This window comes from Protomyctophum bolini (genome assembly GCF_963924005.1).
Source record: "Protomyctophum bolini genome assembly, chromosome: 23".
Lineage (NCBI taxonomy): Eukaryota > Metazoa > Chordata > Actinopteri > Myctophiformes > Myctophidae > Protomyctophum > Protomyctophum bolini.
In genome coordinates, this window is record NC_137884.1 from 5600003 (window position 1) to 5744181 (window position 144179).

At 43.5% G+C, this 144179-nt stretch overlaps 3 protein-coding genes across 5 annotated transcripts; all 3 read right to left on the minus strand.

Moving 5' to 3' along the window:
• Nucleotides 1-14021: 14021 nt before the first annotated feature.
• sypl1 (synaptophysin-like 1) lies at nt 14022-27386 on the minus strand. Its single transcript, XM_080757189.1, has 5 exons — nt 27175-27386; nt 19449-19567; nt 18468-18672; nt 17852-18043; nt 14022-17393 (listed from the first exon to the last, which is right to left on the minus strand). Exons 1-5 carry the CDS (start codon nt 27244-27246, stop codon nt 17262-17264), a joined length of 720 nt encoding a protein of 239 aa, XP_080613315.1. The 5' UTR covers nt 27247-27386; the 3' UTR covers nt 14022-17261.
• Nucleotides 27387-29046: 1660 nt separating this feature from the next.
• nampt1 (nicotinamide phosphoribosyltransferase 1) lies at nt 29047-66643 on the minus strand. Of its 2 annotated transcripts, XR_013963534.1 has the most exons (12): nt 66449-66643; nt 53956-54118; nt 50664-50767; nt 49164-49292; nt 43528-43686; nt 41740-41876; nt 39355-39580; nt 37430-37549; nt 36619-36759; nt 35836-35970; nt 30555-34705; nt 29047-30521 (listed from the first exon to the last, which is right to left on the minus strand). XR_013963534.1 is itself a non-coding variant. In XM_080757182.1 (11 exons), the coding sequence occupies exons 1-11, from the start codon at nt 66515-66517 to the stop codon at nt 34592-34594; spliced, it is 1497 nt and encodes a 498-aa protein (XP_080613308.1). In that variant the 5' UTR covers nt 66518-66643; the 3' UTR covers nt 29047-34591. The 2 variants fall into 2 exon arrangements, 1 of the variants encoding a protein (XP_080613308.1); XM_080757182.1 differs by having other exon boundaries at nt 29047-34705.
• An 8700-nt stretch (nt 66644-75343) lies between these two features.
• pthlha (parathyroid hormone-like hormone a) lies at nt 75344-94382 on the minus strand. 2 transcript variants are annotated; one of them, XM_080757192.1, is made up of 4 exons: nt 94201-94382; nt 82238-82360; nt 76234-76782; nt 75344-75764 (listed from the first exon to the last, which is right to left on the minus strand). In XM_080757192.1, exons 2-3 carry the CDS (start codon nt 82342-82344, stop codon nt 76257-76259), a joined length of 633 nt encoding a protein of 210 aa, XP_080613318.1. In that variant the 5' UTR covers nt 82345-82360; nt 94201-94382; the 3' UTR covers nt 75344-75764; nt 76234-76256. The 2 variants fall into 2 exon arrangements, with proteins under 2 accessions (XP_080613318.1, XP_080613317.1); XM_080757191.1 differs by lacking the exon at nt 94201-94382 and adding an exon at nt 82915-83441.
• Between the last annotated feature and the right edge of the window lie 49797 nt (nt 94383-144179).

Below are 144179 nucleotides of genomic sequence, written 5' to 3' on the forward strand. Positions count from 1 at the left end.
ATTAATGTAATGTTTGGTTGCGCTCGGGTGTTGCAGTCTGAAAATAGCGGATCTACAAGCTCACAATGCGGCGCAGAGCAAATATAGCACTGTTAGATCTGCTATTTTTGACAAATACCCCAGACCGGGGATGCAAGTGGGAAAAAAAACAAACGAATAAAAATACTGTGGTCTAACAAATAACACAATGTCTATACAGGCATCACTGATGACACCTATCCCCATATTAAATATTCTAAGCACAGCTCACACTTCCACTCTCTCTCTCTCTCTCTCTCTCTCTCTCTCTCTCTCTGCAGGCATGCTGGCAGTCCGATGTGTTTTGAGCTTGCCGCTAGACCCCAACAGCTTGTACACGCACACACACAAACGCATGCACGCACACACACACACACGCACACGCACACACACACACACACACACACACACACACACACACGCACGTCTCTTTGACGTGAAAGAAACCTACTATTTCTAAGATAAATAACAATATTGAAGGTGTTTTTCATTTCTAATTTTAGTTATAGAGGGCAAGTATAATGTATTAAGTTCATTTAAGTCCATTTAGCCAGGGATCCTTTTCAAATAAAGGCAGAGACGGACAAGGTAAACCGAGTGAGCGGTCAAGTCTGTGACATCCGTGTACTGTAGATTTCGGTGCATGACACCGTTAAATCAGGCATGAGGAGGTTCTGTTGAACACTCACACATCCAGAGAAATAATAAGACAGGCAACAAAACAACAAGACAGACGGACAGTTAGATGAACAACAGACAGACAGACAGACAGACAGAGTAAAGGAATGGCAGACAAACTAACAGAATATGGGTTGGGTATGACTGTACATTGGTCTATAATTATAAGGACATTATAGACTGCGCTTATGATGTGCTGTTCCGCTGAGCTTATAATGCATCATGACCAGCATTATAATACTTCATAGACCTCGTCATAATCGCACAATTATAAACACTTCTAAATGTGATGCACACATGACGGGATGACACAGTGTGTGTGTGTGTGTGTGTGTGTGTGTGCTGTAGGAGATTGTATGAGTGTGCATGTGCGCACGGGCACGCAGGGGGTATTGGAAGTAGAAGCAGGATGCAGTTTCCTAAACCTCTACCAAATATGGCCTACTACTTCACAGTGTGTGTGTGTGTGTGTGTGTGTGTGTGTGTGTGTGTGTGTGTGTGTGTGTGTGTGTGTGTTCAAATAAAGTGTGTGGGTTGTCACGACCTTGCATTGCTCACATGCTTCCAGTCATCTGGAACGCCCAACGTGCGTGTGTGTGTGTGAAGGCTGTTTGAGAAAGACAGAGCGCATCAATCGCAATCAGGGATTAAAGAAGGAAGAATTTAGTACTGTGAAAAATGCACTATTTACACATTATTAAGTGTAATCTCAAGGGTCAGACACAACAACACGGCACGGCACAGTCAAGTACTTATAAGTACCAGTAAGACGCCTGGGGGTGAGAAGCATGCACGCATCCGCCTGGGTGACAGCAGGTGCTTTGGAGTGGGGTGTCAGATCAACATAATAATAATAATAACTAGAACTGCACTCTGCCGAGTGCATACTTGCTTGTTGCACACTAGTAGGCCATAAATGGCCTACTAGTGCGCAAGCAGAGCGCGCAAGTACTTTCGACCGCTGGAAAGTATCACATCTCAGTATCTCTGTGAAGGAACGTTTGAAATGTATAATCATTACGTGTAACTATTTGCTACCTAACTACTTTTTTACAGAAAAATGAATCATTGATATGTGATGAAAAAAAAAGTAGATTTACAAATTACAAATCACATTACAAGAGTATGTAGTTGTAATTTGATTAGCAGTATACTGTGGTTACTTGGTTCCAAAAAGTGAAGCCAAGTTTTTTTCAACCGTAAGTCTGTGCCTGGTTTGCTGGGACCAGTTACAACATTACGTCATCGTTGAGAACTGGGACCAGAGTACATGGTGTGTATATGTATGACTAGCTCTCAGTGATGACGTAAGAGATATGGTCATCTGTGTAGTCTGGTCCCAGCAGACCAGGCACAGATTTACAAATTACAAATCACATTACAACTACATACAGAGTATGTAGTTGTAATTTGATTAGCAGTATACTGTGGTTACTTGGTTCCAAAAAGTGAAGCCAAGTTTTTTTCAACCGTAGGTTTGTGCCTGGTTTGCTGGGACCAGTTACAACATTACGTCATCGTTGTGAACTGGGACCAGAGTACATGGTGTGTATATGACGTAATGTTGTAACTTGTAACTTGTAACTAGTCCCAGCAAACCAGGCACAGACTGTATGTAGTTGTTCTAGTTACAACTACATACAGAGTATGTAGTTGTAATTTGATTAGCAGTATACTGTGGTTACTTGGTTCCAAAAAGTGAAGACAAGTTTTCTTCAACGGTAAATCTGTGCCTGGTTTGCTGGGACTAGTTACAACATTACGTCATCCTTGAGAGAGTACATGGTGTGTATATGACGTAATGTTGTAACTTGTAACTTGTAACATTACGTCATATACACACCATGTACTCTCTCAAGGATGACGTAATGTTGTAACTAGTCCCAGCAAACCAGGCACAGATTTACCGTTGAAGAAAACTTGGCTTCACTTCGAAGAGACCAAGCGAAACGATTACTTGCGCGCTCTGCTTGCGCAAGTAATAATAAAGCTTTATTTGTATAGCACCTTTTAAGAACAAGTCACAAACATATCCGCCTGGGTGACAGTTCATACGTTCATAATATGGAATTAAATATGTACTGGCCATATATGGAGCGTACAGGGTATGATGAGGTCAGATCATCATAATTATGGCCTGTTGAGAACTCTAATAACACTAATAACTTTGGGGCAGGCCCGTATAGAGTTTGAATGGACAGGTATCAGTCAAAAGGGAGACATCGAAGAGGAAGGATGGATGAGGTAAGGATCAACATATGGGAACTTTGACAGAAAAAGACTCGCTCACCGTATAAACAAAGAAGTAAAACTCCTTAGACTTGAGACTTTCTTTTATTTTAAGATGCTGTGCTCATGGTGCTCTGTGCTCATGGTGAGATTAAAAAGCAAAACGTTTTCGGTCCTCAGACCTTCGTCAGTGCTATGGTTTTTTACAGACAAAGAACTTGCTTTTAAACAGCTTCCAAACAATACAGCTCAGGATCAACATATGGAATGTCAGAACAGGTGAGCTCCATATATGGAGATCTAAGGGTTTGAGGTCAGATGTAGAGTTGCTGGCCAATATTGATGACACATTTGTGTGTGTGTGTGTGTGTGTGTGTGTGTGTGTGTGTGTGTGTACCCACGACCACAGTGAGACATTGGCAACAGGCCAGGAACAGAAAAATCCTTGATTGGTCAATGAGTACATTGAAATCTGCTAAGACGATCCCTTGTTGTTAGCTGAAGGGTGTTACTTTTTACAGCTAACACACAGTATCACTCCATCATTGGTGGACCATTACTTTGAAAGATGCTGACATAATCCGGCACACGGGTAGTTTGTACAGACAGAGAGAGAGAGAGAGAGAGAGAGAGTGACTGGTGGGAGGCAAGAGATAAAAGGTATAAACTTTCATCCCCTGTGTCCGAAACGGTTGAGAAATGACACGAGTTACCGTGTGGGGGTCCCACTACTGTACTGTACTGTCACACCAGAAATCATCATATACAGTTAATATGTGTGTGTGTGTGTGTGTGTGTGTGTGTTAGGCTGCGCAACAGTGACACTTGGTTGTGAAAATCTATCTAGGCTATTTTCGTGCTCAGACAGACACACAAAGCTGCGTAAGGAAGTGGTTGCACCACTTAAAAAGGCAGATGGAAGAACAGGGAGAGTCTGGAGAGATACATCATAGACAAGACCAAAGACAAAATATTGTGCATCGAGTGAGAGAAAGAGAGACATTTCAATTCAAAATCTACAAAGTAACTAGTAAATAAAGTTTTCAGTTGTACAAGTTGCCTCTGAGATGTAGAGTAGTAGAAGCAAGATTTGACATACTTACATTTTAGTACCTCAAAATTCCACAGTACTTAAATAAATGTACTTAGTTACAGAGAGAGAGAGAGAGAGAGAGAGAGAGGAAGGGGTGAGCAACAGTGAATGATAGTGAAAGGGAGAGTGCTTCGTGAGAAAGAGACAGTGAGAAAAAAATATACAGTAAGTGCGTCAGTCAATGTCACATCACTGTCTGTCTGACATCATCATCTCTGTGTGCGTGCGTGCGTGCGTGCGTGCGTGCGTGCGTGTGTGTGTGTGTGTGTGTCATCCCCTCAGCAGGTTTGAAGTGGTGTTGGCAATGGATTACTAATTCCAGGAATGCCACCCGTGAGAGAGAGAGAGAGAGAGAGACATAAAGACTATGTATGAGTTAAAAGAATGCACAAGAGGTGCTCCTCCATGGTGTGTGTGTGTGTGTGTGTGTGTGTGTTGCGTGCGTGCGACTGACTGTGTCTGTGGTGACCACAGACGGAAGTCTCGTGGCAGAATGTGTTGTCGTTAGTGAATGCAAGTCAAATCCCCTCTGTATGTTTCAGTGTGTGTGTGTGTGTGTGTGTGTGTGTGTGTGTGTGTGTGTGTGTGTTTGTGAGTGTGTGTGTGTAAAGCCAGCCCTACTAATCAAAAAATGTCTTGGCCTTCTCAACTCTGTCTCGCAGACACTTCCACTTATGGCTGCACACACACTTATTTCATCTCTTCTGAAAGTCAGGGCAATTTCTTTCCGAGACTCTAAGCACACCGGGCTGTCTTTACAGGCGTTGAGCGATGACGATTACACGGCTGCAGTAGCAACGGATCTCCTCACACAACCTCTCCTCAGAGTGAGACGGAGTGTCTATTTTTCGGTATACTTAAAAGTGCACGTCACAAAATATGGGAGGCACATGGGTGTCCATGCATGCAGACATGTCCGATGATGAATGCTCAGTTATTAATTCATTAAGACCCGATGCCGATTCTACAAATGCCTTCTAAATCGGTAGTCGTCAAGACACACTTCCAAGACGTTTAAAAAAAGAATGTTCAAAAATAGCAGATGTACAAGCGTGCAGCACGTCACAAATAGCCAATGCAACAAAAAACAAAAAAAATCTTAAAAAATGACACAGGTGATTTCCTGGTTTCCTGGTAACGACTTGGTCCTTAGTGCCTCTACTCTGGGATAAACATGGGACAGGAATAGCAGGACTACGAGCTCACAGCACGGCGTGTCCCTTGTATACATCCCTGGGGGACTCCAATCAACTAAGTAAATATGGTTTACAGTGCTTGACTGGTTAAATTAGTTATCTTGGCTGGAGGGGAATAGCTCCGACTCACAAATCATGGGCACCCAGGTGCGCGTGGCCGCACACACACGCACGCACACGCACACACACACACACACACACACACACACACACACACCTGTATTACAGTATTACCAGTACCATTGCTAAGATGATAGATCATGTAATGTAATAGACCCATCCAGAGAAGTTGGATAAATTATGAATGTACCGTGCAGTGGTGGAAAGTCACTAAGTGCATGCCATGTACTCATCTTCTGTAGTTACTTTTATTTTACTGGAGTATTTCCAAGTTTTTGTACTTCTACTCCACTGCATCTCAGAGGAGAATATTGTACTTTTACTCCACTACAATTAATTGAAAACTTAATTACTAGTTACTTTGTAGATTTATATTATTATTACAAAACACACTAACCAATTCAGCGCTCTATAAATCTTGAAAATAGCAGATCTACAAGCTCACAATGGGTCACATTGTCGATCAGCTATTTTCAAAAGATATTTGATGCATTTTGAATTTATGAAATGGGACATTCTGCATAATGAGTAGTTTTACCTTGACGGCAATACTTTTGTACTTGAAGTTGAAACTGTATTTCTATGTTGCATTATTGATAGTTTGTAAAAAATGTGAGTTGTTTTTCCCCCCACTGCTGACTGTGCATGATACTGTGTCAATGGTAGTTTCAGTCCCACCAAATGATTTACTTAAACTTCTTTGAGTATCGTGTTATGTTATTCTGCAGACATGATTCAACTTTAAAATTAAACCATCCATCCATCTTCAACTGCTTATCCGTAATCGAGTCGCGGGGGGGAAAGCTTCATCCTGGGGATCCCGAGGCGTTCCAAGGCCAGTGATGTAATCCATCCCTCCAACTGCGCCTTGGTCTGCCCCGGGGTCTCCTCCCAGTGGGACGTTCATCGAGGAACTCTCTAGGGCTCTAGGCCTAGGGAGACGATCGAGAGGCATCCTAACCAGATGCCCGAACCAACCATTTCTGCGCATCAAATCGGCGGGCAATTACACGATATTATGGTTTAAACTTGAAGCCGTGCTGGTCAGTTAGTATTGAGCTTCAAGTCAGAACAGCTCCGCTGCAGCTAATTGAGTTGACCCAGTTTCACGTCTTTTGCTATAGTGATGTAATCAATTAATCATTTGGGACCACCTGTGTAGCTTATTTAACATTTTAAATGGCTTGCATGTAGGCTACTCTTTACAGAAAAGAATAACAGCACTCACGTAGTAAGCAAAGCTTTATTTTGTTTCCCCCCAGCAGTAAACAACAGTAAGGACGTTTCGGCCCGAGAGCCTTCTTCAGCGTAAATTTACGCTGATTTACGCTGAAGAAGGCTCTCGGGCCGAAATGTCCTTACTGTTGTTTACTGCTGGGGGGGAAACAAAATAAAGCTTTAATCCTTCCAGGATACTACAGGAGTGCTGGTATTCTTTTCTATAGACTGTATCTTCCAGAACCGTGCACCCGTGACATTATGACGTGGAAATACTCAGTGCTTGCGTTTGCCTTCTTCTTCATGTAGGCTACTCTTGACATTCGTCTTGAAGTTGTCACCATTAGCTCTTTCTCTATACGTGCGGCCGTGCGCTATAGAGCAAGACAGGATGCTTTTAAATATTTCTCTGCGTCTCTCCCATCGAGCTATAATATATTGGGTCTCTTTCCCCACACACACACTGACAGAAAAAAGGTGGGGATGCGAGTTGAAAGAAACCTGTCGCTCTCGCATGAAGTCGCATGCATTAATGATGCAGGTTTTTCATAACTTTGCGTGGTGGCGCATGCTTAAAATGAACAGATCTACAAGCTTACATCCTGTACCATACCGTACATACTGTACCATTCCGTGTCGATAACTTGTGAACCTTGTACATGGATGTGGGTCTGGTGGTCTACTATTAAAATGAGCTAACAGCTGTCATATCGGTAACAAGACAACTCACCCTATTTGCACCTCCAAGTGAGTTGTCCGGACATCTCACCCCGAATGTCCGGACAACTCACCAGACATCTCACCCCCCGGTGAGATGTCTTCACTTTCGGGGGTGAGCTGTCTTCACTTTCGGGCACTTTCGGGGTGAGTTGTCTTCACTTTCGGGGCGAGTTGTCTGACTGAATATGTACCCTTTGAGCTCTTTTATATACTTTCACAAGAATATAAACAAAAAGTTTTTTAGAAAAACATCAGTTTGTACAAAAAATATAGAAAAAAAGGTAAACAAAAAAAAAGTTGTCATAAAGTAGTCTAAAAACATCTGTTTGCACTGTTTCAGTGATAGAAGAAAAGAGTTGTCATAGCTGCAGTGTGCTGTCGCATTCTGGTCACTGGGACATTCAATTCAGAAGCCATCATTAGCATCTCCACACTGGGCCATTCACTTCAGAAGCAATCGTTAGCATGTCCATGATGGTCAGATATATAACTAGCAGTAGCCATCATCATCATCGTTGTTGGGGGGGGGGGGGGGGGTCAATAAGTCAGTAAGTAGGCCTATTAGAACTGTGTTCGTTGGGAGTGCAGTCTTAATTAGCAACTCTGGACAGCTGTGAGACTCTGCCTTTGAAGCACAAACATTATCCCCAAACGATCACCCCCCCCCGCAATGCTGCATAGAGAGAGTGAGAGAGACGCTCTGCTCCTTACTTACAACAGTGTTTCACCGAATTTTACTGTTAAATAAATAAATAATAATAATTACTGTAGGAACCGATAATTAGACCCGAAATTGAATTACTGTAATGGGTGCCACGGAAAGTACAGACAACTCAGCTGTTCGTCCTTTCCATTTACCAACTCGCCCAACTTGCCCCAGCGGAAAGTACAGACAACTCACCCCGCCATGTCAGAAAGTGAAGACAACTCTATTTTGGCTATCTTCCTATATTTGGTCCTCTATGAAGTCCGAATGCGTTCACACCAGTAACGAACCGCACCGTGGTTCGTTTGGAAGCGAACCGAGTTCGGCATTTTTTGGCGGACCATGGTTTGTTTCTTTGATCTGCACCAGAGTTCAGATGCACGTTCACACCAGCCGAACGAAAGGGGTAAGTTTGTTTTAAACGAACCAAACAGTCCCGGTGTGAAAGCACCCTCATTCAGTCTCATTCGCGTGAATGAACTTCTCACCCGCAATCACACTATCAGTTCTCTTGTTAATATCGTGAAGAGTCAAGACCTATTTTACTAAATAAGCGAGCACCAAAGTTACTTTAAACAACATTATATTAAAGTGTAAACGAAATAAGGAGCAAGTGTAATCAAATATTGTTCTTATAAATCATTGCATCTCAATTTATTGGCATGACTTCAAATGAGGAAAGTGCATTAATAATCAATAGTGTAGTGTAGTACTATAACCTGTTTAAGTGCAGTGGGAATTATCAACAAATACATGACACTTGATCTTACCTTGTTTCCCGAGTTTAGGGGCTTGGTTTTGGCTTAAAGTCTGTCTGTCACTGTTTTCCAAGGACGGGTCTGCATTAAAATCAGCAAAACAAAAGAAAAACAACATCAGAATGAACGAAAGAAAAGGAAAACAACACAATAACACCTAAACTTCCAGGCACTGTGCAGCAGGAACTGAAGGGCCATCATGCCTTTAGTTTAGCCAGTGGTGTGAAAGTAACTACCAGGTAAGTACATTTAGTCAAGTACTGTACTTTTTGTTTTACTTTACTGGAGTGTTTACAATTATTAGAAAACTTAGTTTTTTGTCGATTTTGATCATTATTACAAAACATACATTACCCACCGCCAATCTACACCACAACATGCATTATGTGATTGTAGATCTGCTGTTTTCATTTTTTTTTTATATACATTTTGAAAACTTGTGAAATGGGATCCTCTGCATAACGAGTATTTTCTATAGCCTATACTTTAGGTACACCTTGATACTAATACTTTTACTCAAGTAAAAGTTTAATCCCAGACTTACTTGTTCTACATTGCTGATATAGGCCTACTTTTACTTAACAAAAACGTTTGAGCACTTAGCACGTTAGCTTCTGAACATAGACCTGTCAAAACAGCGAAACTTATGATCACTTATGTTCTTGTGACTATTACATTGTTATGATCACCAACTGTTACACAATCATGTTATCGAATATGATGACTAATATTACATGATCACCAATCACTATAGCTACAATGTCATGATCGTGACATAATTATGTTGTGTTCACTAATACAATGTCATGAAGATTTATGTTATGGTGACTCAAAGTCTGCAACTAAAAAGTGATTTGCATGTTGTGGCAGGCAGCGCGCAGTGGCTCAGTCCGCTTTACGAGGTTACGACGCTTGCAAGATCAGCTCTATATTGTTGTTAGTTTTCGGCGAGCGACACCGTAGTACGCCGAGGTCTAAATGGAGGCTTTCTGGTGACAGTTTGACAGATCGTGCATGGTGGTGGTGGAGAGAGAGACACTCACCAACTCACTCAATCACAGTTGGGACAACACGCCACGGCACTTTCTCTCTCTCTACGCAAACACAAACAAACAACAACAACAACAACACAACGCAGCTGTCAACGGGCGGGACTTACTGTCGGCGAGACGCTGCTTAGCGGCGCTGACGAAAGAAGACCAGGGTTTGCACAGGAACGTATGCGGACTTGGCATTTGGCGATCCAGTGTCGCCATTGCTGCTGGTCCTTCTTGTTGCTTTGCTGAGGGTTGCTTTTTTTCCCTTTTTTTTTTGCTCCCCCCCTCCTCTCTATCTCGCCTTAGCACGCAGCGACTCTGTCTAAACAGATTTAAAGATCCCATAGACCGGAGGGACCGCCGCGCTGCGATAGGCTGGTTAGTTTTTCGGTAAAATAACGACATTAAAGTTTCACCAAAACCAAACAATTTGTTTCTTTTTGTAGCCTATTTTACTTGAACCACTACCAGTTATTACAGGTGATTGTAACTGTTTAAAAAAGAATAGCATAAACTACACGCTTTAAATCCCCGCTGTGTAAAGCTTAGATGTTTTTTGTGACTACTGTCTAAAAAGTGTCAGAAAAGATAAATAAAACACCGGTTGGTTCTGGTTGTTGGTAAAACTAAAGGAACACTATACTCCTCTAAATAAGTAGTCTACATAATAGGCTATTAAACATATCAAACACGTATAAAATGTAGACAAGTGTAGTACTGTACTGTACTGTACTGTGTTGTTGGCATCTGTATAATAAAAGCAAAGCAATCAATCAATCAATCAATCAATGACTGGTTGTTTACTACTCGCATCAGCCATTGCCTGACAACCAGCTAGCCAATCACAGCGCGATCACCCATCCGGCAAATGGGATCTGAGCTCTGCCAAAAACGAAAGAAGCGAAAGAGCGAAACGAGCACGTCGAGCAGCAGCAACAGACACGTGACGTCACGCTCGTCCGGCTTCGGTTCATCTCGGCAGTTGTCGGCGTGGTGTGGACGGATTCCTGCACGCGGCAGGCACTCCCCCCCCAGTACCATGCAAAAAGTTCAAAAGTTCAGCCCAGTTCAGTTCAACTTCAAACCAAGCATGCCGGGGCAGATTATCATTATTATTATATTATTATAAATGCATAAATCAATAGAAATCAAATCACACACTCGTGCTTATTTGTTTTCTTTTTTTTTCTTGCCTTGAAAAAAACAACATGATGGAAACTATTAATAAAAGCTAATTCCACCCACCACCTTACTTGATGTGACAATAAAGATGATTCTGTTTCTGATTCATTAATATGTGATTCAGGGGGCTAATAGCATATGATTCATCAGGATTTGAATATTCAAGTGAGCTCTTGTCTTGTGTTTCCATATCAGTCCATCTTATGTAAAGGCCTTATATGATATGATATGTTATGATATGACTGAGAGTGACAGTCTAAAAAAATCACATCATATAAGGCCTTTACTATTAAATAAACAAAAACGCTCAGTTGTGAGGGTCTTCTATGTATAGGCCGCCTAGTATACGATACAGCACTGCCCTCTTGTGGCTGGAAATTGAGATAACAACCGATAACAAGCTCTCATTACACCTCGGTAAAACGGAATCCATCCTCTTTGGGTCCAACCATTCCCTGAGTAGGACAAATGTAGATGATTTTAAGGTCTGTGTAGATGACATAGTCATATCTAGCAAAGTAGAGGTCACATACCTAGGATGTATCCTTGACAATAAACTGACAGGAGATAGCATGGCATGAAGGGCGATCAAAAGAATAAATCAAAGGACAAGATTCTTGGGCAGAATCTCCACCTTTATTAACCAAAGGGCCATTAGGACCTTAGCTGGAGCCCTCATACTGCCCATTTTTTACTATGCTTGTACGTCCTGTTTCCCTAACACCTCAATGGCACAGAAAACCAAGCTTCAAACTTCTCAAAACTTTTCTTCACCTAGGGCCCATGACCCACCTATATGCGGAGCATTTTGACAGCATAGGCTGGCTCAGGGTGGAAGATAGAGTCAAGCAATTAAAGATGGGCCTGACTTTCAAAATTGTAAATGCAACTTTACCCTCCATGCCCTCAGTACCCACTTACTTGTCTAATTACTTTAAAAAAGTGAGCAACACCCACAGCCATAAAACTAGAGGGAGCGTGAACAACGATCTGGTGCCACCCATTTATAAAACAAATATGGTCAAATTCACCTTCCAAAGCACTGCGGTACCAGGTGTGGAATGCCCTCCCCCCCATCGCTCAAAACAAACAAATCACTGGCTTCCTTCAAGACAGGCCTAAAAATTCACCTGTCAGCAAGTCAAAGGGAGAGGAGGTGATCGCATCAGCCGCTTTGTGCGAATAATAATCCCCTTCCGATTAACCTTCGGCCCCAACCTGTGAATACTGTATATTTCATGTTTAGAGGAAATGTATATGTTGCCTTAAATTATTATTGTTATATCACTTACTGTTACTGTGTTAACTTATTATTCATGTCATGTGTGAGTGGATAGGACCCGAATGGAAACAAGGCCGCAAGGTCTTTCTTCGGTGAAATCCTTTTTTGGACAAAAAAATGCCTGACTGTACATTGTGCTGTTTGCATTTATGTTTCCTAATAAAGTATTCAATCAATCAATGCTCACTCAAACGTCCCAGGCCCAGCCAGCCAGCCCCCAGTAGCCTACCTTCTCTAGAACAGGGGTGGGCGTGGCCGTGGGCAACACTCGTTTTGGGCATAAACATAAAGATCTATAATATTAATAGCCATTAGTCACGGGTGAGATCAACATTCACCAGGCATTATTATTATATAGAAGAATAAGTCACTTGTTTAATATGGATAAAGGTACGTTAAGTTAAGTAAAAATGTGTTAGGCACAATCACACCTGTCAAACTTTTAAAATGCTGGTGATTAGTGAGTTTCATGTAGGCCTATGGTACACTGACGGTATATGGTTGAGATTTCAGTACCTTTTTCTTTACTTCACTGTCAGCTAGAAAAGTTTAAATAAAATGATTTGTCCAAAAGTGTCTTTCCAAGTTCCTTTTCTTCACGTCACCATCACTGTGCAATTGCTGATGAGACAAATACATGCCCATGATATGTCCTGGTGACACCACATAAACCTATGAGATTTCAGTTATGTTTCTTAACTCGAAAAGACAGTTTGTTAGAAAGTGACTTTCCTATCCATTGCTGCATGCATAGTTGTTTCTGATGAGACAAATACACCTCGCTTTCGACATGACGGGGGAAATACATTGTTTATCTTTTGTCTCATGGCATCTGTTCCCAAACTCATTCTAGTCTCAAAGCTATGGTTGCAATGTAGTATCTACATTAGCCTAGTACTACACACCTGGACCATTGCTGGTCAATCTTGTGTTCATTCAAAGGTCATGGGGTCACTCAAATGTTTCGGATTCATCTTCCAGGGAGCATGAAAATTCCCTGCAACTTTCATGGCAATCTGCTCATTCTAGACTCGAAAGCTCATTGGAGCTCAAATCCCTTGCAGGCCATGGGTGGCCTACCTGGGCCTGTTATAGCGACACCACGAGGCCAATTTGAAACATTTGGAGTGGCCTACATTCCTTGGCCTACATGCCAATCGGACCAGTGGTGGCCGAGATTAGCTGGCCATACAGACAGACAGACTAGTTAGACTGACTGACTGACTGGCTGGCTGGCTGGCTGACTGACTGACTGACTGACTGAAAGACATAGACAGATGGATGGACGGACAGACTGGCAGGTCTCAAAAACACAGGTGCGGTGGGACTGGGAATCAGGGTTAGCTCAAGTCCAGGAGTCCCTGCTTCCTTGTCTATAAATAACACATGCACACATACGCACGCACGCACGCACGCACGCACGCACGCACATCCTTAATGTTGCGTTTGTTCCCCAGAAGACAATCAGCAGTTTGTAGATCACACATCACAGGATGACTCAGCAAACAGGATACAGAGAATACTCTGTCCGTCTGTCTGTCCTGGCCAAGACATCATATATCTACCTCCAGTGTCTGTCTAGGGCTGTTTTCCCTGGACACCAGATATGGACAACTTTACTGCAAGAGCCATGATAGTTTTACAGTGAATACAGTTACATTTCTTTAATCCTCAAAGGTGAAAGACTGTAGCAGACTGTATGCATGCACATACTTTCACCCCCCCCTCCCCATTTTAAGAATATAATATATATAAATATAAAATCTATCTATAATATCTTATTTTGTGCTTTTTATTGTAAAAAAAGAAAAGAAAAGAAAATAATTTCCACATTACAGAATGTGTGTCCTTGTGTGTAAGCAGCCCATCTGTTAAACATGCAGGAATCATTGACTCATCTGAAGATGATTACATGTGGGTTTGGAGGCATAACCAGTACACCATACACATTCATTTATCTGTTTTAACTTTGGCATTGGACTCAGACTTCACGTGCCAAGCATAGCAGATCTACAAGCTCAACAATGTAGCTACCGGTATTTTAGTTACACTATTTTAGTTACACGTCGTACAGGGAAGCTGTCTTCCACAGAGACAGTAAAGTTGAGGACAGAGTAGCAGTTTTGATTTCGTCGACTAATACTATGACGAAAAATGTTCGTCGACTACCTTTTTTCACTGACAAGAACTACATAAAAACTAAATAAAAACTAAGCCATGATGACTAAAACTATGACTAAATATACTGACAATTTCGTCAACAAATAACTTGGAATGTTATTTTCCGCAAGCGACATAGAGAGACACAGGGGAAATGGTACTAAAACTATTGAATTCTGGACCAGCAGAGGTTTGTGTGGGTCTAGAGCAAAAAACCTTATTCACCACATCATTTCTGGACACCTGACATTTTTACTGTACCAAAGGCCACATATTTTACTGTACAATACAGTACATAACAGCAACATTTCCACCATGCACCTCTCTGAACCTCGCTAACCTGAATGAAGCAGAAATGCAAACAAAATAATCTTTTCACTCAAACAATCAATACTTGGTCAATACTTACACACAATAATCCTCATTAACACTTAAAAATATACACAAATCATAAAACAAAAGCCAGCTCAGTGATTGATTTGTTGATGGTTCAGGAACACATGAGCAATTAAAACAATAACAATAAAATGACGGAAAAATTTGTTTAACTTCACATCACGACGATGAAAAACGTTTTTGCATTACTCACAAACTGACGGAAACTGAAATGAAAACATTGAAAGAATAACGAAATTGAAAATACTACATGAAACAATACACTATAACACATTTTAAAGCAAAACCGGACGCAAATAAAGAAGGACACAACTCTCACTGGTACCTTTGGCAGAGGCAGAGACTTTGGAATATATATTCAGGACCTGACACATGCCAAACATAGGGCACGCTTAAGCGTAATTTATACCCTTGTATGATGGTGTCGCAAAGCTGATCAGATAAGCTCACAAGGCATTGCATTGCGGCGCTTGTAGCAAGCACGGACTGGCACAGAAAATAGCTGATCTAAAACTTCCCGTTACAGTTGTGAGCTCAATCTCAATGTAATAATAATCGGCTATTATGGCGGAATGTGTGCCTATTATAACATGCCTAGCCCAGAATAGGGATGTCAGGGTTCAAGTGGTTAAAGCAAACATTTCCATTTTAGCTCATTAGGCCACGTTCTCATCAAAACCTTGTTACAATGAGCAGGCAGGGGTTGAGTGCCTTGCTCAAAGACACTTCAAGGGACTGAGTCACCCTGAACACAAGGGCCTGCATGCTGCCACATGTCTCCTGTCTGGGTTTATGTAAATACTAAATACCGTAATGGACACTGTCTACGTAAGATAAGGCATTTTGAATATTCCGCGAGTTATGATGATTTGAATTGTGGAAAGAACTCGTGCTTCAATAGACATAATGAGACACAGCTTGTCCTGACCAATATGGCATCCGTGAACAGCAGCAGCCAATGCAGTATCTATGTGTATGACTATAGTACCATAATATGGGGACCTATTAATCAATAATCATTATACTGTAGATCGATATGATAGCTACCTACAGTATATAATTGTTGCTGCACAGTTTGAGGCTCCATGAGCAGTGCCCTGCTGGAAGAATTAATCGCTGGATTGGAAGATCGGGGGAATGCAATTGTAGAATACTAGCAGCTGTCTGGAGTCCGTAAGACTAGAGCTGCTTGGACGCATTGGTTCTGAGGCCTCGTATCAAACACCATCAAACTAAATGTTTGGTTGTTGTTGTTTTTTTATGGCCGCCACAATGCTTTTCCAATGGGAGTCACATGGTTTGAGCAAATATTTGTGTTTGATGGTGTTCTGCCCCTCCCGCCCCATCAAACAAAAATGTTTGGTCAAACCATGTGACTCCCATTGGGGGAAAAAAGACCAAACATTTGTTTGATGGTGTTTGATACGTGTGTATGCGGCCTGACAACTAAGACATTGCCATTACCTCTTTTCCTGTTGGTCTGCTCAGTAAAGTGCACAAAACATGCAAAGACTTTGCATCAGAAGGCACGTGGTCAATCTTTAATACACTAACAGCATTGCATTGTCGCGACTCGCTAGTTAAGGCACAGTATACAAAATAAGGCACATTTAAGGGCCCGTGTCCACGGGAAGGCACTCCGGAGCCTCTTTACCATACAAATGCTCAAAGATGCTGTCTGTGGACATGGCCCCTAATAGACGTTGTAGAAGTTCCACTATTTACAGCAAGCCCTGGATGCGACAATGCACTACCACACTGGTGGCTATAGCTCTAGATCAGAAAGACACATTCTACTTACAATATGGTCATTGGAGTCTAGCGACTTCTTTAGTCCACCTCCTGTTTTCTCTGTACTCCAAATACCTTAGCTGAAAATAGAATGACTTTAGTGTTTAAGGCTACAGATGAATGCAGTTGGAGTCAGAGGTCAGAGACAGACTTCTGCAATGTTCATCTTGTCGGTACTGATAAGGCCTCTATTCAACAAGACCCAGGTTTGTACCACATGATGGCTGCTTCTTCAATCAGATCATCTCTCTGTCTTCATAGGCCCCTTTGTGTGTGTGTGTGTGTGTGTGTGTGTGTGTGTGTGTGTGTGTGTGTGTGTGTGTGTGTGTGTGTGTGTGTGTGTGTGCGTGCGTGTGTGTGTGTGTGTGTGTGTGTGTGTGTGTGCACATGTGCAAGCGGTTGTGCTTTCTGTGTCTGCTTCTGTGCACTTGCGCATGTGTGTTTGTGGTCACACACTGCACTGTGCGTGGATTCAAGCTCAAATGTCTGTGTTTTGTAGTACCTACGTTCTGTATATTATGTGTGTGTAGCACTGAATGTGAATGAAGGTGTGTAAGAATGTACGCATTGTGTGTGTGTGTGTGTGTGTGTGTGTGTGTGTGTGTGTGTGTGTGTGTGTGTGTGTGTGTGTGTGTGTGCGCGTGTGTGTGTGTGCGTGCGTGCGTGCATGTGGCATGTTAGATGGGGGCAGGGACCTGTGGTCTTCCAGACCCTGGCTGGCCAGAGTATTTCTGAGAGTGCCAGCGGGTCTCCTTGTACACAAACCACGCGTTGCCCGCCCACACAAACATGTTGAGGAATCCAAACACCTGGCAAACAGAGAGAGGGAGAGAGAGAGAGAGAGAGAGAGAGAGAGAGAGAGAGAGAGAGAGAAGAATAAAACAAACTTGAAGATCTTGTTTACTTGCGTATTTAACCTTTAGCATTGGTGGAAAGTAACATTTACTCAGGTAAATATAAGTAATATTTACTCAAGTACTGTAGGCAGTACAGCTACTTAATGTAAGTAAAATGCTGAGGTACTTTCACTTTACTGGAGATACACACCAACCACTTCAGTTCAGCCCTACAAATTTCGGCCAATGTGTCGCGGTGCGCCGCATTGTGAGCCCGTAGATCGGCTATTATCAACTTTCGAACTTGTGAAATGGGACATTCCGCACAGTGTTTACCTTTACTGCTTACATAATGTAACGATATCTGTGTATTACGTGGCGCGGCGCACCGTAATCGCGTTTTGTTTTGGTTCCGTGTTTTTTCCGCTCACCACGGAGATGTTGAGGGTGCGCATGTAGGCGAACTCCGTGACCTGGCAGACGACGTCGCTCTCCTTGCACAGGGCCAGCGTGTCGTGGATGCCCTCCTCGCCGGTGGCGTCCTTGACGTTCTGCAGTCCTTTGGCCCAGGCGGACGAACACACCAGCCACAGCAAGGCCAAGGCAGCCGTCACCCCAAAGTCCTGCATGGATGACAGAGGGAGGCAGTCAGAGAACCGTAGAACAGCTTTTTTACCTTTAAAACTCTATCTCTGCCGCTCTATCTTGGCCGTGGCCTCTATCTCTACTGCTAGCTGTTAGCATCCGTCTTTTAGCACTTTAAAAGACAGAGTACTGTCACCTCATAAACACATGAGAAACTGGAAAAAACTAAAATCACGTAAAGCACAACTACCTGTCCTATACTTAGTACAGTACTAAAGTAAATGTACTTTACTGTATGCATGTTACTTTCCACCATTGAGGGAAACCATGCAAATACTCGCAGTCCTTGTACAAATGTAAATACTTACAAACATGGGCCCAAAGTCGCAGTCCTTGTACAAATGTAAATACTTACAAACATGGGCCCAAAGTCGCAGTCCTTGTACAAATGTAAATACTTACAAACATGGGCCCAAAGTCGGAGTCCTTGTAGACGTGCATGTATCCCAGATACACCAGCAGAGCCACCATCGTGTACAGGAAGCAGATGATGGCCACACCCACAAAGAACTCGGCCGAGGAGGCGGCGTCTCCCACCATGTGCGTCGTGGCGACAGAGTGGTTACAGAGAGTGGCGTTTCCATCGATGAGGGGAACCTGACTTAACCTGCACGGTAAAAACCATCAGTGTTCATACATTGAGTTGGAGTCCACCTCCATCCCACTACCAGAGATCAGAATAGGGTCGACGACGCGGTGTCTGATTGCTAGAGGCCGAGCTTACCAGCACTCCACTTGACTCCACACTTCCACTATTCATATAAACTCTGTCAAGGTTCAAGGCTTATTATCCCGCCCTCAATGTCTTCATATATTGTTTAATATTGTTTAATTAATATAAAATGCATTATTCGGGCACATTTCAGCCACCTCTTTTACCCATTAGGACCACTCTACGCAATGTCATCAAACAACGATGCGCACCTATATGCTAACATCATTTTACAGGTCACAGGTTTCCGCGTTACACCTTTTTTCTTTTCTAGAGCTAGAGCTCGATCAGGACTATAACACAAGACTATAAACGTGCCGTGTACCCCTAGGAGCCCCTCAGAATACTCCTAGGGATAGGCCTACTAGAGCCCCCATTTTAGGAACACTGGAATAGAATCTATCAAAATGTATAGAACAGTGTTTCCTAAAGTGGGGTCCGTGGACCCCCAGGGGTCCTAGAGAAGAGATGGGCTGTCTGTAACTCTGAGAGTGTACACATGGAACCAAATGGATATACATTTGTTACACTCTCAGAGTTAGGATTTTACTGTGAAGATTGGGGTCCCAGAGATCGAACGTATGACATGAGGCAGCATAATGCACTATCAAACTGAGGATGCTTGAAATTCAACAGTTTGAGCCGAGGACCACTGGAAGATGTGAAGTCACCTGAACGGGTAGTGGAAGCTGGCGGAGAGTGTTTCATTCTTCCCATCGCCGCAGAACAGAGAAATAATGTTCTTCCCAGAGTAGCCACCACAGCTTCCAAAGGCAAATATAGCTGTGAGCTGTTTAGAGAGAGAGAGAGAGAGAGAGAGAGAGAGAGAGACTTACTTTGTTGTATGACAGTAGGCTATCGTACAAAAAGCAGACGGAAGGTTGAAAGTGGCTAATCCATTTAGACCTGAGGCCAATTCTAAAAACGCCTTCTAAATCAGTGATGGATGTGCCATGACACTTTCATGGGTGGCAAACCTCGCGCCGGAAGTTCCATGAATACATGGCAGAGAATGGAGCCGGCTGGACCAGCTCGTTCAGGAATACAAAAGAAGACATATCACAGGTTGTTTTCTAATCACTTGCTTGCATGTAATCCTCAAATAGTTTTATTTGAGGATTCTAAACAGGTATCATTTCTGTCTCATAGGTATCGCGATATTTGGCTGCCAGACAGGAAGCGGTGGACAGTATCGCGATACTTGGTATGTTCATAAACGTACTTTGTGCTCTTTAGATACCGGTACATTACAAAAAAGCAAAATTGCTTAGTTATATGTCTTCTGTTATATTCCAGAAGCGATTACTTTACAAAGGTCAGAGTCATTCAGAAATAGTGTTTGTTCATGTCTGACATGGAAACAGCTGGAAATGAAGGCCCAGGATAGAGGACTCTGGCAGACTGTAGTCAACGGCCTATTATGCTCCATGAAAAGTAGCGATAGGCATGAGTAAGTAAAACCACCAAGTGTCACTGTTGAGCAGCCTAACAGACACACACACACACACACACACACACACACACACACACACACACACACACACACACACACACACAGACCACTGCAGTGCACGACGCACGCACGCACACATGGTTTGGGTTCTCTGAAAAAAAAAAAAAGTTCTCTGAAAAACTTCTAATATTTATTCAAAAAATTACTTTATTCAAAAAAGCTTTATGTCTGTATATACTGTACATAGGAACAGCAACCTGAAAATGGGTTCCCGAAAGGTAAAATCACCAAAAGGGGTTCACGTCGTTCACGTCCTTAATGGGTGTCTGTGTATTTAACCAATGAAAAGTATTAACAAGAACATGTGACTAAATAATAACATTGTACTATATTACTACACAGGTTATTTTTTCTATGTCCTGAAAAGTAACAGTTTTGGACATAAAAGGTTTCCACACATCAGCGATTAAAAGAAAAACACTGAGACGGAAGAAAACATCATCATCTATAAATTACCCCTAGCTGTCAGTGTTTTCTTACTGATTAATTCATTGGAATGCCAAGAGTTAATTGCTTAATTAAATGAAATCAAGGTTCAGATGTCTGGCTAAACAGATCAACACCGATGTTACAAATCTGGGTGTGATTATAGATTCTCATCCAAATTCAAATTCTCATTCCAACAAGGCCAAAAGAACAGCATTTCTTCATCTCAGAGTAGAGCAACATTTCACATGTAAACAGATGCCAGTGAGGTCAAATGGTACACATAACATAAAATGCTGCAGTATAATGCAGAGGCAATCAAAACATGGAGGAAAACAGAGGTATCAGAAGGAAGTAACATGCATTATGGACCAAATATGTGATCGTTTAGGTGGCGCAGTCCAGGAACACCTTATCAAAAGGCAATGGCAATTTCCATCACTTTAGTCACTTATCAGATGACACAGGTAGATAATGTATTTTCACTGTGGCCATAATATAATAGACAGTCTGTCGATAAAGGAATAGCAAGAACCCTTATTAAAAACAAAGTATTTGTTATTGTTTTTAGAAAGGCCACTGCAATATTAATGTGAAATGCAGTCCATTAGCCTATAATGATACTACATCAGCACTGCTGAATGGATCATTATCTCCCCAGTCCTTAAGTATGCTTCAATAGGAGGGACAGCCAAGCTGTAAAAACACTAGTTGCACACATGCACACTTCAGTTCCGTGTGTCCTTTGACAATCTGTCTCTGTGCCACATAAAGGAGTCTGAACGAGCATGGAAACCATGTGACACTAATGCTCTCTTTAAAATCAGCGAGTTAAATTCCTCTAGTCAGTGAGGTAACCCCCGAGCTTAATCTGAAAAACGCTCTTTTGTGCAGCTGATACAAGCAGGGAATCCACGCAGCATCTGTTATGCAACGGACAAAACATGAGAACTAGATTTAAAGGACTACCTTTCTTATATTCTTGATATGATATCATGTTGTGAACAAAGACTCAAGGCTGAAAAATGATTGGTTAGTTCCCCCCAAACTGACGAAGACTGAGCTGCAAATTTGCACTGTGAACAGCAAAACATTCACTGCAAACTAACTCCAGTGTCTGGATAGCTCAGTCATGGGTATACTGTAACGTGTAGTGATCAGACTACTTGAATGAGCCAACCTGGACCATAAGGTTCTGGGTTCCATCCCGGGGACCGGCGGCACCAACTCAGCGTGTGAGCACGTGGCTTGGGAAACTATCGGGTGGTTGTGCTCTACCTCCATCATATTAACATTGCCTTGTGGGACAATCTACAAACTCAAAACGCATCGCAACATGACACATTGTGAGCTTGTACATTGGCTATTTTCAGAAATAGCCAATCACAACAGAAGTACACCACACAAGGCGAAACTCAGGAAACAAGGGACACACAGTGGCTCAGGGGTAGAGTGACCCCAGAGTTAGTGCTATAAACAAACATTAAAAGTCCATAGACTTGGCTGTTACAGTATATGGCGTAATTTCAAAAGCCAGACATTAGAGGGGCTAGTGCCCGTAAAAAAAAGAAAGAAAGCAAAAAGACTCTTAAGGGCTTGATTATTTAAGTGAAACTGATTGCAATGCTATACTAACTAATCTTGCCATTCAGTCCTTGAACCCTCTCAGGAACCCCCTGATGTGCTGGTTGGTGCCTTGCATGGTTTCCGCCGCCATCGGTGTATGAATGTGTGTGTGAATGTAATGCACAATCTATGTAAAACGCCTTGGATAAAGGCGCTATATAAATGCACCATTTACCATTTATTTTACCCCCTCACTTTGAGAAGCATTGTACGTGATGCTAGCCTGGGTTCCAGCCTGATTCGCTGCGTTCTGATTGGTCAACACTAGCCTGGGTTCCAGCCTGATTCGCTGCGTTCCGCGGATCTGAAAATGTCACTGGTATGTCTGGTAATGGAGCCGAGGCTTCTGATTGGTCTGTGGTGTGAGTTGAGGAAAAACACCAGTTTGACGTTGTATCAATGCGCACTGCGCAGCTACTGCTGTTGTCCTGCAATGTCCCCTTATCATTCACTAAACTCACCCCACACAGCTACTGCTGTTGTCCTGCGACCTTATCATTCACTAAACTCACCCCACACAGCTACTGCTGTTGTCCTGCGACGTCCCCTTATCATTCACTAAACTCACCCCACACAGCTACTGCTGTTGTCCTGCAACGTCCCCTTATCATTCACTAAACTCACCCCACACAGCTACTGCTGTTGTCCTGCGACGTCCCCTTATCATTCACTAAACTCACCCCACACAGCTACTGCTGTTGTCCTGCGACCTTATCATTCACTAAACTCACCCCACACAGCTACTGCTGTTGTCCTGCGACGTCCCCTTATCATTCACTAAACTCACCCCACACAGCTACTGCTGTTGTCCTGCGACCTTATCATTCACTAAACTCACCCCACACAGCTACTGCTGTTGTCCTGCGACGTCCCTTTATCATTCACTAAACTCACCCCACACAGCTACTGCTGTTGTCCTGCAACGTCCCTTTATCATTCACTAAACTCACCCCACACAGCTACTGCTGTTGTCCTGCGACGTCCCCTTATCATTCACCATCATTCTTTTGTACTACTGAATCTGACACTGAATCGTTTACTTTTTACAATAAATTTGTACTCTCAAGACTTGAACGGCGCTATTTTTGTCAACAGTGAGAATCATGGAAAGAGTGGCGCTGGCTGCTGACGTATCAGCAACAACGTGACTACGTAACAGGTGACGTTATGAAATGCGTGTCAAGCAGCCTCTGTCTTAACGTGATGCCCCCACAAATGTACAAACTGAGGCGTGTGCATCCTGTGAATCCACACATACTGTACTGTGCTGTACTGTATGTTCAAATGTACACACACACACACACACACACACACACACACCCTCAGGCCTATCCAGATGTCTCTCCAGATGTGATAGTCCGCCACTTCCTGTGGCGCACACGCGCATACACACAGGCCGCAGGCTGCATTTGCTGACCGACTGCTTTAACACACACACACGCGCACGCGCACACACACACACACACACACACACACACACACACACACACACACACACACACATTCCTGAGCAGAGTACTGTAACTTCCACGACTACTACAAGATCGCTGTGTCACACAGCAAGAGCAACTGCAACAGCCAGCATGGAGCCAACTCCCTCTCTCTCATGCACGCTCTCATGCACGCACGCACTCACAACCAGTATAGGTGTCCTGTCCTACCAGGGTCTAAATGTCTCAATGGAAGAGTAGAAGGACCCCCCTCCAACCTGCACTGCAGATGTGTTATTTACTGTATATTGTATTACATACTCTAATGATGACAAATAAGTCCCGGATTGGAGCTTTAATCTTTAATACAGTTGTGTTACGTTCACATGCCATGTCACACACAGCCCTTGTTGACAACCAAGGACAGAGGGGGGTCAGGACCTTGGTTTTAGTCACAATGTATGTCACAGAGGATACAGCATAAACTGATTATTTTTGCTATAATGTGTCTAAGTTCTTCAGCAATTGAGTTACTCCCTGGGAAACGAGTCCAGAAAACTGCTTAATAATGATTCTTTACAGATGGTCCAGTCAGTGATGTAGCTGTTAAAAAACCCCATGTTTGGGCACCACATGTGGAACACTTCCTGCCAGAGACCTCCCTCCCGGGCTTTGCTAGTCACCTCGGCTGTCTCAGCTTTCTTCCATCTCAAAAAAGCTAAATACCAAAATGGGAACGAACTGACCACTTCCCTTCACACAAAATGAAAATAGTGATTTTTACAGGCCTATTTAGAGGAGCATTTCTTAACCCTTCTTGAACCCTATAGTGACCCTATTCTGCGGGCATGCCTGCTTAGTAGGTGAACATTTGGCCTAAATAGCCGATTGAGTGGTGCAGCCACTCCTAGGAACAGCAATGTCTGCCCCTCCCTATGTCTGTCTGTCTGTCTCAGTCTGTATGTCCGTATGTATGTTCAGGGTACCAACAGGGGGCGCTGTTGCACCACTCACTTCAGACAGGTCTGATTTTATTTTAATTAAATATTTGTTTATCTGTTGCACCTAGTTTCTTAATACAGTTGGAGTTGCATGTGTGCTCCCTCCAACATATATGCAAATGATTATTAGATATCAACCAGGTGTGCAGCATAATCCAGGTCATAATGTTAATGTGGCGGTTAGGAAGTCCCTTTGCAAATCACATACACGCATTGCGCGCACACCTACGCATGCACGCACACAGGCTGTGGACTGCATGACTAAGACTTAAATGAGTCTCTTAACACTAACAGGACAAATGGAAAAATATGGACACGCATAATGATATTTTACAGTGATCTGTGTGTGTACGACTATTGGGTTTCATGCATGGCCTATATGTTTCAAGGCTTACACATGGGTCATGTCATGTAAAATGGATGGATTCTCCCAAATGATTCTAAAGAAATTGGTTTCATGATGTATTTGCCTCGATATACTGCCAAAACATTTCCAAACATCTGCAAATGTTAAGTTAGGATGTGCCATGAATTATATATATAGGCCTACTAGTGAAGTGCTGGATAGGTTTGTGACGTGACAATATATGACTGTGGCATATTGTTTGTGACAATGTCAATACAGAGATATAACTGTACTATCAGCCAGGGTTGGATTTGTTGGGGGGGGCGTTTGATATCCTATCCTCTGGTCATTAATGTACATGGATGGTAGACACATGATGCCTGATTTAAATTTATAAGTTACGGATCACTGCTGTTGTTACACTTTTATAGTGGTTAAATGGTAAATGGTGCATGGCGCCTTTATCCAAGGCGCTTTACATAGATTGTGCATCAATTCACCCCTTCACACACCCATTCATACACCAATGGCGGAAGAAACCATGCAGGCACCTTTGGAGTTCAGTGTCTTGCTCAAGGACACTTCGACACTAACTCTGGGGGAGCCTGGGTTCGCACTGCCAACCTTGCGGTTCCCATCCAGCCACTGTCTACCCCTGAGCCACCGCCGCCCATTTGATCCTCCATTATGGCTGCATAGCCAACATACCTGAAGGTGTGCTGCCTGCATTATGGAACTACCACACACACACCCTTATATTATTATTACTGAGAAAGTGAGAATATGGCCTTATTGTTCACTTTATCCATTACATCGGGGTCCTACAATAGCCTACCAAAACAAACAAGCGAGCACACACACACACACACACACACACACACACACACACAGTCAGATGACTGCTTGTTTCTGCCTTCTCCGACCCTCACTATCTACTTGTGTGTAGTTGTGCATGACTACTTATTTCACACACAGTGTGTGTGTGTGTGTGTGTGTGTGTGTGTGTGTGTGTGTGTGTGTGTGTGTGTGTGTGATACCAGACGACTCTGTGTGTGGGGAGAGAGAAACCGGCTAAAGAGAGAGAGCCTGTAATTGAGTTATCTACAGAGCCTGCATGACGGTGACCCAGTTCAGTTGCAGGACTTATTAATGGGTTCAAAACTTCTCACTGAAAAAAAAATCGCAGTTGCGGTGATGCGCTGTGGGGGGCGTGTCAGGCTAAATAGGCTACTGTTGCTTTCGGTATTTCAATTGTAACCAAACGTTTGTTGCAACTGTGCACCAGAGTGAACTAGTGAAGAGTCAACGCTACATAACTTCCAGGTAAATTATTGTCGAGAAATGGATTAAACTATAACCGTCTCTCTCTCTCTCTTTCATTTGAAGGACAGACCAAGAACTAGGCTATGTATATAGGCCTATCACTGACTGCAGAGCTGGCACATCTATACAGCTGAACGTCCCAGCATGCAGCCCCACTCCCTTCCCTTTGCCCCGTTTGGAACCTCGGAGGCCGGAGAGTGAGTGAGGTTCCAAACGGGGCCACTATCCTTCATGGTCTATGCGCGCTGTGTAGCGTGAAATATATGCAGATGGTAATAGTCCACGAAAACTGCGTGACGTCATAAACTCAGCAAAACTTGCGAGAGATAGATGTATAGGCATGGGCGTTGGGCAATGCATAGGCTATAGGTAGGGTAAGGGTAGCAGCTTATTCCTTATTGAATCAAATTGGATGACAGCCCTATTGCGAACACAAATATAGACATAGGCATTAGTATTGTTTTTTTCTCCAGTAAACCCTGCTTCCCCGACTTAAAATTCTGCACAAATGACTATAAAAACTTTTAGTTCATTCATTCTAAGGCCATAATATCTACAACCTCTTGTGGAAAATCCCCGGACGCATTAAAAAATGTTAAAAGTTTAGTTTCTTCTTTTGCGCGTCGCCCTTTCTCCTGGTACTTAACGTTGCGTAAATTATAACACATTTATATATTAAAGTAGGCTACATGCAGGCTACTCAGTACCTAGGCTAGAAGGCTATATACTCACCCACTCCACAAGTCTGATAAAACCCAGCGGTTCTTTAAGCGGCGATAAGTTCAGTCGAAATCCTGTCATCATGTTATCGCCTTTAGGCTATGATCGAATACGTTTATCGATCCTCAAGACAATATCCTGGCTTCGGCGCGTTGTGGATAGCTGTATAGGTCCGATTCGTCCGAATGGTTGAAGTTTTGGGGTAAAAGGGAGTAGTTGACAGAATGACGTGGATCTGTGAGCAGCAGCAGCAGCAGCAGCAGAGGTTCTTGCGGTGCGGTTCGTTCGGTGATGCTGCGATACGTAAATAACGGAGGCGGTACAGCCGAGAGCAAAGACGTCCCAAACTTGCTATCGCAGAAGTAAATATAGATCTATTTGAACAGATTAGACAAATTTGATTAAGTTAACATATAGGCCTACCATCAAATGCCATATTTAAAATGTATATTTAATATTAACCCGACCAATACCATATAGCCTACCTAATAGGCCTAACAATTCCTCAAAGGCAAAGCTCAACTGACCTATCAACTTGCAACTAAGCACAATGTTCCCTGAACCCTCATGGGCTTCCTTGCGGTAACCCTGTAAAAGTCAATTTCTAAATGTTTATGCTTCTTTCTGAAGCTGTTGATTTGTGAGCTGTGCTGTGTTATTATAATGGAGCTGCTGAGTCTGACTCGGTCATAGCCAACTCCGAGTAGGATAGCAGGCAGCACACACACACACACACACACACACACACACACACACACACACACTTGTGACAACTTCTTCCTCATAATGTATCTATTTGTTCTGATCCCTGCTTTCTAGAAGATTATACAGACCACCAAACCACTACTTCTGATCTCATCTCATGCAATAAACCTATGCTGTTTTATAATTTCAGTGTAATTAATCCAGAATTCCTCATATAGATATGCTGTATAGTGTATATCCCTCAAAATGTTGCCTAATTGCAGATATGTAAAGCTTGTAATGAAATCATGCAAGGACTGTATACCTATAATGAAGACCATGTACTGTCTGTTAGAATTGTGGAATGCATATACCCCCACCACACACACACACACACACACACACACACACACACACACGCACACACACAGCCTTTGAACCCAGACCAAAGTCTGGAGGGCATGCAGAAGCTTCAACTGAATTCAGGAATTTCATGAATGACTTCAGTTTCAGTGACCTTTGGGCAAGGCACTTATACCCATGCAGCCCATGGCCCAGAGGATCAGTGCCCTTTGGGCAAGGCACTTACCCATTCGGCCCATGGCCCAGAGGATCGCTGCTTAATGGCTGAGCCAGCAAGGCTGCGTGTGGTTGTAGAGAATGTGTTGAACAGCAGGGGCGTCTCCGCTAAGTCAGCTTACTCTTCCCGCCGTTCTGAGTCACAGGCTATATTATAAAAAGCACATCACTTTAACTGCTCGACGGACCCGGTGGTGGACAAAGTGAAAATGATAGATATGCCCATGGTCAATTTATTACTCAACTGCAAGGGTAACCTTCTCTGATCTTCTCGAACCTCACGTCTCCACCGTTCCCTCAGGTCCAATGAAGCCAACCTCCTGCAGGTCCCCAAGGCCAAGTCCCCCCCCCCCCCCACTGTTCCTCAACTAATAATAATAAAGCAGTCTGCATCTGCCCCCAGAAACAGGTGCATGGTAAATCCTATAGGAAACTTGTAGGCCTATTGCAATATCAGTATCAATTGACAATGCAATTATTCTTATCGGTCGAAAAGTCAGTATTGTGCATCCCTAACAGTGTAGGGCAAAAACAGGAGGGGGCCTCCTGTTTTATATACTGTATACAGCACTGGACTATGTGGCTAAAAAGATGGTGGTTGAATTAATTGAACGGTTCAAATTGACATGGTGATATCTTTAATCATTGTGTTTGTTGACAATATAGCAACAGTTATGTTAGTTAAAATATCAGAGACATCTGTGTTGGGAGAGAATTTTGGGACAACCAACATATACATACAAGTAAAACAACAACTGAAAAGAAAATATAAGTCACTCATATTCACATTTTTTTCCATAGAATACAGAGGCATTCACAAAAATGTCACTCAATCGCACACACGCACACGGATGCTAAAAGCTTTGAGTCACAAAAAAAAAAATACAACAAAGAAAAAAGGTCATACTGCCAGTACACCCAAGCAGGTTTGGATCACTTTTCTGTTGGTATAAAATTGGTCATTTAGACAAAAAAATAACAACATCTAGTAGTATGTCTGTCTCCTTAAAACCTGCGTTGTGCATACTCCTTTTTCAATCAAATAAGTTGTATGTACAGTGCACATGAGGAGGCAGTATGGCCGTATCTCACATAAAGTAATGCTCTTTACTACAATAATTCAGACATTTTCTTTTGTTGATTTTTTTTTCACCTTTGTCATACAAAATAATATAGATTTATAAGATTTATTTTCTGAGGTAAGAACTGAGGATTGTATCAAAATAGTAAAATCAAAACTGTACTAAAAGTACCCCCTCACTGGAAACAAAGAGACGTAAAAGGACAACTGCTGCTTGCGTTATGTCGAAACTTGTTGGAACAACAAAATGGGGGTTTCAATATTGTACACAAATACATTCCAGTTGCAAAAATAAGAAGGACAAGAAAAAGACAAAGACAGAAAAGGTAGGCCTATAGCTGCATATCTGCATTATGTTTCAGCAATAAGATTAGTTATATCAATTTTACACCATTTTTAAATCAGTTTGGCCAAGTGCGTTGTCTGTACATTATGGACTATGGAGGGAAATCTTTCTTTGAATTGACAAAAGCCTTATGACACCACAACACAACTGGACAATGGCATTCCACTGCTGCTTCCGAGGAATGAGTTTGAAGACCTGGTCATAATTCTATGTATTTTCCATGATCAAACCAATCTCCACCATTTGTTTCTGGTTGTATAACTATTTGATCCCTGTGCTACTTACTGTATGCTACTTCCTACAGGGGGAAAAAAAGCTATACGGCCTCAACTCGGCAATGTGACCAATCATTCCTTAGAACATGGGTATGATGCACCAGAGAGAGGGCGAAAAAAGGGAGATGATCAACTCAAGAATGTGAATCTTATGATCTTATTTACACCTGGTAAAATGCTAAACCTATTTAAGATAAAAGTATCAAGTAAAGTCCCCCATCCAGGTACTCCAAGTAGGCTGAATATCACCTGAATAATCACCGCTAATAATTGCTCTTAAATCACTGGGAAGGTTGACATAATATATAATATAGTACTATTCTTGGGAATGCCCTCAGTTTTCGTCCACCTTGAAATGGGTGGGGCCATCACCACTATTAATCTGAAGGAAACACTCCAGACACAGGCGTCCCTGTTCTGGGCAAACATTCAGCAAAAATAGCCCTCTAGGCTCTTTTCCCCCTCTACACCAAATATCTTGAAAATAGCCGATCTACCAGGGGCGGCGATAGCAGTGATTAAGGCACGTACCCGATAGGCTCTGATGCATGACAATGAGTCCCTGGTTCAATTCCCAGGCTGGCTGGACCTTTGCTGAATGCTCCTTCCAAACTAACTATGCTAGTTTTTAGGTCTATAGCCTACTGTAACCATCAATAAGCAAAAACAAAGAAAAAAAGAAATTGTGTTTAACGAAAAAGCCAATATACAACCTCACAATGCATCGCAAATGCCATGCGTTGTGAGCTTGTAGATCTGCCATCTTCACTGATTTGTCCCATAATTGGGACACTAGGGTTCAAGACAGCTAAGACAGCTGAAATAATGTGGTAGTGCAAATCCAATCCAAGGATGGTATGGAACTGTCAACAGTATAACATAGAGCAGCAGTGGAGCGCATCCTCATCTATGCAATAAAAGGTGTGGTTTGGCAACATGGCAGCTGAGAACAGTCGACTGTTGGACAAGGTAGTGCGCAACGCATCCAGATTGGAGGACGTGATCATCTCCCTATATGGCTTGATTAGTAAAGAAGGGCTTTGAAGTTCTCAAAAGACCCCTCTCTCACGTGGTTAAAACGGTTTTCTTTTGTATTTCCTTACCTCTCACACAAGATACATTAAGAAACTCCCGGTTCCAGAACGGCACACATCCGTAAACGCCACGCCTGACACAATGAAAAATGGCTTTGATGCGAGCGACACTGACGCAAAGGCTGCATTTGATGACGCAAGCGTCTTGACACTTTTCAGTGAGCCAGGCCTTTCCGACACTCCAAACATGCACTGCAGGCCACAGGCAGGTTGAATAAATTGTGCAATAATGTTTGTCTTATTCTGTTATTGTTTAAGTAAGCTCACCAAGACAGACAAATTCCAATCACTCATGTAGACATGGCAATAAAGTATTGGCTTTCGAACTATTTCCAGGACAATATCTACTGACGGTTGCTTTCCTTCATTGGTTGTACAGTCAGGCAGTTAATACAAAAAAAGAGGGGCAAAACTATTTTGAGCTTTTTCAAAACATTTAAACACATTTTGGAACCTGCGTCTCTCGCCGTTTCTTGTTGACACCATGTATCACTAGAGTGTCACAGCAATGCCTTATCCCCATCTGCAGACAATAACGCCATCAACATACAGTAGGGAAGAGAGCCCTCCTGTTACACCCATCAGCAAACACATTTCCACGAAAGGAACATTATACCAGTCTTGTATAAAAGAAATAAATCTGTGCGCACACACACACGCACGCCACACACACACACACACACACACACACACATACTGGGTACACATTCATTCCAGTGCAGACACATCAATAGCAACATTTAACACACTGTAGCTGTCATTAAAGCACATGGCAAAAGGTTTGTCTCCATTCCTGTGAAGACTGACTCTGTGAGCCGCCTCTATACGCAAGTCTTGGGGTTGTATTGGAGCAGGTTGTTAAACAAGTGCACTCACCGACCTAAAGACCTAAATCAGGATTAATGGGGGTAAATAATCTCAATTAAATCGAATGCCTTCGACAGGGGAAATCAAGTTTTAAAAATGTAAAATAAAAGACATTTTGAGATTACAGATTGGGGCCTTTAAAGTCATGAATGCATTGTGTGAAACCAGCCAGGTTCGCCAGAGAAAACGTCACAACTGCACCTTTCTGCAAAAAAAACAAATTGGATAAATGTTTTAGTTGCCAAAACGCTGCGTGACCCAAACCCTTGCGTTTGTAGATCCAGATGTAATCATGCATCTTTACGCGAGTACATTATAACCGAAAATATTATGTCCCTATGATTGATTTGACCGCCTTTTTCTTTATTTTAAATCTCTGGAACCCCAAGCCGCACTGTGAACTCCACAGTGTTCATTTAACAAATAAATTGGTACAAAATGTAACCAAATGGACCCGGTTATATGTGTACACTCTGTCTCGAGTGTCAGATCGGCAAAGGGTCCATTTGAACCAGTGCGGTACGTAACTCAAACGGCGCTTAATCAACTGCAGCAGGCATCGCAGTCGCTCGCCTCAGTGCGACCAGTCCACTGGACCAACGGCTCGCTCGGGGGCACCTCACGAGCATGAGCCCACTGCAGACGGCATGCCTGCCTTGAAACGTGCAACAATCAGTGGTTTACCAAATGGACCCGGCCGTTAGGGTTCATTTGGTTCCATTTGTACACTCTCAGAGTTACAGACCCATTTACAGGAACGCACATCGGCAACGTTTCTTCTCTGGCGATTGGGTTGTGAGAATAACGAGCCACAATACAATGACTCACGGGTGCACCGATAACATTTTGTTTTGCAAATACAAAGAACACGTACTCACGTTTGAGTAGTTTCCCTTGATCAGTTTTGGGCACAACTGCTTCTCTCGATCGTGAGGAACGAAAGTTTAAAGACTTTGAATGCCAATGGAAACAGGCTAGCATCATTCTAGAATCTGTAATCACTTTCAAATTATTAAATGAATCTCAAATAACGAGTACATGTCTGGCATTTCTACTGACTCCTGTTCCAGTAAATGCTGTCGGTGCACCATTAGACAAAACTATTTGCTTCCTTCACATGACAGTTGAGTAGATTCGTACATTTAAAAAATAAAAACAACTCTGTACACAATACACCGGGGGGAGCGGGGCACGGTCATCAGGGTGGGCGTGTCTTCATATTAAACAGAAAAGAAAAACAGAGTTAATTTAACAAACAGAACCAAATTAATGCGTAACCTCCTTTGTACGCTATTGGAGTCGAGTTAAATTAGCGACATGGATTTTTCTGTGTACATTATTTCCTCCACTTTCTCTCCGACTGATGGTCATGTTCTCTTTCGTGTTCCTACAGGGTCGCAGACGATGCACTTTAACCACTTGAACCCTAGTGTCCCTATTCAGACATGTCATGATAATAATCCACAACATCCGTCTACAATACTGCCCTACAAAGCCAAAGTGCAGTGATAAGATAATGATAGGTTTAAAAATGTTTCGACTGGTCAGCCAAATGAGATATCGCCAAATAAGTGATGTTACACCAATTGTAAATATGTTCTTGAGGTAAATGTTTATCACCTAAAATCACAAAGGCTAATTTCACCTTTGGATACGCAAGTACGTCGGGTGTGTCCAAAAAAACGTAGTTACTGCACCTTCTGTAAGGCAGAATAGCCGATCTACAAACGAGGAGTTTGCTGACCTGGCCCGCCGTGGCCAACAAAGTATTTAGGGCTTAAGTGGTTACAGCCTTGAGGCGAAGTGTTGTGAGTTTGATGATCCCGCTATTTTTGGTGAGTGACACCAGCGCGCAACGCTGATTCATGTCACATCCACCCACTCTCTCCCTCTATTCTTCGAACACTCTCAAAGCTCTATCACACACACTTTCATTCAAATTTTCCCTCACTTTCTTCTCCACTTCTCTTCCAGGCGATGGATCGTGCCAACTGGGGGGTGGGGTGTGTGTGTGTGTGTGTGTGTCATCGGTTGGAGGTGTGTGTATGGGTGGGCTAGTTTGTGGGAGTTTTTCCCCCACATCCGCTGCTCGGCACCACTTCACCGTCGGCAGACAGTTTCATAGACAGTTTGATTCGGTACACTGGGTCCTTCCAGGGACATTCAGGATGTTATTTTACCACTTTTACACTGGCCTCCCTATTTTGGGCATGTCCTCATAGGTGAAAACATAAAACTTTCAGAAAATGGCAACATTTTGATGATCTACACAAACTCTTGTAGATGGGCTATAATTGCTATTACGACAAAGTAATAGGGCTTTGTTTTTATGGTGTGTGTGTGTTGGTGGGGGGGGGGGGGTTCTATTAGCAGTGTGTGCTACCTCCAGTTGTCATTGTGGGTGGAGTGTGGTTGGGAGGGGGACGGGGCAGGGCGGGGTGTGACGAGACATCGGAGGCCAAAAGGTCACGGGGGTCAGGGGTGAGGGGTCATTGAAGGGCTCTCAGAGCACCTGGGCGGCCAGCTTCTCCTCTTGGAGTTTGGCATTGTCTCTGACTTCGTCAAATGTGTACGTCTGCACGACCTTGCCGTTCTCGAAAACCGTGCGCAGCAGGTCCTGGAGCGATGGAGGGAGGGAGAGAGAGAGACACACAGAGAGAGAGAGAGAGAGAGAGAGAGAGAGGTAGATGAGTGTGTGTGTGTGTATATATATACACACACACACACACGTCTCTGTGATGTACACTGTACAGTGTACAGTATACTAGTGTATACTATATGCACACCCAATACTGATTGTACTGTATATGTAGTATAAAGCCTGTCATTTTTTAAATGATTCGATAATTTTTCTGTTCTACTTTTTACATTTCTTTCTACCATTTTCCATTGCATTGCCTCATTGTTGAAATGCACAATACAAATACACTTTCCTACAAATTCCTAGTTTCTTTGCCTTTATATTTACGTCTTTTCTTGTCCATTGTATAATTCAAAGTATTCCTTTCATATATTGAAGTTTATTCTTTATTCGGTTCATTCCCACCAGGGGTCGCTGGAGCATCCGTTTCCATCCGCTCCTGTTCTCCTGAGTCTGCCATCTTCCTCGGTCACTCCAGCGTCCAGCATGTCCCGTTTGGCCTTCCCCTTTCTCCTCCTTTGACCTAATGCACCCTTCCATCCATGATCCCTCGTCTGCACATACAGTACAGTATGTCCACAACCATAGACGTATAAAGGTGGACGCCCCTTCTGGCTCTGGAGCGTATAGGCTCAAGGGAGGGCAAAGATTTCCCCGAGATTCCTTGCGAAGCACCGTGGAAGCACGAGTGCATGTTCGGGTCTGATTAAGGAAAAGATTGGCGCTGTGATTGGCCAGTAGATCACTTGAGTGACAGCGTGGCGATGCACGCCTTCCACCACTTCCGGCGTACTTCCTCCCCCAGTGTGAATTGTTCTGCCCCTCCTTCGACACACATGGCAACTGCAGCGGCCAATGAGGCATCTATTTATTTAAAATGAATATCCTTGTGCAAAACCATCTCAACCTCGCCTCTCTCGTTTCATCCTGTGGCTGATCCTCATCTACTGCCTCGTAGCATCCTCAACCCTGCTCGTCACTCCTGAAGAGAATGGTAGCGTCGGCATCGATACTTCAACCACGCGCCAACTGAAGTTTAATATATGAGACTTCAGGTTCCACTCACCTCTCCATACTCCTCCAGGTCTCCCCTTCCCTCCACTCACCTCTCCATACTCCTCCAGGTCTCCCCTTCCCTCCTCCAGGGTGACGAATTCTCCGCTCTGCGTCCTGTGCAGGGACAGACGACCTTTCTTTGACCTCTTGTTAGGGTCCGCCACCGGGTCTTTGAACACATTCACCTGGAGCGAGGACACACACACACACACACACACACACACACACAGTTCAGATGAATAGAATGTTAAAACCTCTGAAAATGCAACATCAATGCATTGCAGTGTTGATTTCGTCGACTAAAACTAAGATGAAAAATGTTCGTCGACTACCTTTTTTCACTAAGCTACGATAACTAAAATGAAGACTAAATATACTGACAATTTTGTCAACAAATAAAAACTAGACTAAAATGTTAGGAAGGGACTAGTGGACAAGAGATCCAGTCATTTGACAATTAGTTGCATGCTGAAAATAGCCGATTGGCTATTTTCAGCAAGTATAAAATTGCGACGGCTTCGAGGCCCGCCAAAACACATTTTAGTCGACTAAATCACCTGTAGATTTAGTCGACTAAAATCTCATGATATTTAGTTGACTAAAAAAAACTGACTAACACTAAGACATTCCAGGTGACTAAAATGTGACTATGACTCAAATTAAAATCTAAATTTGCTGCCAAAAACAACACTGATGTATTGATGCTGTTGAAGATATATTTATATACTCCCAACTCCATTTATACCGCATGACGATGTCCTGCGCCAAAAACCAATGCAAGTTACATGACTGTTATAATTAGGTGCAGTGTACACATGCTGTGCGTTTCTCACCCCCAGGCCATTGGTGACCACGTAACTACACTTGAAGGAGCAATTGAGCAGATCCCGGGTCAGTTTCTGCAGCAGGGCTCCTCCGGAACCAAACGCTATGTTCTCAATGGACCATCTGTGTTGCTTCATGCCTTCCACAATCTGACGTATGGGGAGGGGGGGAACGCACACACACACACACACACACACACACACACACACACACACACACACACACACACACACACACACACACACACACATTAAAGCAAAACTCCTCAAAAGTGTGAAATGAGCCCCCAACTCTGGCGCTGTTTCCCAACACAATAGAAAAGTATGATGTTTTGGTAATAGCGTTTCTGCTGTTCAGACTCCAACCAGGTGACGAAATCACAGACTTAGGGCTCCATTTTCCTTATCCCTAAACTTCTTTGTCTTTTTTTACTATTTTGCAAAACATTTTTGAATAGTTCAAATGGCCAGTCTACAAGCTCACAACGTGTCAATGTAGATTGGCTAGCTGAACTATTCAAAAATATTTTTCGAAATAGTAAAAAAAAGGCAAAGAAGTTTAGGGATAAGGGGTTTAGCGGTGACGAAAACCTGGACGGGAACCCCTTTTGGTGTTTTAACTAAGCATTATGTTATATTGCTACAAAATAGCAGATCTACAAGCTCATAGCGCGGCACTCGGTGCAGGTCTGATTTTTTTATTTCATCGTAAACATGCACAAATCTTTGAATATATATTCTTTCAGAGCGAACGTTTTTTTTATTTCGACGTCAGGCCTAAATGGGCCTTATTTGCTTGTATGTGTGTGTGTGTGTGTACCTCCTGCAGGGTGTTGATATCAACTCCATCTCCTTGTATGACTCTGATGTACGGAGGTAGAACCTTATAACCACAGGAGTTCTCCACAGGAATGAACTTCTTACCCAGGATCTCCAAGACCTGATGGAAGGACAAGGGCGGAGAGGAGAGGAGACGGGAAGAGAGAGAAGAGGAGGAGAAAGTGGAGGAATGGGGAAATGAGTGTGTCCGTCTGTGCGTCGCAGAAAAACAAAATGTTTTTCACGTTACGTGTCCAATATCTGAAAATAAAAGTAAACGGAAGCCTTCCCAGAACATTTGCGCCACACAGCAGTATAACTGGAACGACATGCATTTTGTCCCATGGTGTCCTAGTTTTTATTTTCCTCTGTGAAACTGTGCGCAGCTGCTGGACATGAGACAAATTAATTAGAGCGACAGAGAGAGAGAGGAGTGTGTGTGTGTACGGGTGTGCGTCAATTTAACAAAAGGTGCAGACGATCGGAAATCAGCGATCGACGTTTGCGCTACTCTATGCCAAATTGAAGTGGACTCGGACCCAGACTTTTTTTTCCTCCATGGAAATAAAAACGTCTGGGTTTCCGAGGCTATCCGCCGCGACTCCTTTTAGCTTTTTATGTAAATATACCTTTTGTTGCCGAGCTTTTAACGATATTAAAAGCTCGGTATTTGTATTTGTATGCATTTGTAGCGGCAGCCACCGTTATTTTTGTTTAATATTGTTAATATTATTATTCCGTTTGTAGTTTATAAAGTGAATTACTAGTAATATATATATATATATATATATATATACACAGAACTAATATTATATCTCTCACTCTCATAAATATATACAGTATATATATAAATATATATATATATATACACATATATTCTGCGCGGTTTGGTCACGTGAGAGTCTGATCAGCTCTCCAGTTGGCTGGCCGGTCACGTGGTGTACCATTGGTACCGGCACACTCTAGCCGTAGCCAGACCTACAAGACAGGCGTGGACGTTTTCTGTTGGCCAGCGTCTTTTCCGGGTTTTTTGGTGGATGGATATTAAGCTCCACCCCCGCGGCTGACTGCCGCGGGGGCAAGCGTTTCCGGGAATCTGGCATTCAGCCGCGTGGGAGGAGCTTCTTTTCCATCCACCAGCTGTCTAAAAAGCCTGGCCGACAGAGAAACGCTGTCTTCAAATATCAGTCTGCAGCAGCCTTCCAACGAGACAACACCGCTTGTGCTCTGGTCTCGTCTTCAGCCGCCTGTTATTCTCGTTATTAGTATTTCGTTAGGCTTTCTTTTGCTCCAAGCAGTTTGTAGTATTTGGTTGAACTCCCTTGGGGAAGGAGTTGTTAGGTTGAGTCGTAGTTTTTTCCCGTTATTGGTTAGGGATTTCAGTTTGTGAATATTATTGCCTTTTTCCTATTTATTTCCTTTTGATACCTTATCCTTTATTCAATCAATCAATTTGATTTTTAGAACATGCTTTCCTGTAATGAACAAAATATGATGAGCCAAAGTGGTTAAAGGTGCCTGACTCAGAATGGCCAGCGTGGAAGGGTCCTACAGTGTTGTTTTCGTCGACTAAAACCAAGACGAAAAATGGTCGTCGACTACCTTTTTTCACTGACGAAAACTAAATGGAAACTAAATGAAAACTAAGCTATGGTGACTAAAACTAAGACTAAATATATTGACAATTTTGTCTGTGTAAAAACGGTCATTATGACGGCATCAAGGCCCACCAAAATACATTTTAGTCGACTAAATCAACCGTAGATTTAGTCGACTAAAATCTTATGATATTTAGTAGACTAAAACTAGACTAACACCAAGACATTTCCAGGTGACTAAAACTAAGTGAAAACTATTCAAGAGACTATTCAATGACTAAAACTAAAATAGAAATTTGCTGCCAAAAAACCAACACTGGTCCTATACCTTCAGCACCGTGTCCAGAGGGTTTCCAGAGTCCGGTCGGACCACCAGGGGGGCGTCTGCCTTGCGCATCTCTATGAGACTCCTCAGGTCCTCGCCCCAGATCTTCTCACAGGCGTTGTAGATGTCGTAACTGTCGCTGACGATGGACACGGGAACGCTGGGGAACTGCTTTATGATGTGCTCGAAGGCATCCTTCTCGTGATCCTTACCCCACGCTGTGATGGTGCTGGAAGAGAGAGATCAATTACCAAAGGGTGTAGAAGCCATTTAACCCACTTAGGCCTAAAATCTTCTAAATCCACCAGTTTTCTGAATATTTTCACGATTTTTCAAAAATATCTATATATAATATCTATGCTATTTTTCAATAGCTAAATTATAACGTTTATATTTAAGTTTAAAACACCAAAAGGGGTTCCCGCCCAAAATGGGTTAACTGTTTTTTGTATTTTCTTCTTCTTATTATTATTTCTGTTATTTAGCCTTAGTAGTTTTGAGAGTATTATTTAGATAATTGAACGTATTGGCCAATTGGTTTATTGTTTATATGGGCACAGACGGGCACGCCTCCCAGGCCTTATGGACAGGTGTGGGAGTGAAATTATGCACATACGTGGACACGGTTGTTACCAGCAACCAACGTTTGTATTATGCACTTTATTTCCAGTAAAAGCAAAGCAAAATGAATGCAAATTCTTCATGCCTGCGTAAACCTACAGCCATAGAATGGGTGCATCAGTGGGTTTGTCAATGAATTGTTTGAAAGGCGACACAAACAGCACCTTACAACAAAGGAGAGTATTGAGAATGTAATGCGAATATTGTATTGTATGTGAGTGTGTGTGTGTGTGTGTGTGTGTGTGTATGTGTGTGTGTTTAAAAAAAATAGACATCTACAAGTACAAGGCAAGCTCACAACACATCACATCATGTGTTGTGAGCTTGTAGATCAGCTATTTTTGAACACCTTTGAAAGTATAAAATAGCGCTTAAGCGAGCAAGAGAGAGAGAGAGAGAGAGAGAGAGAGAGAGAGAAGGGGAGAGAGGAAGGGAAATAATAAGACAAACGGTGATTAAAAATCTGGAAGACTAAAAAAACATTTGAGGAGAAATAGGAGGAGGAAAAAAAGAGTGAAGGACTGAAGTAGGATAAGTGCAAGGTAATAAAACAGAACAGCATCACCAGAAGGCGAGAACAGTAGCAGTTCATTTACTGTAGTAATATTCAAAGTTCAAACGTTTTCCAGGAGGGGGCAGCATGGACCAAATTTCTACTGAAGGACAGACTAAGACAGAACTCTGAGTCAGCAAAAATAACTTTATTCTAAGCCATTTCTCCTTCATTAGCAACTTTTACCAGCAGCCATGACAATAGAGAAAAGTTTTTTTTTTGCTTAGTCACAGTCACACACACATTGAATTGTGTGTGTGTGTGTGTGTGTGTGTGTGTTGTCTGTAATGTTTCTGCCTTTCATCAATACATCTTCCTCCCTTTAAAAAGACAATTAAAGGGGCATTCCACTCATTTTCAACATTTTACTATGTCATTAATATACCTTGGAGCTGGAAATAATAAAAAAGTCCCCCCCACTCTGTGTTTCCTAGAACTGGAGGTCTGAAAAAAATCATTAAGATGGTGAATCACATCTTGATGACATCATCAAGATGTGATTTTAGGTCTAAGGTATATTAATGAAATGTTGAAAATGAAAATGGTATTCCCCTTTAATATGTGACCACAGATATGCTCAGAGTTCCCCTGGCCCGTCCATTTCATGGAAATGTGTACAGTGTATGTGTGTGTGTGTAAATATATATAGTATAATTAATATGCATTTCAGGTAAGTTAGCGTGTCTGCACTCTGCAGTGTGGAAGTGGAATTTCACTGAGTCTACATCCACGAGGAGGGGACCAAACGCAGCGGGTGATTACATAACGGTTTCCATGACAATGACCCCCCCCCCCCCACACACACACACAACACAGGTATGGGGATGATTGGTGTACTGGAGCAGCACTAACTGTTCTAGTGGCAGTAAACAGGCATCATTATGTGTGTGCGCTTTTATTAGTGAGAGAGAAAGAAAGAACGAAAGAGAGAGGGGGGGAGAGAAGTGGGGTAGCATAAACTGGCAGAGTGCAGTGAAAACTAGGCAAGAAAATGGAACATGAGAGAAAAAAAAATTAATAGCAAAGAGTCAGAGAGAAGAGGAAAGATAGAATGAGGCGGAGTGTGAGATCAGCTTCACAGCAACAAATATGTATCATCAGTGTGAATTATGCAATCCATCTATCGTGTGCAGTGTGTGTGTGTACGTACATGCGCAGCTTGCATGTATAGTACCCCTGTGTGTGTGTGTGTGTGTGTGTGTGTGTGTGTGTACCTGTGCTCTGCAGCAGGGACAGAAAAACCCGGCACAGGGTCTTTGGTGCCGTAGTATTTCTTAATGACGCCAATACCAGCTACCGTGTCTGTGCCCTTGAAGTTGACCAGGTGGGCAGAGGCTCCTATACCAGCAGTCTGGACAAGAGAAGAGAGACGGACAGAAACATGCAAACATTAGCACCAAGTCCATCTGGATTTCTAGATTAATGAGACGTATCAATTTCCTCCAGTGGCTTTGACTTTCTGCACAGAGCAGCCTATTTTGACGCCAGATAACTAATTGTTTGATGTCGACTCTCGAATAACCTCCCGTCACGGCAACATGTTCATAGATTTTTACGTTCCCCTAGAGAATGGTTTATTCAAACCCCCCCCCCCACACACATTTTCAATAAACTGACTGGCGTTCTGTCATAAACACCAAAGAAGTGATTAACTGAATGCTTTGCCATTCAACAATTTGCAACAGCAACACTTCAGCAATCAACTGTAGCGAAATCCTTTTATCTTGACATTATTTATCCAACAACTGGCATGTGAAGATCGGATGCCTTGTATAATATTCTCCAACTCGTTAGGGCTGTGGAACAGACATTGTGGTGTACACGAGTTCCATGGTCTAAATCTATATTTATACCCTACAAGGTAACAAAAGCTAAAACAATAATAGCGTGTGCCAGGACCCCAAGCTACATGATTGCGTTAGGAACTAATGTGCTCCAGTCATGTTGGATTACACAGTCGCCGTAAAAACCTGTTACTCAACAAGCTCGTTGGCGTCATCAAATGTCCGATCCGTGAGTGGCCGTGAAAACTATAAAAGGAAAATATATTAAAAAGGTTAAAAGGACAGGGAACTGACTGACGGCAATAATTCATTTCCCCCCACATTACAAGCAGGAACTGCATGGCGAGAGGAGGGGAAATGGTGAAGCAAAAACATATGACTGATTGATGCTTCACTTCCGTCACTGGAGTGCAGAAAACGGTTGAAGTAGCTTGAAGTTTTGTAGCTCGTCACGCTGTGACAATTGCCTTTTAACAGGAACCCGGAAATATGAACACATCACTCCCATTGTAGCTGCACTCCACTGGCTCCCAGTACGTTTTAGAATCCATTTTAAGATTTTATTGTTTGTTTTTAAATCTTTAAATGGATCAGCGCCAGCCTATGTCTCCGATCTCCTAAAACCCTATGCTCCCTCTAGGTCACTGAGGTCAGCAGATCAAATGCTCCTTGTCATCCCCAAGGCAAGGTGTGTGAGAAGAGGGCACCGAGCCTTCTCAGTAATTGCTCCGAAACTGTGGAACCAGCTTCCTAGCCACGTCAGGCTGGCTCCAACACTACCCGTTTTTAAAACACATCTTAAAACTAATTTCTATTCCCTGGCTTTTAAACCGTGAATAATGTGTACTCTTGATTGTTTGATTTTATTATTATGCTTTTATTATTGTATTGCATTATGTTTTGCTTTGCCTAATTGTACAGCACTTTGGTCAACTTTGTTGTTTTAAACGTGCTCTATAAATAAAAAAGGAAAATTGGATTGGATTGCCGGCCGTCGGTTTGTATCTTCACGTCGCTGGCTTCCACTGAAAATTATATTGTAGCCTGCCGATTTGGCACTGCTAGTGTGAACACAGGAACAAGTGTCCATGAGCAAGACACCGAACTCCCAACAGTCCCCCCCCCCCCCCAGGAGCACCCATCGGCTGGGTGAATGCAGAAAAGAAATGTCCCCCCCTGCCCCAGGGCCCAATAAACACTGTGTCCTGCAGTGAATACCTCTTGTGAAGACACTCCTCTGTAGCCGAAGTCATGCAGTTTATACTCCAGGCCCTCTAACTTCCCAGATGTCTCCAGGAGGTACTTGGCCAGAATCCTCTTCTGCTCTCTGGAGTTGGTTGCTACAGTGATGGGGTACCAGATCTGCACCAGGATGGTCTGACGACGGAGCCAGGAAGATGAAGAGGAGGAGGAGGAGGAGAGGTTGAAATATAAATGATTAGATAAAAGCTAGCAGAACAATAACACAATAAGCATTTTTTTGTATTGCACCATTCATACTTAGAAGGTCAATGGGGGATTTACAAGCTCAATGGGGGATTTTCAAGCAACTCCTGGACAAAGTAAATACAGCCCAGAAACAGTAGCGTGAGGCCTCTGGCAGGGCACAGGAGGCCTATAGCTTTGTTCGTGCCAAATCAACTTGAAAAGGGCAAGTCAATATTATTATGGCATGTGTGCATGTGTGTGTAGGGGCATGGTCAAGTTGTGCATGCCAAGTATGTGTGCATGTATTTCAATGGGAACAGCTATAGAGTAGACCAGACACTAAGTCTGGGTGACATGTAACGACAGTCAACATACCATAATGGTACAATTCAATCTACTCAGGAAATACTGTATGAAACACCGTGAAACAGCCTTCAGCTGATCCAATGGAACAGCTAAAATGGTAGCAGATCCCATCATTTATGTCCCGATCTGTACGCGACGCGAGTGGAGAGTCCAGACTTTTCCTGCATGCCTGCGTTATGCGTGGGAGAACAGCTTCAGAAACTGTCACCAGGGCCAGGCCCTATGTTTAGTTTAGTTTAGTTTATTCACACAGTACAAAAAAACAGTACAAAAAAAAGGTAACGTCAATAAAAGTGTGTGCAGGTGAGAAAATAAACCCATGGAGGGCTTATATGTGGTTCTCACCAAAGATATACAAATAGTAATATACAAATAGTAAGGAGACAAAGTAATCAAACATAGGTATGCGTGGGAGAACAGAACAGAGAGTCTTTTTAGCGACGACAATTGTGACGAATGAATGAAATATGCAGAGGAAAGGGAATAAACTACGACAGAGAGTTGGCTTCGTTAGGACTCAGGAGGATGCTTATTTGGTAAAGTAAAAGTTTCTTTGTCCACTGCACTTGTTGCTGCTCTTGTGCCTGTTCCGAGGTAGAGTTGTCTCGATACAATTTACGAGTACTTCATTTTTATACAGAGTACCGATAAGAGTACTTTATTTTTGTTGTGTAACGACTTATTTCACCCCCTTTTTCTCATAGATGCGGATGGATCTCTGACCTACACTCGTCAGTTGTCATTTATGCTTGTAGATTGGCTGTTTTTGGTGCTCCCGTTGCATTCGTTCAGCCTAATGTCAATTGGATGTTTTGGTACTCGGGTCAAAGCATCGGGGGCCGGTTCCGAGTACAGAGTACGAGTACTTGAGGGCGGTATCGGCCCGAGTAACCGATACCAGTATCGGTATCGGAACAACAACTCTGGTCCGAGGCGTAGGGAAGGGCATTAATGTGGGAGGATAGATGACAGCTGAAGTCCTCTCTTTGAGGACTTCAGCGCCACAGGTCACTCCATTTATTAATAAATCACACACGGCAAAACGCCGCCAACAGCAATACACTGACGGGCACCTCTTGCATCATCATTCAGTGACAGGCGTCAGTTCATGCAAGAGCAATACAGATCCCCAGGCCTACGTTATTGTGAGCTCCTGTGGCGAGGGAGGCTGCCGCGAATGGGCCGAAATATACACAGAAAACGGATACAAACTTTTTTTTTTTCCCTTTCAGTCCACAGGTGAACTGCTATTGGACACAGCATTTTCAAAATGTGCTGTATTAGTGCATTTTATGATATCCTAAGGCTGTGATGTTTTTTGTTATGTGTTTCATATTTGTTTTGTCCATGTGTGTAGGCATGTACAGTACATGGTTTAGTCTACTCTTTATACATGTAACGACTGTGACGTATACACACTCAAGAGTATCACACACACACTCAAGAGTATCACACACACACACACACACACACACACACACACTCAAGACAAGAGTATCACACACACACACTCAAGAGTATCACACACACACACTCAAGAGTATCACACACACACACACACACACTCAAGACAAGAGTATCACACACACACACTCAAGAGTATCACACACACACACTCAAGAGTATCACACACAAACACACTCAAGAGTATCACACACACACACACACACACACACACACACACACACACACACACACACACACACACAGTGTAGGGCACAGAGCAGGTCACATGTTTCCTGATGCGCTCATCACTATCATGTGACTGCCAGAGAAATACACGCACGCACACACGTAGAGACAGAGGCACACATTCACTGGCTGGGAAAGACATTGCAGACAGAAACAAACACACACACACACACACACACACACTCTCCCTCTCATGCATGCAAGGTCATGCTGGCTCTGCCTTGCCACTGCATTGATTTTAACATCTGCGCGCTCGCACGCACACACGTGTGCACACACACACACACACACGTGTGCACACACACACACACACACACACACACACACACACACACACACACACACACACACACACACACACACACACACACACACACACACACACACACACACACACACACACACACACACACACACACACACACACACACACCAAATGTTTTGTGGCATCATCACAATGCGACAAACCAAGAATGTCAGCGGCAGAGAGGAGGGGCACACCCACACATAGCACCACATTGGTCAATGTCCCAGAACAAAATGGAGTGCCATAAGCAATGACAGAGAAGGACATAAAGGAGAGGGGGGAGTGTGTGTGTGCATGGGGGGGGGGGGGGGAGAGAGAGAGAGAGAGCGCAAGTGAGTGACCAGGTGACGTAGAGCAGGGGAGTGTGTGTGTGCGTGGGGGGGAGGGAGGAGAGAGAGAGAGAGAGAGAGAGAGAGAGAGAGAGAGAGAGAGAGAGAGAGCAGGAAGAGCAGAGGGAGAAAGACAAACTAACAAGACAGGAAGCAAGAAAACATAAAACAGACCAGATGAGGAGAAAGAACGAGGGAGGGAGGATGAGAGAGTCAGAGAGAGAGAGGGAGAGATGAGTGAGTGAGTGAGAGAGAGTGACCAGGTGACGTAGAGCCACTATCCAAGGACAGTGAGCTGAGTTAGGTCTATTTTTATGTCAGCTGTGTGTGTGTGTGTGTGTGTGTTTGCTGTGTATATATTTATATCCCTCATGAAGAATTCTGTGTGAGTATGTGTTAAATCCCATATGAGGGACAGCAGGGTGCCTGTTCTGCCTGTGCACGGTTTTGATTGGATGTGAGGATTCTGTCTGCAATGATAGAATAATGTGTGCCTGTGTGTGTGTGTGTGTGTGTGTGTGTGTTTTGTGTCATCTGGTTGGCATTTACTTTGTGTAATTTGAGTGTGCATGCATTTTTTTACAATGCACTTAAAGTACATGGACCATGAAGAATGACTATGTTGTGTTGTGAGTAGAATGTGTACAGTATATGATTTGGTTTGTGTGTGTGTGTGTGTCATGCACACTCACATTGCCCGTGTTCAAGTAACAAGTGTGACCTACAGTATGAGTTACAGATCTCCCTGGATTGCTGTGCCCTCAACATGTCTAGACTGCTTTCTGTTTTTATTATCACTTTCCATACCGTCCCAACCATTTCCGATTTGGTGTTTGTAATAAATACTGTCAAACCTGCATTCTGCACCGATTATAGGTATAAGGGAGAGAGAGAGACAGATGACATTTATTAGATTCTATGATGCCGCTTTACAAATCGAATCTCAGATTAAGAGAATCATGTTTCTGAAAATTAAGTCCAGAGAGAAACACACACACACACACACACACACACACACACAGAGCGAGAGAGAGAGAGAGAGAGAGAGAGAGAGAGAGGAGAAGAGTAATGATGCGTGCCATGTTAAGTGTGTTAAATACTGCTGAGTCACGACTGACAGAAGTGAGTTTGACCAGAGCCCTTCTCTCCGAACTTAAGTCTGATGATGCACAGCTGAGAAGCATTATTTTTATACGAGTTCAATTCCGGCATGGAGACCTGTGTTGTAATGTCACTCTCAAGGCAAAAACAAGGCCTGAAACGATACTTATCTTTAAAATGAAAATGTAGTACTGACTGGTCACATGGTCAAACTTTAAGAACAAATGTGAAGTCTCTAAGCTAGTACTAGCACTAAGCAGTCATTTATGGTTTGACGGGGAACTATACCTTCCAACACAGGAGATATCTTGACGATATCTGGCTTCATATGAAGAACCATTACATCTGTACGCAAATTTACACTCCGTCTAATTGGCAGACACAGCCTGGCTGGCTCCGACTATTCCCGGAAACAATAGCTTTTCAGTGAACAAGCATTTGATTTGGTCCAACCTTAAATAACTAATTTACGCTCGTCTTTTGCAAAAACACTGTGTTTGCATGTGCGAGTGTGCTTACGAACACAAGTATATGTATGCGTGTCAGTATTAGACTAAGACTAAACAATTTTGACAGAATTTGCTGTCAATATGAACACTGCTCTCTACCCCTTTACTAGCTATGGCCCCACCTAATGCTAATACAGAGTGTTTCAGTATCCTCCCTAGTAAACCGGATGGCTAGCAAAGTGCAGAATGACTAGCCTTACGAGTGAGAAAAGAAAGAAACTGTGTAATTGAGATCTGAATTAGCATAAACATACATAAAATGAATTAATGTTCCAACCTTCGGATGTTTGGGCCCAGTCCTAGTTTGTGAATAATTGTACACTGTATGTAGTGTTTGTGTGTGTCTTCCTGCAAGTGAGTATAGTTTGTTTGAAGTTGTTGAGCAATAAAAATAAAAGTTAAACTCTTACTCTTTGCTGCTGCTGCTGCAGTTTCCCCCTGGGGGACTAATAAACCGTTATACTCTTATCCTATCCTATCCAATTAAGTGAAAGAAAGACAGAACAACAACATTACAAGAACCAAGAATGCTGGGGCTCATTTGGGGCTCCTAAACTGGTCCCATTTGAATTATTTTGATTCAAGATGTACGTGTACTGTACATGCTCTGTGAAAGTCAATACATAAATAACAATACTAAACTCCTATCAGGCGTAAAAGCCATTATTAAAATAAGAGTTATATTGTGCACATATTGTGCTTTATTGTGCTGGGTGAAAATCACTTAAGTCAAAGCATTTTCTTTAATACATTTGCTACATCCCCATACACTTGACAAAATACTGCAATATATTATGAGTAGAACTTTTAACCCAAAGTCCAGAAGGGTATTGTCTATGCAAAAATGCATTGAATGAGTAGTAATGACGTGGGAACGAAACTGAACGAAAAGGGACCTGACAATATGGCCTAAAAAACCCAGGTCAGCATACAAGGTTATAATGTTCATCACCAAAAAAATCTGATTATCCCATTCCAAGTTTTCTCAGCCTAGTCCAAACAATAGTTAGGAATTAGGATGCCTCTACCCAATTACACATTTAGACCGTAGGACGAGTGGAGCCGTCCTAGCTAATCCTACTATAGGGTGCGTATGTAGACATTATGTAAAACATGTGTTACCTCCACCCAGTTGGTGAGCCAGTAACACTCTGGGTCTGTGCTCTCCACGGTGAACAGAACGTTGCCTCGAGGAATCACACTGCCTTCAGGAACAGCCTTGATCGCTATGGGCAGCTGGCCATTGTATTTCTGGGAAACACACATACACAAGTACACAAATAAATGTACACAAGACAAACACGTTTTAGTTTAGGGGTTATTTGCACTAAACACATAAGCATAAAAACTGACAAGATTCAAAGCCTTTATATATCATATCCGACTAAGCCAGACTGCAACAAGTTGTCTATACTGTATACGTAGTAAAGTATACGAGTAGATAATTAAAGATAAGAAATCAAAGTTATAATGCAGGTCAAGGTACAGTACTTGAAGTGAGTCATACGCTGTTTTAGTGTGGTGCAGGTATTCCGCCAGACCTTAAAAGGGCATTCGGTGATTTGGGTGATTTGGAAAAAAAACCCGGCCCGCCCCGGTAACAAGATGTGCACATGCACGCACTACAGTGGGGGGGGGGGGACATGCAAGAGGCCAACAGCACGATCATATCTTGGCGGAAGGCCCCTCTCTATCCTGATTGGATGAAGGCTGGGCCACCTGGCCAAAAACGAAACCTACGTGTTTTCTTTTCTCCCCCAGCGGTTTACTGGGGACAGAGAGGAACTTCTTATATGGTCAGAACACCCTATATAGTAGGGAGGACTCTTCACTCTGATCGCTCCGAGTGTTCATTTCAATTTCAGTTCATTCAAGCCCTTTGACTGACCATTAACTGCTCTACTCTAGTACGGGTGGGCGTGTGCATTAGACGAGCATGGCCGCGATGGCTTTAAAGGACTTGCCGTCTGGCCTGCGGCACCCTACTTGCTCGCTCGCCTCTTATTGCAAATTAATTTGCTAAATGACGGGTTAAAATATCTGAACTCCATTCAGGTATTTTCACACATTTTTCCACACACAAAATACCTGAATGAAGCAAGCAGCTTTGCAACATTGTTTTTTGCTCATGTCGGATGCAGACAGCAGTACTACTGTAATGTGTTTATTGAACGATCAGTGAGCACGTTCGTCCACTCGGAAGAAAATAAACCTTTGACTTTTTTTTTGACGTTTGTCTACTCTCTGAAATGTTGTCCATATTGTGTAGCCCTGACATGCATTGCACGCCATGGCCCTCCTCCCTCTTATACCTACAGTATACCATGGCCTATGGTGGGTGGGTGACAAACAGGCAATGTTATAAGATCCCCGTTACCACTAGCCTATGACTGGGAACATGGGTCCCCTGACTTTCTGTTGTTGTCTTTGACCATTTGGTGAATGTGGTCAGATGTGAAGGACTTTGGTTTTATGATCAAAAGCCATTTAGGGAGATCGCAAACATAATCTAGCCACTAAATTCAACATGAAGGCAATCTAATTGAAGGCTTGCTCTCTGTGTGCGTGTGTGTGTGTGTGTGTGTGTGTGTGTGTGCGTGCGTGTGTGCGTGTGATTCTGACCTCCAAGATGTAGTTCCAGCCTTTCTCGTTGAAGACGTCATCCTGAAAGTGTTCTCTGTACACTTCCTTTGCTTCCTGGATCTTTTCTGGAGTAACAACCTTCCCTGGGGGAGAGGAGAGCCAGAGTTATATTTCTCACGCACATTTTAGGAAAGGAGAACGGTGGAGGAAGGAAGATTAATAAGATGAATGGAGGACAGTGGGAGAGAGGCGGGCAGAGAAGCCAAAGGGGGTGGGGTAGGGGTAAGGAGGTGAGGAATCAGAGGAGAGGTAGGATAGAGTTGGAAGAAGGCATGGCAAGTTTATTTGTATAGCGCATTTCAACAACAAGGCAATTCAACGTGCTTCACATGAAACATTAAGCTAAAGAAACACGCTATTATATAACAGGAGGACGTCGTTAAAGACATATCTTAGGAAACACCTATTCAGGACACAGAGCGTGCAATGAGAGAAAGGGTGGAGAAAATGTATTGGCAACCAGGGACATGTTACCTATAGAGCGTCGCAGTCCCGGCCCCTTTCAGAACGACGAGGGCACCAGGAAATAATTCCCCATTCATTTTCCCCATAGACGTTTCAAAAAGTAATTATTTACAGACCTTAAAAGTCTCGAACAAAGCCAACAGGCGAGTTGACAAAGCATGACAGTAAACACATATTTGTGTTTAATCATAGCTTAGCTAGCTATATCTGGCTAAAGCCATCACAGAATTATTTATTTAAAGTATAGGAAAACTAGTTTGAGTTAGTGGGCTATCAGTGCACCTCTGTGCACTGATAGCACCTCGTGCAAACTGATATATCCTAATTTGATAAATATTTTGTTAAGTTACACCAGTATTTCATATATGCACACGCCCGTATGCATACATGTATACACATATCAGATTGAGAAAAGCAGTAACAGGGACAGAAACAAGAACTACAGATATGTTGGTATTAAAGAAGATAGACTGACACCAAACATAAGAAAACCAGCATGTAGACAAAAAGAGAGAGAGAGAGAGAGAGAGAGAGAGAGAGAACACTAATCTAGTGTCCATTAGTTATCAAATTAGTTTAGAAACTAGACTTTGCCCTCACACGTACGCTGACAAGGCATCCCTTGTCCAAACTCAAACACGCACAGGAACATAAACACATACATACAAATGCACGTGAGAATGCACCCACGACACTTTCGGATCACAAATCTTGGCATAATCTTTGAGTTCAGAGCGAGGCTTCGTTCAACATTCAGTGGCTCGTTCTACTGATGGTCAAAGGGCAGCTGTCGCTTTGTCCTCCTCGCCTTTCTCTTTTCATCCCTGGCTCTATGTCTCCACGGCACCTCAGCTAAACTCCATGAAATCCGTTTAAGAGAGAAGATGTAGAGACAGAATCCTCTCTCTCTCTCTCCCTCTCCCTCTCTCTCTCGCTCTGAAGTATTATTTGTTAGAACTCGTTTCAGTTGGCCAAGTCCAAGTGGACCAAATGTAGAATTCTACTGGACCAATTGCCTGCGGAAATAAGGAGTAAAGTGTTGCCTCCCCCACAATCAAAAACAATACAAAATGTAAATAATTATTATTATTGGGGAGAGCTCTGGTGGCTTAAGTCTGCAAATCCCCTCATGCCTGCTCTTAAACCATTAAGGCCGATTCTACAAATCTCTTCTAAGGTTTTCTGAAAAACCTGCTATGTCTGTGGTGCTCAAACATTTCCATGTCAAGGACCCCCACAAATATATATATTTGGCCGCCGATCCTCATCTCAAAATGTTTTGATCCAGGAAGCCTAAGAAGCAAAGACTTGCACGCAATTTGAAGATTTTTCAGAAATAGCATATCTACACGGTACACGCTATGAGCTTATTTATTTGCTATTTTGAAATAGCCTGCCAAAGTATAAAATAAATGGTTGAAATCTAAAGTGACCAGGATGGCTGAGCACAGAAGCATCATGGACCAACGCCTTACACTTTGCAGAAGCGCAACACAGTGTCTCCTCCTTGAGATACAGAGGTATAGAAAACTCCAAAAAGGGTGGGCAACATTGATAACTTCTTGCTAAGAAGAGAAAGTTAGTATACTCTACAAACTATGATGGCGAAGGGCTCGAGCAAGGACGATGAAATCAGTCACCGTCTGTAAAAGCTTCCTCATACTGCTTCTCCACTTTAGTGAATTTCAAAGTACCTCCATATCTAGTGTTTAAAGTGGGCCTTTTACATGTGCCTCTCCTCTCTGGTGCATGTTCCTCACTGTTAAAATGCATCCTGGTGAACATAGTCTTGGTTCCTCTTATCTGCTTTTTGAGGGGCGCTAGCCCCTGATATGCACAGCTTTGTGTGTGGGTGTGTTTGTAGCACATGTTTGTAGCACGGAAAGTAATGATTTGATTGGCAGTTGTATGATGATGTATGATGATGACAAGAGGGTGATTTGTCATTTTCATGATTGTTCCAATTTGCTTTAACCCATTTAGGCCTGACGTCGAAATAATTTTCAAAAATAGCAGATCTACAACCTCGTAGCGCGCCACTCGGTGTCGCGCTATGAGCTTGTATTATTATTATTATTCAATAGTTTAAGTATAACATAATGCTTAGTTAAAACACCAAAAGGGGTTCCCGCCCAGAATGGGTTAATTAATACGTTCTCAGTTCTTTACACATTAGCATTAACTTTATTATATTGTGATGGTGAATATTATATAGGCCGAGCTAAAATATGAAGAAAAATAAAAAATAAGAAATAATAATATATAAAACTCTTGAGTATCTGACAGTCCACAGACCTAGACAGGCCATTATGACTCTTGGGGTGAATAAATTAAAAAGAAAAATATGTTTTTAACTGGTTTGTACTATTTTACTCCCAGCCAACACTCCCTAACAGGTAGTTAACCCCCCCCCAGGAAGGATAGGGCCATGAGTGTCTATTTCAAACAAAGTGTTTTTTGACGGGGGGGGGGGGGGGGGGTCATATTTTGACAGGAGGAATTTCCGGTCATAATTAGACCCAACTTTGTTTGTGTTCGTTTACATACTAAAAGAGTGACTTTGAGAGCTGTTTCAGTGTATAATGTAAGTCAACGAGGAGCATATTTTTGAATGATCACTGGAGCAATTCTTTTTTTATTTCTTGTCCACATTTGAAGTTCCATCATGGCAAGGTAACTACCGTACACAACCCAAACCTCTTACCCTTTACAATCTAAAAGTGACACAGATGCTTTTCCGTCTTTAATGGGATAAAACACTCATTTGGATGGGGTACATTGTTTGGTTGGTGTAGTAGACCCTTACCTTTGAGGTATTTGTGAAGGATGTACTGCAGGCCGTAGAAGACGGTTTCGTCGTACTTCACTTTAGTCCTATTCTTGGTGGAGTCTGCAGTCCTCTTCTCGCGGCACTCAAAGTAGGAGTACACTTTACTTGTGTTGGGAGGGTACTGCTTGTAATGCGTTACCTAGAGAGGGCAGAATACAAAGTGCACACTTTAGCATCGACAAATAAAGAGGTCTGCACTATATCCCCTTCAGCAGTGGATAGAAAAACAGCGGCAGCACACAGATGTATCAGCCACCCTAAGGCCTTCCTCAGTTGATGCGTGTGTAAAATATAGTATAAAGATCGGCATATAACTGTGTATAATAAAATAAACATAATATACCGGTAACAATACTTGTTTGTTGCATGCACCAACTACATGCCAACTTGTTGCGTGCATGCACCAACTACATGCAGATTTGTGACTGCGAATGCAGATCCCATAGCCCGTGGCAGAAATGCTAATAAACAGCTTAGTTAGTCCTACTCCCTACATATGCATTGCCAATGTGCAATTTCAGATTAATTTGTCAACCCAGTGGAGGAGAAAAAAAAGAAAAGAAAAAAAGTCACTAATAACTTCCACGGTATGGACAGCTACTGTATAGGGAGATGCTCAATGCATTAGCTAAGGATTCAGGGAAAATAAATACGAAAACTAGCTTTTTAGCTAGCTAAGCCTCAGGCTTTGTGTTTTCTCTGAACTCAATTCCAATTGACTGCGGTTTGAATGCCTACTACTAACCTTTGTTACACAAGAGTAGATTGTCTACATGTCTCTTCAAGGAAGTTGAGATATGGTAATTATGGTTTGCCAATTGCCCTTTTCTCATTTACAAAAGGCGAGCATTAACCACTTTCAAGATGAGATTGCTCAGACATGTATTGAGAAATCTGTGACTATGATTTTTGCACTTTGTACACAATTCTACGTCATAAAGGATTTCTGTCTGTTACAAGGCAGGAAATAAAGACTTTGTTCACTTACAAGGAAAGTTTAAATTTCACACACTGGGAGTCTCAAAAACATACTGGAAAAGTCTAAGAACCTGGGACATCCTTCAGTGATACAATCGATGAACACATTCATTCCAGCTGTGGTTTCACAGTCCAATGAGGTGCATTTGCATGTTTAATCATACTAACCGAGGCTCTGTGACAAGTTCTTAAAATACGTTTTACACAAGCTTTTGTGTCTGTATCCACTATCCAATAGAGCTTACTCTCCTTGTTCTGACAATGACGTTATATCTTCCCTTCTTCTCTGGAGTCCTGCCTCAAAGCAGACCAGAGGTAGAAAACTGTCGTTCCCTGATGTCATCGCTAGGGACACATGCATCAGTAAGCAGGAACTGGGGATGGCAATGAAGGACCGGAAAGTCTGGCGTGGCATTGTGAAATCCATGATCTCGACCACGGTATGTCTGTCTGTCTGTCCCGTATGTCTTTTTAGGGTACCAACAGGTGACAAAGGGGCACTGTTGATCTTCACACTGTGCATGGTGCATTATGAGATGCAGTACAGTACAGACAGAGTACATAGTCCGAGCCAATAGTCCGACAACCAATAGACTGACGTGCCAATGTACTAAGAGTCCGACAGCCAATAGCCCGACATGCCAATCTAATAAGAGTCCGACAGCCAATAGTCGGGCATCCAAATAGTCCCACATGCCAATAGTCCAACATGCATTGCATACTAAGAGGGGGAACAACGGGAACAATGGTCGGACACGCGCTGCTCCCGTGCTTGTGGTTACAGGGCTCGAAATTGCGACCATTTTGGTCGCAAATGCGCCTGAATTTTAATCTGTGCGATCTATGAAAAAGAATTAAGGGAAGCTCCGCACACTCAGATCTGCGCACAAAGTATTTATTGTGCAAGCTTTCGGTCTACTGACGTTCTTCAGACATGCCTGAAGGTGGTCAGTAGATCGATACAGCAGCCTCTCCATCGATTCACCTATCGTCCGGATATTCTATTGATACAGTATATTTGCCATGTCGATTAATTGAAAGCACCACTAGTGCGCCTATTTTTTTTTCTGGTGCTCCTTCATTCTGAAATTGGTGGCACCAGACACACCAAGTAAAAAAGTTAATTTAGAGAGAGAGAGAGAGGAGAGAGGAGAGAGGAGAGAGGAGAGAATAGGGGACACGGTGGGAAGGACTTGGTGGGATCGGTCACAAGGTCATCGAGGGTGAGTGACATTCCAGAAGCAACACCATCACTGTGCGCGTGCGTGCGTGCGTGCGTGCGTGCGTGCGTGCGTGTGTGTGTGTGTGTGTTCCTGGTTAGTTCTTCACCCAAAATCAGCTGACTGATGGCGTCACAGTGGTTACTGTGATACAACAGATTGAGATTCCTCTATCAACCTAAGGCGACATGTCCAGACCTGCCCTGCCCTGCACGCACGGGCACACACACACACACACACACACACACACACACACACACACACACACACACACCAGATGGCCACATGCAAACACTAGCAAAGAAGGCAGACTGCACACAATAAATGGACACACTCACAGACAGACATTGAACAAACACACATTAAACACACAGGGTTGATTGTAGCCGTCCACCAACCAATTAAACAAACCGCAGGGATTTCCATAGCGACCTGTGGGTCATTTGAGGATTCAGCAGCTGTGCAACCACAGCAGCAATTGTCCCCATAAAACTCAAATTGCCCCCGAAGATAAAACTGCAGTATATATCCCAATATTTCCACTGAAAACATACTCTGGTTTACCTGTTCAGATTATGAACGTACGGTAATTTAAATGGTCATGGAAAATCATTGTCTTCACCAGGCCGAAGGCATGGGGAGAGAGTATGTTTTGCACTCAGTCCGTGTTAGTGTGCATCAATTTTCTCAAAAATGTTACCGTCCCGAAGTAAATGTATATAGTCCCAGGGGGAAAAAGGTACAACATATATAATACAAAAATAGCACCACTCAGATTGCAACATTATTAACTGTATTCCTATTGTAATACAATACATGCACTACATAATTCGTTTGGCTTCATGTTTCTTCTGTAGAGAAAATGATTTAGTCATGCTCCCAGATGAAAAGTAGGGATGGGAATAGATCAAAAATATTAATTTTGTTAATCAAATTAATTATAGGCTTTGCAATTAATTAATACACTTTTAATCGCATATCAATATTCAACCTGATAACAGTGATATTTATTTTCAAATGGATTTTGGTATACCAGTGAACCAATGAATAGTGACTACATAAGCTTATAAAAGGTTGGTGGTAGGCTACTTTAAACAACTTGTTTAAAACATCTCGTTTAAAACAAGTGCAGCACTGCAGGTAGTCTATATGAATACTCAAATATGCTTTACATGGCTGGCATGAGAAAACAAATAAAACCAACTTTATTAGGGGGAACACTAGACAAAGGAATAAAATCAATAAAAACGGTGGAATGAGAGCGTTGTACTGCATTCCACAGGGTTGGGGCAGCAATTCCAGAACAACCTGACCATTAGAAAACATCTGTTGCTTCAAAACGATACCAACGATACCAAAATATTATTTAATGTGCCATAAACGTTTTATCTGGGCAGGTGTATGGACTGTGGGTTGGACCGACGGGGGTCCAAGTCCAACTGACTCCATTGCAGGCAGCGCTCCTAGCCCTGGTCCAGTGCTTACAGGCTAGCGATGTCTCGGTAGAGAGACATTTGAGATACCGGTAACTACTTCGCCTCACCTAGTTACTGCACCGATCACTCCACTGTACAAACAAATTCTTTTTGACATGGTTTGTACAACAAAATACAACGTGGAAGTCCTAAGTAATACCGGTATGTCCCAAGTGTTAAAACTCAACTGACATGTTATTAGGGCTAATTTATGACTTGTGTCACGGAGTGAAAAAAAAGAAGAAAAAAAAAAAAAAGATTTTCAACTGAAGAACAAAGCATGGTACTGTGACGCAGTATAAATTAGGTTTTAGGCTGTGTTTGAGGGCAAGACCAAATCTCTCACTCACACACATACCCATCCCACACACACACATTCTCAAGGAGAGAAGGAACTCTAAGAAACAAGTGATATAACTGCCTGTGAAACTGATACATGTATCTTAAACCACTGCTCTCAAAAGGGCACGACAGATATGCATTGAACTGCACGCCCAAACCTTGTATAGATATTCATTGTAGACTGAAGACTGTACATCCACTGTTGAAAGGCTATTCACAGACTGTACAATACAGATATTGATTCATTCATATATTCCCTGCTGTTGGACTGTAAATTCACTCAGATAGTGTAAACTGAACGCATATTGACACTGTAACAGGCTATTCATTCTTATATTAATTATTGATATTCTGTACATCCATGCATAGTCATTGGCGACATCCAACCAATATATATAATTATGAATAGACTGTCATTTGCTACCTCCCTTATTTAAGCACATTTTGATTATCCCGATAACATTGTTAATTGCAAATATTTTGGACACGATAATCGTGACATGAATTTTTAATATGGTCCCAACCCGTTTGGTATGAGTTTATAAATAGAGTCAGTCGGACTTGGGTCCAGAGGTAATGCTACTTAGTTTCACTAACCCCCTCAGTCCAGTGTCCATCCCTCGGAGCTTTCAACTCAAAATAGAGCCCCCACACACCCCGCACAATACTGTCATGTTGCCACAACAGATACACAGTAGTACACACTGGCATTTATTTAACACGTGAGAATACACGCGAGTAAACATTTACTGTAATTACAGAGGGTGGGTCAACAGCGCAGGCACACAGCTGTACATGTTTAAGCAGTATTTTCTTACAGCATGCGCACACACACGCACCGGCCCCCCCACCGGTTGTGTTTTGTAAGGCAGACAATGTATGCACAATCACACCCTCGACGTGCTATCCTCTCAATACATTTTGACCAAATGATTCTGAACAAATTCGATGGTTCTTTTGTGTTCAGACCACCGATTCTACTTGAGAGGCTTCCAGGGGGTCCCCAACTAGACGCCTGATAGTTAGGAATCAAACCCTTAAAGCGTCTGTAACTCAGAGAGCTCACAAATGGAACTAAGTGGACCTGTTCATATTGTACATTTCTGAGAGTTAAATTAACACCGAGGATTTAAGAGTCAAGGTTGAGGTTCCAGAGATAAAAATAATTTCATGTCAAATGGGGACTGGGGAGCCTAGAAATAAAATAAAAAAGGCTGAGAATCACTTTAGGGCGTCTAGGTGTACTCCTCTCCTGCACTGCGCTCAAGTCAATGCCAGTGTGTGGATATGCACAGTTATGTTAACCCATTCTGACCCGAGATCAGATTCTAAAAATGTGATGCGTGTGTGCGTACAACGTAAGGCCGGGTATCGCCAGCAACCTCATGAACGACACGTATCACGATACAGATGTGTCGATGCGCATTGATTTTTAATAATGACCGTGTGTCCTACTAAATTGACTTTAGCAGAGTCTTGCCGATGTTTTGACAAATATAGTGTACATTGCAAGAAATGTTAAGTTTCCAAATCAATTTCAAAAACTTAGTTGATAACATTTAAAAGAAAAAGCAAGGCATGAAGTTCAAATACAAATAATAATAATGTTTTAACTTTTGATGGATCAATGCAAAAGATTGAATCATAAATATTGTAACTGTCGGGCAGAAACCAATGCTGATGTTAAAGCTAGGGATGCCACATGGTGACCATTTGCCCAATCGAATATTCTAAAGCTCTGGCGATTAATAATCGATGAATCGACCCCCCCAATCAATATCAGATAAAACTTTTCAGATTTTATATTATGCACATGCCATGGTCACCATTATATGTTGAGTGCATGCTTTGATGGTTACAGTTTTATAATCAGTCTCAGTGCCATTCAGGATGGAAAATGAAATCCATTTGGATTTGGGGAGAAGTAGTTTCATAAGGGGCTGGTATGTATTACTTGATATAAAGAGAACATGTTCAGTTCACTAGTCTACACTCTACTCATCTGATTGTCTGTCTGGAAGGCACTTAACAAGCGATCGTTAACTGTGTCTGTTAGAGAGAGGGGCAGAGAAGAGTGGCTTTGCTCAACTTGATTTATACTTATATTCTCCACTCTGATGAAGGTACATGTTCGATATATCATGCAGCCGTACTTATTAGCCTATATTTTTGATTATGAAATATTTTGGGGACGGCAACACATAATCGATAAATCGGCGGCATCCCTAGTTAAAGCCGTGTCACACAAAGCATTTCTTGCCGTGTCGATATGGTACGATAATCGGGCAGGAATTATACCATACAGATTATTGCCGTATTGATTAATTGAACCAACCCCTAGTACAATCAATGTGTGTTTTCAGCATGACGGAGCTTTCCTTATTTTTTATTCTTATTATTAATATTACTATTGACATGTTCTGTTTTATTGTTGTGAAGCACTTTGTGACTATGATGTCTGTGAAATGTGCTCTATAAATAAAATTGACTTACTCACTTCCTGATGTCCACCATTTGATGACATTTTGCCTCAATCTAGCCTCAATATTTTGTTATTGTTGGATAATTGTCTAATTGTGTAGACTTCTTGTAAATTAAGTATGTTTAACAATAATGTAACTCTTGAGGGTATAAAATGAAACCGAATGGACCCGTGAGGGTCCATTCGGTTTCATTTTACACTCTCAAGAGTTACAAAAATCTTTAATATACCGGTAGGTCCATTTGGTTACCGACTTTCCATAATTTAACTGGGGACCACCTGGAACCCCCTCAAGGACCACTGGTGGTCAGTAGAAGCATCAGACAAAAGACACATCTGAAAACACCATAGACTCAATGACTCGGACACGCTGACACAATAACAAGATGGTGATATCAGATCAAAGATGTCAGCGACCCTCAATAGAGTTTATAACAAGTCAGGTTACATAAATTAATAACCAAATTAAATTCCATCTGGTTGACTGGCCAAGATGGTTAATTTAAGTTGCCTGAATAACTACAAATCCAGGCGGCCTGACTCATGAACTGACTGACTCACTGAATACTTCCTAAACTGACTGATTGTTTGGGTACATTCCAACTGCAGAGTAGACTGACTGACCCAACTAAACAACAGACAGTGTGACAATCTGTCTGGCAGGGGAGAGGTGAGACGAGGAAAGATAAGATGATAAGAAAGTATAACCTTACCCTAGTTTAACAAAACAAAACGCCCCTCACCTGGGAGAGACACTATTCATGAAATTGAATCAGCGTCAACACACTTTGTGTTGTCAACCCTCATTTAGTGTGAGATACACAGCATCAAATTGACAAAGCACATTCTGTTCAGTCATCTGAACTTTTGGGGGAAGTGCCTTGTTCAAGGAAGGACACTTAGACAATAGACAAGTCATTTTAATGCTCTTCCTATTCTATTAATACACTGTGTGTGAAAAAATGACACTGGCCTGGTTGGTAAACCAAGCATACTTAAACACAACTAGACTCTAAAAACCCTGTTAGCAGCTCCTTGAGGCCATGCCGATTCTTTGACTCAACTGGATTTTGTGAATGTGGCATCTTTGGCCAAAGGGTGGCACTAGAGGAAAGGCCATAGGGGTCACCAGAATCAGAACTAATTAATTAAGACCTTGCAGTGCATTTACAGTAAATGTTCTCACCAAGTCTCAGGGCAATCTGCTTATTAGATTTATTTCTTGTATGCAATCCAAAACTTTGGTTACAGTCAAGGAAAGGCCACGGGATGTATCAAAATCAGTAGGGTTCATCCTCTGTGGAAATTTCGTGACAATCCAGCCAGTAGTCTTCAATCAAAATATGTTGTTTGGGACCAACTTCATCACTTACATGTGCCAAGACTGCCAACCAGCCTGACAAGCACCTGAAGGAACCATTCTGCTGTTACTATTCTTGTATTCTAAATATGCCAGCCTGACAAGCACCTGAAGGAACCATTCTGCTGTTACTATTCTAAATATGCCAGCCTGACAAGCACCTGAAGGAACCATTCTGCTGTTACTATTCTAAATATGCCATGTCACCTCTAGTCCTGGAACGCAGATGGTACCCCAGGTCTAGGCTGAGCCGCTGCACCCTGGTTAGAGAGCTACAACAAGGAAGTGTAGTGTTCTGGGTCCACACAATGGAAGATAAGACCCATTTTGACCCGAGAACGATTCTACAAATGCTTTTGATAGATAGATAGATACTGTAGATAGATAAATAGATAGATCTTGAGGCCCTAGACTGCAGAGAAGGTACCATGTACCGTCGCCCTGATGGTAAAAGATGGTATTGGCTGTGTAACGGGTGTGTATTGTACCTAGTAAGTATTAGCTTTCCCCTTCCTGAGTACCCGGGTCTCATACATTGAGGTCATACTCTCAAATCGTACCCCAGCTATTTTGCTGGACACGTTGATGATTTTATGGCGTTTGTTCTTATTAACCAATGCTAATGAGCTATACCAGGAAACAAAACAAAATGTCAATCAAAGGATCGATGGAAAAGTGCCATAAAATGTTTTTGCACCACATTTTCAGGATTAAAAAAATATAGCAGACCTACAAGCTCGTAGCGCAGCACTCAGTGCCACGCTATGAGCTTGTAGATCTGCTATTTTTCAATAGCTAAAGTATAACATAATGTTTAAAACACCAAAATGGGTTTCCTTTCTGAATGGGTTATGGGCATTTATACAGTCCAACTGTAACTGCCACCAACTACATTGTACAAAAAGGTTAGTTCCAAAACAGCACCTTTTCCAGAATAAAGATATCGAGATTCAAGACTAACTAAATATCATAGTAATTAGTAATCTAAAAGGTGCAGACTGCAGAGATTTCTTAAAGTAAAATTTGTATAACCGGTATTATTATTATTATTTATAATTTAAGTCTACCCAAGGTTAAGATCACGTAGTAGGCTTTGATACATACAGCATGTCCTGGGTTCGACTCCCAAGCCCGGTGGCGGATTTTCTGCATGTCACCCCCCAAATTCTCTAGACTCTCCCCTGTTTGTCTTTCTACACCGTCCTATTACCATAGTACCCTGTGGCAGGTGCATAGCATTTAGCATTCGTTTTAATAGCTTATGGTGAAGAGTCAAGACGCAAATCTCTCTTGGCCAACAGTAGTAAACAAGATGAAGACAAGAAGATGAATCATTTCAAGTTCAACCTGCGTTGAATTTATCTATGGTTTCTCAAACACAGATTCGGGTACCCAGCCAAGATAGGTCATAGAGTAGACATATCTCCTATTCTCCTCATTTGTTTTTGTCTCTACCAGCCGAAGGCAAGGGGAGAGTATGTTTTGCACTCCGTCCGTCCGTGTATGTCACACGTATGTGTGTGTCAGTCCGTCTGTGTACAGCTCATCTCCGGCACCGTTAATAATTATCCCGGTCGATGCCAAACTTTGCACACACAAAGACAAACCTCTGGCCCAAATTTTCCAGAACGGCCTGTTATAGCGCCACCATGAGGCCGATTTTCACATTTCTACCTATAACTGTTATTCCGCCAGATTCTGTCCAAACATCCTGCAAATTGTTACACAGTACTGTCTCTATAGTCATGTGCTCAAGACGGATCTGTCTGATATCTCATATTCCATCCTAATTGGCTAACAATGGCTTTCAAAGTTTGCTGGATTGGCCCGTTTTGAACAAAAAGCCTCAAATCATGAAATATATATATATCCCACCCTTTTCACATTGGCTTGTTAAAGCGCCACCAACAGGTTGATTTTTGCAAAACACATTTTTGGAAGAAAATGTCTCAAATCATCCAATTGCCATCAAGAAGAAATGGCACCCTTTTGACATTGGCCTATTCTAGCGCCACCAGGAGGCCACACAATAACCTGACCTGGCCTGGTGGAGACCCCAAGGGGCACTTTTTCTATAGTTTTATCTCCATCTCAGGGAGATACAGCCTGGAAATGAACTGCAGTGGAAAGTTTCTAATGGGGCTACATGTTGTCTTGTCCAGCCTACTAGAACTTAACTTTCAACATTTACTGTACTTTCCTTAGACACATTCTGGAGTGTACATGCCCAGGCTAGGACAGGGCTATAAGCTTATCAGCAGGGTTCTCATGCTGGAAGCCACTATAAATGAATGTTACTCAATCCTTTGGTCTGGATGCTTATTTCAGAATTACAGAATGCAATTTACCTTTTGATCCCTTATTCACTTGCTTTTCCTATCTATCTCATCTCATCTCATGCACACAATATTCTTGTCTCATATATACACCCTCTGTCAGTCTCTAACTATACTATGCAGTTTCTCGATGCACAGGCACAAACTCATACTATTTCTCACATTGAGTGATGCACCTGTCACAGACCCAGACCCAACACTCTACCTGCCCCCATTTCATTATCATCTCCATTTCTCACATGCACACATGGAAACAAAACCGTGTTTGATTGTACTCGCAGTTGTACAGTTTGCAGTTTGCATTTCTGTCTAATAAAGTATTTATTTACACATGCACAGTTTGCGTGTGCACGCACGCACGCGCACACACACGTCACACACACACACACACACACACACACACACACACACACACACACACAGTGTAAAGAAAATTAAACGAGATGGTTATCTGTGGTCATTGACCTCTATAATGGACTCCCTTTCATTTTCATTTCTGTAGAACTCTTTATCTTTCTATGGCCTGTCATCCATCCCACCGCCACATCCCTCTGACACACGGATTATACATGGCACAAATCTACAAAGACTCAGGACAAATCAACTGAAATGTCCAATAGCCATTGATCATTCAACATAATCAAGGTCAGACTCTGCCTGCAAAACAGTCAAAAATGTTGGCCCCGCTGATGCCAAGAGAGGCAGTCTTCTCTGGCACTCTACCTCTCTAATTTCAAATCGACGAAATTAATGAACTCAGTGAATATCACGATTTCGTACTCTCAAATAAAGATAACACAGTGGGGTGAAATTATAACACATGGGACGCAGGGAGTGTTGGGGTGGGAGAAGTAGTCCTCCTGGTGGGGGCTCCTCACAGGCAGGCGTTTATCTCTATAGCAGTTGACCAGTTGCTCAAAATATTTCTCTTGTTGCACAAGTGCTTTGACTTTGTGACAAAGACAAAACAACAACACACATTATGTCACATAATTTATGTGGGTGGTCAACAGGTCATGACTCATGTCACGTGACTGACGGGACACGCAGCAGCACGTGGATCTCTTGATTGCTGCTTTGGTGTGATATGGAGGAGGACATTTCCACAGAAATGAAACTAAACCAGGTAAATTCCTTCAAAGTTTCACTTTTCATTTTCTGGGAATGGAAAAATTCCCTGAGTCTTCATTTGCCAGTCTAACTACAGCTCACACAAACCATACTGTATTATTGTAGCCTCTCTCACGTGAGAGATGCATGGTCCCAATTTAACATCATATACCCAGCACCTATGATTGAAGCCCAGCACTTGTTAGCTTGTATGCTAATGCTAAGATCAACACCAAGCCGCCTTTCTAATGACAAGAGTCTACACCCCATCTCCTGAAGTGACACCATGTGATTGGCTAGTCGGTTGTCACGGAGACAGGCTACAGCGCTGTCCAAATTTGACACGCAAATAGAATGACAATTTGGCAAATGTAAAGGTGCCGGGTGGTAGTAGTAGTCCTTTGTTATAGACTTATAGTAGTAATAGTATGCTATTACTATACTACAATTGTAATATTAAATTGTGCATTAACTAATATCTAAGAATAAAAAATACAACCTATTTGGTGGTGTGACCAAATAATAATTGAATCACACCAATCACACACACACACACACACACACACACACACACACACACACACACACACACACACACACACACACATATATAAAAGGTAACAGAGGGTCCCGAAAGGGGCTACTATGCAGTTACCTGACAACCAGCCAGCCAATCACAGCGCGACGGTCCAAACGGGCAATGGGATCATCATCAACCAGCCTCTACCTCGATATTTTATATCAAGCCACCACTTGCAGTGTGTCCTGTGTGCTCCCTGCTGCTGCTAGCCTGTTGGCTAAAATAGCTAGCTTACATAGCATCACTGCACTAGCGAAGCCGGCCGGGGTGACTGATTTATTTTTGGCTATCACACCTAACTGGCTGCACATTCCCACCCACCATCCTGGATCCAGTCAAAATATAACAATGGATGATGCTTGTGCTTTGTGACCATGGTACCCTAGTTACAACCTCCCCCCCGCCCCCCTCGCTCTCTCCTCCACAATATTCGGCCTATAATGTGAACAGGGGGGAGACGAGCCTCCCTCAGCGGGCAGCGTGATGATGGCCTCCGGTAGTGCCGCCGATGATGAAATAAAACCACCATGTTATTCATGTCCGCGGTCCATTGTGTGATAATAACTGTCTCAGCTGCTGGGCTTACCTTGTAGGAATCGGTAGCCAGCAGTATGTTGAACTCGACGTCTCTGTGCTCCATCTCTCCCCGCTCCATGGTTCAGTGTGCTCGGGCAGCTGTCAGTATTGTGTCGCCTGTGTGTGAGTGTGTGTGGAGGGGGCTCTCCTCTCAGCCAACCTGGTAGCAGCAGCACGGTGACGGTGGTGTCGCCCTGTGGGTGTCGCTGGGGGAACGACCAAGAGCATACAGACAGACAGGAGGAGCGGAGCCGACGGGGGAGAGTATAGAGAGGGGGGCGGGACTATAATCCTCTCCATGTAGGGTACGTCACTCACGCACGTGCACGCACGTACGCGGCCTCGCGTGACCACGACCACTTTACATGACCGTACACTACAGTACTCAAGAGTCAAGACTACCATTAACTATTGTATATAGTTCTATAGTAAGTTGTACAATTTTGATATATATATATATTATAATAATAATAATAATAATTATTATTATTCTTTTTTTATATATATTTATATTATATTATATTATTACAGTGCATTTATACATTTTTGGTTGTTTTTAAGTAAAACAAAAACTTTTACCAGGCATACATAATTAATTACATAATATTGTGTATATCTTTTACCACCACTGCTCTGCTCTAGACTAAATGGCAGTTGCGTAATAATACCAATAGATGGCACTGTTGGACAAGGAAACGCGCCAAAGGGCCGATAGTATGAGTTATGTTTTAGGCGCGCATTTCACGCATCAACTGCCTGCCCTGCCTAAACGTATGATGGAGAAAGTTCACGGCGAATGTCGTCATGGACATGGTGAGTGAGTTGCATGGGGTTATTTACTTATTTTATGGTGCAGCCAGGTTGTATTTAGCAGCTATTACTAAGTTGTTTGTTCAGGATAAGTCCATTCAATGCCAAAAAATGTAGATACAAAATGAATGTCGTCGTGGAGGTTTACCATGCACTTGGCAGTTTACACTTAAACTAATTACATGAAGGTATTTGTTTTATATTCCTAATACTGCATTAGACCTTTTTCTAGGCAGTTTCATATTGACAATTTGATATGAATTTGATATGAACTCAACACTATAGCTCTGGTGACTCTGGTCCATAGCGTTAAGAAGGGGACGACGACGAACGAACGAGAGCTATAGGTCAAGTTGGTCAACAAACACGTGTTACCAATGATATTAATTAATGTTTCCATCTACATTCTACAGCAGCGCATTTCGAGAGAAGACAGTCACAAGATGTTGACTCATGCTGCAGTGGAAGTCATCACTTTGCCAATTAGGCCTACATGAAGGTAATTGTTTTATAAATGTCTCAACGCTACATTTTTACCCCGGACAACATTTTATATTTTTGTAGCCTCATTTTCATAATGTTGCTGATTGTCTGAGGTGGGCGGGTCTTTAAGTAACTTGACTACCTTCATGATTCTCAGTGACATCATAGAAGTTAGGTTAGGTTTGTTTCCCTGCCTATACGTCCCTGTTTTCGTTTTTGTCCCTACACTGTACCGTACTGTACAGGCTGGTGTGGTGTTCGGGTGAATTCTCACCAGTGTTTATATAGTAGAGAGTCAACTCAAGACTGATAATTTTTAGTTTTCTTGTGAAAAGTCCTGATTAAAGAAGAGTAGGCTACCTCAGAGTCAAGTTGCCATGTATTGCTGTAATTCAATATATTTTGACGAGATATATTTTTTGACCATAAGGTTGTTTAGTGTTTTTGGGTTAAAGTGCAACAATAGACTTTTACAGTTTTTAACTTTTGACATGAAAGAGTAACAGGCTAACAGCTAGGTCAGGTTAAATGCTATAGTAGGCCAGGCCTATAGAGCGCCGCAGTCCCCGCCCCCTTTCAGAAAAGCGAGTGGCCCAGGAAGTGGAAGCCCCATGCATTCTCCCATCGGCACTTTTAATATAATTTATTTAAAGACGGTTACGCCGCGGACAAAGCCAATTCGGATCGTGACGAATCATGACAATGAACACAATATTTTGGGACGATCAAATCATTAGAAAGAAGAAAAGAAAGTCAGGAGACAACACTATTTGTTTTGTTTTTAGTCTTATAAATTATTTAGAGTCGTCAGAGTCAGGGAGGGTGCTGCTATTGTGCATGTTGGCTCACTGGAAAGAGTCAATAGAATACTCTTCTCAATGGAACCTTAATTAGTATCATTATCATTGCACGCCCCTGTGTTCAATTCACCCTCTGCTATTTCATGTCAATAGGGCTGCAGTGAACAGAAAAGATCTGTGGAGAAAGAGATGAAAGAACTTGGATGGACCTGGGGCCAAGTGCAGCACTGGGCAGTAGACAGACAGCATTGGCGTTCATTGGTGAAGACCTTATGTGCTATCCAGCACGAAGAGGATCAAAGGTAAAAAAAAAAAAAACTTAGCTGGCTGCAGTGAAAAGGAGTTGAATTTGACTGATTGAATATTTTATTGAATTTTTTACGACAAATAACAGATTACAAACAACAAAAGAATGGGACACAACACAATGTTTCCATTGTGGCCACCCATTTTGGGCGGGAACCCCTTTTGGTGTTAGCATTATGTTATGCTTTAGCTATTGAAAAATAGCAGATCTACAAGCTCATAGCTTGTAGATCAACCAAGTGGCCCGAGCTTGTAGGTCTGCTATTTTAGAAAAAACGAAGAACGACTGACATAGAAACATAGCTTTTTCAGAAAACTGTCAGGATGTACGTAGAAGACATTTTTAGAATCTGATCTCAGGTCAAAATGGGTTAAACATTCAATAGCAACACTCAAACTTGACAAACAGTCAAACAAAAACAATACAAAATATATATATACCACCTTACAACTTATCAATCATGCCCTAATATTTGAGAAATATATGCTGATAGTACACTACATCACCATGAAATCCAGCACAGAGACATTGATTTAAAGACAAACCAGTTGAGTGTTTGCTGTGCAGTCCCAATGAGGACCTCTGCTGCGTAATAAAAGCCATTGCAACACAATTCAGCTTCATGCCCACTTGCCCAGTAGGCAGCACAGTTCCAGAATTAACTAGAAAAAGTGCCCCTCGGGGCACTGGTCTCCACCAGGATAATAGCATGTGTGATGTTTGGACAAAATGTGTAATATATGAAACAATGTATAACACGTAACAGGGTATTCATAATGTGTAGTGCACATACAAAGTTGTACACAGATCGGTGCAGTTATAGGTGTAAACATTTAAGTTGCAATTCGTCCTCTGTCTGGTGGGAATGTGTGTGCACAATTTCACGGAAATCACACGCTGTGTTATTGATTTGAGGCATTTTGTTGGAAATCCTGCATGCAAACTTTGGAAGGCAATCTTAGCGATTGGGGATGGAATATGGGTATAAGCGGACAGGTCCGTATTGATCACGACTGTAGAGATAGTGTATAGCCTACAGCCTGGTGGAGACAGATTAATAATGCTTTTAAGTTAATCTTCTCAAAACATGTTTCACAGGTTTCCTGTGTTCCGTTATAGGTGGTCACTTGTGGAAGACAGGTGTAACTATTCCGCAGTGTCAATTGTCTAGTCACTCTAGTGCAGTGGTTCCCAAACCTTTTTGGCCATGCCAACTCTACCTAGCAGGGTATTGGCACTGATGCAGAGGAGAGAACACTAGCTGTGAGGTGACAGCACTACCGACCACACCAATTACGATGTTTCTACAAGTTTAGGTTATGGAAGCTTCTATTTCATGAGATGAAGACAGAGACATATTTTCCTTTTAAACAATGTTAAGTTATGCAATCATTTTACCTGTTTTCAGAGTGGCAAAGGTGATCGTTTTGGTTTCTCCAGTTGGCAGTGGAATCCTTGCTGTGTGAACACCTGCTGAAAATCTCAGAAGATGAGGGAAGACATCTAAAATGGTGAGTGTCAGTTTACAATCCCGAAAACTCTCTCTGATCGTGTCTGTGACCCGTGGTTGGTCCCTGTAGTGTTCCATGTTTCCGATGTGGTCCTCCCATGTGATACCTAGTGCTATTAGTAGCAACAGAAACTCTGACATTTTATTCAGAGTGATTTGTTGTCTTCTCCGTCGTCTACACGTTTATTGCAAGTAAAGACATTTTCTGCCTAATCCGAGTTGAAAACGAGTCTCTCACACCTCAATTTCCTTAACTTCTAGTACACACACAAAAATAAGGGTATATAATCAAGGACCTACACTAAAAGTGTTCATTTATACACTTGTAACTCTGAGATGGTACATTTGTATAGTCTCAGAGTTCCAACACTGAGGATTGTACTGTGTAGTGTACACAGTATGTTGCAGCAGGATACCATATGAACCGGTCAGAGCCCCAGAGTATGTTATAGAGATCAGTTGGCCAACACAGGCAGGTATAGGATAAATGAAGCTACAGTACGTCTGCCTTGGGAAGGATGTCTTTTTGAACCAATAAATCCAGGGGTAATTTTCATGGGAGGGGAGCAGCTGCTGATCATAATTGCGCAGATGTTTCCCACGCTTGTGGCCGATCGGTTTCCCTGCTGGGTAATTGTCCGGCCTGCATGGTCTCGGGTTGTTTCACTTATGCCGTGTTCCCGGGGACCCAGAGGGAATATTGATGGCTCCTAGCTCATGCCTCTCCATCCTCTTGAAGGAAAACCACCAGCGCGGGTGCCAGCTCCTCCGCTGACCAGATTAAGGTTGCGGGCCCACACCAGTCTGCCTGCAGGCACATCTGGCCCTTCAGGTTCAACGGCCATGTGTGCAATGGCAGCCATTTTAAAACAAAGACACAAACCACAGTTTCTCATTACTGACCATATAGGAGTCCAGGCCATGTGTTTTACTAGAAAATGAGCTGACGCGGTGCCTAAGATATACAGAGCTTCATATTCCGATGAGTAATGTTTACTTGTGCACAGTTGACAAAGGTTCATAGCACTTGCTCCAACCTGCACTTTGTAAGTCACCATGAGTTCCTGTCAAAATGTGTATAATGAAATGAGTGGAATTCATGACAGTAGTAGAACATGAAGATTGACTTCACCATATAGTGTCATTCATTTAGGTAGGCTACTGTGTGTTTTTAACAATGCATGGCACAGTACCTACTACCTGGTCATGATTTTGACATGTTGATGAAGCTTTTTGTTTTGGAACTGGGTAAAATGTGAGTAATTATTTATCCCTGTTTGTTTATACCGGGCAGAGAGTCAACATTCTCTTCGGTCTAATCTCTTTGGAGATTGGTCAAGACTTTCCTCTCACACCACTTTCCCATCAAAACAAGAATAGCTTATATGTATATTTGTACTTGAGAGAAATCTTCTAAGGGCCTAGCTGACTTTTCTCACATTTTGACTTTGGCAGGCGTACCCACCAACTTGTCTCTCTTGAGGTCAGCCTTGTGCAATGAATGTTAATCCTTCCAATGGAAATATACTGCATAATTACTGTGCAAGTTTTGTGACAAAATAAGCTGCAGTGCACCATCGGTGGGCACATTTTGGAGTGCTCTCTAGCAACTTTTTCTCTGCCACTCACTGCCAGGGAGGTAGTGTTGATTTTGACAGCAAATTTTGATTTAGTTTTAGTCATAGTCTTTTGAATAAAATTTCCCTCATGGATAATGAAGACAATCTAATCTTCATTTAGTTTGTCATATTTTAGTCATCTAAAATGTTTTAGTCAACTAAATATACGATTTTAGTCGACTAAATCCACAGTTGATTTTTCTTTTACTAAAATGTATGATGGCATCATAATGGCAGATTTTACACTTGGCTGCATGCTGACAATAGCTGATCTTGCATAAAATGACTACTGGATCTGTTCTCCACTAGTTGCTCGACTCGCTCGACCAACACAACGTCCAACACAACGTCTAGTTTTTATTTGTTAGCATATGTTTTAGTTTCTTATTTATTAGTATCTTAGTATTCGTCATCATAGCTTAGTTTTTATTTTGTTTTTGTTTAGTTTTCATCAATGAAAAAAGGTAGTCGACTGACATTTTTCGTCATAGTTTTAGTTGACAAAATCAACACTGCCGGGAGGCACTTGGGGCATTGAGGTTATGAGTATTTATAACAGTTTTGTTTTGGTTGGTTAGAAGTTTGAGCTGCGAGAGCCATCTTGGAGTTGTCCCCCTGCCGGTGTTTGAATCATAACATCAACACCACTCTTTCTGCTCCTTCTGCGAGATGTCTCTCAGCTCCCCAGCGCAGCGCCAAGCCAAACTTGTCATGTTGCAAAGCACAGCGGTGTGAATTATTTTAATGGTTCTGAAAGAAGCCAAGTCCTTCCTTCACACCACATTCTTGTGCCTGAAGCTGTGGATCACTTGTAATTGAATTTCAGATAGAATTCATGATGAGGAATGGCAATTTGTTGACACTTTTTCTATATTGAGTGGAACGTTGTAATTTTTTCCTACTGTTAGTGTTTGAGAGAGAATAGCCTAACTGCTGTGCGAGCCTGTATAAATATAGACCTTTCCTCTAATCTAATGGGTACCATCTAGTGCCAATTAGCCCCTTAGACAGCAGACACCAAGGTCATACTAATATATTACCTGTAAGAGTTGAATGTTCAAGACTCTTACAAACATAAATATAGTAAAACTTAATACATTTGACTTTTGAATTTCATCACCTACCTCTCTTTGGATATACAAAGCCTGCTTTGTGTGTGTGTGTGTGTGTGTGTGTGTGTGTGTGTGTGTGTGTGTGTGTGTGTGTGTGTGTGTGTGTGTGTGTGTGTGTGTGTGTGTGTGTGTGTGCGTGTGCGTGTGCGCGTGCGTGCGGAGAGAGTATGTATGTATCCAAGGTAGTTAGATCCCAGAGTACTTTTGTCTCTTGAGGACTGTGTTTACTATCCTACACATGTAGAATCAGTTTCTTTCATGGTTGTTGCACATTTCATATTGCTGTAAAATCCATTTGTGGTCACTCACCAATAAATATGCTGTAAATGATAGAGGATTCACTGCAATGTGAATTGCAATCATATTTTTACCCACAAGATTTACCGAAAGCCGTATCTGCTTGACACAGAGACATTGAAGAGGCTCTGTTTACATTTGACAGCCGATGGACTTTCAAAATGTCTTCTGTGGTTAGGAACATCTATTGAGGGACTGTTATTGGTTGTTTAGTTGGACAGCTGTACTGTATGTCTTTCAGACCAAGTTTTAGTCTTTGATTAACTCTCAGGAATCCCTTACAGCAATTGTTATCTGTCCTGTACTGCTTATTACTGAAGTTAACATGCGTCTGCAAAGCATCCAATGCCATTTTGAACTTGAATTGGGTATAGAGGGTATGCGCATGCATAAAGTGAATCGAGTGGCAAATCGAGTGGCAAAGTGAGTGACAAAGTGAATTGAATGTAGTTTAAAGTCATTTAATTCAATCAAATTGGACTTTTCTGTTTGAATGTATGGGCTGTCAAGGCCAGCAAGTAGTTTTTTGTCAGTAGGCGTTCCCGCATAACTTCTGGGTATGATGATGATGTCACGCGCATACGCTCTATTATGCTAAATGTGGCTTTGTTAATTAATTTCTATGCGAGCATATCAGTCATATACTGGACTTAATGCTGATACATACAATACCTATTCTAATTCCTACAAAAAAACCCGAATTGGTTTACTGTGAGTTGACGTTGAGCTGAATCGCAGCTTCGGGTGTGTGGCATTGTGACTATTACTGTGCTACAGAGCTGGGGCTTTTGCATGCATTTGCGTTTTACAGACATACAAAAACACAACATCATGATGAATGATCATATACTACTCAAACTATAATACTGTCATTCTGTATATAACAATATACTCTTCTGATTCACATACTGTAGTAGGAGTTAACCACTTAAACCCTTCAACGTTCACATCGGCAAACTCACCTCATCTGTTTTTGCCTAATGTTCCCCTCAGAATAAAATCACTCCAATATTTGGCGCCCCCCTGTAGTAACTCTGAGGACCCCTTTGGGGTGCAGAACCCCCTGTTGAAGACCCCTGACCAATACTGTATACTTTTGTGACCAAAGTGCCCCAAGGGTTACACCAAATCTCTTCAGCGAAAATTCGGCACAAAGGGACAATAGAGTGTATGCGGTTAAGCAGAAGATAACCTGAAGGTAACAGGAAAGACACAGGACACTCAGGGAGGATACTGTCAAATGTTTAATCCATCCACTATAGGGCGTTATCTCAGTGCAAGTGCCAAACAACAATACTGAGCCGTTCGTTGAGTGTTCAGTTTATGTACAAAGTGAACCTTGGCATTTCCCGAAGCAGAGCTGTGGCCATGGAGGAGACAAGACACCAAAAGGCAACTGGTGGGGTTGTAATAACAAGGACAGGTCATCTTATAGCACAGTGGTTCCTAAAGTGGGGTCCGGGGACCCCCAGGGGTTCCCGAGGGAGTTCCAGGGGGGACCCCAACTAAATGATAGTTTGGAACCAAATGGACCCAATTAACATTGATTTTACAATATAAATTGGGGTCACAGAGATAGAAACGCCATTACATGGGGGTAGGTAGACTCCCTGGCATATATTTTCTAATGGGGGTCCGTGGGCTAATGTGTGTCAATTTGGGGGTCCTTGACATGAAAAAGTTTGGGAACCACTGTTGTAGCATAATGTTATGAAGAGCAAAATGAGCCCTCCTCTCAACCCCCCACTTCGTCGCTGGGGGGGGGGGGGGGCTGCTAACAAGGGAGCTTCCTAAACAGCAGCAAAAAATAAACTGGAAACGGAAATGTACGGCTGAATAAAAACAAAAAAACAAATGCAAAATAATAAAAATCTAACTGAGAAGTAGGCCTAACACACAGACGGATGACCATTGTTTTCTTCATTTCAATCAAACCACACACAAAGAATAGTCAATTAACAAAAACGTACTGGTATATATATTTATATTTATATATCTAAAGTGCATTATGGTACAAAAATATAGAAGGTCAGCAGCACCTCGATACATTTACAAAATAAATACACCATTCAAACAAAAAATAAATTACCGCAAATCTGACATTTATAGGAAAAGGAAAAACAAGAGGAAGGATTCACAAGGATCAAAATGTGTTGTCCCAAAGAGCAACAAATAATGTTTTATTATATTTTATATAATTATAATTATTATAATAATTATTTTTATTATTATTATTATTATTTGTCATCATAATTCGTCACTATTCTGGTGTGTTTACAATATTTACAGACAATAAATATTTCCCTATTACTCTCCAAACAAACGCGTTACAAAAGACTGTAACAGGAATATTTAGGTGTCAGTCCGTTTGAAACGTCCTTTAGGTCTCTGAAAGACAAAGAAGAAGACAAAAAGAAAGTTAGTTCAGTGGTCGACATAGTATTTTACTTTCATTTTAATTACATTTTGTACATCTCTCCCTTCCATGCTGTATATCACTTACATGAGGCTACGCTTTATATACTTAATGTCTGTCTAGGCCCTAGGCCTAGACAGACATTCCGCCGTCTTTGTATGTCTGTAGACTCTAGGGCAATGGTTCTCAACCCTCAGGACCCCCAGTTTGGTATGTTTGGTATTTGGCCACGGACCCCCATAACTCAGAGACTGTACTTAAATGGAACTAAATGGACCCCATATGGGACTGTTTGGTTCCATTTGTACACACTCAGAGCTACAGAGTGACGCGGGTCAATTAGATTATTGATTATGGATCATTTAACATGGGACCCCCTGGAAACCCCTCAAGGACCATTGTTCCAGGGGTCTAGTTTGGGAGCACTGTAGGGGGACTCACCTTAGTCAGAGTCTGACAGTGTTCTAGTGAAGCGCCCCATGTAGGCCGAGGAGAGGCCGCCACTCCAGGTGGTAGCCGCTTCCGGGCTCGTCGTCTTCCAGAGGCCACCCCAACGAGCGTGCCCGCCTCTTCCTCTTCTCGCCCTCCCGCCTCTTGCCAGACCTGCCTTTCTTCTTCTTCTTGCCAGAGGCCTTGAGCACGCCGTCTTTGTATGTCTGGGACTTGTTGGTCTCCTGGGGGAGGTTGGTGCCCTCCTCCTCCTCCAGCCGAAAGCTGATGGGGAGGTTCTTGGTCCCCCCGGCGGGCTTCGGGTGGAGCGTCCCGCTGGTAGTACCCAGGTTGATGGTCATGCCCACTCCCGGGAGTCCCACACCGACGCCCACTCCGACTCCGGCCCCGCTGCTCACTCCGCTGCGGGCGCCAGGCAGGTCTCTGATCTCAGCGGTGTGGACCTCTTCCAGCAACTCCTGGAGCCACATGCGACGCTTGAAGTCCTGCAACGTTCGGCCTTTGTCGTGCATTAGCTGAGCATGGGTCACGGAACGTTTCCTGTAAGAGAGAACACAACAGAATATGCACAATGAATAACTTAGTTGACATACATTTTACAAAAACAAATTAATAAAACTGTCTATACTTGCCATTAGGGCTGCAACAGTTAAACTAATCGATTTAATCAATTTAATAAAAAATAAAATAATAATTTGATTAATAATCAATCTCTATTTTGGGCATGTCATTATAGGTGAGAAGTTTCAAAAGAATGGGAAAAATTGCCAATCTACAAGCAACAACACGTAGCTACGTGGCACATTGTCACTATTTTTGCATTACACTGTTAATTAATCGAAAACGTAATCGAAGTAATAGTCACACAAATCATCGGTAGTTGCAGCCTTACTGTCTAATGTTGTCAGTTTGCCATTGGACACTGTTCATCTGAATAATCAATTCTTTAGAATGGAGTTTAGAATGGTTCCAATAGATTGTGGACTTGGAGAGCTCAGTTGATTGACCAGTAGAGGGCAGTAGGACTAAACTTAATGAACAGACTGCTTTGAAAAGACCCATTACATAAGGAGCTTAATAACAGCACAGAGTTGTCACTAACTTCAGCAGGTAATCAAAACAACAACAAACTCTGCACTCGTTCTCTTCTTATTCTGTATCCTACAGTATACTGTACATTCTCATAGATTTTTCTTCTTATATTAAAATGTAGGTAGACGGAGACAGTGCAGTGTCAGGATTTCACCTTCAACGAGAGGCAAAGGAATCATTCTTTAGTTCAATGGGTTTGACAACACTGCTCCCATTGTACAGTATTCCAAGAATTTGCCCCTGTATCCATGCAATGAAATCACTGGCTATCACCATGACATGATTCATGCGACCATGGGAGTTAAGCCTTTTCCAGGCCAGTTAAAGTGATACATAAGGTCCCATCCTGCCAAAGGCTTTGAGATGAGTTTTCCTTTCTTTTGGAAAAAGCCAGTTTTCCCTCTGATAGTCCATTAAATACGGCTTACTGTCACCGTGGCATTCATGTTGCACTGGGAAAACCTTACGCCTGTCACCTTCCATTAATATCCAATGGCTGTGACAGATTTATGGTCCCACTGGTGTAAATTGGTACTGTAAATTGCTACAAACCAATTGTCCACTTCCAAAAGTGAGGAGAAGAAGATGGGCAGTGACACCAGAGCCAAAACCTTTCCAGATCTCTCAAATGCAGGGAACTTACTTCACCTGTGGTAACAGCTTGTTCTTACCATCGTTTCTAACTTATATACAGTATTGAAGTAATGATTATTGTTTGAAGATAACAAAAACTGAGCTTACACTCTTCAGGGCCATTAATGCTGAACATAGTGTTAAATGTACAGTAAAAAGATACACAGTAAAATGCTTAGTGTTCATTATCCATTTGTAACTCGTAAGACGCAATGACATGAACCTTGTATTCTAATTCTGGGCATGTCAGAATAGGCTAAAATAGGCAAACATTCGGTGAAAGTTATCCACAATCCACAAGCTCAGAGCACGTTACAATGTGACTCATTGCGAGCATGTATACTCTGCAAATATATTTGGTGTAGAGGGGAAAAAGTAGGGCTCCAAGGATAGACCAGTGGGGTCCCTGGTCAACGAAGTGTATAGGGTTTAAGTGGTTAAATACTGTGCAGAGGAGAGGAAGAGCGTTAGTGCTCCAGAGTCATGCTGCGTAACGCCCTGATTTCCACCAGCTGGCCTGGAGCTGTGTCCGTGCACGGCTGCTTGCGAGGATTCAGCGTGACCTGTTATCTTTCCAGATACCGGTGTGAACGGTGAAGGATCAGCCCGCACTTTCATGCTCTGCTTTGCTGGGGTGTCCCGTTACCCAGGCCCTCTAATGCTTAGGAAAATAGAGAGGGAAAGGGCAGGGCTCAGCGCTGCTTTGCTCGGCATGGGAACGACAGCACACCAAGCTTTGGTGGACACCCCGGCTAAACACCGCTCTCAGCCTCAAGTGTCTGTGCACACAAACAAAAGGGCCTCAATGGAGGATATTGTGCTTGATTAGGGAGACTCCACCTAGATGTGTGGCTATTCGGCTGTCACGGGGGTTTACGGTTTTTCCCAGGCGACCTCTCGCTGGGTTCCCTTTACCTTGTAAAAGTCTATATTTCTTGTTAGAACCCATGTTTGGGTTGACTTATAGCATTGTTATAATTGAATGGATATAGATAGAGATGAGTATCACATTGTAGAGAGCCGAAACCATGCAAGTGCACAGCGCAAACACTGGTCAACATTTTGTTGCTCTTTGTTTATGGGCTATTACCAGGCAAAGCTGCACTCGTGCATAGAAGCAATATTGCAATACAGAATTTTCCTTAAAAGAAAACAACCCCCCAAAAGTAAAGCGCACACTCTAGATCATGCACAACAAGTTGAAGTTACATAATTTTCCATTCGTCAAGCGCTACTCTTAAGTATTGAGATGAAGTATATTTTCCTCTTGAATGAAATAATATCCCCAGCTGAATTGGTCTCCCCTGCGGAGGAAGCTTAAGTTGTGAGAGCGTCTTTGTTTATATGCATTCAGATATTTCCTGTCATTCTCAGGCCTCCAAAAAAAAAGAAGAAAGAAAGAAATCACTGGGAGTACACCAGCTTTGAAAACTGATCTAGCTAGTTTTTTTTTTTTTACCTTTTATAAACTCACATCAAACGCTCCCCGAGGCACGGCCAGAGAAACGAAAGGAGGAAAGAAGTGGGGGAGAGGAGGGAGGAGAACAGAAAAGGGCCCTGATACATCCTGAAGTGGCAGTGAGCCAACCCCCCCTTCTTAGCCTACCTGATGTTAATTGTTTCTCTGTGCGTGGAGGGGGGGGGGTAGAGAGAATGAAAAGAGGGAGTGTGCTCTGTCTCCATGTACTGTATACTCTTAACCAGCAGGCATGTCATTTCCCTGCGCTGGCTGATTGAATCCCTAGCCCCAACGCTGGCCCGTGCTCAAATTAAATGTTGGTTTGCCTCCTGAGGCTTGCTGGCTCACCGCCAGAACTATCGATTGCCCGGAGTTTGCATGGTCCCAGGCTTTCACAACACTCTATGATCTGTAGGGGAGGGATACGCAGGCCTGTCTGTTGATACCCATAGAACACTCTATGATCTGTAGGGGAGGGATACGCAGGCCTGTCTGTTGATACCCAGAGAAACACTCTATGATCTGTAGGGGAGGGATACGCAGGCCTGTCTGTTGATACCCATAGAACACTCTATGATCTGTAGGGGAGGGATACGCAGGCCTGTCTGTTGATACCCATAGAACACTCTATGATCTGTAGGGGAGGGATACGCAGGCCTGTCTGTTGATACCCAGAGAAACACTCTATGATCTGTAGGGGAGGGATACGCAGGCCTGTCTGTTGATACCCAGAGAAACACTCTATGATCTGTAGGGGAGGGATACGCAGGCCTGTCTGTTGATACCCATAGAACACTCTATGATCTGTAGGGGAGGGATACGCAGGCCTGTCTGTTGATACCCAGAGAAATCCTCATTGTTAATTCCACTCTGAGAGTGTACAAAATTACAAATGTAACCAAATGGACCAAGTAAGAAATCACCAGGAGTATGTTTACATACTTGACATACGGCATCCACAGCAACTCGTGGGACCCACACTGAGTGCATTGTAAAGACTCTTATTTGCCATTGAGCATCATCAGGCATTTGTCTGAATAAATTACATCTACAGGTGTGATATAATCAACATGGTCAACAAAGACTTTTGCACTTTTTCAAAAGTTAAGAGGCCATGTTCTTTTTTTAATATGTATATATATATATATATATATATATATAAAATTTGTCAACAGTTTCATACTGTACTTTCTCAACCCCATGTGATTTTTATCACACGCTTTTCATCACGTCCATGTTTTGCTTTCCACCAAGGTAGCATTAACTCGGTCCCGAAATCCTATTAAGGTCATATCACACAACGGGTGTACCTCAATTTCCCCTGACATAAGCATAACAGACCCCACACACTACACGGGGAATGAGTGCACGCACACACACACACACACACACACACACACACACACACACACACACACTGTACTGGGAAACCGCTGGAGCCCATTAGCGCTCCGTTTCTGACTCTGTGTATACTGTAGACTCCCATCGCTTGCCGCCGGGATGACACACGGAGGCATGGTTTTAATAACTTTACAGGCTCCTCTCTTCCTCAGAAACCAGGTTTCAGAACTTTAAACTGCCGCCACCTCAAATGCATTTCAGATGTGATCTCTCTCTCCCAAGTTCAATACGATATCAGTTAACGGGGGGGGGGGGGGGGGGGGGGGTGAGGGCTGCCTTTACGACGCAAAAAATCCAAAGTGTTACTGTTCTCCGAGTTAAATTAACACTCTGGAGGCTTTAAGTGTGTATATAAAACCTTTAAGGCTCATGATAACTCATTAAAATGACTTGCTTATATAGCACCTCCTGCCCCCTGCATCCTCTGATAATGACTCTGCTCTACTGCTTCATTAAAACCTGATTCACCCAAAGTGCACCACTGGCAGCGAGGACATGCTGAAAAAAAAACCCTCATTGTGGGGATATTATCTTTCCGAAGGGGGAAAAGCTCTCAGCGCATGTTTTGCATTCTGGCCTGCGTGGGCTTCAGAACTTGAAAGAAAGTTTATTCTGCTAGGCATAATATACTTCACCAGGAACGGTACGTTTTGCTTGGTACACCGCCTAGCTGTACATCAGCATTATTCCTCTCTCTCTCTTGCTCACTCTCTCTCTCTCTGTCTCTCTCTTTCTCTCTCTCTGAGTTCTCTCTCTTCTTGATAGACACTAGCAAGCATGCATCCCACAGAGCTGCTACAAAAAGTTGTAAGAAGGGAAGGTGTGAAGGGGGCAACAAACAAGGCCGGGTATTTCTGTATTTTATCCAGTGATAACCCCACCCCAACACGCACGCACGCACGCATGTACGCACACGTTGGGCCAGTAGTGTGAAGATGGGAGCCATATTGAACAAGTGTGATTGGGAACCACAGGGAAAGTTAGGGGGGGGGGGGGGGGAATGGTAATTGTGGGGGGACCAGGGGTGAAAGGGTTCCAGAGTTTAGTAGTTCTTTATCATACTAAAGGGTGTCTCCCTCCTTTCTCCTTAGGTAAACAAGCAGGTGGGCGAAGGCTAATCAAAACAGCTGCCGGCACGTTTCACATTTTCCAGGCTATTAGTGGCAGTGCATTCGCTCACCCACCGAGGGGCAACTTTATACATAAATAAATAGAGGTTCAAAATAATGGAAAAGAGATTATGCAAAGAAGGCACTTGTGTTATTTAACATTTGGAAAAGATTTCCGAGAGCAAATATTCCACCGTCTGCATTAGACTTTTCTTCTTGGCTACACTTTGCATTGAAGTGATGGCTATGTGAATAAAATGGAAATGTAATCACAGAGAAGCTGAATAAAAAGAACACTTACATTCTGTTGCTCAGTGCATCAATTGGCCTGCCGTTATGTGGAACTGGAGAACACAGTAAGAAGAGAGCGAAGCACCACTGTTGTAGAACTCTCCGTGAGCACAACATCTTGGAAAATGTATCTCTGTGAAGATAAAAGTCACATAGGTGAACACGTCTGCCCCCCCAGAATGTGTGTGTGTGTGTGTGTGTGTGTGTGCGTGTGTGTGTGTGTGTATATATATATATATATATATAATACATACTGTATGTATATATATAATAAGCACACTCACAGTTATGATTTTGTTTCCAGTCATAATTATGTGTTTGTTATTTTATGGTGTATAGAATTCTAAAACGTTTTAGCAAATCCCTGACCCTGCACATTGCAGATGTAACGCAAAATGGTCTTTTGTTATTTCTGGCTGATAACTGGCAACAGACAATGTGAGTATTTATTTGAGCCCAGTTGAAGTGATTAGCCTATCCCGCTTTTCAGTATTCCCAGATTTCCCCTGCAGACAAAGTCGGTAATGCCAGCACAGACTGGAAGACTGCAGTCCTTATTGAACCCAAAACCAGTCCAGCATGTTTTAGAGGAGAACAAGAAATTCCACCGAGCTCAATTGGCCACAACAAAGCTGAAAATAATGCATGATCAAGCCAAGGAGGAGACGAAGAGAGAGAGGAACTTACTTGCCCAAAGCAGTGTCTGTCCTGGACACACACACACACACACACGAAAAAACTAAGAAAAAAGAAAGAACTAAACTAAAAAAAACGGTATTGTCCTTGATGTCCTCAGACTCTCCAAAAGAGAGCAGTGTCTGAAAGTTCCCAGTCTGAATTTGCAACAGGAAAAAATTTAAATAAAACAAAACAAAAAACTGCTTCTAGGTCAATCCAGGTGATTGTGCCTGTGTTTAAAAAAAAAAACAGGAGCACAACAACCAAAAAATAAAAAATACAATTTCTTAAAAATAAAAACAACAATTCCCACCAAGGAGGACAGAAAAGAAATCCAGCAGTCCCTGTCTGTCTGTTGTCAGAGCGCTCCAGGTGTGCTGTTGCTGTTAGTAGCTGCACCGAGGCAGCTCCTCTACTAGCTCTGCTGTGAGAGGCTGAGACCTGAAGCCTGTTATAGACGCGCAGCAACTGTGGGACCGGCAACTGAGGCGAAAGAGGCATAGGCAGGAGCGCTAGTAGCAGTTAGTGATGGGAAAGTTTGCTGCACGCTGTCTGTCTGTCTGTCTGTCTGTTTGTCCGCCTGCACAGGTCAGAGAGAAGAAAGGAGGGAGAGAGGCAGGAATGGATTCTGGGGTGGGGGGGGGGTAGTTATTAAGAGAGAGGCAGCGCCCTGACAATGTCTCTGCCTCACTTGTGTGGAGATCACTCCACAGTCCACACGCGTGTTTGTGCGTGTTTACATGTGAATGTCAGTGCACATGTGTGTGTGTGTGTGTGTGTGTGTGTGTGTGTGTGTGTGCAGGGCTCGAAATTAACTTTTTTACTTGGTAGCACTGGTGCTCCCAATTTCAAAATTAAGGAGCACCAGAAAAAAATTAGGAGCACCCACCAAAATCTAAGGAGCACTAATATGTAATCGATTTTTTACATTCATAAAAACAATAATATAACGTGTGGTTTACAAATAACATAAAATGACTAAAGTATAAAAATACATGCCAGAATTTAAAATGTAGTGTCCAGACTTTCTGTCCCTCATCCATCCATCTCTTCAAAGAGGCCGAGGCATCAAACATCTCCAGTTGAGGACCCTCGATCTAGTCTACACTGATTCCAGCCAGTCACATCACCCGTTTTCTTTTTCTTTGTTTTGTGTTTTTCACCTTCATAGCCTATTTAGATCATATAATTAGAATTTCTAATATAAAATAATTTCTATGTAAAACATGGTATTTATAGCTATGCCTACTCACTATGCCTACCACTTCAGTGCTGGAAAATTACTCTAATGTTATACTTAAGTAAAAGTAGCAATACTGCTGCTATGTAGAAACCAGGTAGAAACACTTACAAGTCTGCTATTCTCTCTCCCTACCGCTCTCTCATTCCCTCTCTCTCTCTCTCTTGCAAGCGCGCGAGCGCACACACACGCACACACACACACACACACACACGCCGGTCCGCCTCCTCCTCTTTTACAAATTACAATCACAGAGTCCGTAGCGTACCGCTCCGGTCTTTTCTGAATCGCTGCCTTGAAATAATGTACTTTCTGACACATAGTGAAGTTGCGAGCCGAGGCGCTCTGGAATGTGAGCGATGCAGCGCTCAACGTTGTCCCGTACCGCTGTGTCAAAGAGTAGTTAACTACACACGTTGGTTTGTTAGCATCAAGTGCTAGTGCAGCTAGCAGACAGGAGTCTGCAGTGGAGTTGGATAGAGCGGCTGCGGCTCAGAGCGCCCGTTTTTCGAGAATTGATCGTTGTAGCCAGGGCCAGGCGCACCACAGTAATTATTTGTAGTAGCACTGGTGCTCCCAAATATATTTTTAGGTCGCAAAGGTTAAAATTCAGGCGCATTTGCGACCAAAATGGTCGCTATTTCGAGCCCTGGTGTGTGTGCGTGTGCGTGCGTGCGCGTGTGCGCGCACTGCGTAAGTGTATGTGCACAAGGGGGAGACATTGAAAGAATAGCCAGTGATGGCAAGAAGGTGGCGCCCAAGTAGCACTCCACAACTAGAGATCCATTGACATTATAGAACTGTGGAAGAGGCGTGTGTGTGTGTGTGTGTGTGTGTGTGTGTGTGTGTGTGTGTGTGTGTGTGTGTGTGTGTGTGTGTGTGTGTGTGTGTGTGTGTGTGTGTGTGTGTGTGTGTGTGTGTGTGTGTGTGTATGCGTGTGTGCGTGTGCGTGTGTGTGTGTGTGTGTGTGTGTTGTTGGGGCATGGGTAGCGGAACACCCCTACCCTGTCCATCCCAACTTCTACGTTCTGAACACCCCAAGGAAATGCTTAAAGGGAAATTCATTACATTCTTCACACTTGCCAAAGTGGCAATTTACAGGAAAGTGATAAACTGCTCTTTGGTCGAGACCGACCTGGCAACAGAGGCTCGTTAAAGAAAAGTCTAGAAGAGGTGCGAGAATTGCCTGTGTTGTCTTATTTTGCGACTTTTTTGACTGACGCATTAAGTCTGATTGACAATTTAGTCGTATGATGGTGTCTCTCCTAAAAAATAGCCGTTGTACAAGATTACAGCGTGTCATGGACACAATGCGTTGAGCTTGTACTGTATATCTCCTAGTAGTGCAACACTGTCGTACGATGGAGCATAAATTAGGCTGCGTACTGACATGTGTATTTTGCGTTAATTTGTTAAAGTGATGCTTTTCAGGAGCATTACACTGGATTACAGGTGTTATGTACTGTAAGTATTTGGACTGGCGATATGTTTTCCGTTTCATAGTAGTCTGGCTGAGATCATGGCGCGCGTCACACCGTCTGATGCGTATACTGACAGGCGGGGAGAGGTACTGTGCGTGTGTCAGCCACGAAGATGCAGATTGGTGACAGAGTGGTGACTCCGGGCCACGGTTGGCCTTAACGCCGCACCCTCAGCTGCCCGCCGCAGATCAACCCCCTTCGCCCCCTCCCCCCTGGTCTCGTCTCGTCTCATTGGGCAGTGACACTATACTAGAGAGGGAGTCTGCAGCCACTTTGGGTGGTTTCCATTGCTTCTCCTCGCTCGGCCTCCGGCCATGGCGGTGAACACTGAACAGAGAGGGACGGACGGGGTCTGGCAGGCTGAGACCTGTAGCATCAACACAGAACACAGAGCGTCCCCAGTGCTATAAAGCTCTGCAGGGACCGCTGTGATGGAGGCTTGACGAGTAGGGGGCCGGAATCTGATGATGAGCCATATTATTATTATTAGCCACTTGCTTTCAGGGTAACTGATCCCAGAAGGGTGACGGTAGACATTGATACTCGGGTGTCGTGACTTCGGTCGCTTTCAACAAATGTTAGCCGATATGCAAGTTTTCGTCTACTGATTTAAGCACTTACACCCTATAACGTCCCTATTCTGGGGGGCACATTCGGTACACGTTGTAGATCTACAAGCTTAAAAAATTCACAACACAACGATTTGTATCACCTATTTTCGTCAAAGAGATTTGGTAGAGGGAAAAAAGGAAGGGAGCTAGTATAGCCACTCTGGCGGACTCCGGTCATTGAAGTATACACTGTTCAAGTGAAGAATTTGAAACACACCCATCTCCCGACCCCCACACATCCCAAGTCCCCACGAACATCACCAACTAACCTCAGAGATCAATCCTGTTTTTGAGTGGTGCAACCACTCCAAGGAACAGCAATGTCCGTGTTGGTTCACCCACCTACAGTATGTGACGTTAATGAGCACCAGTATGACTATGAGTACTGGGGGGGAGAGGGGAGTTGCAACACTCAGTTCACACGGGTGTGATTTTTCATATATAATGTGCACAAATCCCGAGGCTACACAATTTAACTCAAATGTAATCAAATGGATGTATGTACATAAACACTATGCCATATGTTTATGTAAGGCCAAGGCCGTCAGAGTTCATTTAGCTCGTCTGATGACAACTCACTTGAGGAAGCACTCAGCCTGGAGCCATATCAGCTCCTTGAGTGAACAAACAGCTCTCAAATGAACACACGTCAACTCCAAAATGGATTGTCATTGATAAATCAACCTTTAATAGCGCCTGAAAATGTGCTATGTCGGAGACATTCCTTTGGCCTCTTGGATCAGAAAGCGAGTGATACCTTAGCTCTCTGAGGCCTCCGACCACCATCGCTGTCTTACTCAGCAGAAAGGACGTGTATTATTTCTAACATCAGGCCGCATTTATACACCAAGTTACTGTGCTGCTGCCGGTAATAAATGCATAAAATGCAGCCTGCACTAAAACCTTATTTTACCTTCATGAATCTTAAGGATACAATGGGAAATGCTCATATTCCTGCTCATTTTCCCAGAGACGAGAGTGTTAGCCTATGACGTGTGCTTGTCAATTTGACCAGCATACATGTCAGCGTATGGGATGGATACTTAACATTAACAACCGCAACTCTTAGGCAAAGTTATGTAAACATTTTTCCAAATGATTCCCATAACAAATCTTGCTTGAAATCATGTTTGATAGATAAGGTCCGCTGCTGTAGGCTTAGAAGATTTTATTACCTCTATATTTAACTGTAAGGGGGGAGGGACATTGAGGGGCACAGCTGGAATACATTGCTGATATTAAAATTCACGTCAATCAAAACAGCGGAGGTGAATGGAGCTCTCACCGCACTGTTTTCCAGCTTCCTGTCGTTTGCTCATTAGCAGCGTGGGAGACGACTCCCATGTGTTGAGGTTAACTAAGGGAAGAGAGAAGGGCCACATGGGTTTGGCCTGCTTGGCTGGCCATAATAAAACTTGGGGGAATTTTAATCAGGCTGCTTGTAATGGTTAATTCAGCCCACCCTTCATCAGCCTGTGTCCCTCACTGTACTCTGAGAACGCCGTACAGTCGAAGGATTAGCCCACACTTCCAAATGTTTACCTATGGAGGGTCTCCAAGGCTTCCAAATGTCGAGCATTCCTTAACCACTTAAATACTACATACTTCATTGTACGTCAAATAGTGAAAATAGCCAATTAACAAGCCCACAATGTGCCACTATGCAACACATTGTGAACTTGTAGCTCTGCTATTTCCACTGAATGTTTGCCTATTTTTGCAGACTATTGGCCTATTATGCCCAGGTTTAATGTGGTGAAATGGGGCCAACATGTCAAAAGAGAATGACAAATTGACTTAGCATGGGAAATCCTTTATGTATATTTGCATACATTTTACCAGGCTGCAGTGCTTGCGTGTGGATATAGATAATTATCAGGGGGTTCCCTATGTGTTCTGACTCTATACCAATTACCAAGAGACTATAAGTTTAGCCAGGCCTTGCTTTCAATCCAGTACATTTTCTCCAACATTCTGGCATGGCGACTGTGGTCTATTGATGCGTTGTTGATATTTGCCAGCAAAAGTTGCTTTGCTATGAAGGGAACTGCAGGGTAACACACAATGGAGACATTATTTCCTCAAATAGGTAAATTACCAGTTGAATCAAAAGGCACCAACAGCCGTTGCCAACATGACGTCTGGATGTGATAAAGCTACCACCTGAATAGCATCTCATTCAAGGCTTCTTTTCATTCACTACTGTTGTATTGGCCTAATGGCAAACAGACTACATTGTTCACTTGCAAGTCATCATGGAGTAGTTCAATTTTAATGGTGAAAGATTATCCCCCCCAAGAAAATTATTGGAGTAGTTTCCCCATTCAGATAGGCCTACACAAATTAGTTAGGTTCCCTCCACTTTCAAGCATCTCAGTTTGGAAAGGCTTTGGGCAGAGAGAGTCCAAAGCCATTCTAGATCACTGCCAGGCCAAAAATAATAATAATAATAAAAAAAGGGAAGAAGAAAAGGAGTCTCGAATGAAGTCTACTGTACCTGCTGTTTTTGTCCACCCCCCGTACTTTTATTATACAGCACATTGATGCTCAGTTTGGAAAAAAAGATCTCATGATTCCACTCTGCAAAGGCTACTTTACCTGCATATAAACAGGTAAAAAACTCTTTTCCTGGCAGCGAGGCAGCAAGTGTGTTCGAAGCCAGGAAAGCTGTTTTAGATTCATAGAAAATTGCTGCGTCTTGGCAGTGCACGACATACACAAAATAAATGTCCGCTTTTAATCTTGCGACTTCAACCTCCCCCCTCCCCCACCACCCTGCTCTCCCTTTGAAAACAATCCTCCTCACAAAGGCACGTACTGTTGCATGTACCCTTCCTCTGTTAGTGGTACCCACTTTGCCACCCTGTTCCACCCCCCCCCCCCCCCACACACACACACACACACACCTGGGGAGATGGCTACTATACCGGGCACCGTGCTCGGACCTGAGCTTAATTGCTGTGGATATGGTCCTGTAATATTCCTACGTAACGGCAGCGCTATTGCAAGTCGTGTGTGTGTGTGTGTGTGTGTGTGTGCGTGTGTGTGTGTGTGTGCGTGTGCGTGCGCGTGTGTGTGTGTGTGTGCGTGTGTGGCATGTGACTCACAGTAATGTCACCCGGGAGGTGTGTGGCAATGTTTGTGTTTAGGACAAGGGATGAATGGACGGGAAGGTATGGTAGCATGTAGGAAAAGTAAAGCAGGCAGAGCGGAGAGGGAGTGGGGGAGTTTGGGATGATGAGGGGGGCTTGCTCATATTCCTCTCAGGGGTGGCCTTTCCCTTCTCTCTCTCTCTCCCTCTCCCTCCCTCTCCCTCTCTCTGTCTCTCTCCCATCCTTAACCTCTGGCTTACCTCTGGCCCTTCCCTCCCTGTGGCCCTAGCCTAGCTCAGTGGTGACATATTTGAATTGTGGAAAGGAGAAGAATGCACCATTCACCCTCCTCTTTTTCGGGGGGCTGGAGATGAACAGCGGCTTCAGTTTTATTGGCATGGTTACTGGGAACAGGAGAGAGGGGCATAGCATTCATTCACCTCTCCAACTGGAGCCCAACACAAACTCCATCTCTCTCTCTCTCTCTCTCTCCCCCCTTCCATCCAGCTCTTTTTCTTCTTTCTCACAGCTGTAACATGTACACAGTACACAGCATACACACACACAGCCTCACGCCCCGCAAGTACACACATGCTCGCCACTGCAGCGCGGCCACAAACACTAATTCTTCGGAGACGTACAGGAAAAGCCGCAGCGCTCGCATTTTCAGAATAGCTGTAGTTTTTGCTACCCAGCCTGACCCCATGACCATGGAGAAGGATGTACAAAGTGGAGACCAAGACAGCTTAGCAAACCTCACCGTAAACACTGCATTATAGGGCAGCAGATGACGCTATAGCTCACAGAGGGGAGTTCATTCCTGTTACTCTGAGAGTTGAATTCAGAAAGGGTCCAGGGTCCATTTCCAAGGCAGATATTCTGGTTTGAACTTGAAATGAGTCATTTTGAGGCAAACATTTAGAATCTCAATGTATTCAGGCTATTTATTCAAAGTCGGCACAAAACCTATACGTATATAGGAATGTCAAATAATTATTTAAGACATCAACCAAATCTCACAATTCTTCATAATGTACAGTATGACAAATTGCTAATAAAGGCAAGGAAAAGGATATGGCCATAGACTTATTACTATCTGCCATTCCAAGAAACATCAGATTACAGTAGATCTTTATACTTTCTTGTACAATGAATGGCAAACATTTTTCATTTCAACCTTTATTGTTCTAGTTATTTTCACCTCTGAGATATCATTGTGGATGGGGCCACATTTTCAATGAGGGCCACAAGCTAGCTCACAACGCCTGACACAACGTGTCTACAAGTTCACAACGCACCTCAATGCGTCTACAAGCTCACAACGCACCTAAATGCGTCTACAAGCTCACAACGCACCTCAATGTGTCTACAAGCTCACAACGCACCTCAATGCGTCTACAAGCTCACAACGCACCTAAATGCGTCTACAAGCTCACAACGCACCTCAATGTGTCTACAAGCTCACAACGCACCTAAATGCGTCTACAAGCTCACAACGCACCTCAATGTGTCTACAAGCTCACAACGCACCTCAATGCGTCTACAAGCTCACAACGCACCTCAATGTGTCTACAAGCTCACAACGCACCTCAATGTGTCTACAAGCTCACAACGCACCTCAATGTGTCTACAAGCTCACAATGCACCTCAATGTGTCTACAAGCTCACAATGCACCTCAATGTGTCTACAAGCTCACAACGCACCTCAATGTGTCTACAAGCTCACAACGCACCTCAATGTGTCTACAAGCTCACAACGCACCTCAATGTGTCTACAAGCTCACAACGCACCTCAATGCGTCTACAAGCTCACAACGCACCTCAATGTGTCTACAAGCTCACAACGCACCTCAATGCGTCTACAAGCTCACAACGCACCTCAATGTGTCTACAAGCTCACAACGCACCTCAATGTGTCTACAAGCTCGCAACGCACCTCAATGCGTCTACAAGCTCACAACGCACCTCAATGTGTCTACAAGCTCACAATGCACCTCAATGCATCTACAAGCTCACAATGCACCTCAATGTGTCTACAAGCTCACAATGCACCTCAATGTGTCTACAAGCTCACAACGCACCTCAATGCATCTACAAGCTCACAATGCACCTCAATGTGTCTACAAGCTCACAACGCACCTCAATGCGTCTACAAGCTCACAACGCACCTCAATGTGTCTACAAGCTCACAACGCACCTCAATGTGTCTACAAGCTCACAACGCACCTCAATGTGTCTACAAGCTCACAACGCACCTCAAATCGTCTACAAGCTCACAACGCACCTCAATGCATCTACAAGCTCACAACGCACCTCAATGCATCTACAAGCTCACAACGCACCTCAATGTGTCTACAAGCTCACAACGCGCCTCAATGTGTCTACAAGCTCACAACGCGCCTCAATGTGTCTACAAGCTCACAACGCGCCTCAATGTGTCTACAAGCTCACAACGCACCTCAATGTGTCTACAAGCTCACAATGCGCCTCAATGTGTCTACAAGCTCACAACGCGCCTCAATGTGTCTACAAGCTCACAACGCACCTCAATGTGTCTACAAGCTCACAATGCGCCTCAATGTGTCTACAAGCTCACAACGCACCTCAATGTGTCTACAAGCTCACAACGCGCCTCAATGTGTCTACAAGCTCACAATGCGCCTCAATGTGTCTACAAGCTCACAACGCACCTCAATGTGTCTACAAGCTCACAACGCGCCTCAATGTGTCTACAAGCTCACAACGCACCTCAATGTGTCTACAAGCTCACAACGCGCCTCAATGTGTCTACAAGCTCACAAAGCACCTCAATGTGTCTACAAGCTCACAATGCGCCTCAATGTGTCTACAAGCTCACAACGCGCCTCAATGCGTCCACGAGCTCACAATGCGCCTCAATGTGTCTACAAGCTCACAACGCACCTCAATGTGTCTACAAGCTCACAACGCACCTCAATGTGTCTACAAGCTCACAACGCGCCTCAATGCGTCTACAAGCTCACAATGCGCCTCGATGCATCTACAAGCTCACAACGCACCTCAATGTGTCTACAAGCTCACAATGCACCTCAATGTGTCTACAAGCTCACAACGCGCCTCAATGTGTCTACAAGCTCACAATGCGCCTCAATGCATCTACAAGCTCACAACGCACCTCAATGTGTCTACAAGCTCACAATGCACCTCAATGTGTCTACAAGCTCACAACGCACCTCAATGTGTCTACAAGCTCACAATGCACCTCAATGTGTCTACAAGCTCACAACGCGCCTCAATGTGTCTACAAGCTCACAACGCACCTCAATGTGTCTACAAGCTCACAATGCGCCTCAATGTGTCTACAAGCTCACACCGTGTAACAACACGTCTTCAAGCTCACAATGTGTTATGATGTGACGTGTTGAATATTTAGGCAAAGCACCGTTTTTGAAAGATTTTGCTTAGAATGCTATGCCCAATCTACTGTTAAAATGTGTCATACTGTTAGATGGTATAAGCAAATCAAATGAGCAGTAGAATCATCAGTTTTGACACCCTTAGATTTAAATGAATAGGCCCAAGATTGATTTGCCCATGTATCAGATGTATCATCAGTACAGTATAAGATAAAGCCTAAAAGTGTCAGTGAGGAGGGTTGTCCACATGGTGTGTGTTAACTGCAGTGCTGGAGATACTTGTCTCTCTGAGGTCTGAGTGTGGATCCCAGTGCTGTACAGCTCAGCGCAGTGGGGGAGACGGTATTAAGCCAGATTTATACTTGGCCGTACAACGGTGCCGTGTACAGAAAATGGCTGATATACAAGCACACAACAACACGCCGCGTCCGTGGGCTTATACTGTATATGGTCTACCGTATCTCTGGTGTGGTACACTGTTGTAGGCTGGAGCATACAGTAAATTGTGCATTAGAAGGTAAAGGGGAAGGCGCCTGCAATCTGCCTGACTACACGACTGTCGGCCGGCCGGCCGGCTTGCTGGCCTGCCTGTCTGTCTGTCTGTCTTTCTGTGTTTGGCTGACTTCTGCAGATGTCACCAAAAATGGGCGTACACAAATCTGTTTGGTGTGTCACCCTTGGATCGCACCAAGGCAATCGAGTCCCTGTGCTCAATTACATTTGATTGTGGTTATCTTTCAGCTGCCAGAGAACGCCATGAGAATATGAAGAGGGATAGAGCGTGGTTTTGAGATGTTCTGACTTTCTAAACAGTTTCTCGTTTGTTGCGCAGTCTTTATGTTTCATGCTCTTGTGATTTGATTAGTCGTAAGGCTTTGCAACAAGCACACAATACCCCTTCTGCAAAAATATACAAGGCCATTTTCAAGATCATTTGGGCCTTGTTATGAGATCCTGGCATATTTTGTTTCTAATCAACATTTACCCGGCATTACCTGGCTTTCCTTAACTGCTGTTACCATGTGAACCAACACTCTGCGCTCAACAGCCATCTCAGCATCCTTCATTCCCACAGATGGAACTTTCTCATGAGCTTTGTTTTACAAACTCTGACATTAAACAGGCTGGTTTTATGTCAATATTGTTACCCTGACTTAATTATGGGTTCTGGAACCGAAACATTATACATAATCATTTGATTTTATTAATCCTTCAAAAAACAACTAAAATCACACTACCACAACACGCACACGCACGCACACGCGCACGCGCACGCACGCACGCACGCACACACACACACACACACACACACACACACACACACACACACACACACACATACACGCACGCACACACACACACACACACACACACACACACACACACACGCACACACACGCACACACACGCACACACACACAGATGTTAATATATCATGCAATAACAGGCAAAGATTTAGTTCCAAGTTTCACTCACGTTAAAATGGCAGCCTCAACTTCCCGTTGATGTTGTTATTTATCAGCAATCCACTCGGGACTTGTCACAAAATAAAACCCTTCCTTTCACAAGCTCTGTGCAGTCATCTGAAGGCGTGGCGCGGCCACAGAGTGTACGGGAAGTTTGTCTTGAAGATGCTCCTGGAGTGTGTCCTGACTTGCTGCAGAGGATCCTCCGCTTTGTTGTGAAGTTGACTGGGGATTCAAAACCTATATAAGTGAGGTTAAGCCCTCCTGGTGACATCACGGGTTGGTCATCATCATCATCACTGCTGTATGGTAATAGAAGCCATGAGCTGCATATGTAATTAGATGGACGCAGTTACTCACTCACTCACTCTGTCTCTCTATCAATCTGTTCCTCCCTCTCTCTCTCTCACTTTCTTTCCCTGCCTCCCTGTTTCACACAAGGAGACATGAGACACATACTCACACAATACCCACAGACACCACACACACACACACGCGCGCGCGCACACATGCACAAACACACACACACACACACACAAACGCACGAGCACGCACGCACACGCACGTACACACGCACACACACACGCCACATCTTTAGGCTATAATTCATAGACATAACTAATGACATACGCCAGTGGTTCTTGTTGTGTTCTGTCCCACGGCCGGCAAATCACATGTTATTCACTAGTCATGGTTTTGGGGAGTAGAGAGGGGGTGGGGGGGGGGTGTCTAATGATGAGCTTTGGTCTCAAGTTGTGCGAGATTGATTCTCCTTACTGTGTTCCCGTGCTCGTACGTCACTGAGGTGCCGCGATCTAACGTAGATGTTAAATTCAACCTCAGAAATGACTGTTATTACTGAGGTCAAAACACTACCTAAACTTTACTTAGGCAGGTTAATGTGATCATTTAAAACCCCATTATGAAAACAGTGCCCATGGGAGAGAGACAGAGAAAGTCGAGGTTTAGTTTTGTCTGTGTTTTTGTCTCTCCTGAATCAATTATGCTCATATTAGATAATTGCCCCCCCCCCCAGCTGCCTGTCTTCTGTTTGACTGACGAAAAAAAGGCAGTTCTTTCCAAAACACAGTGGAGCTGGTAGTAGTGGTTTGTTCCTCACGCCCACCCGTTTACGTAGTGTCCCTCCTAATCCAGTCTCTCCAGCGCAAATGCACTCCACTTTCCACTGAATCTCGTCTGGTCTGAGGTTCTCTATGTTTAGCTGAATGGGCCGTGGTTTCGGTTTGCGCGCGTTGGGTCACAGACTTGTCTTGCACCCGCGAGAGGGCTGCCCCTTGGCCAAAGAGGCTGCCTCGCCGTCCTCTGCCAAGTGACTCACACTGAAGCCGAGTATACCCGTACATACATACTGTACTGATGTCTGCACTCTCGGTATGAGCAGCTGAGACAGTAAGAGACGATAAACAGGGTATATCTGAAAATCACACCCGTGTGAACTGAGTGGTGCAACTCCCCTCTCCCCCTGCCCCCCCCCCCCCCCCTCTCTCTCTCTCATTAGCAGGCAACAGTGCAGCACTATCTCTCTATCTCTGTTTCTGGCACAACAGCGCCACCTTTTCCCCTACTGGTACTCATAGTCACATAGGTTAACACGGACATTGCTGTTTCTTGGAGTGGTTGCACCACTCAAAAACACCCGGGGCAAAGATGAGGTGATCTCAGGGTGCACAATGGCAGCAAGGGAACAAGATCTCAAACGGTTTCGCCTGCTCTGTCTTCTAAAGATAATGCCATCATGATGATCTCTGCCACTTTGCCGGTTGTTGAGAGGTATTATGCTATCAAACATAATTTCACAGGCTGTCGAATGACATAGACACAGATCGGTGATCGGTGCTCCAGGGGTCTCATGACGGCACAGTGTTCAAATGTTTTGCGGGTGCTGATCTTTCTCCTGCAGTTCAATGGCAGAGATTACTTCCCAGCAGGGAGGGTTATTTTTCGGCCATTATCTTCAAGTATAGTGAATTAGATGTGCTCTGAAGAAGTACTTCCGCTTGTGATCTCACTGCCATCATGAGCAGACTGAATTACAGTTTCCCACGCAATAGTGATTTCAACTTAAATTGCATATCTGAGCCTGGCAGGGGTTCAGGTCCTGGCAAGCAGTAGATCACGAAACTCAAAACTGTTAATCCTTAAAAGGTTTAAATCCTCGAACCCCCAGTATTTTATGCATTAGTCCACTTTGTTCCATTTGTGTGCTCTTGGAGGTGCAGACCTGTGATGGTCCATTTGGTTCTATCAGTCATTTTGTTGGGGACCTCCTCGAGATTCCCTCAAGGACCTCTGGGGGTCTGCATAGCCCACGTTGAGAACCAGTGTTGTAAGGCTAACTGATTACCATGTAGAAATAGACTCTTTATCTTTCTGTCCCATTCAGTTAGTCATACAGTCTTCAATGTTTGGACCTTGAACCTTTGGTGTCTTAACAAATTCTAGGGAATTTGAAGGTATAAGAAAGCAGGGGTATCAATCTATTTCAAAGGAAAACGCTGCATCCGGCAGAGACTGCTCTTCTTAAGCTGCCAGAGTTCTTGGCTCCCCATGTGGATCTCTGACACCATTGATGTCATATTGATGTCATATCTTGCCCAAATATTGGATTACGGCAAGTCAGTGGCCCAGAGGTTATGAATGTGAAACATATTCACACAAAGTTTATTTTATTTTCTGCAATGTGTGAAAAATATTCTGTGATTCACTTCATTGGTCTACTGGCAGTGTACACACTGCACAGGCTCTCTCTAATGTTATCTCCCCATCTACAGTATGGGCAGAAATCTGCTCTTGTAGCACTCATATGGCAGAAATCTTTCCAGGTCCACGGCCTAATATAAATCAAGTTGGGGGGTCCTTGACATGATAATGCTCAACCCCTATAGGAGCCGCGCCATAAAAAATCCCCCCCTTAAGCGCATTTGAAATTCATGACACTGTGTTGAGAGTCCATCTGCAGTAACTCTCCAGCCAGCTGCTGTTCCAGCGCCGCACCCTCCACAACTACCTTACTCATCTTCTGTGACCATGTGACTGCAGACTGCTCGTTTCCTCTCAACCCCTCCCACCACTGCTCTCGTCTGCATTCCTGTCACTGCCAACACCTGAGTCACTTAATAACCAATTATGTGTACCTTACTGGTTCTTAGCCATGTTTCCGTCTTTTGGGGAAGAGCTGACAGGATGCTTCTGGCCAGTTGCGATTCGGTGAATTCCTGGGGCCCTGGTCTTCCCACGCGTCGTGGGTTAACGACCGCGGTTTCCATCGTGTTCAGGTACTGTTTCCTGTCCCTCTGCCCGGCCTTAAACACTCTGCCTTTTGACGGCCGACAAACACTCTATCATGATAGATGGATTCGGGGCAGTCCAAAACCCACCTTTGCATGTTCTTTTGTATGCAGGTCCAACACAAACTGCAGGCCACGCTGTGTCCACTCACGGTAGTTATATTGGACCTATTTCAGGCGATCCTTAATATAGCAATTTAGCTTTTTCTTGAGGGGCGCTAACCGCTCCTATATTCAGCTATTTGTGTAGATTTGCGTCTTATACAAACATTAAATTCTCATTGACAATGAATGGAGAATTCACGTCATATGTGGACGAGCAAATCGACATGTTACGTCATGATGACGGTGGAGGGATGATGATTTTGGGGACGCCGGGTAGATGTTTACTAGCGGTGGGGTGGGACAATAATGGGTACCTGGCAATACAATATCTGTGGCGATATTAGGCCCTCGATAAAATCCCGATATTCGATATATTGCGATATTGCGATATTCAATATACTGCAAGAGTCAATGATATACGATATATATATGAACGGTATATATGTCAACGATTTGAGACGATATCTGTAACTGAAGATGAAAAAATAACCATAAAAAGGCAAAAATCTGGAATTATGTATTTATTCCAAAATCTTACAAGATTTTTGTGTCACAAACTTGCCAATTAGAATAATAAGAATCTTGCCTCCTCCAAACAGTAAATCACTGGCTGCAACTTTGCAACGAGTCCACAACTTGTATGTCCAATGGGTAGCATACTAGGCTACTTGTACTAACTAATCAATGTCACGATATTGGGAGGACGGACAATACGATATATATATCATATCGCGGCGATATATGTCGCGATATACCCCTAATGTTTACAGGAGGTTTCTCATGCAGGAGACATGAACAAATTCATTGCGCACCCTATTGTTACATCACATGTTTAGCCCATGTTATGCAGTACGACCACACTGATGGATGACCTTTCGTTTTAGACCTAAAAATGCTATTTTCTGTTAAGTTAAGCTACTGGGCCCTTCAACTACTGTGTGTGTGTGTGGCTGCAGCGGTGGTCCATGAAACTGTTATCCCCAGGTCTACTGTATGTTGGCGCCAGGGCGGGACCGTGTGGCTACCTGGTCAGTGGCCAGTCCGCCCCCCAACCACCCCCCCGCCCCCCTCTCTCTTTCTCTCTCTTCTTGGCGTCCACCTAGCATCTTCGAGCCATTTTTTGATCGTATTTCTTTTCTTAAGCCAGAGTTAAATACTTGGTTGTGTGTGCACACTGAAAACAGCCCGGTGTAAAAGCTCACAATGGGCCGCGCTGCGATGCATCATGAGCTTGTGGATCGTCCATTTCCGGTGCACAGCACCAGCGTGCAATTAAGTATACTGTAAATAAATCAGGCATTAGTGTACTGTAGCTTTATGGCCAGGCAGCAATTTGGACCTATTGGATCATTCACATGGCCACGGGCATGGAGTGAAGTGGGCTTTTTTCCCCCTTGTTGTTCTTCTACACTACAGTGTGTGTGGATTATGAACAGGAGCAATTCCTTGTTGTGCTATTTTAAGCACTAATACAGTAAGAGGAAATCAAAGTAGGCATTTAGCAGACGCTCTTAATCCAGAGAGATTTACATTAACCACTCCGATTGCCCCGGGGTTATTTAATCCAAAATCATAGCGCCCAATCCATTTATAGCAACGGAGCACTTTTACCAACGGACCGGAAGTTATCCCGGATGTGGCTGGAGCAGCTAAATGTAGCCAAAACACTCTAAAGGCCATCAACAACAACGGGAGGCATGATTAAATCTAACGCGACTAGGGACTGGACAGCGGGGGGCCGTCTAACACAATGATTTAGATCGCGAGTTATTAACGTTTTAAGATTTTTCCCCATACTGTAGATATTTCCAAAAATATTCATAACAAATATTTTAAGACTAGAATCAAGCCATTCTGGCTCCTGGTGAATCATGACCATCATAAAACATTTGTTTCAGTGAAAATAATAATAATACAGAAATTAAAATGTAAACATATTTATTTTTCTCAAAGGTTTTATAGTCATGATTCACCAGGACCCTTGATGGCTTGATTCTATGCTTAAAATACTTGATATAAATATTTTTGGAAATCTATGCGAAAAATGCATGGGCTTTTTTTGGAGTGGAACCACAAAATGCCCTATAGCCAATGCCAGTTTCAAAAATAGCATTGCTGTGAATCACTTAAGCCCTATACCGTATGAAAATACCCCATATACAAGCTCACAATACCTAACACGCCCAAAATAGTCATGGAAAATGTTAATAATTGATGATGCAGCCGTGTTAATGCAAACAATTACTCACACATAAATATCCGGCTGATGTCTGATTGTGTTGCTATCAAAAGCATGCCTATAAATAGTAAGGAGAGAAAAAAATAAAGACTCACTCAGGCATTGACAAAAGTTAAATAGAGCTACGGACAAGATTACACGAGAGGAAACATCATTAGTTGGATTTTTGCATTAGCCATCAAAACATTTACAACACGCTCTTGCGACCATGAACTCCAATGTGGCATTCATTTGGAAGCCTCTTTCTTTCTTTATTACGAAACTGTAATATCTGTAACTGTAAATTGTCCTGTAAAATGTTTCCACATGTGTTAATGTCTTACTGTTTATTGTGGAGATGTTAAGTTTAAAAAGTCGTATACGTGGAAAGTGCACAATAATTTCGCCATTACAAATGTCTTTGATGTTGCCTAATTGCACGAGACGGTACATGCTAATTGAATTAGAGCTCAAACCTTTCTGATTAGCCCCTTCCTGTGTCATCTGGGTAGAGAAGTAGTAAAAGGCTTGTGTTTGAATTCACTATAAAATCCAACTTTTGATACATGCACCAAACAAGCAATTAACTACATGAACCCTAGCATTGTCGTAATCAGTGAACGTTCTGCAAAAATTGCAGATCAACAAGCTGAATGCTTTTCGATAGGCTGTTTTGGGCAAAAGGAATTGATGTAGGCTGGGGAAATAAGTCGACTTCACCCATCTTTAACCTATCTCCATATACTGTATATTGGTCCTCACTAATGCTCATGTAAAATGAGTGCAATTTTTGGTGCAAAGGTCTGTGTCTCATAGGAGAGCTGTGAACACTTCAGAAACCCGCCCACCAGTGATTAGTAGGTCTATTAGTGTAGAATAGATAAATAACAAAATGGGGAAAAAATCTTTCTGTTTTTGTTTTATGTTTTGTGTTTGTTTTTTTGTCTCCTGGCAAAATACAAATGTATTTTGTTTTTGTCTGTTTTGTATTGTTGCTCCCCATCCCCTTTCCCCAAGAGGACCACAACGGAAACAAGCCTGCCGGCTTTCTTGTAACTCTATCCTTTTGAATGTATTTTCAATAAAGTAATCAAACAAACATTATCATTAAGCTTTTTTCCCCAAATTTGTATTTGTATTCACAAGGGAACATGGGTGAAGTTTCCCTTTAAATGGTTATAAAAAAGATAACATATTTTCTTTCTTGTGATTGCCAGTAACACAATGCAGATGTTTTGGGGGCGACAATACACATAAATCACTGGAATATTAATCACTGTCAATGAGGAATTGTAATTTGTAACAAATTCTGTTAGTTATGCTACCGACTAGTAGAATAGAAATGCAGCAAAAACAGATGTAGCCTAATCAATAATTATTTAAGCTTCAATGCATCTCTTTAAAGACAAGGCAAGGCACACGCGTTGTGAAGCGATGTAGATCGGCTATTTTCAGCTAGATTTGTTGTAAAGGGAAAAAGGGGGGGGGGGTGGATAGACCACTAGGGGACCCCGGTCAACAAAGTATGGGTTTAAGTGGTTAAAATACAAATTGGCTGAAATCAACCAAAAAAGAACACACACATCCAAGTGCCTATACTAGGCAGGGTGCTGGATTAAATAAAGTCATAAGTAGATAAATGAAACAAATCCGCACACCATTTTCTGCTTTCTTTACTTAAAGTGGTAACATTTCCAGCCGTAGCCCTTCTTCAGACCTGCAGAAAATGTATTCACTAAAATAAACCTAGATCGTAGCTTTAAGAGTGAAAACATGTTTATGAGTTTGGGACAGTAAATATTGATCAAAAGCAGTATAGTCACATGAAGAAGTAACCTCGTTTTCTTCTTCTTTCATGCTTTATGATCCTTTCCCAGAGCCGCTTTCCCACTGAGTCAGTGAACATATATTACTTTATTCATCCCCTCTGTCTGGTCTCCAATGTTTGCCAATATGCTTTTACTTAGTTTGAGCACATACTTTGTTTCAGTTATGTTTCATGCAGTGTGTCGTTGGATATCTTCTTAAAAAGATAAATAATTATAATCAATATTCAGTTTGCAAAAAATAGTGAGAACATATGATCTACATACAAAAGCTTATAGACGACATAAGTGGTTAAGAAAATGTCCCTCGTTTTTGTCTTTTTTTTCTTTATTTCATACCTCACAAATGAACCTGATCTTTGTGTTGGCACACAAAACATCCGAAAGAACTTGCATGCAAAAACCAGTGAGACACACTGTTTAGCTCTGAAAGAAATTCAAGCAAATAACTATAATACTGTACCAACTGCAGTCCTCCTGGTAGCTCTATACTGTGCACTATCACTGTGATGCTTTTACTTACTTCCTATAGTTGAACAACATGTTTTACTGTTGAAAACCGGTCCTTTTTGCCTAGCAACACAGGAATGGGCCATAACCAACTAAACCCTATTTTGTCTTTAATTAAAAAACAAATCCAAAATAGGTGCAATTTATTTTCCATATTTTGGAAAAAATGTAAACCCTTTGAAAATTGTTGCCTATAATGAAATGCCCAAAATAGTACTGCCAGGTTGTGAGTGGTTAAAGCTCCTGAAACACCAATGGTGGGCCCAATATGAAGTTCTTGTTGTTGTTAGAAAACCCAGAGAAAGGGTTTAATGGATTAAAGGTTTTACTCAGAACTGTGCAGGTGATTCCACTGATGAGCCTGCAAGCTCAGTGCAACGCACACACGCGTGCAAGCACGCACGGACGCACGTGTGCACGCACACACTCTCAGATGCGCTCACGCTGCACTGCACATACATTCACTCACGAGTGTATGTCGACATATAGTTACTTGGCGTCTGTTATTAAGTGGTATTCTCATGTGCTATTAATAGTTACATGATCTGTCTGATTTGCTTTGTGTGGCAGAAAGTCAACTTGGAAATCAAACCTAATTGAAGGCGTTTTAAGTGAAGCCAGCCAGCCGGCTCCAGCACAGTAGAATTATAAATTTCATTGGCTTGCATGCCACTCTTCTCTCCCTCATTTTGACATCTCTCACAAAACGAACTGAATAATCTGTGACATTGAAATCAGTGGGGCTCCTGTGATTGGAACCCATAGCTTGGCTTCAACACAGCATTCCTCGACTTCAAAATTAATATATCTGTATTCTGGGGGTTCCCAATGACATACATCTGTGCAATGAGAGGGCTTCATTAGAGGCCTTCGAAGTGCTCGTCTTAAACTGGAAAACTCAATTTTTCACTGGCGCCTGCCCTTGCAAGCACAACCCCTCGCTTGGCTGTCCCCATGTTGCTGTAGCCAAGCAGTGGAAGAAAAAGGCTGGAATGACAGATTCCTACTCAAGTCTAATCTCTAAGGACACCTCTGCACATGGAAACTACTGTAAACCTACCACAAGAAGAAACAGTTCATTACGCATGCATAGTAAATATTGCTCGGAGAGGTTTGAATCAGAATATTTTAAGTCCCCTTCAGGTTTATAATGAAAGTATTTTAAAAGAATTATAAGGAACCCAGTTGACAAAGTGCATATGTTTCGGAAACAAATTTTATGCCTGTGTTGAAAACCCTTCCATAACTCCCTGTGCGCTTTCTCCTGCAAAGTTGTCGACTTTGGGAAATGCGCTTTGGTATTTTCAGCTTTTGAGTGCCTGAGAAAATACTGAAATATGTGGCCTCAAGACGTGAACATGACACACGTGTGGGTGGTAGACAGAGGTAAATTTATGGAAAACAGAATTTACGTTTAAGATCTAGTATCATCTCCATGGTGTTTCCAGTGCTTCACTATTTATAGCCCAAGCAGGGACTTTTTGGCAAATTAGAAAATTTGTTTTGTCTTATGTTTCACAAACGGGTGTTACAAATCGATACCTTCACCACAACTATTTGTAAAGGGCGTATTAGGATATTAGGATTGCTTTTGCTAACGTGTCATTAGTGACACATGTCTCCACTGGAAAGTGGGGTTCCTGTAAATGTGCACGCAGCGCCCTCATTAATGCACTGCAGGTCTACATTACACCCTGTTAGCTTGTCTCCGATTGTGACCTCTTGTGATGTGGGGGGAGCAGAACAAGCTGTGTAAAACGGGGGTAATCCCTCTGGGCCAGACAGAGCTGATTGGATAATGCTATAATAACACAGCAGACTGCGAGTCACAGTGGAGGGACACCGCACCGCCTCAGTCAGACTAATCTGTGGGTCCAACCGACGCGGGGAGAACCAGCGAGTTTTATCTGTGCCCAGTGACCACTGTGGTTTTGTCTCTTCACAGCTCACGAGCGTTTGACAGCCTCACTCTCTGGGATATGCTCTCCGCCCATGTGTGAGTAACGGTGCCCCCACACTGACGCACGCGTGTTGCCTTTTGCGGATCTCCTCGACTTTATTCCTGCTCCCTACTCCCTGGATAAAACGGGATACCAAATGTCAGTGGGGTCCGGAGATAGAGACCGGCCTGCTATTTTAAGATCCTGTTTATGTCTAGAAGTCACCACGGTGTCGTAGTAGCCTTAAGACTTTCCTAAGCTGTATTTTGTGTTTTCCTTTTCTCCAAAGAGTTCCAGGACTTTGGGCTGCTTTTAGTTCAATGATATGACGGGTCCGTATAATTCATTTAGAATGGAGATCCAGCAAGCGACTGTATAAACATGTCAAGGTTAGACATTTTTCTCTGCTTTCTCACATGTATGAATATGAATTAGGGCCACCGGGATCCAGTACCGGCACTCGTCTAAAAAGGTCCACACAGTGTACTGTACACTAACGCTGTAGTGAAAACCTTTCAGCTACTTTCAACATGGCAAACACTGTGAGCATGACCTAATGCTTGTTCAGGGTCCAGCCATGTAGGCCCCCCTCTGTTACAAGTCATTTACTTGACCAAAAGTTACTTTTCAGACAATTTTATTTGTAATGGTCGATGATAGGTAATAAATAGGCTCTGAAAAACTCTGTTGGTGGAGCTGTGGTGAGCGCTTGCATATTTTATTCGGTATGGCAGCTCACGGTAGGCTGCACAGCTCTGGAGACTCTGCCCTGACAATTGTATATTGTTAGGCTCGGGGCCCGGCGCGCAGGTGTGTTGCGTAATCATTACATACAAAGAGTCTCTGGTGAGATGTGTTATGGCGGGTGAGAGAGACGTGTGGATGGAAACGACTCTCTGGATGGATGTGAGTGTGTATGTGTCGTTCATTATTCATAACAACCCTTGTCCCCATAGCCCTTAAAAGTGTTTCAGCTCGTAGATGAATTGCCAAAAGACCTTGAGCACACAGTCCGTGTGTGTGTGTGTGTGTGTGTGTGTGTGTGTGTGTGTGTGTGTGTGTGTGTGTGTGTGTGTGTGTGTGTGTGTGTGTGTGTGTGTGTGTGTGTGTGTGTGTGTGTGTGTGTGTGTGTGCATGCGTGCTTGAGGGAGAGAGGGAGAGAGAGAGAGGGGGGGGAATCATGGAATAAAGGGGGCTAAGTAGTTACACTTCTGTTGGCTGATCTTAGAGGCTGTTAATGTACTACGAGAGAAGTAATTTGTGTCAACTTGAAAAACGAGCTGATAAGTGAAAGTATATTTGTAATCCTGATGCATGATGCGATTCTCACACTATTCTATTGGGAACTGTTAGGCCTAACCATGAGCAGGAGTTTGTTAGAAGCCAGTAAGCCACCCCATGTGGACACTGTAGGCCCTATCTTGCATTTTAAAATAGTTAAACTAGCCGATCTACATCAATACGTTGTGAGCTTGTACATTGGCTATTTGAAGTATTTTAAACATTGTAAAAAATGGCAAATAAGTTTGGGGACAAAGGGGTAAGGGGTGGCACGAGATATAGCCCCGTTACTGCAATGAAATGTGAAGCGCTCCTCAATTGCTGGGTTTATTTTGTTGTCATTGGGAAGGTAGTCTTTATCTTTGGAGTCAGAATATCCTATTGTTGTTGACTTAAGAGAGTGGAAGGGGAATTTACTCGGGTGGGGCTGGGGGGGTGGGCGCTCAACAACATTTTTCTTTAACCACATTCTTATCCAACATAAATCTTGTCCCACGCAAACTGGTTCATTTGTCATCACTGGCATGTGCAATGTGAGATGAGAAAGGAGACTGTGTATAATGTCTCGGAATCAAATTAATGATCCAATGAATCCTATCCTCATATGAGAATTGAATGGACCATGGTAGCATCTTGTCTGTGATAGATAGCCAGTGAAAACAAAACTATGACCCTTCTTTTTCACTTCACATGTGTCTTTTCTGCCCCAACTCTTGTGTCCTATGTCATGACATTTCTTACACTATCATTCTGGATTATATATCGGTGTACTATACACACGGTCTGTGTTCTCCGTGAATATCATGTCAGAGTGAGACACACACAAACCGTACATTTGGCCACTGACCGTGTATCTTTTGTCCATGCTCGGCAGGTTGTGTGGGCGCTCACAACGTGTCTTTGGCCACTGACCGTCTGTTGTCTGTGCTGGCCTGGGTACCTTTCCCTTGGCCAGAAAACGGCTCTCTCACACTTTGACTTTCAACGAGTGAGTGAGCGAGAGAACTGTAAAAGCTGGGTGTAGGAAAGCCGCGCTGTCATTGGCCCATAATAGTCGCAATTTTGTCGTGAATGCCAATTTCCAATTCCCCATAGTCCCAGCCCCTTCTGTCAATCATATGACTCCTCTGACACACATGGAGTTGCCAACCGCTTCTTTACACCTGACAGCATAAAGAAAGACGCACGCTATATCACACTGGACTAGCGGGGACGCTAGTCCAGCAACAGCCGAATCAATCAATCTAAATTGATAGCAATGCACCCTGATACCTTTATACTCCTTACGGTCGGTAACATTGGAAATGTCATGCTTCATTTGTTGTTGCACGTTGCTCAAAGTCAGTTCAGTACGATTAGTTATAACATTGCAAGTATCAATAACTTATTGCACCATTCCTATTGCTCAGCCACAGCTTATTTGAGTGGAGTCATTTCACAGCTGGCTTTAGTTTTTGTCCTTTCCTGTGACACGTACGTTGCTTTGATGCCTTTCCAAAGCCGCTCACCCTCCATGGGCCGTGCGATCAGTGTCCAGTGAGTCACTCTGTTGTGTCATGGTACAGTACACCCTGAGGGGAACAGTGTCTCCATGAACACACTCCTATGGTACAGTACACCCTGAGGGGAACAGTGTCTCGATCTGTTGTGTCATGGTGCAGTACACCCTGAGGGGAACAGTGTCTCGATCTGTTGTGTCATGGTGCAGTACACCCTGAGGGGAACAGTGTCTCGATCTGTTGTGTCATGGTGCAGTACACCCTGAGGGGAACAGTGTCTCGATCTGTTGTGTCATGGTGCAGTACACCCTGAGGGGAACAGTGTCTCGATCTGTTGTGTCATGGTACAGTACACCCTGAGGGGAACAGTGTCTCCATGAACACACTCCTATGGTACAGTACACCCTGAGGGGAACAGTGTCTCCATGAACACACTCCTATGGTACAGTACACCCTGAGGGGAACAGTGTCTCCATGAACACACTCCTATGGTACAGTACACCCTGAGGGGAACCGTGTCTCCATGAACACACTCCTATGGTACAGTACACCCTGAGGGGAACAGTGTCTCCATGAACACACTCCTATGGTACAGTACACCCTGAGGGGAACAGTGTCTCCATGAACACACTCCTATGGTACAGTACACCCTGAGGGGAACAGTGTCTCCATGAACACACTCCTATGGTTGGAGAAGGCTCACAGGGTACAGTACACCCTGAGGGGAACAGTGTCTCCATGAACACACTCCTATGGTTGGAGAAGGCTCACAGGGTACAGTACACCCCGAGGGGAACAGTGTCTCCATGAACACACTCCTATGGTTGTAGAAGGCTCACAGGGTACAGTACACCCTGAGGGGAACAGTGTCTCCATGAACACACTCCTATGGTTGGAGAAGGCTCACAGGGTACAGTACACCCTGAGGGGAACAGTGTCTCCATGAACACACTCCTATGGTTGTAGAAGGCTCACAGGGTACAGTACACCCTGAGGGGAACAGTGTCTCCATGAACACACTCCTATGGTTGGAGAAGGCTCACAGGGTACAGTACACCCCGAGGGGAACAGTGTCTCCATGAACACACTCCTATGGTTGTAGAAGGCTCACAGGGTACAGTACACCCTGAGGGGAACAGTGTCTCCATGAACACACTCCTATGGTTGTAGAAGGCTCACAGGGTACAGTACACCCTGAGGGGAACAGTGTCTCCATGAACACACTCCTATGGTTGTAGAAGGCTCACAGGGTAGCACGGCTCCAAAAAGTGGGACCGAAATGGACCTGTTGATAATTGGACCGAAAGATAAGTGTCCGAAACCTGTGACCTGTGGATAAGTGGACCCGGACCCGAAACGGGACGGAGGCAAACCTTGACCTGGTCCCAAAAGAACCGAGGATAATTCAAATGTATTTTGGACCAGGGTCTCTAGACTCGTATTGGACCCGGAGCTCATTTAATGCTAAAATCACTGTGGTATTCATATTAGCCATGTGTCAGTCACCTCCTGCTCCGGTGCTCCCCCCCCCCGCCCCAACAGAGTAATCACAGACAAGCTGTGTCGTGTGCGTTCGGCTCTGTGTTGCAGACAGACGGAGAACATTTTGGCCGACATTATACCGCCTGCCCCCTCAAATAATGTTCATAAACATGCTCCACACAGATGACGTTCCAAATTAGATCTTCCCGGTGACATTTGTTTGTTTCACCACCACCATCCATGGTGTCATCCATCCAGCAGCAGTGCAGCGCTTGAGATTGGCTGCTTTTCAATCGGTCGTTTAAAATAACGTCCGTTATTTCATTGGTAGCATATATCTATTATTTGAGACCTTTTGGGCCCGAGTGTTACACGAAAACCAGTGACCTATCAATGATGCCTTGCAGTCTGTGGTAGTTGCGTAATCATACACCGTATTCAATGGGGTCACCACTTTTGGTGTCACACACGAGAGATGGGCTGGACACATTAATTTGTTGCACATGTGCGAGTGACAGCGACATGGCAGATTGAGGGAAGACGGAGGTTACCTTGGCTTTTAGTAAGGCAGTGGAGTGTGTGGAAGCATTCACAGTCACACTGTTTTGGGAAGTATTGATGAAAGGAGGAGATCAACGACTTTGCACTGCACTAATGCAAATTAGTGGTCAAGCCCAGCGCAACTCCCGTAGGCTGGCAACAGTGGCAACAACATTCATGTGTAAAATCCATTTATACATCATTTAACCCGCCCCTACCCGCCTTGTGCACACGCTCACAGCGGGCCCTTTTGATCTGAAAACCCATGCAGAATAAAGTAAATTTACGACACTGGGCATTGGTGTGGGAAGAGTTTACACTTTCAGGTGGATTCTTAATTGCCTTTTGTGGATTACATTAACAAAACCCAGGAGTCATGGCGGTCATCTGTGAATCGTAAGGTTTCCAGTTCGGGCCTATAGCTCCTCCTGTCTTCACACTCTAGTAGTGTCTTTGAACAAGACACTCAACCCTAGCCCTTCCATATAGCCAGACGATTAGAGATGTCGGGTTCAGGCTTTAGTTTAGACATACTATTGGTCCGACTGTCATTAGACCGACAACCTACCTCAAACCCTAACCTAACCCTAACCATGGCCAGGGCAATAGCATAAACACAAAGCCATTTACGTAGATTCAAAATCAGACCATGATCTGATGGTCTGAGGTTGACACTAATGGGTTTGATGGGTGTAGGTAATAAGTGTATAGGTAAACATCAAAGGTAATCACACTTTAACCATTGACCTCCAGTAACGTCAGAGGTAACTATAGATTAAGCCAGACTAAATATACATTTATAAGATTTATATTGTTTCTAGTAAGACTAAATCATAATTGCCCAGACTCTTCTTCAACAAAGATGGCGAAAGCAAACATTCTTTGTTCTGTACTTACTGTATATACAGTAGTATGGTACAAAACACTGTCCTTAAACCAGAAACCTAACCGCAAGCACGGGAGCAGCGCATGTTCGACCGCATGCCATGTCCGACCGTTGTTTCCGCATGTCGGTCCATTGGTGTGTCTAATCTGCGTGTGCATCCAGAGATGTCTGCCTACAGTATACTGAAATGTCTGGGGACATCTACTGTAACTTAAACATACTGTAACAGCTAAAACAAAAAATAGCTGATCCGGAAGCTTGAATTAAAACGCATTTCAACGCATTGTGAGCTTGTAGATCGATCTTCACAGAATGTAAAGTACTATTAATTTAGGCAGTGAAAAATATTATTTTAGATAAGGAAGGCAAGGTACTCATTATCTATTGTCAGGTTTCTAATGCCTTATTCTGTCAGTGTGTATAGGCTTTTAAAGCAAGCTGCAGTTGTGGCTGGTCTCTGATCAGGTGGCATTAGGTGGGTATAATACTTATTTTTTTGGGTACAGCACACCTCTGCCCCTGCCTTCATCCCAGCTACAGTGGTTGGTTTGGGACTCCTGGGGGCTTCAGTGTGGTTCTGTGACCGCGGCTCCCCATACCGCCTAGTCTACTCTCTTCTGGGCATGAGGTCTCGGCCAGCTGGAGCAGGGCTAAGGTCTACACAGACTCCACCAGGGGCCTGCCCTCTCTCTAACTGTCCCTCTCTCTCTTTCACTACTTGCCCCAGCGCCCATGGCTCCCTAAACCCCAGGCATTGCCACAAACGACTTGCTTCCTTGCCAACAAACACACAGCTCAAAACTCCCAGTCTGAGCTCTTATTTTTGACTCTCCTCACAGTGCCCTGGTAAACATAGCTCAGTTGTAAAGTCAGCGGGGGCGGCGCATTGTTTGACGAAGGCGGGATTCCGCACGCTGCTAAATCCGCCCCAGTTTTTTTCTGTTTTTGAGGCAGCAGTGATGTCATCCATGTGTCTGTGGAGCGGCGGCGGCCAGCCACGGTGTCAGACTGTGGGCACGGTCGATGCGATAGCTGGCTGACGGCGTGGGCGGGAGTCAGAGTGGAGTTCGGCGCGGGCCGCAGTGTCATAACTCTGGGATGGAGCCCATGCAAAGCGCCGCATGGATTACCACGTCCCATTCTCCATGTTGAATCACGCAGCCATCCATCACGTCCATACCCGGCTTCGCAGACACAACAGACGTTTACAAATATGACACACTCCACTCCACTCAACGCACCAACATCATATTTTTAATTGATTTATGAAACATCCAGCAGCTCTCATTTGCCTGAATTATTCTCAGTCTTGATCACATGATTTTCACTTGTCTTTCCGAATGTTCCTGATTGTCCTTTAAGCCAGTGGGGACTCGGAGAGGGGGAATCTACTCGCGCCGTGTGTGGGGGCTTTTGCTGTTGAGCATACGCATGTGACAGGCGGGCTATTAAAAGCAGCAGTGGGCGTAGTGCAGCCCTGTGTTGTGGAGAAGGTCTGTGGTTGGTGGTTTGAAACCGTAGGTTTTCACTTGTTATGATACGAAAGTAGAAAGCAACACATGTCTGAATCGCGTCACAGGCCTCAGAGTAAGCCCGTTCTTACCAACACTGTCAGAGAGTCTGCCAAGAGGGGCCCTGCGGCCTTATAGCAAACTTACAGTATTATCAGAAATACGGCTGGCTCATACTGTCGTCTGCACTTACAGTAACACATTTCAGATTAGCTGACTGAAGCATCAACAACAGCTTATCCAATGCAATTATATTAGATCAACACTATGTTCACAGTTATTACAGACTAGTGCAAAAAGCTAAAGGTCAAGGTCATTATTCATAATAATAAGTCTTCTACTCAGTTCAGAGTTTTCATTAGGCCTGTAGCCCCTGCCCCAGAGACCTACACATTTGGGTTCTAAGCTAGAAGAATCTCAGTTCAGTATTATCAACCTCAGACTAGCTCACAGAATGTGTTGATTGTCCTCATTAACTTGGGTGCCCGTGAGGTCAGATGTAGAGTTTCTGGCCGGCTCCATATATGCAGATCTAGGCAATGATCCAGTCTTCTCCATGTATGAAGATCACGACACTGACCTCATCAAACCCTGAGGGCACGATGCAACGATGCCACTTGGGAACCTAATGATATACATTGCCATAGCACCCGTTTTAACTGTCAGCCGGTGTCCCACATGGAGATCTGTGTATGTGCATGTGTGCTTGTGTGTGTGTGTGTCTGAAGACTGCAAACTGAAAAGTGTACTTGGCAATCAATTGGGTCCACTGGCAGAGCCTGATTGGTGAGCCTCAATTGGCTGAGGCCCTTTTGAACTGAATGTTTGACTGTTGCTGTTTTTACATTTATGTTCAATATAAACTATATTCAATCAATCAATCAATCTATCAATCATGTCAGAATTGGCCAGCTCCATATATGTAGATCTAGGGGTTTGATGAGGTCAGATCAACATATGGAATGTAAGAACAGGTCAGCTCCATATATGGAGATCTAAGGGTTTGATGAGGTCAGATCAACATATGAAATTAATTCTGTATTGGCCATATATGGAGCGTGTCACAAGGCGTGACAGACGCAGGGTGAAGGTTTTCATAGTAAACTGTGACCTACGGTCTCAAGCACTAAGTCAAGCACTTAGTTGTTATACACTCAAAACAAATAAATTAAATAAGTAACTAACCCTTTATTATTTGCATGTAATGTATATAACATGTTTAAAAACAATTTAATTTTAAAACAGGCTTGAAAATTATTGGACAACTTAAAGTCAAATAAAACAATGTGGAATGAAAACAGGATATTCACAACATGCATAGCATATAGCGTTTTACAAGACACATTAAGAGAAGGCTATTGGTAATTAAATTGACTTTATTTGAGTTTAAATTAGCCTCCCTGAGGCTGTTTGATAATATTATAACGGGTTGAGGGGGTGGGTGTCATGAGAGCAAAGGCTCCATGGTACGTAGCTGACAAATTGAGGAAATGTAAAACAATGTTCTTTCATGTTCCATCAAAACTTTGTTCAGATGGTCACCTCACCTCACATTTGTTTTTAGTTATGGCTACAAATACTGTATTAAGATATTATGGGGTTGGTTTTACTGAACTATGCCAACTGACTGAAGTATAGCTCCTGTAGAACAGTGGTTCTCAAACTTCTCCATCTCAAGGATGCGTAAATTATTTGTATGGTGTATGTATTTGATGGTGTACCCCCATGAGGCCCATCTAAAAAAAACAAATGGTGCCAGGGACCCCAATATAAGATTCGTGTTGTTAAAATGTATTTTCAAGATTATTTCAAAATAGCAGATCGCTGGCTATAGAGAGACAGTAGGGCAGGCTCACAGGAAAGAGGGGAGGAGAGAGATGGGGCCTGGGGAGTGACGCGCAGCAAAGGTCGCCAGGATTGGGACTCAAACCCGTGACACGCTGTCAGGCTTTGTAGCCTAGGTGCCCGGAACGCTATGCCAGTGGTTCGGGCCAGAATAAAGAACTTTGGCCTTTTCACGAAAAAAAATAATACAAATAAACATAGCTACCTTTAACTTGACTTAATGATGATGAAGTTTGGTCAGACCACAGATTTCATATGTGTAACAAAGTTAATGTAACACTGGGGACAGGTCCCATAGATAGATAATGGTATCAAATGGGCATCAAACTGGGGGTCCTCGAAATTAGACTTTCAGACTGAATGTCATAGAAGCAGAGAGATTGATGCAGTTGCCAGCATTCCTCTGAACGTGTAAACTCTGTACGACACTGTAAACTCTCAGCTCTGGCAATATTAAGATGGATGTGAGTATTCCAAGAGTGTGTTGGTGTCAAGTCGACCTGCCTGCATGTTGTGTGCAGCATATGGACCCCCCAGACAACCACGAGGGAGAGGCTCTGGCAATCCCAGGCAGCTGTATTCAATTGCATCTTCGGGGGAGGCTGAAAAATCTCACCCCCTCCCCTCCCCAACAACTCTGCGAGCCAAGAGAGCCCAGCGCTGTCAACGGCGAGATTTTTCTTTCGTGCTTTCTTTCTGTGTGCGGAAACATCCTCCTTCAACAGTGTGTCCTCCCACCCAAGGAGGCTGCCGCCAGCCCCTCTATCTCTGGGTGGATCGCTGTCTGGGGACCCTTTGACCCGGTGGTTTGTTATGATCCCGGCCAAGATTCTGAGAAGTTGTACACGTCCATACGTCCATGTCTGTTTTCTGAGACGGATAATAGGTGGAAGTGCTGTGTGTGTGTGTGTGTGTGTGTGTGTGTGTGTGTGTGTGTGTGTGTGAGTGCGTATGCATGCATGCGTGTGTGCGCGTGTGTGTGAGAGAGAGATTAAACCTGCAGCATATAATCCATCACTGTCGACATTGCCACGTCTTGATGTTGGATTTGTATTGGAATTGTTTACACACAAGCCCGACACGATTCTGCTCTTTGACATCAAACAGAAGGGATGAGATTGTGTGTGCGTGCGTGCGTGCGTGTGTGTGTGTGTGTGTGTGTGTGTGTGTGTGTGTGTGCGTGTGCGTGTGCGTGTGCATGTGTGTGTGTGTGTGTGTGTGTGTGTGTGTGTGTGTGTACATAGTATGTCTGTTGAGCGTGAGTGAGTGCATTTGTGAGCTTAAATAAAGGTTTGAAATGAAAATGAAATTTGCTTGTATGCTATGCTGCCGGCGTGTGGGTGGGTGGTGGACGGCGGTTCTCAGATGGTGAAGGGGGCAAAAGAGACAGCAAAGCAGCTCCACCCAGAGACAACTCATTAGGGTGACGCCATATTGACTGACATGTTGCTTTCCGTGACGCGGCCTGCCCACTGGGCTGCCATTGATCATGTGCCGAGAGCAGTCGGAATTGACAGCGGCGGGTGCTCACTGCTGGCGGCTTCTGACGGCTTCTCACTACTTTTGATCTGTGCCGAGTACCGCGCCAGCGTCCAGCATGTCTGTCCAAAAGGAAGATTTAGAGTTCTTAATTTAATTCTGTGAATGATGGGGTGAGGGAGGCATAGCTGTTCAACTGTGCTGCCGAGTACAGTAAAAGAGAAAAAAAGAAAACAAAAAATTCTCTCTGTAAATACAGTGCCTTCTTGAGACAGTAAAATGACATTTTCAATCTGGAAAGTTATTGGGTTATTGCAAAGGATTCTTTATCTTTATCTCTGGTTTGTTAATTGGATCCATTGAGGAGGCGTATTTATTTTAGCTGGCAGCATACTCCAAAGTAGATGTTGGGCTCTGGCAGGAGGGCTTGATTTCTGAATGTTCTTGCACTGTATACCGTGCTGGAACGTTGGGTTTACCTCCTAACCTTTACCCCCCAGCTTGAATACTGTTTATGAACAGAGGATTCACCTGTTTTAAATGCGTCAGTGGATTTTGAAGCTGGGTGGGCAACAACATGACATCATTCGGAACTGTCAGAAGTTCAGAACTTTGTTCAGCTGTTCTTGCACCTTCTGACTATCCGAACAAAGCTTTGATGGAACATGAAAGAACATTGTTTAACATTTCCTCAATTTGTCAGCTACGTGCCATCGAGTGTTTTGAGTAAAGAATGGCTGTGGATAATCCCTCTAGCCTCTGTGAGCCCTCTATTGAGTCTGTATTGGCCCTCATTGATCTTCCACACTGGCACCACTGTCAGAAAATGAACAGTCTATTGTAGCACTAGTCTCAGCTGTGTCGTTACTGTACAATGTGACAAATTATACCAAAACATGTCAGAGATTGATGAAAATAAACAGTGCTGTATTCAGTGCCAGAGGCTCAGAGCCAATGAGATAAAGGAGTCAATGAGGGGTTGAAGCGTCCCGGAGCAAGACACGTAAAGTTCTCTCTGAGTGCTGTAGCACCCACTGCAACATCTCACCACTACAGATGTTAGGCTCTAGGGTTAGGGTAGCCCTACGGCCCTAACCCTAACCCACTGCAACATCTCACCACTACAGATGTTAGGCTCTAGGGTTAGGGTAGTCCTACGGCCCTAACCCTAACCCACTGCAACATCTCACCACTACAGATGTTAGGCTCTAGGGTTAGGGTAGCCCTACGGCCCTAACCCTAACCCACTGCAACATCTCACCACTACAGATGTTAGGCTCTAGGGTTAGGGTAGCCCTACGGCCCTAACCCTAACCCACTGCAACATCTCACCACTACAGATGTTAGGCTCTAGGGTTAGGGTAGTCCTACGGCCCTAACCCTAACCCACTGCAACATCTCACCACTACAGATGTTAGGCTCTAGGGTTAGGGTAGCCCTACGGCCCTAACCCTAACCCACTGCAACATCTCACCACTAAATATGTTAGGCTCTAGGGTTAGAGTAGCCCTACGGCCCTAACCCTAACCCACTGCAACATCTCACCACTACAGATGTTAGGCTCTAGGGTTAGGGTAGCCCTACGGCCCTAACCCTAACCCACTGCAACATCTCACCACTACAGATGTTAGGCTCTAGGGTTAGGGTAGCCCTACGGCCCTAACCCTAACCCACTGCAACATCTCACCACTAAATATGTTAGGCTCTAGGGTTAGAGTAGCCCTACGGCCCTAACCCTAACCCACTGCAACATCTCACCACTACAGATGTTAGGCTCTAGGGTTAGGGTAGCCCTACGGCCCTAACCCTAACCCACTGCAACATCTCACCACTACAGATGTTAGGCTCTAGGGTTAGGGTAGCCCTACGGCCCTAACCCTAACCCACTGCAACATCTCACCACTAAATATGTTAGGCTCTAGGGTTAGAGTAGCCCTACGGCCCTAACCCTAACCCACTGCAACATCTCACCACTACAGATGTTAGGCTCTAGGGTTAGGGTAGCCCTACGGCCCTAACCCTAACCCACTGCAACATCTCACCACTACAGATGTTAGGCTATAGTGTTAGGGTAGCCCTACGGCCCTAACCCTAACCCACTGCAACATCTCACCACTACAGATGTTAGGCTCTAGGGTTAGGGTAGCCCTATGGACCTAACCCTAACCCACTGCAACATCTCACCACTACAGATGTTAGGCTATAGTGTTAGGGTAGCCCTACGGCCCTAACCCTAACCCACTGCAACATCTCACCACTACAGATGTTAGGCTATAGTGTTAGGGTAGCCCTACGGCCCTAACCCTAACCCACTGCAACATCTCACCACTACAGATGTTAGGCTCTAGGGTTAGAGTAGCCCTACGGCCCTAACCCTAACCCACTGCAACATCTCACCACTACAGATGTTAGGCTCTAGGGTTAGAGTAGCCCTACGGCCCTAACCCTAACCCACTGCAACATCTCACCACTACAGATGTTAGACTCTAGGGTTAGGGCCCTAACCCAACTTAACCAGGATTTTCAAATCAAGATTCTTTGCTCCATGTTTGTGCCATCTCCAGTTGTGTGACGGATGAGTCACCTGGAACAGAGAGAAGTTAAAAACATGGCAGAAATAAGTAACACATTTCAAATAAAAGATGTTTTTGTTTGCATCATAAGAAAAAGTTGTAAGGTGAGCAGTGAGAAATGGAATTGCCGTCGTTGGTATATAGAAAATTCTGATTCTATATTATTCATTGTCAATAGCAGCTGTAGCCAATATTTATACTACAATGACAGTAAACTTGTCATTGTCTGGGTTGTATATTAGCAGCAAACCAAATGTTCAAGTTCAAACTGTATACTTCAATATTAACTTTTGCGAGTCGTATCGTCATAGCAATATTGAACAATATTATCGTACAGTATAAATTGCATGTTTTCCTAATATTGTACACGACCCTAGTGCAAATATACAGTGACAAGAACAGGTCGTTTCGAGGATCTGATTGGTTGAAACAGCCTTCTGGCCGTGCCTTAAAGAATTGAGCGTAAAGGAACACCTAAACAAAACATAGAAAACAGCTGCTCTGTTCTCCCAGAGCACAGTGTACTGGGTTGCTAGGCTAGCGAGTTTCTTGGGACATGTGTGGTCGTAGTGGCTACATCCGTCATTAAAAGTTTTTTTTTGTGATTATCTTAGTTTTAAGGGTAACTGTTGTATAATTGCCATATTACACTTGAGGGTGTTCTTTATCGTCATTAATGCACTTCCGTGCTGCCTTTCGGAACTTCCGGCAGCATCGCAGGCGTGCATTAATGGCAATAAAGAAAACACCCTCGAGTGTAATATCGCTTAATTTGAACCCGGGTCTCCTGCAACACAGGTGCTGGAATGTTTACCACCGAACTAGTAGAGGCTGCCTGCTTGTTCAGCGGAGAAATAGAATAGAAATAGAAACTTTGTGTCAAACCAGAAGCAGGATCATTTCAAAGATAGTGTTAAACCAGACACATGATCTGAAGAGCAGGGAGACCAAATATAACCTTCCCAATTGTTATATTGCACCAATACTCTACCATTCAGAATGGACAACATTTTAACATTATGAAAATCCTCACTATTGTTAAGAAGAGAACATGATTTGTTTCAGTCAGGCCATCGACAGACGACAGCTGGTGTGGTATGCTACTGTAAGTTTAGGAGCAACAACGCAGTTAGTAATTATAAACCTTGCATCTATTTTTCCCAAATTAACTGGGTTGTCTTTTCTTGATGTTTTTTAAAATAATCAATTTTCACTGGAAGTAGTATTTTCTTTAACACCAATGAAGTTGTTTAAAGTGCACACATAAAATGTCCCTGCTTGACGCCAGTATTATTCATTGGGAGAGTCTACTACAATAAACTGTTTCCTCTTTAGTCTGTAAGGAGGAAATTAAAGTGTGCTGCAATGTGACTTTGTTTCTTGGCTGTGACTAATTAACCTAATTGCCTACATTTTCCCGCCTGTGTTAACTTACCCATAAGCAGTTGTACTCATCATCCACCACAGCCTCTGTTCAGAGCACTATGGCAACTGCAGCTTTTTGCAACACACAGTGTTCCCCCCCCCGAAACCACACAATAAAATCGCTAACATGCACAAAAGGACCATAAAATATAATCCCCTGTTTATTTTTTGACGGCTGTAGTATGAATTCCCCCTTTTTCTATTTTCACCGTACTTTCCAACAAGCTTATCTCCCGGTTTACGGTATATTAATCCGGTGCGCGTATCATTCCTTTGAGCCAGTTCCATTAAAAATCCACATATCCTGCGTGATGTCTGTGAGCATGAGTATTGTTAATATACATTGTCATACTTGTATACTCATTCAAAGTGGGGCCTGGGGACCCCCAGCAAAATGCGTAATAGTTTAAAAACTTAAGCCGTATTTTATTTTACAGCTCATGAAATCGCCAATCTACATCATCATGATGTGTTGTGAGATTGTAATTCTGATCAAATTGGGGTCCATCAGACTGTTGAACAAGGCCTGATCAGTGTCTTGCCCTGTGATCTACAGTACCATTCTATGTGGATCTGCCAATGCCAGCAGTCTAATCTCATGTCCTGCTGCTACGTGGATGTGTTACCACTCTTGCACCATATGTTATGTGTATACTCTTATCTGCTGGATTTATGCCATGTGTAATTAGTGTATATTAGATTGTGGGTTCTCTGTTGTTTCTTTACTCTACTATTTTTCTCCCTGCTGCTTTTTCTCCCATCGCTCTCCCTGTGGCCCCTCTTTTTTCTTCTTCTCCCTTTCTGAAAACAAACACAACTTTAACCCACTTCTCTAGAGCTTTTAAACCTGTGATTTGACAATGAAGTGAGTTTGCTTCTTGACTCTTTGATTCTTGCTATGATTTCCAACTTGGTTGTGTGTGTTAGGGTTGTTATTCAGATTCACTTCAATAAGTGCATGACATGTCATAACAAAGCAAAACTGAATTTACATTCAAATACATCTATGCTGTTTTGACTCGTGCACGTTTCTTGTTCACATATATACAACAAATTCAGAAAATATGTTTGCTCATCATTTTAACATCAGTTGTTTTGCGGGTTTTTGGTTAAATAACCACTTGGTAAAAATGTCACGTTCTATTAAAACCTCCTTGATCCCAGACAATAGGATAATGCATACCAGAGCTCTGGAACCATCTCAAGGTTGCCCTTAGACTTGGATGTGCACGGCAAGGGAGTGCTAACGACAGTGCGTGCAAGTGTTATGGTGTTTTTGCTGCACAGACATTCCTGAAACGAAGAGAATATATACTGTAGACATTCTGTCTAATGTTCAAATTGCTTATCTTAAAAGAGACCCTAAAACCACTATTTTCCCCCTCCTTTCAACACTTGGTGCTCTGCGAATTATGTTACTATTGATCTACGGCCAATCTGCCTGTTTTTTCTCTCTGCCTGTCTGTCTCCCCTCGCACTCACTCTCTCTCTCCCTTTTGGGGCACACTAACCGTTACTTTAATGGATGACGAAAGCCTACTGCATTGGATGTGCAACCGTTAATCAAACTAATCATATTAATTGATACAAAAAGATAATCGATAAGGAAATCGATTGAACCGAACATACTATGGCTGATCTGCAAGCTCTTGCATGGCCACAATGTTGCTTCCCACAATTTCCAAACGCTTCTGGTCATACAGCTCTGTGTGACGAGTATGGGAGAGAGTGGAGGTATCCTAATATAAATTGGTGCTCAGATGGCGTTCCGGCATTCGGAGATTAGTTGTCTGGCTACTGTACGTGAGACTAACAAACTCACATTATCATGCATTAGGAAACGACACAAGCTTATACGTAAATACTTACCAGTTACCACAATATTTCTGTGACACTGTTATCTCCTATTATTGTCTCCACAAGGCCGTGAGTCCGTGTGTGAGTGTGTGTGTGTGTCCGTCTGTTATCCAATGCCAAATTTCCAGAACAGCCTGTTATAGCGCCACCAGGAATCCCGCAAATCGTTACACATTATCTCTATAGTCATGTGCACAAGATGGATCGGTCCGATATTTCATATTCCATCCTAATTGGCTAACATTGGCTTTCAAAGTTTGCAGGATTGGCCCGTTTTGAACAAAAAGCCTCACATCATGAGCAACTGTCCTACTAGGCTGAGGAATATATCCCACCCTTTTCACATTGGCCTGTTATTGCGCCAGGTGGTTTTTTTGCAAAACACATTTTTGGAACAAAATGCCTCAAAGCATCCAATTGCCATCCAAGGTGTAAGAAGAAATGGCACCCTTTTCACATTGGCCTATTATAGCGCCACCAGGAGGCCACAACCTCCACAAAAAAATCATGCTTGTCAATTATTTGATGAATCCAAAAAGTAATCAATGGAATAATCGCTAATGAGATAATTGCAGCCCTATGCTGTACCCAGTTTGAGAGCTTGAGCTGAGTGGTTAGTCAAATTATGATGATTCCAGTTAATGCTCACAGCTCTCAGTCACAATGTTGTGTGCTACTCTGATCCACAACTATGTAGACCTTCTCGCATAGGGCCTCTCGATTGCTGTTGCTGCCATAAATGTTGTAAAAATGCCGTTCAGAGAGAGAGACCCATAACAAGAAGTGGAGGAGATAAGATTGAGTTGTCTATGTCAGGGGAAAGAATCATGCATGCTGCTTGCTCTTGACCAGCACATGACTTTGGGAGTAGCTGATTTTGCCACTGGAATGATAAAGGGAAGCCAATTATCTCAACCTCACAGAGGAAATCTTCCAGCCATCCACACATGGTGATTGGGACACTGCAGGGCCTGGAGGATGCTATCTGGGTGAGTGGTTTCACAGTTCGGTTTGAGGAAAGGAATACCTCGTCACGTCCCTCACCAGTGTCAGCTAACCATAATCATGGTGCATATATCACACTGTGACAAGATGATGCTCAGCTAAGTGAATGATTAATAAACATGCTCAGGGTCATTTCTGAGCTGCGACCCCACCCTTGGACTAACGTCATTGAGGCAGTGTTTGGGATGATAATGGCAATAATCACATTCAGCACCACAAATCAACAGCCACTCGGGCCTGAGATGCATACCATGACATCATAATTAATTTTCCATCAAGCTGGTCCGAGCAGGATCAGACTGCATGCATGTGGCACTTCTACTTTCCATGAACTTGGTTAAGGAGGGATGGATGATCCAAGCCATCCACCGCCTCAGGGGCTGGGTCTCAAAACGGGGCATCCAAAACAACCTACAGTACATTCTGATCCCTTAGTGACAGAGAAATAGAGGGGAAAACCCTTGCATTGGACCCCGCCGAGGTTCACATTGCAAAAGGGTTTTGCCAGGGCTTTTGGTTAAAGGCTTAAAGCGACTGATGCACAGTGCACACTTGTATAACAGTACTTCAGCTTAGCTTTGGCCTTCATTTTCAGCACTATGGCAGAATAAATAAATAACTCATAACTGTTACAGATAGTGGTGCACGATATTGATTTTTTGAAACCGATACCGATATCGAGAACTTCTTGCTTCAAAAAGACCGATACCGATACGATAACCGATAATAAAAATATATAGACATGAATAAAAAATACATACTAGTGAGTAACGGTACATGTAACACAGCTTTGACCTAAGCAATTACAGTATAGTAGGCTATATCAGTGGTTCCCAAAGTGGGGTTCGGGGACCCCCGGCCCCAGGGGTACCTGAGGGAGTTCCAGGGGGTCCCCAGCTAAATTATATAGTTAGGAACCAAATGGACCCTTATGGGTCTGTAACTCTGAGTGTACAAATGGAACATTTCCAGTTGTATACTCTCAGAGTAAAAATAACATTGATTTTACAATATAAATTGGGAGTCACAGAGCAAATTGTGATTGGCCAGATGACGTATGATGATAAGAGTGCCCCTCACTTCACACAGGTGTGAATTTTTTTAAATGAATAAAAACAACAATATAATGTCTGTGAATGTCTGTGTGTGTCCGGTCAGTTGGCCTCAAAACTTTTCCATGTCAAGGAGCAAGGACCCCAAATTGTTAGCCCACAGACACCCATTTGAAAATATATGCCAGGGCTCTAGCAGTGATTCTCATCATTTTTATTTCAAGGACACCCAGTTTGACATGCATTAGGCTACTACTGACCCCCCATTTAATGCCATTTACATAAGGGACCTCAATTTATAATTTTTTATTTATATCGTGAAATCAATGTCAACTCTGAGAGGGTACAAATGGAACCAAATGGACCTGTAAGGGTCAATTTCGTTCCATTTGTAAACTCTGACTCCCCGGATCCCACTTTGAGAACCACTATTGTCTGTGTGTGTGTGCGTGTGTAAACACAAATACAACACTATCCAAGTTCCAGTGATAGACGTTGTTGTTAGCATATAAGTCATTAGCATGGTCTGTAGCATCATGTAGCCAAACAGCTACAACTTCTACATTTCTCAACCAAAACGGTCGCGTCGCGTTTCACAATGCTACACAACTGGAGCAAATTAATAAACTACAACCGGTAACGAGTGACACGCATTCAACAGCGCGATGAATGAACGAGCACCAATACGCGCTCGTCAGCTGCTCAGCTCAGAGACAGACAGTCACCGTTCGTATGAATGCGAGTCAGTGAGTGAAATGAGAGAGGGGAGAGAGAGAGGAGAAGCAGGCGGGGCTATTAGCCTGCTATGGAACTACACACTGCAACAGACAGAGTGGAGAAGCGTCTCTCTCTCGCTCGTCTCAGCCGTTCCTCCGGAGAGATTGGCGACTCGGGGAGCGTTTGGGCGCACCACAGAAATGATTGGTAGTCCCATAGTTGCTACCAACTATATTTTTTATGTCTCACAGATAAAATTTCAGGCGCATTTGCGTCCAAAATGATCGCAATTTCGAGCCCATATAAAGTATATTATCGGCGCTATTATAACGTTATCGAATTTATCGGGATGACGTCATAATTGCTAATATCGGGTCGAAATTTATCGGGACGATAATTATCGTGCATCCCTAGTTACAGAGTAGGCCTGACTGAAGCCCAGCATCCACAGGGGATTGTCCTTTTCTGTGAGCGCTAGATGTTTGGTTTCCAACATACAGGCCGGTTAAAATGCAGATTGTTCTCCGGGATCGGGTTCCCTGGTGGGTGGGTACTCTTTACAGTAGATAGATACAGTATAGTAGATATTTTAGACAAAGTACTGTGTGTGTGTGTGTGTGTGTGTGTGTGTGTGTGTGTGTGTGTGTGTGTGTGTGTGTGTGTGTGTATGTATATATTCGCTAAAATATTAAAAGGATTGACATTTGTAAGGTCTGCCTCAGACTGTTGTCTTTTGCTCAGCACATATGGACGTTACAGGGTTCCATGGCAGTGTGCAGGCCCCATATTTAACAACTAAATAAGACGGGAGAGTCCTTATGTCTTCTTAGGTCTGCAAGAGACATATTTTATCCCTGCTTTCTCTTTGGTCCGCTCCTTTGTTTCCATGTACGTAGGCCGTTGGCTCCCTGTGGCTCTGTTGAAGGCCTATACCTTTATCTTGAACCCTATAAATCCAATAGACTCTCTGCGTCTACAAAGGCCCTGCCCCAGGACCTCTGGCTGTCATGATTAGCTCAGACTGTGGTCTTAAAATACACACGATGCTCGCGCTCGTTAAAATATGATCCATTTTATTTGTTCCTACAATGTGGGTTAATTCCTTTAACAGAGGAGCTGAGGAGTGACATTACAACTCATCCTGTGAGTGGATACTTTCCGAGCCATCGCGCTCCAAGTGCTCACGGAGTCACGAAGTGTGATTGACGCCATGAGGATGACGTTCATCCCGGAGTGTTTTTCCAGCTTCTTTTTTTGTGAACTCACGGCAGCTATACTGTACTACAGTATACAGGATACTGTACTATACAGTTCTGCTTTCGGATTGCCGTAGTTAACGCATTCCAAACAAAGAATCCATTTGAAACGGAGCATCATAAGAGTGCACTCCCCATTTCAGTTTAGGCTACTTCCACAATCTTAGTGGGATGTTTGTGCTTTAAAAACTTGACAAAACACGATGCTTCTAGAACAGACTTCTTTCAGAAATGCAGTTTTAATGTTTTATGTAATGCATTTATTTGTCCAGGAGAGGGATTACATTTTTTCTTTTTCATTTCTTGTCTTCATGTAGAAAAATCGATTCATTTATTCCGAGTGCCACATTAGGTCACCGTCCTGGAGGTGACCTCTGAACGGGAGGTGAAAGGGCAGGTGTCACAGAGCAAAGCGCATCTCTCAAGCGTTACTCAACCTCTGTGAGGCCGGCGGTGGAACCAGAAACAAATGCTTATTATTCCAGGCCATTTCAGAGGGCTTTACCTGTGAAAAACCTCAAGGCTACTCCTGCGGGCCAGAGGAACAGAATTTGAGTGCAACACTGTTTGTTTTCGTGCTGCACGCTCACAATTACACCCGGAGCGTTTCCTATAAGGCGGGCTGTTTATTGAAGCAGTGCGGCTGTGATCTGGGTGCCAGTCCTCTCTCACCCAGCTGTACCGTTCTCATGGCCACATCAAAGCCCATGTTGTGGTTCATACGCATGTAAAAACCACAATACAGGTGCCCTATTTCACTTAGCTCTTTTCCATTACCCCGAACGGCGAGACGAGGCGGCCCAAGGTTGCTGTAGCTTGTTGCACCTGAGCTTGGGCCCTAACTACATAATTGGATTGGCTATGGTGTGTGATTGAATCCTGTTAACCTATTTCCTCTCACTCCAGCGGGCAGAATGCTTCGCCCATGAAACCAGCGCTAAGTGCGGCTACTGCGGGTAAGTGAGAGGCACCACTCCGTCAATACTGTAACCCGAGCCTCTCTTAGCCTTGCCATGGATTATGAGTTGCGAGTCCCTGATTTGTGCAAATGGGCTTTAATAATATCGGGTTTTCCTTCCCCCATTAGTGACATTTGCTTGGTCTTTGGTGAAGTGCGTGATTGTAATTGCCTCGCTTTAGTTCTTTGGTCCTGTCTCATAAATATTCCTGTGTGTGTGTGTGTGTGTGTGTGTGTGTGTGTGTGTGTGTGTGTGTGTGTGTGTGTGCGCGCACACAGTATGTGTACAGTATGTGTGTGTGTGTCCTCGCATGCCTCTGTCTGTGTGCTTGCGTGCGTGCGTGCGTGCGTGCTTGCTTGCGTGCGTGCGTGCGTGCGTGCGCATGCGTGGCTGTATGCACATGTATAAAGTACACATTTAATGTTTGTCTGCGTGCCTGTGTATATTTGTATATGTGTGTATTTGTTTATTTGTACATATAGGCTAGTCCTAGTTTTTCCTAGTGTGCCAGTGGCAGGTGCTGGCGGATTCCCGTCAGAGGAGGGTGAAACCCCAGTGTGGTTTTTGGGGTCTTCTAGCCTGGGCCACCGTCAGTTTGCTCTGCGGCTCTGGCCAGGCCAGTGGGTTTGTGCCTGATGTGAAGGCGTTCTCAGTCTCTGGCCACACACTCATCAGACTTGACAATTTAATGACGGGGCTGGGGCGGCCCGGTCTGTTAGTCTAAGTGAAGAGCAGAATCCATGTGCCTTAATGAGGGCTGTGAGCATGGCGTGCCACCACAGCAAACAAGCTTGGCAAGCCACCATCACTCTGCGCTTGTGAGGGTGTGTGTGCGTGCGTGCGTGAGTGCGTGCGTGCGAGCGCGCGCTCGTGTATAAGCGCGTATACAGTATGTGTTGCCTCTCTGTGCATTGCTCTATTACCATGAACTTTCGGATGTATATTTGTCTGGTTATTGGAGATCTGCGCGTGTTCGCTGCTCTGCTGCCCATGCGGTGTATCTCGCATGTAAATTTGTGCGAAGCCCCCCGAGTGTGCATGTTTGCATCAGTTAGTGTGTGAGGTCTGAAGTGGTCAACCGGCAGTGCTTGGCAAAGTCCCTGACTTGTTTATGCTTAACCGATTCAGACAGAGATGGTTGTGACGGGGCTGAATGGGCCGTCTGTGATGGCAGACTCTCGCTCTCCTCGCAGCCTCCTGAATGCCCTCACTCAGCTCCCACTGCACTGATCTCAGGCCTGTCACTATGACTGATGGCCACTTTACAAATGGGGCATTTCCCGCTTTCCCAGTTGCCTCGCCGAAACAAATAGCACAGTTGCCGAAGGTCCTCGTGTACTGTATACATACATGCATGGCTGGTGCACCTGCAATGAAATCATAATGCTGTAGGCTATATACCGTGAGCAGATCTAGGGCCCGGCGCGTAAACCGACAGACGCGTCTGGTAGAGGTGCAAGGCCCAGATTTGTGCTCCGTCTCGCTTGTTTCTACACAAGTTCTGCTTTCAAGCTAAAGCTTGAGAATCTGTTGTTTTCCGTAGAGCAATGTATATGAGCAATGAGTATATATGTTATATGTATAGGCTTAGGATTTCAACTCGTTTTCCTATAAATTAATGGTCCATTCTGCAGAGATACTGTATGCATTAACTGCTTATCGGAATTGAGTTTTATTCTTCATCATTGACCAAGCATGACCAAGAGAAACGCCTTTTCTTTGTAAAGTATTCACGTTTTTTACACTATAGCACATTTTATTCCAATATTTCAGTCCACTGTGAATCACTTAACCTCATAAAATCTATATGAGTTCTGACCGGGGTCCCCAGGGGTCTATACTTGGCCCCCTCATTTTTCACTATCTGCAGGAAATCTCCCAAAAATAGCCTATATCAAATCAACTTTTAGATATGTTCGACATATCTAAAAGTAGGGATCATGTGTCCATGTGTTTGAATGTGACAGTCAGCCCAATACAAACATGAACTCACGCCGTCCCCGGTCATAGCCTGTTGCTCTGTCTTGGCAGGACATATGGCCCTTGGCAAGAACTGGAGGGTGTGAACAAAAAAACACCCATGCATGGTGTTTGTGTGCACGCGGAGTGAAACTATACCGCTTGCGTCTGATCACATGTGATTAGCCGTCTTGGTCCAAGTGAAGGTGTGTGTGTGTGTATGTGTGTGTGTGTGTGTGTGTGTGTGTGTGTGTGTGTGTGTGTGTGTGTGGGGGGGGGTCTACAGCCCTGGTGGGCCGGCACGACACGTGCAAACGTCCCCCGTGGGGACGGACGCTGGTCGCTCCAATGATCCTACGCTTTAAACAGGAAGCTCTATGCTTAGACTATCCTGATGCTCTATACCAGCCTACCTGAACTATCATGGCCGATACGCACGCACGCACACACACACACACACACACACACACACACACACACAGACAGACAGACAGACAGACAGACAGACAGACAGACAGACAGACAGACAGAGTTATTCAGGATGGTTGAGTTTTGAGTTAGTGGATCACGCATCTGGTCGTTTCGCGACCATATTATATCCTAGTACAATATTATCAGCCTTATAAAAAGGACCCTCAGTTTGATATGCATTTGGCCACGTACCCCCATCTGATCTCTGTAACTCCAATCTACACTGTACATTTTCACTTTGAAATGGAATCATATAAGCAGGTGTCCATTTGTTTCCTTGTTTCCCATGTTGAGAACCAGTGTCCTACAGTCCATTGTCTTCTAAGCACATAGGCTTTTACTCATTGTATTTTACGTTTTCATTTATGGCCTGCATATGCATATCACATGACTACACCAATACCATAAGGTTATTGAAAAATATAGTTTATTGTTTAAGCCTGAATTCCCCCTAATCACTATTATGGTGAATTCATGTCCATGACAACTTGTCTGTCAGTCATTCTTGCTGTTGTTGTGGTCAGAAGCTGTCGCCTCCATGGGTGTGTTTGGCAGCTCAGAGAACGCCGGGCCAGCTTAAGTCATTTAAAGCTTGTGTGTAAAACACTAAATGAGCTGGCTAGCAAAACCGCTGCCCGCTGCTGATGGCTACTGGGATGGAAGGGAGGGATGATGGAGGGATGGAGAGGAGAGTGGAATATAGGGGAGGCAGTCTGTCAATTACTATACCGAACTCACTCACCCCATCCAGACTGAATACGGTTGAGATCACTGGATACGCTAATACTAACACAACTTACCAGTCACTTCTCTCTCTCACGGTTTAAGAAACGGCATACATTCGAAGTCCGTCCTCGACTACTCCTTCATTTGTCAGTGTCAGACATCCTCTGGGTACCAGCCTTTTCACAAATAACAATGTTTTGCTTTTGTAATGGAATCAGTTCCTTAATCCTTACAGTCTCTTGGGGGGGGGGGGGGGGGGGGGGGGCATGACATCAGGAGCACATCCCCTCCAAGGGTGGTGCTGCTGCTTATTTTTCTTCTTCTCTTCATTAGAAAGTGAACCAGTTTGGAGGGCAGATTTAGAAGTTCCACCGCAGACGCAGGCGGGCGGGCGGGCGGGCGGCTGTGTGGCTGTGGTTAGACACCTTTTAAGCAAAGGCATGATGAATCGCTTTTTAATTGCTTATAAACGTGTAACTTGGCTGCCGGCTTCGCTTGCCTTTCGGTGCTGATTGCTCGTTGGAGTCCAGAGGCTGGTTGCACGGGGGCCAGCCAGCGCTGTGCCTGCAGAGGCTGCTATAAACAAAGCGAGGTCGTGTATTCCCTCTGTGCAGACGGGAAGGCTTGCTTCATGGATACCATGTGAGGGCTTTGTTTCTGCATGGCGCTATTATGGCAACTTAACAGGAACACAGTATTATATATATATATATATTATTTTTTTAATGTTACATTTCCATAACTCCCATGACCCGTATGTTATTATTCTCTGTCAAAAGTTCTACTGCCACACTAATTCGTAATGCATCATGACTGCAGAGTTGGAAATGTTGTTTCATGAAACACAACCTCCTCCCAAAAAAAGGTTTGAAATGTCACTGATAAATAAATCTTCAATTGCAATGCACAGTTTAAAGAAGAAGAACAACGACAACAATGACAAAACATCAACATTAAGCCTTCCCTGCATGCATTTCATTTCACCAGTGATTACGCCTTGGTGGCGCAAAGCGAAGCCGTGTTACGGTTGGCCCCGCTGCGTATAAGCCTTCTGCAGCGCCCGCCCGCTCGCTTTCTCTCTGGGCAGTCGCGGTCACAGGTCTCGCTGAGCGCGCTAACCCCCGGTGTTGGCCCTCTCTGGTATGCAAACAGAGCGTTAGTCACCCGGACCACGGTGATCCACAGTTTCCAGCGCTCAATGGGGAGGAGAGCTTTGCCACCGGGGGTGTCTGACCGTATGACTAATGAGGGTGTCATTATGCCTGTTGATTTTCACAGGCAGCGGATTCTCCCTGGCCCAGCAGGTAGACCTTGGCGTACGGGTGCTTTTGGTTGTTTTTTATCATAGTGCTCCACCAATGGCTCACTGCGACCATCCTCAGTTAGTCCGACGAGTGTACAAATGGAACCGAAATGGACCCTCTATGGGTCCTTTTGTTTCTTTTTGTACACGTGAATTAGTGGGGGCTCACTGTAGAGCATGGTTTAATGAATTAGTGGGGGCTCACTGTAGACCATTGTTTTAATGAATTAGTGGGGCCTCACTGTAGAGCATGGTTTTAGTTAGTTTAATTAGTGGGGGCTCACTGTAGACCATGGTTTTAGTTAGTTTAATTAGTGGGGGCTCACCGTAGAGCATGGTTTTAGTTAGTTTAATTAGTGGGGGCTCACCGTAGAGCATGGTTTTAGTTAGTTTAATTAGTGGGGGCTCACTGTAGACCATGGTTTTAGTTAGTTTAATTAGTGGGGGCTCACCGTAGAGCATGGTTTTAGTTAGTTTAATTAGTGGGGGCTCACCGTAGAGCATGGTTTTAGTTAGTTTAATTAGTGGGGGCTCACCGTAGAGCATGGTTTTAGTTAGTTTAATTAGTGGGGGCTCACCGTAGAGCATGGTTTTAGTTAGTTTAATTAGTGGGGGCTCACCGTAGAGCATGGTTTTAGTTAGTTTAATTAGTGGGGGCTCACCGTAGAGCATGGTTTTAGTTAGTTTAATTAGTGGGGGCTCACCGTAGAGCATGGTTTTAGTTAGTTTAATTAGTGGGGGCTCACCGTAGACCATGGTTTTAGTTAATTTAATTAGTGGGGGCTCACCGTAGACCATGGTTTTAGTTAGTTTAATTAGTGGGGGCTCACCGTAGAGCATGGTTTTAGTTAGTTTAATTAGTGGGGGCTCACCGTCCGTAGAGCATGGTTTTAGTTAATTTAATTAGTGGGGGCTCACCGTAGAGCATGGTTTTAGTTAATTTAATTAGTGGGGGCTCACCGTCCATAGAGCATGGTTTTAGTTAATTTAATTAGTGGGGGCTCACCGTAGAGCATGGTTTTCCAGAGGTTCAGGCAACGACTGACCCTGAGTAAGGGTGTCATTAAGTGTGTTGATTTTCACGGGCTGGATCCTTTCCACCGTGCTGCACTGTAGGTACTGTAGAACCCTGGCATTCACAGGTCTCTCAAGCTCTCAATAATTGTGTTAGCTTTACGTTTAGGGGGAGGGGGTGGGGGGGGGGGGGGTTGAGGGGAAAAAATGACCCTCGTTCCTTGGACGTGAGAGGCAGTATCTCCCCCGTAGGGCGTCTCCCTCTCTGGAGGCACTGCGGGTCCCATGTCCTCAAGCGCTGGCTTTCCAGCCCACTGATTAACCCATGTCTACGCTTTATACGATGACCACGCTAACGACTGACCCCAGTGAGTGGGTGGACCGTGAAGAAAAGTACATTTATTTTTTTGTATTTTTATTTTATTATTTGGCGAGGTTTAAGCACATCAGTGACCAACTGAGGCGTGCGTTTAGAAGCTACAGATCAGGCGTGCGCTTAGAAGCTACATATTAGGGAAATACACTGGGCCCAAGGGCCAGGAGACAACGCGACTGCAGCTGTCAGCAGACAGCTGTGATTAGCTGTGATTTCAATAAGCTCTGGGGGGAATAACTATCCTTCCACGGTTGCGTCTCAGAAATTGGGACTTAATGACGCCATTTCTCAAAGGAAACTCTAGTGTGGAGTGCTTCTTCGTTGGCCTATATCGCTTGCATGTCAGATTTTTCACACACAGCATGCCATGGGTCAGCCCTATATAGCTGCCTTCTGTAAGGTCACTACTGATGTTACTGTCCTCAGATAACCTGCTATAGTGATGCTTCCTGAAGGACTCTGATGATGTCCCGGCTCCCGGCATGCCCAATTTTGGTAGAATTACGGTGGCTCGTTTCCCCTGAAATGACAATGATTTCACCACGTTCCGACACGCACCGTGAGCCCGAGCGCTCGGACAGTTACAGCCTGTGACACTTTTGCACTCGGAGCTGCCAAAAAGCACAAGGCAGGACAGCAGGGCTCTTAAGCTCATTGCTCTCTTCAGCACTGCAGAGGACAACCAAGCAAAAGAGTGGGACTTATTTAATTGAAAAGCAAGTACATTTTTCTTAGGTGGACCGAGTCGTTTGTGGACGTTTATTTGACGTGTCACGTCATCGGCCTCCATGCCAAGCAGCCTGGCCACCCCTATGGCTGACTCCAGAGGGCTATGTTTGAACTCCATGCCATACCTACACTGGTGCTATTCATTTGTGAAATAATTGCTATGACCTTTGCAAGTTTTCCTTGCCGTGCCTTAAAATATAGGCCCTAGATTTGGGAGGAGAAAAAAAGCTGTGCGCTAATTAAGCAGGGTATTATAGCTCTCTCACTCCGCAATGCTCTAGCATATTTTGTACTGTACAAATTTGCCTTCACTTCTGTTGTGAACCATTTGTACGTTTCTGTCGAGATTACTAGCATGATCTCATGGCGACATAAACTAAGAGTGATTTACCTGGGCTTCTGAGCTTGAGAAATGTAACAATTAGCTCAGAGTTCCAATATTCGCAAACAGCTTTTTCTTTTCTTTTTTTAAATGGACAAACATTTAATATTATAATAGTTGGATATAGTGTACTGTACATGGCAGTCAATATCAGGGCTGCCGCGAGCCAGAGTCAAAGCTCAGCCAATGTATCGCTCCAGGTAGTTATGGGCACTTTTTTTTTAAGTCTGTGTAAAAAAGATGGTGTTTCATTTTAACAGAGACCTTTAGTATACTTCCAAAATCAAGATCGTGGAAAATTAACTAAAAACACAAGCATCTCCTCAAAAATTCTTTCAACCTTGTCTGTTCAATAGCTATAGAGCTTCCAAAACCTTAGCATGAACCTGAACTTTCCTATTCCTCATTCCAAGTCCTTCATGTTCTTCTCCCCTCGCAGCGTTCTGAGCCCATTGAGGAGCTTGGGTGTCATGAGAAGTGCCCAGTTGTTAGAATACTCTTTATTTATTCACCCCTCCAGCTATTTGATTGGGATACCTGCATTTGAGGGTCAAGTAAAAGGATGCCATGAGTTCTGCTGTTTGGACATGCATGGGCTCTGACCCTATATAAAAAAAGGGAGTTTTTGTCATCATCTTTGGAGATAAGTGCAAAACTTTGAACTATAGGTCCGGGGACCACCAAGGGTGCTTGAAGGGGGGTTTCAGGGGATACCTGACTAAATGACTAAAGGATTAAAGGAACCAAATGGACCCTTAGAGCCAGGTCTTTAACGCGGACATTGTAGAAAATGTGTAGGCACAGTAGGCATACACCCTGGGTTCAAATTAACACTGATTGGGGTGCCAAAGACAAAACATTGTATTGATGGCTAATGCATTTCAGACTGGGTGTCCTTGAAATGAAATGGGTCGCGAAACACTGAACTACAAAATACACAAATTGCCATTAGTCATCGGTGTAGCTATATGGCAATTATGGTGGCAATATAATAAGAGACATTCATTAAAGTGCCATGGAATAGTCTATTAAAACCAAAGCTCATAAATGCTCCCATGTCCACACCTTGTGCAAAACACAGAGTGTCTGACGGCAGATAATAACCAGTACAGGAGTTGGTTTAACAACGTGACCTCCGTTGCCTCTATGTTGTTTTTCCACCACCAACACCATGAGATTCATTAATGGCCAAAACCTGGTTATATATGATTCCAGGCTCATCACTTCAGGTTGTAAAAGTCAGACAGCTCTTAAACTGTGGAGGAGGAATTCACAGTCTGTCCAGAAGCCATTTCAGACAGTCCCCATCATGTGGCCTGACCTCACCTGACATCTTTTTTTTAGGAAAGTCTGTTCCTGTGTGTGTGTGTGTGTGTGTGTGTGTGTGTGTGTGTGTGTGTGTGTGTGTGTGTGTGTGTGTGTGTGTGTGTGTGTGTGTGCTTGCTCACACTCGTGCGCGTGGTTCGATGCACGTTGTGTACTATGCTGCTCCTGTACTTGTCGAGAGCTTCAAGTGTCCACACAAGGACAGAAAAATAACAGTACTGCAAAGTTGGGACATTTTGGCTGTCCTCACTTTCCAAAGAGTTATGTTAGTGTTTACACTTATGGTTTGGATTAGAACTAAGGTTGGGTTAAGCTTAGGGTAAAGAGGTAAATTGTACATATAGTGGTGAGGGTTTAGCGTTAAGCATCGACTTGAATTAATTAACTAACTCAATTCAAGTCAGTAGAAGGGCCTTATAAGTGTTGAGTACTTTGCGCGTACTACTGTACGCGCAAAGTACGTGTGTGTGTGTGTGTGTGTGTGTGTGTGCGCGCGCGCGCACACACGTGTCTCACAGCACAGCACGCATATGAGTGTACAGTATTTGTGAATGCCTTTGGCATACCGTACAGTATTCTCCTTGTACTTTAGTGCAGTCTAAAAGTTAAGCCACATGCTGAGCTGAAAGCTCTTGTGTTCTGTAGCCACTCTTCTGTTTACCACTGAAGCGCCTACATTTTTTTTTTCTTTTTTTTTTTTTTTTACACACATTTTTTTTCTCTCGCTGGCAATGTTAGACAGCCCAGTTTATAATAAAAATCAAATTATGGTAAGGAAAATGTTTAGAGAACAGATTCGGGACTTCACAGCCCCTGACAGGGTCTATATTTATCCAGACCTCAACTGCAAGCATCACCAAAACATCTGGATCTGTTAACGGCTACAGGGAGAGCGGTGGTGCAGAGGCCTGCCGGTTGTAAACTTACAGTAGGTGCTACTGTAGAGGCCGCCACTTATTAGGCCCTGTCTTGTTCCTGGGCTAGGTTTGAGTTACACAACCGCACAGTTAAAAGAGAAGAAGGAGTAATCCTGGGGTGCAGCGAGCGAGTGCCTCTCTGATTTGAAAATCCCCCTGGCAGACTCCGGTCTGGTGGCCGGCGTCTCTGGAGGGGGGGGTCGTCTGGAATGCGAGGCGACATTCTTAATCTTTACACAAGAAGAGAAACATAAACGGGCAAACAGTTGAAGTTGTTTAGCTTGGTGAACCCTGATGCTGAGACCCCCCCCCCCCCCCCCCCCCCCCACACACACACACACACACACACACACACACACACACACGTCACCCCTAAATATAAGTGGGATCATATAGTGGCACTTTGGTTCTCCACCATGGAATATATGAGTCACTTTCAGAGTCCCCTCTACTACCACCATCCCACAATACCCTCTTTTGAGTTTGTTTTGAGCTCCTTGCCTGCCCTGGCTCGCAGTCGCAACCATGTCTTAATTTGAACCTTTAAGCGTGCCTATTCTGGGCATATCGTGATAGGCGATCATCATTCACTGAAAGAAGACCAGCTGTAACAATGAGTTACACCACAACGCATTGTGAGCTTGCGGATCATTTTGCCAAAGTGATTTGGTGTAGAGGGAGAAAATGAGGGGGGCCAAGGATAGACCCCTGGGGGGACCCGTCAATATAGTATAGGGTTTTAGTGGGTTAACCACATGAACTGAACCCCCTGTTCTGGGGCAAACATTTGGCAATAATAGCGAGCCTACAAGGTCAGGACTATTTTCCGCTACAATATTAATTGTAGAGCAAAAACAGGAGGGGGACCGGCTACTATAGAGCCCTGGGATTAAAAAGGGGTGCTTCAATTAAACACAGCAACAACAAGAAGAAAGGGAATCTGAATCCAATTTGGATATCAAGATTCAGGATGCATGGCAATATTGGTAAAGTCATTTCATCAACCTTGTAAATCTGCACTCATTTATTCCAAGTTTCTGAAGCGGTGGACTTGATTGCCACTGGCTTTTATTCACCGCTATCTAATAAATCTCTAATGTGTCAATGAAATGTGGGGAAATGAGAGCTGTGTGTGGCCTCGTGCAGCCTTCCCGTCGCCTCTGCTTTGATGTCTCATGTCTTTAGAATCCAACGAGACCTGCCTCAGAGTCACGCGGAGCCCATTTTGTAATATCTGCATTCTGGATATTAAAGGATTTCTTGAGATTAAATAGGAATTAAATAATTAAACATTCTCAGACAGCGAGAAGAAGTGTGCAGGTTTGTAATTTTCAAAAACAATTTCCATGATCATGTTAAATGACACACTGATTGGACGAAGGCATGGGGAGAGTATGTTTTGCACTCCGTCCGTCCGTCCGTGTGTCCGTCCGTCCGTCTGTGGACAGCTAATCTCTGGCACCGTTGGTTTGATCGCAGCCACACTCTGTACACACACTCCCTTGATGCCATAGCTGAACCTCTGCCCCAAATGTTCCACATTGACCTGTTATAGTGCCACCAGGAGGCCGCTTTTAGCAAAACACTTTTTTTAAATAACTGGCCGATTCGTGTTTTTACCTATAACTGCACCAATCTGTGTAAAACCTTGCACTCCCTAGAGAGAGACTAAGCTCAATCTTATGCCCGGTATTTTTCACATCTGCTCTTTATAGCGCCACCAGGAGGCCGACATATGTAAAACACATATTTTTATATTACTCCTTCAGATTGTATCCAAATCTCACGCAAATCGGTACTAGGCATATATCATATATCGTATATCGATATTAATCCCGATGATATGAATCGATTTATTGGAAAAAAAAAAAAAACGATAAAAAAGGGGGGGCTAGTGAATTATGGTGTGTGATGTGAAATGTGAGCTTTAGTCATATTCCATCATATTTAAGTGCTTTTGGAGAGAAATTAGTCACTTTCAGTAGTAGAGCACTGTAGAGGGGAGCTGTGTGTGTCTGTGACTGTGCCCAGGTGATGATGGTCGTTGATGCTCATCAAAGAAGGCAATTATGTTTCTGCACTGTCAAAAGTAATGCTATACTTCTTTCGCAATGTAGTTAAATAAAAAATGTGAAAAAGCTCGGGGGAGAAGATAAATTATATAAAATTTAAAAACTGTATTTTTTTTGGAAAATATTTTTTGTTTAAAATATTGTGATACGAATCGTATCGTGAGTTGAGTGAATCGTTACATGCCTAATCGGTACACATGATCTCTATAGTCATGTGATCAAGATGGGTTTGTTTGATTTCTCATAATATGAGAAATCAAACAAATCTTAGCCAATCAGGATGGAATAGAATATTATTCTATTCCATCCTGATTGGCTAAGATTGGCTTCCAAAGTTTGCAGGAGTGGTGAAACTGTGTACGCATATTCCCACTAGGCTGAGGAAGAAATGCCACTTGACATTTTTTCAAATCAGCCTCATAACAGGCAGAGTCACGTCTTTACATATAACTGCACCGATCTGCGTAAAACTTTTGTACACACTCCCTACATGCATTTTTCAATTCTGTCTTTTCGAGCGCCACCAGGAGGCCCACTTATGTGCAACACTTTTTTAAATATTAGTCTATCAGGTTTGATTCAAATATCAATCCTGGTGGATACCTGTACCCCAAGTGGCACTACTTTATTGTTTTTCTTTTTCTTTTGCAGCTGTGTCGTCTCTGAATACTGCATTAATTTAACCACTTATACCCTATACTTTGGTGGCTGGTGTACCCTAGGGGACTGTACTTAGCCTCCTTCCCTCTACACAGAGCCCTAGATCTCGCGCCACCCCTTAACCCTTATCCCTAAACTTATTTTTACTATTTTAAAACATTTAAAATTAGTACAAATAGCCGATCTACAAGCCAACAACGTATCCATGTAGATTGGCTAGTTGAACTATTTTTAAATGTTTTAAAATAGTAAAACATGGCAAATAAGTTTAGGGGTAAGGGGTGGTGTGATAAAGACATTTCCTCTTGAGCCACACATTTCATTTTCGGTTTATCATAACCTCATTTCACACTCAATATTCCCACATCTCAGTCAATGGTCATTATCACACACTGTTTGCTAACTATGCCGGCTAAAGTTAGCAATCAGTTGATCTTGGCTTGTTCTACAGTTTTATATACCTATATTCATTAATTTCATTTCATAATCATTTGGACAGACAATTGGTTGGTCAACATACTTTTATTTCTTTCAAAGTCAAACAGTTTAAGTTACCATTACTATGTTGTCAAACACCCACTACTCACACCATCCTCATTTCCTGGTCACAAAAGAGTCACTACTGCATCCACTGCTCCTTTTATAGGTGGAGGGTTCAATTGGGTTGCACCATGTTGCAGGGGTGCCTGGGTCTGGCAATACATATTATTTAATATGATTGCAACGGGACGGGTTATTTAAACCCTGGTTTGTTAATCATTTTAGGATTGACAATTATACGGTAAATGTTTGGAAATGTTTCTAGGTTACATGTTCACTAGTTGGATAAGTGAATGCTTTGGGGAAACCTGTCTTTAGACAGTTGGTATGGGCCACTAGGGAGAGGCCTGAGTTGGACTTCATGTAGTCAGTCCATGGTGAGACATGGAGAGGGTGGGCATAATGCGGGAAGCTCTGCCCTAAAACAGTGTTAGGACTGTTAACGTCCAGACTGGGTGCTTGCATTTAATCATATATCATGTAAGTTTGTTGTTTTCATTTTTTTAGTTATATTTTTGTTTTTGTGCAAGAATTTTTTTTTTTCTGAGGCATTTCTTGGAACATTATTTTTGGAATTGATTTACGAAATAAATCTTTGGCAATAATGGAGAATTTTTGGTATGTCATTTTTCTGTGCACCTAGCCCTCATCAAACGGAATTATTTACAGGTGGCGCAAGTCTCCCAAATCTCCTTGCCAGAAAGAAATAGCTAATCTACAATGTCGCAAGATGTTGAACATGTATTTGCCCTGTGCTGTTTCAGTCAGTTCATTGATACTGACACACAATCACGGCAGCTTTATACTGCATGCTTTATATGCAGCAATAAACTATCACATGTTTAATCTACAGAGGAAGGAATGAACAGGGGGAGAGAAGGAGACTGACAGATGGTTTGCTACTGGATAAACTGTGGGTAGAAAAAAGAAACGTACGTGAGGTGAAGCTGAAGTAAAAGATTGACAGGCTCGACAAAAAGGGTGCATAGGTTCGGAGCAGGTATAGATGGTTCAACCAGGTCAGGGGGATATGTCCGTTATGATGTGGTCGATTGATTACATCCTCATCCTGCTCTCAATGTTGACCTACCTTGCAGGTCAGGTTCCCTGCATGTTTTGGCTACCCTTCAGCGTTCTCTGTCCCACCTCGAGCCCCAATTCACTTCCCAGAGTCTAGCCCTTGTAACCACTGAAGACTGGAAGACCTGTAGACTGTACGTTACTGTACCCATGCAGCTCACATCACGAAGCATTGTGAGCATGCAGGGGGGGTCCAAATGGTTTAATTTGTTTATCGTAGCTCATCAGAGGTCCAGACCGATCTGTCTCGGAATCCATGTTGCCACCCTGTGACGTCGGTCATCTATGATGGCTATGACATATCTCTGATGTATAACTCCAAATTGGGCAAGTTTTGAATACCAGGGGTTCCGGCCGCTATATGCGGCCATCACACCTACATGTTTAATAGGAGAATAGCTCCAAACACACACACACACACACAGACAGAGCTCACAAGATCAGTTGCGGTACGCTGAATAGTCATGTTTCCACAGGGGTGAAACTTGACCAAGCACATGTCGTTGTTATTGCTTGGATTTGTGTCATCATTCAATTCCAAAAGCGGATGGGGGTTTTTTGGGGTTAATGTTGGCATAGCAGTGGAAACCCACCCCTCTGCCCTGTCCTGTAGAGACCTGCTCTGTGATAATTGTTTTGGTTCAGGCTAATGCTGTTACCATATGTGAGAGAGCAATTTAAAATGTAGAGACAACAGCCTAGTTGTGACTAACCCTCATTCTGTAAAGGGGTTTATGTTAGCAAGCAAATTACATTTGATTCCTTTCGGTTTAACACTATATGACATGTTTAAAGTATCGACTCCTTTAACCAATTGACCCGAGAGGAGAAAAATATGCAATTTGGCCTCAGCCCGTCGTGCGTTTCTTCCTTTTCTTATTTAGGGGTATCCATGGAAACTGACTTTGTTGACGGGGTGTGTTGACAGGCAAGTCGGCCGTGCCAAATCGAGAGCAACTCCCCAGAACTCCTAGTGAGGGCAACGCACAGAGGAAAATCCTGTAAAAACGAACTTACACAGTAGGGACTGCACGCTCTGTCGCTGCACCAGCCTCTGATCTGATCCTCTTTAGCCCATTCTGACCGGGCACCCATTTTGGTGTTGGCATCATGTTATGCATTAGCTATTGAAAAATAGCAGATCTACAAGCTCATATCGCGCCACCGAGTGGCGCGATACGAGCTTGTAGGTCTGCTATTTTTGAAAAATTCGAAGAACGACTGACATTTTTAGAATCTGATCTCAGGTCAGAATGGGTTAATCAGACCAGTGTGTGTCCCGTGGAAACCTCGTATGAATCTGATCTCAGGTCAGAATGGGTTAGGAAAAGAGCTGTTGTCGTTCTGTTGCTGCATCTGCAGGGTGCATGGAAATGCTATGTGTGCAGGTTCTGCACACTCTGCTCCGCTGCATTCCGTAGGATTGAATAGTTTAGTATTTATTTTTTATTTCTCCCTCTTTGCATGCACTTGTTTTTTTTTTTTTTGCATACAAAGATATACAATAAAACAGGGATATTTGATAATTTAACAGGAGGAAACAAGAGATTTCCAAGTTCGAAGATTTCACTGTTGCTTGATGGGAATTATAATCAGGAGTTTACCGCTGATCAATTTGACCTGTCATTGGCCACGGCTAATTTAATATAGGCTAAAACCAAATCTAGCTGTTGCACAAGCCGTAATCTTTTTCCCTTGCAATGTTATTGATTTAAGCATGTGAGCTTCATTTCTTTATAGAAAATAAAATGTGGGTGAAGGTGTGCCTTAATGGCCCACTTTAATTTACAGTGCGTTAGTGATTGCAGACCAGACCAGTAATTTCTTGCAGACTTTTGTCTTTCGCACACAGAGGGAATTCCAGCTGAGATTTGCTGATTTCCTCCAGCCAGAGAGCCGGGCCAGCCAGGAGAGCGGGGAGATGATTGAGCGGAAATGGACACTGCAGTGAATCCCTCCACGGGCGAGGTGGAGGTATCAGGTCAGTGGCGTCCGTACGGTACATGCAGCCACATTCACATCAAGGGCTTCATAACAATTCGTTGTGCGCTGTTGTCACGTACGCACCGAAGATAGCAGATCAACAAGCTCGACAACCCGTCGTATCTCGTTTATCGGCTATTTTCGGTGCACGACACCAAGCGTGCAGCCATGTACAAATCCGGGTTTAGAACAAGCGAAGTACAAAGTAATCATGGCGCTGCAGAAAAGGCGTGTTATGATAACATTAGTGGTTGGCTGCAGGTAGTTCCAGATCACAGGTGGGTGTGTTTGTACAGACCCATTAGACTCCTGTCTCTCCGGAGCCCCTGGAGCCGAGCTCCTCTGAACGCAAAGAGAAAAAGTTTTGACTTACACTCAGGAAATAATTAGTCTCATTTCCTTCTTTATTGGCGGGGCCTGATTTGCCAAGACGGTAATGGAAGTTCTGTGTCATTTTTCCTCTAAGAAAAGGATGCTGTTAAAAAAAAAAAAGAAGCCTAGTGAGGATTTACTGGGGAACTGTCTCTCTCTCTCTCTCTCTCTCTCTCTCTCTCCCTGTCTCTCCCTGTCTCTCTCTGTCTCTCTCTCTCTGTCTCTCTCTCCCCTTTAAAAGTCCCCTCCTCTCAGAGGAGTAGCCAGAACATCTTTAGTAGAAGTGTATAGCAGAGGAACCTTGACCCTCCTGGCTGACCACTGGCGCTCACTTACTCACAAGTCAGCTTTCTGCAGCTGATACTGAATGGTCTTCACTTGTAAGCTGCGGCTAAACTGCTAGGCAGCAGCTTGGTCTCGCTTTCTCTTTTGTAATGACCGTCATTGTATTGTATTGTTTTAGTGTCAATAATCCAATATGCGTGTGGGGCAGGGGGGCATTTTCGTCAGTGCATTTGCACATTACGTCATGTGATAATGGTCCTCTCCATTTAACCCATCCTACATTACAGCCCCTGTTGAGCCTTTACGAGGTTAAATGTGTTGCTCATGGAGACTTCGACACATATACCGGGGCCGAGACGTGAATTAGGGACAGATACAGTGTGTGCGTGATGCGTGTGTGTGTGTGTATATGTGTGCACTTGTGTCTTTGTGTCTATCTGGGGCTAATCTCGCAAACTCCGGGGCCCGGGATCTAAATCTATATTTCACACATTTACTGTATACTTTATGAAAAATGTCTCATTTTAAAACATACATATTATACTTTAAGTCAATGATGGTCGTTCGGATTTGGCTGAAACTTTAGTAATAGCACTGCGTTGCAAGAGCCCCGAGTGTTAATATAACTGAGAGCGTAAAACTGGATCCGTAAATTCTGTTGTAAGTCAATTTCTTACAATCTCAGAGTTAACACCCAGGATTTATAGATATACTGTTTCCAAAGTAGATACAAAGCAGTGTAATTATAGGTGTGACAATGACATTTATGGGGATATGTATTTCCACTGCGTTGTAAGGGACACACGTCAAGCAACATGAGGGGTTGGAAAATCAATCAGTCCCAGCAGGACGCCGCTGGCACCACATCACACCATTAACATGAAGCCTTTATTGATGGATTATTGGCCCGACCGTTCAATTTAGACATTCCCCAGATCACTGGTGGAAAGTACATTTACTGAAGTGTACTCAATTTTGAGGTACTTTAGTTTAGTAGTGTATCCAAACATGTCTTTTCACTTCTACTCCACAGCAACTCAGAGGCAGATATTGCACTTTTGACTCCACTACAGTTGTTTGAAAGCCCTACTACTAATTTGCAGATTACTATTACAAAGCCTGCATAACAATTCAAAGGGAAGTACACACCCCGTGAAGCCTTGAATTCCTGAAACAATAATTTGATGTGTAATCAAATGATTGGCTTCAAGGCTCCATACTGTGAGTACGGCATCTAGTATTTTTTTAATCCTTTGGTCAAAGTTTGTTTTTTAAATCGTGAGATGGGACATTTTGCATAATGATTACTGAAAGGATATAGAGCCCCAGGAACGGCCCAGGGCTCGTACTGTAGTGTACTCTGTGCCACTTTACTCTGTGCTGAGACAGACATTTATACATACGGACACACATAGCTCCGTAATGGAGCTATGTGCACCACTCAAAAAATAATAAAGGGACTTTTACTTGCTATTGCTACTTTCACGTAAAAAAAAAAAAATCAGAGTACTTATTCCACCACTGACCATTAACATGACCTCTTGAAAAGCCTTCATTGCTGCAGGATTATTGGCCTGACTGTTCAATTTAGACATTCCCCAGGTTAGCCGTGTTGAAAAGTCTGCCTTTTCTGCCTTCCTTTTCAGACGCACTAAAAGTCAAAGAGCGTCGGAATGGTTTTGACATTTGCATTCATGTGGCGTCTTCCAAAGCCATCGCGGTGTCACATGTCGTTCCCTGTGAAACGTTAAAAAGTGATAGGGGGAGGCCGAGGGAACGGGACAATGGCGTATAAGTGGTGAATAATGCAGCCTTTAGGAGGGCCTGTAAATCTTCACCGGCCCTCTGCGTAGGCAGGGAAGGGATATCGCCAGCTGTCGGATGGAAACCTTGCACGTCCAAAACCCTTTCTTTTCAGGAAATGGGGCGGGGGGGGGGGGGGGGGGGGGGGGGAATGAACCTGTGTTCCAACGGATCCAACAATGTAGTCCTTATTTAGTCACAAAGCTCTTGTTAATACGTCGGTCATTGGTTAAATATGTATAAAACCCACAGACAACTTAGCCATTTTCAACCTGGCGTCCCTGTTTTGGGCATGATGTATATTGTAATAGTCAAATTTAGGAGAAGGTTTAAATAAAAACAATTGCTGAAGTAGATGATAGTGGCACACACTGATGGTTGTTTGGATTTTTTCGCTACATTTGCATGCAACAATGAAAGTAGCCTATAAAATAGACAAAAACAAAAAAACAGATGGTTTTCTTCCCAACAGTGACGATATACACTATAGTACACAGAGTGTGTGTGTGTGTGTGTGTGTGTGTGTGTGCGTGCGCGCGCGTTCATGTGTTGTACAGTATCTCGCATGTCTCAAACGAGTCCCAGTTAGTTCAGCAGCGCGTGCAGACTGAGTCATTAAAAGGATGAATGAAGCACTCGTGGCATCACCTCCTCTCTCTAATCCTCCTCCTCCTCCTCCTGTGCCTGTCCAGGGGACGACGCGGCACGCCGGCAACA

Excerpts from the sequence above, each read along its gene's own strand:
- sypl1 (XM_080757189.1), bottom strand. The coding sequence starts at position 27,246 with ATGATGACAGGATTTCGACTGAACTTATCGCCGCTTAAAGAACCGCTG. Across the intron at positions 18,673-19,448 it reads AGCTTCCACTACCCGTTCAG|GTTAAGTCAGGTTCCCCTCA; the intron begins GTGACTTCACAT and ends TTTACCGTGCAG. Across the intron at positions 18,044-18,467 it reads CCGACTTTGGGCCCATGTTT|GACTTTGGGGTGACGGCTGC; the intron begins GTAAGTATTTAC and ends TCATCCATGCAG.
- nampt1 (XM_080757182.1), bottom strand. The coding sequence starts at position 66,517 with ATGGAGCGGGGAGAGATGGAGCACAGAGACGTCGAGTTCAACATACTG. Across the intron at positions 54,119-66,448 it reads TGGCTACCGATTCCTACAAG|GTAACGCATTACAAGCAGTA; the intron begins GTAAGCCCAGCA and ends TGCCCTCTCTAG. Across the intron at positions 43,687-49,163 it reads GGCTCACCAACTGGGTGGAG|ACCATCCTGGTGCAGATCTG; the intron begins GTAACACATGTT and ends CTCCGTCGTCAG.
- pthlha (XM_080757192.1), bottom strand. The coding sequence starts at position 82,344 with ATGTTGTGCTCACGGAGAGTTCTACAACAGTGGTGCTTCGCTCTCTTC. Across the intron at positions 76,783-82,237 it reads GATGCACTGAGCAACAGAAT|GAAACGTTCCGTGACCCATG; the intron begins GTAAGTGTTCTT and ends TCTCTCTTACAG.